We start from the raw sequence: 144,179 nt of genomic DNA, 5'->3' as shown, positions 1-144,179 counted from the left end.
GTATTCGTGTTGAAACCAAGGAAACTAAAAATGCTGAGCTTTGCTTGGATTGTACCCTGACCTTTAAGAACCTTTCTCTCAAGTGAAGGAAGTTCCCTTCACTAAATGAAACAAAGCCTTTCTGTTGAACTTTGCAGCACAGATTAAATTACTATGTAGCATAAACTTTGAATTTTGATCCACTAGAATTCAGTGAGTATAATCATTTCAGTTATGTATGTGGCATGCATGGTACAGATGGTAGAAAAAAAATCAGTTTTGGTACATGGCTGTCTGGTTGTGTCTTTTCCAGAAGAATTTCCCAAGGTTTACATTAAACCCAACATAGGATGGTGATATTCCAGGTCTATTGAGTTGATTCCAAAGAGACTAGTTGTATCTGAAAAATGCTGATAGATATTTAGTGGAAGTTAATTTTTGCAGGTCATTAACATTTCTCAGTACAGGCATTAAAGACTCTCAGGAGCCTTTATGCTTTCTGGAGTGAGGTTTTCTCACCTGGCATATCCAATTATAATGTTTGCAGCAGATCTATTTTTCTTCTTTGCCAGGTGTGTTGGAATTTGACACTGAAATACAACACTACCTCAGCTCTGCGAGTGCAGCATTTTTCCAAATGAAGCAGAGAGTGTTTGAGGACCAGGACATCCCTAGGGATACCAAGGTGCTTGTTTATAAAGCCATTGTCCTCCCAACCCTGCTATACACCTGTTTACAGATATCACGTGCAACTCCTGGAATGATTCCATCAGTGTTGCCTCCTTTTTGGAAGAAGCAAAGACCACCAGCATTGAAGCGATGGTCCTCTGCCATCAACTCCCCTGGACCGGCCACAATGTCCGAATGCCTAATCACCGTCTCCCAAAGCAGTTATTTTACTCCGAATTCAAGAACGGAAAACAGAATGTTGGTGGGCAGGAAAAGAGATTTAAAGATGGGCTCAAAGTGAACCTTAAAAACTCTGGCATAGACACTGAGAAATGGGAAGCCTTGGCCTTTGAGCTCTCCAGCTGGAGATCAGCTGTGACCAGCAGTGCTGTAGAATTTGAAGAGGCACGAATGGAGGGCGAAAGAGAGAAACGTGCCAAGAGTTAGGCATGTTAAGCCAACCCCGACCGGGCCACCTTCCACCTGGAAACCAATGCCCTCACTGCGGGAGAAGATGCAGATCAAGATTAGGGCTCCACAGTCACCTACGTATCCACTGCCAGTACACTGATCTTGGAAGACTATCCTATTCGGACAACAAGGGATTACCTAAGTAAGTTGGAATGTCCTGGATCAGTATAGATTCACCATTTTCAGGTTTTCTATGGGATGTTTGGTAAGTTTAGAACAGTTGGCCTACAGATTTAATAGAATATTTTGCACTCTGGCCTTATGAATCTTTTCTGTACATATGTTGGTTATTTGTTTGAATTCCTCTTTGATGATTCCCTCTCTTTTCCATTTCTTATGCATGTTTCTTTTAAATCTTAGCTCAGTTAAAAGTTCTTTGGACATCCATTCTGGTTGTTTAACACTTCTTCTATTTTTTTCTCCTTGCTAGCACTGATTGTAATTGTGCTTTCAGTATCTCACTTTAGGAAACTCCCATTCATCATTAACTCCTTTCTCTTTTAGTATTCCTGTCCATGGAATCACGCTCAGTATTTCCTTAAATTTCCTGAAGCCGGCTCTCCTAAAGTCTAGAATATGTGTTTGACTTAGTTTCACCCTTCCTTTGTACCACAAACTCTAGGAGCACATGGTCACTTCTTCCTAAGGATCTCACCACTTCCACTCTGTTGACCAGATCCTCAGTGTTGGTTCAGATCAGATCCAGAATAGCTAGTAATTGGTGGAGAAGTAACTACAGAACAAGAAAGACTGTGTTTTGCAAGTATCTTGTTTACTTATTTTATACTCTACTTTTCTCCTGGCATTGGACCCAAAGTAGCTTACAGCCAACATTTAAAAGTACAGTTTAAACATTATCAGTCAAAAGCATTTAAAAAACTTAGTTCAATAAATAATTTTACAAAAAGGACAAAGGTAAACCACTTGAAGAAACCTAGAGTTCTAGAACTCAACAGCAATGACTGTGCTCAACTCATGTATGGATGGTGACCATTCCCCTGAGGTCATGGCCACACACTGACCATTTTGGAACTCAAATTATCCCCCACCCCACTCTCGATGACAGGTGGCCATCTTCTTTTTAAATTCCCCGTCAGGGCACCTTGGGCTTCTGCATCCTTTTATGACATAAATAAATACATAAAACTTTATTTATACCCCACCCCATCTCCGAACAAGGGACTCGGAGCAGCATACCATCATAAAAACACAGTGGATAACATAAAACAAAATAAAACAAAATAAGTAATGTATTAAATTTAAAACAATCACAAAATTAACACAATACAACCAATGCATCACCAGGCTATTATTATATAAAACAATCTGAACGACATTCAGGGTTTGAACCATGGCACTAATAAAGATAAGCCACAAATCTCCCACCAACACTCTTTGATAGTGTGTCAGCTTCCCCTTAGCAATCTGCTCTGTTTGGGAGTTTTTGGATTTCAAAGAAACAGGCGCAGGTGTCCGAGGTACCTTCTGCCAGGTAGCCAGTGGCCCAGCCAACACCTGTCAGGGAGTCTGGTCTCTTGTGGACCATTTGTTCTGTCTCCATGTGTGTGATCAAAGTAAGTAGCCCTACATCATTACTGTGATGAAAGAGAGAGAGCTTTGGAAAGAGTTTAATTTTTTTAAAGAGATGGCTGGAAAAAATAGAGAGTAAGAAAAAGCAAAGAGTCCAGTTTGTGGGTAGAAGTGGTTTCCATCATTCTGTTTCATTACTTGGAATTCCAGTCATCCCTTCACATTTGTGGTTATGACTTTTGTGGATTTGATTATTCATGGATTTGATTTTCTCAGTCCTCCAGTGTGACATCCTCTGGTCATGCTGGAGGACGTATAGATTTCTAGAGAAGCATTCTCTCAGAAATAAAATCAACTTCTTTATTTGCAATTTTTCACTTTGATTGACTCCTATGCCCCTAACCCAAGCAAATGTGGAGGGCTGACTATTTTCCTAAATTTAATAATTTTGGGGGATCATGCTCACATTATTTACCACAATATTCAGGCAATGAAGCTTTCAAATATCTTCTTCTTTCCAACTGTCACAGAACACTGTTCTAGAAATGTTGGGTAGTGATACATTTACTCACCAAGTTATAAGAGTTAGCAAGGACAGAGATGGTGATGGTAAGAAACCTCTGGGAGCTGTAGTCCAAAAAGTATATTTTCCAAAATTGAGACCTTTCAGTTATGACACACTATGGAGTTGAGGTTCTTAGACCTAAGCTATAGTGGCGTGACAGAGAGAACTTCCTCCTCCAAGGAATGCTGAATGTGAGGTAGAACAGTTTCCAATTAGTCAATACTGTATCTTCTGGAATTGCTCTGTAAGGACAAGGAGACCCACAACACATTTCTTCTTCGCTTTAAGTTGATATTGGTCAAGCCAATAGGTTCTTGGCTTTGTTTGCTCTCTCAGTATTATTGTGTCATTCGCTATCACTTTATTTGAAAGATCAGTGGAACATTATGATAGAACCAGATTTTGTATACACATCCAGAACATAATTCTGTTCTCTGTTCAAATACTAGCCTAGCCCTTTTACCTAGTTTTGGAAGGCAAAAGAAAACACATAGAGCAAAACATGATATGATATCTGGTTGTCTTAAAGATGTATTTAAAGGCAGTCTGAGTTATGAATTTTGTTTTATTTAAGTATTTATGCCCTGCTTTTCAAAGGAAAAAATATAGTAGTTATCTTGACCTAAATTGACTCTTTTACCTTACATAGAGGATAAGATTATCCATAGCAACTTATTGTTGTGACTATAAATGATCTCCAGGACCAGAGACAGTGTGCTTCTGAATGCCAGTTGCTAGGAAACACAAGGAAGGAGCCATTGCTTCTCATAGGCAAACAACTAGCCACTATAGAAGCATAATGCTAGACTAAGTAGAGCTATGTTTTCCAACATAATGCCTGGGAGCATTCAGTTGAATCTCTGCCTCTTTCAATATTTGTTGGAATATTGAAAAGATAACTGAGAGGCTTATATCCTGTGAAGCAGGACTGAGATATGGAGGGAGCACATCTGCTCCCTAAGACCTTGGAGGGCTGCTGCTGGGTTTCTCAGATGTTGGGGCCTAGCCTCTTTTCTCCAAGCATCAGGATGAGATGCTCATGGTAAGAACACTGTTTTGAAAGCATTTAAAAAACAAAACAAAACGGTGTGCTTATCACCCTCATCATTGTTGAAGGCTGCTTTAGTGTGTCTGCTGTAGACACACAGTAGTGTTCCCACCAACTTCATGTCCTACTTTGTGTTCTATGTTTTATTGTTTAGACTTGTGTTTCTTATTTAAATTACATATTCTGGGCAACTGTAGTTAGTGCTAACTGTATCATGATTAATGGCATCACTGGACGTTGTTCCTAGGTCTCAGGTTTTGGTCATGGAATCTCTAGGAAATTTTGTTGTATTGTTGAAGGCTTTCATGGCTGGAATCACTGGGTTGCTGTAGATTTTTCAGGCTGTATGGCCATGTTCTAGAAGCATTTTCTCCTGACATTTCACCTGCATCTATGGCAGGCATCCTCAGAGGATGTGAGGTCTGTTGGAAACTAGGAAAATTGGGTTTATATAAACCTGAGACCTAGGAACAATGTCCAGTGATGTCAAAATAAACCCAATTTTCATAGTTTCCAACAGACCTTACAACCTCAGAGGATGCCTGCCATAGATGCAGGTGAAAGATCAGGAGAGAATGCTTCTAGAGCATGGACACACAGCTCGAAAAACTTACAACTATTCAGCAATTTTGTTATTGTCCACACCAATCATAGTGGTATCTATGAGGGAAGACTCCAAGTATCTGGCAGCCATTTTGCATGTCTCCCTACGTTCATTTCAAGTTTTAATTTCACGTTGGGCTTTGTATTATACTGAACTAGGAAAAATATTGAATTGTGGCACTACAGTTCAAGAAGGATATTGACAGGCTGGGATGCATCCAGAGAAGAGCTATTAAAAGTTCTTTGCAGTCAAGCCATACGCGGAATGGCATAAGGAGCTAGGTATATTTATTTTGGCAAAAAGAAGATTAGGAACTTCATCACCCACAGTCTTCTCTCTTGTTTCTCTAGAGACTAGGACACAGAGCAAGGGATTCAGATTATAGGAAAAGAGATTCCATCTAAACATTATATGCTGCCTTGGAGCATGGTTGAGTTTCCCTCTCTGAAGCTTTTTAAACAGAAACTGGATGGCCATCTGCTAGGAGCACTTTGATTGTATGATCCTGCATGGCAAAGATTGGACTAGATGACCCTTGTCAGGATTTTAATTCTGGGGGGGGGGGGGGCTGAGTCTGAGTGAAAAAGGGTCTACCCTAGCAAACCTTTTGTATCGTTACCCCAATACCCCCATGCATATGAGATATATTGAGTATGGTGATCAGATCATGATATGAATAAACATAACAGTTTAAATAATGCATCAGTAAGGCCTTCTCGCGGACCACCATGAGAATTTTGGGGGGCGGGTGGGTGGCTGAAGCCCCTCACCCCCCCCCCCCGGCTACATGCCTGACCCTTGTGGTCTCTTTCAACTCTATGACAGTTTGTTAATGAGGCTTTGATATATAGAGCCTGATTTCTGATTTTAAAGAACATATGAATCTGTTAACACAGTCCAGCATCCAATAACATTTCCACTGATGAATTGTTGTTTCTGGCAGTGAAAAGAGGAAGGGGTGGTGATCTTCCCCATTTCAGTTCTCCATTCATCCCTCAAACAGTTTTAAAATATTCCATACTGGATACCAATGTGATTTTGGATTAAGGCCAACAAAATAAAAAATAGCAAGATTCTCTATTGTGGTGCCTACTCTGTGGAACAATCTCTATACCGTACTAAACTCAGGCCCCATCTACACTGCCATACAAAATCCAAATTATCTAATTTGAACATGATTATATGGCAGTGTAGACTCATATAATCCAGTTCAAAGCAGAACATCTGGATTATTTTCTTTGATAATCTGGATTATATGGCAGTGTAAATCCACCTAAAATGGCCTCCTAATAAGAATGCTTTCCAACACATTCCTGAAAACATGCTTCCCTAGGTATTGCCGGTTATCTCCTGAATATCTGGATGGCTTCTTTTCCATTTATTTTTCTTGTAGTGATTATCAATATTGTATTCCTTTATAATTTCATTTTGTGAAACAGTTTTTTAAATCAATGGATTGCAATCAATAAAATAAAACAATAAAGCTAAAATTCTATCAAAAATTACACAAAGGCATACAATCATAAAAGCAGCAAGATAAAATAGCAAACGTTCAAAAGGACAAAGACAATGGCAAATTCAATTGCACCTAAAACATTGTGCTGAAGCCATTCAATATAAAAACTGACCATTGGTGATATCTCCCTTGAAGACAGAACTATTTGAAGATAAGCAGGTGTACATGTTCAGGATTGTTGTTGTTTATTCGTTCAGTCACTTCTGACTCTTTGTGACCTCATGGACCAGCCCACACCAAAGCTCCCTGTCAGCCGTCGCCACCCCCAGATCCTTCAAGGTCAAGCCAGTCATTTCAAGGTTACCATCCATCCATCTTGCCCTTGGTCGGCTCCTCTTCCTTTTTCCTTCCATTTTCCCCAGCATCATTGTCTTCTCTAAGCTTTCCTGACTTCTCATTATGTGGCCAAAGTACTTCATCTGATCACATTTAGACTTACTGCGACCCTAAACCTCCGCAGGGGTGGAGGACAAATTAAGATGGTCCGCCCTAGGAGACTGATGGATCCGGATGGATTCCTGAGGAATCTTAGGGTTCTTCCTGCCTTGGAGCCTGGCGATTCCATCGACGCCTTGGTAACTCTCTATAACGGGGAGATGGCCAGGGCGTTAGATATGATCGCACCCGAACGCCCCATCTCGTTGCGTCGTGACAGGCCATCCCCTTGGTTCACCGAGGAGCTGGCTGTGATGAAGCATACGAGAAGGGGGCTAGAGCGCAAATGGAGGAAATCTCGAGATGTATCTGATCGAACACGGGCTAGAGCCTCTCTTAAGGCATACTCCGTGGCCATACGGGCGGCCAGGAAGTCATTCACGACCGCTCGTATAGCATCTGCAGCAAATAGATCATCGGAGCTGTTCCGGGTCGTGGGAGAACTCCTCCACCCACCTGCGGTGGAGGAGGTCCCTGACGACCCCGCAGCTCGGTGTCGCGATTTCGCACACTATTTTGCAGATAAAGTCGCCCAGATACGTCTCGAGCTCGACTCCAATTCCATCGCAGTGCCAGGAGAGGTGACGGAGGCACCTGCTTGTCCAATTTTGTGGGATTCTTTTAGGCTTGTTCTTCCTGAAACCGTGGAGGAGATTATTGGGGCTGTGAGAGCGACCACCTCATCTCTGGACCCATGCCCATCTTGGCTCATTAAATCAGCCAGAGGGGGGTTGCTTGACTGGTTTGTACCGATTATCAATGCATCGTTGGAGCAAGGAATTTTTCCATCTAATTTGAAGCAGGCCGTGGTTCGCCCACTTATCAAAAAAGCTTCCCTTGACTCCACGGTGCTGAATAATTACAGGCCGATCTCCAACCTCCCCTTTTTGGGTAAGGTGCTGGAGAGGGTGGTCGCCTCTCAGCTCCAGGGTTTCCTAGACGATACCAACTACCTAGATCAGTCACAGTCTGGTTTCAGGCCTGGTCATGGCACCGAGACAGCCTTGGTCGCCTTGGTGGATGACCTCCGCAGAGAGTTGGACAGGGGGAGTGTGACCCTGCTGGTTCTCTTGGACATCTCAGCGGCTTTCGATACCATCGATCATGGTATCCTTCTGGGTCGTCTCTCCGGGATGGGCCTTGGGGGCACGGTTTTGTCGTGGCTCCAGTCCTTCCTGGAGGGACGAACTCAGATGGTGAAGCTGGGAGACGCCTGCTCGGACCCCTGGCCTTTGACCTGTGGGGTCCCGCAAGGCTCTATTCTGTCTCCCATGCTTTTTAACATCTACATGAAACCGCTGGGAGAGGTCATCCGGAGTTTTGGAGTTGGGTGCCATCTCTACGCGGATGACACACAACTCTACTACTCTTTTCCACCTAATTCCAAGGAGGCTTCTCAGGTGCTAGACGAGTGCCTGGCCGCTGTGTCGATCTGGATGAGGAAGAACAAGCTGAAGATCAATCCCGACAAGACAGAGGTCCTCCTGGTCGATCGTAAACCGGACCGGGGTATAGGGTGGTCACCTGTGTTGGACGGGGTTACACTCCCCCTAAAGCCACAGGTCCGCAGTTTGGGCGTCCTCTTGGATTCTTCGCTTACACTTGAGGCTCAGGTGTCGGCGGTATCCGGGAGGGCCTTTGCGCAACTGAGACTTGCGCGCCAACTGCGACCATACCTCGTGAAGGCTGATCTGGCCGGGGTGGTCCATGCCTTGGTCACCTCTAGAATGGATTACTGCAATGCGCTCTACGTGGGGCTGCCCTTGAAGACGGCTCGGAAACTTCAATTGGTCCAGCGGGCAGCAGCCAGGATGCTAACCGGGGCTCATTATCAAGAGAGGTCTACCCCTCTGTTCAAGGAGCTCCACTGGCTGCCATTTATTTTCCGAGCCCAATTCAAGGTGCAGGTGCTTACCTACAAAGCCCTAAACGGTTTGGGACCACCCTACCTGCGTGACCGCATCACCATCTACGAACCCACACGCTCGCTTCGGTCATCTGGAGAGGCCCTGCTCGTGATCCCACCCACGTCGCAAGCGCGCTTGGTGGGGACACGGGACAGGGCCTTTTCTGTGGCGGCCCCCCGACTTTGGAACGCCCTCCCAAAAGATCTCAGACAGGCCCCTACTCTAGCCGTTTTCAGAAGGAATTTAAAAACTTGGCTGTTCCGTTGTGCCTTCTCAGACTAGGAATCCCCACCCCAAGTCCTAGTAGCACCTTAGCATAACTAATTGTCGCTGCACACTGCACTTTTAATCCCACGTGCCTCCTGCCATTTCAGCACTTTTAACCCTTGTACCCCAGTGCGCCGGCCGAACCAGTTTTAGTAATGTCTTGATGTACTGCTATTGTTGTTATTTTGCTTATTGTTTGATTTGCTTTGTTATTGTGGTGTTATGCTATTTTGTTTATTGCTGATTTGCTTGCTATTGTGATGTTATGCTCTCTATTGTATTGTTGTTTTGAGGCTTCGGCCTGTGTAAGCCGCATCGAGTCCTTCGGGAGATGCTAGCGGGGTACAAATAAAGTTAATAATAATAATAATAATAATAATAATTCATCTTTGCCTCTAATATCCTTCCCTCCAATGAGCAGTCAGGCTTTATTTCCTGAAGTATGGACTGGTTGGATCTTCTCGGGGTCCAAGGCACTCTCAGAATTTTCCTCCAACACCACATTCAAAAGCATTTATCTTCCTTCACTCAGCCTTCCTTATGGTCTAGCTCTCACATCCATAGGTTACTACAGGGAATAGCATGTTCAGGATGTCACTCCATATTTCAAGTATTAATCTCAGTCCAATGTCAGCAAAAGACAAAGTAACTGTGGGACCTTAGCTGCATTTGAAACTGAGAAGAAAATTAAAATAGATATGTGTTTCTAATATAATTTGACAATTCAAGTTCACATATGAGCTCAACCTTAATCCTATTTCAGGAGTTCTAGAACAAATATAAACCTCTTATACATCAACTTACTTGTTTCTCTGATTTCATTCCAGCCCAAACACAAGGCCTCAGGGCAGTCACAAGAGCCTTTATCTTACCTTCACAAAGATAAACCTATGAAGTAAGCTTATGTTTAGTTTTATCTTGGTTCACACATGTTGCCTTTCTTTGAACAAAAGTGTGCATGGGAGTGACTGGGAGTGCCCATGGGCATGGTCAGAGGAAACCCAAGTTTTTTTCTTGATCCTAAATAGATAGAAAGAGGGTGGAAAAGGCAAATATGATGCCTACAATATATTTATTTCTCAACTTTTGAAGAAGGAAAGGTTTGTCATTGGTAACTCCCATAGAGAATTTAACTGTGATGTTGTCTTGAAAGAAACATCTTGATAGATTATAAATGTCAACCTGGATAGCTGGAATACCTAGAGGCAAGAAGAGGGTACATGTGCACATGCTTACCGTATATTCCGGCATATATGACGACTGGGCGTATAAGACGACCCCCAATTTTTCCAGTTAAAATATAGAGTTAAGACGACTCCCATGCATAAGACTACACCCACGTATAAGACGACCCCTGACTTTTGAGAAGATTTTCTTGGGTTAAAAAGTAGTCTTATACACCAGAATATACTGTACTTCGAAAATCTAGCATATGGAATACATGTCCCCTCCAGGATATAGCTTCCATTGTCCTTTACTATTAGTTTTACAAGCCAGGTCTAATTGGAGTTCCTCTAATTGGAGGAGGTGAATTTTCTACCTCTGTTGTCAATATTTCCATGCTAGCTTCATGACAACTGGATGATCCACATACATATGATCATATGTTTGTCTTCTAAGAAGTCAATTTGACTGTGGTCAAGGAGACTTATTCCCAGGTGACAATCTTAGTTGACATGACTGGCCAAGTTAAAATGAAATTTGTAGTTTTTTGGGTTTCTATACTATTAGAGGGAGTGAGGATGAAGAGGAAAGGGGGAAGGTACTTTATTTCATTAAACAATTAACATTTAATTTTACCAAAAGGTGATAAAGGATGATTGCTTTCAGGAATAGGTGGGCAAACTTTACACCAGGAGTAGGCAATATGTAGTCTCCAGACAGGCCCATAGCCAGGATTTCGATCGGGGGGGGGGGGGGGCTGAGTTTGTTTCGGGGGGGGGGGGGGGCTGAGTCTGAGTGAAAGAGGGTCTACCCTAGCAAACCTTTTCTATCGTTATCCCAATACCCACATGCATATGGGATATATTGAGCATGGTGATCAGATCATGATATGAATAAACATAACAGTTTAAATAATGCACCAGTAAGGCCTTTTCGCGAACCACCATGAGAATTTCGGGGGGGGGGGGGTGAAGCCCCTCAAGCTACATGCCTGCCTCCAGATGTTGCTGGGTTACAATTGTACAGCTGCCACAAACACTACACAGTTTGGAAAGCTCTGCACTACACAGTTACATAATTTTAGTTTCACTTTAAGTGCTATAACAGTATTTTATGGAATCCTGGGAGTTTCAGTTTAGGAAAGAGATACTTATTATTCTTACCCTGAGAGCTTTAGTGCATCAGAAACTGCAAAGCCTAGTATTCCATTGGATGGAGCCACAGCAGTTAAATTGGCACCATGGTGCTATAGTAGTGCAGTGTGAATGGGCTCCTGGTTGACCCCTTCACCAAGAAGGTAACTGATCTGGCAGGACATAATGGAGACAATCACCTTCTCTTGTTTACCTCTACTGTCAAACAGTCAAAGGCACTCCTGCAAGGAAAATGGGAAGAATGGCAAGATCCACACCCCTTCTAAGAAAGGGATCCATATCAGCTCTTGTCATGTAATGTAGATAGGTTTCTGACTGAAAGACAAAATGTGAAGTTTATCAATGTTTGGAGTTTGTGCTTTGCCAGCAACAGGACCTACAGAAATGTTTTCTGACAACCCTTATTCAAAGGCAGGAGACTCTCTGGCCACTGCTTCTATTCAGGCTCAAGAATGAAACACTAAATAAGGTCTCAAACGTCAGGAGAGAATACTTCTAGAACATGGTCATACAGCCCAAAAAACCTACAACTCACTGATTCCGACCATGAAAGCTTTTGAAAACACATTAAACACTAAATGATTTTTAAAGCCTGGCCTAGCATAAGGCAGCTTCTTTTAATGCCTGGTTGGTTCTGCTGCTACAGTCTGTTGTTCTGGGGTTTATCTTAGCCAGAAAGTTGCCTGCATGACATGACAAGAGCTGATATGGATCCTTTTCTTGGAAGAGGTGTGGATCTTGCCATTCCTCCTGTTTTTCTTGCATCAACTGTCAGAGTAACACTTTACCTTTGAGCTTTGTGTTCTCACAAGAAAACCTTACTCAACTGTATTCTCTCTTCCAAACAACTGCACACCATTCATTCTGCTATTGTTTTATTAATGCTAATGGCCAGCATTATTGCTGAACATCTTTTAAACTGATTGTTTCTAGCTTGCCTATTAGTTATTGTAGGTGGGTGGGTGTGTACCAAGTTGAAAGACAATTTAAGACACTGTCTTAAAACAAACATGAAATTGTTCTAATTACTTTTGTACTAGTTAAGGACTTTGGTGAGGCCTGAACCTCGAATATTCAGAGCTTCTTACAGGCCATATCACTTTTTCTACTTTAAAGCAGTTATTTTACAAAGTTAAGTAATGGCAGGATGAGTTTTAACTGAGCTTATTAGCAATAATGACTGCATTTAAAGCAAAAGGCTATCTTAACTTCTTCTGTACGACTGCACTAATTATTCTGCAGTCCATTATTCAAGAACAAGAAAATTAATGCAATCCCACAAATTTTAAAATGATGTTTTTATCTATAACCTTAAATGTATATTCTACCTCTCATGTTGTGACTTACCAGTTTGATTACATGATATTTCCTCCAATATATTTATGTGTGTCTGTATTTTCAGTGGAACAAGAGAAATAAAATATTTATAAAAAGATACACTGTGAGCGTTTGTTTAATTTTTAAAAAGCAAATACATCAGTGTAGTTATATGCACCACAAAGTGATGCATATAATTTCCAAGAAACAACATTTTCCATACTATACTATAACATTGTGTGTCCACTTTAACTAACATGGTTGTACCCTATGGAATCCTTGGATTTGCAATTGAAAAAGTGATATATACAGTTCCAAGTTCAATAGCCACCCCGAGTCCTTTTGGGGAAAAGGGGTAGGATATAAATAAAGATTATTATTTATTATTATTTGATACATAACAACATTAGTACACAGCAAACAAGATCACTTTTTGTACACACTTCCCAAGTCTCCAGGACTGTGTGATGTATTGGCAAATTCTGCATGTAAATCCGAATTGGGTGGCCTATAGTAGCTGAAAGATGGTAATTTTGTCAGCGTCAATAGTTTTTAAGTGCAGGCCAAGATCTTTACGCACTGCACCCAGTGTGCCTATCACCACTGGGACCACCTTTACTGGCTTGTGCCAGATTCTTTGCAGTTCTATCTTTGAATCCTCATATTGTGTAAGCTTTTTCCAGTTGCTTCTCATCAATCCTGCTGTCGAAGGATATTATTTATTATTTTTAATAATAATAATAATAATAATAATAACTTATTAAAGCTTTAGTGCCTCTGATCAACTTACAAACTCCAGTATTCCACAATATAAAGCCATGACATTGAAAGTAGAATTATAGTGTAATACTGGTATAGTCTTGAAACAGCCCTTAAAGTGTCCTAAAATTGATTTTATCTTGCACCCCTTATTCTTCACCCCTCCCTCCATTTAGTCACAACTAATCAAAAGGTCTAATAATGAAGACCAAGTAATCACAGTGCTATGTGATGTCATCTGTCTTCCTATTCACTTGTACAAAGTCTAACGGTTCAGTGGCTGATCCTTCTACAGCAGATTTCTGAGCCTGGTCTACCAGTTTATATCTACATTATGGTCAAAAAGCTACTGCACATTCATCTCTGGGCCCTTCCACACAGCCATAAAAACCAGAATATCAAGGCAGAAAATCCACAATATCTGGTTTGAACTGGATTATCTGAGTCCACACTGCCATATTATCCAGTTTAATGTGGATTTTTTTACAGATGTGTGGAAGGGGCCTCTATTTGTTTTCCTGACTGGCGTATCTCTGTTTGTAAAAAGCAGAGATAGATATGGGAACTATTTTTAAAAACAACTCAAAATCCATGTTACTCTAATCACTTGATTAGGCTCACCAAAAGAGTGCAAAGATGTGAAAGCTTTGTGCCCTTTCTGTGTATATTTTGTCAGCAAGACATCTTAATTTTGATGCTCTGAGATAGGAGTCATAACCCCATGTGCCTAGATGCTCTGTAATGGGAATCCCTGAATAGAATCTCGTGGGGCTTGAAAACCTCTCTGCCTGCAGCTTGCAGATTTGTTGTCATGTGTCTTCAAGTCATTTCCAACTTATAGTGACCCTAAGGCAACCCTATCATTGGATTTTCTGGGGCTCAGAGAGTGTGACCCACAGAAGGTCACCCTGTGGGCTCCATGGCCAAGCATGGAAATGAGCCCTGGTCTCCAGAATCATAGTCAAATTTCAAACCACTACACTATACTAGCTCTTGCCTGGTATTATATATCATTGTGAACCAGCTTCCTCCAAAGGATGCTGTTAGAGGTTGTTGTCACAGCAGGAGCCCCAATGAGCACTTGACCAAATGGAGATATTATTCACATTCTATTGATTATTCAGGTCTACACAATACTATTACCAATATATATTTGCATTTATGCGTGTATAAGAGAGAAAGATACATAGAAAGAAAGGTCCTATAGTGCTTTAGCATGCCTAAATGTTGTAGTTCAGCATGACAGTAGCGTTGCTACTACTGGGAGAAGCAGGAAAAGGGCTGCTCAGGTGGAGGAGGAGGAACAGCAGTGAAAACGGATTAGAGACATCTTAATGGCACCAACAGATTCGGAAGATTTTGAGGGTTTCTCTGCTGCTGGAATATGTTACACAAACCCTATACTGAAGACCAATGTACATAGCACAATATATTTGAATCAATGGTCAGTGCACATAGCTGATAACACATTGTGTGACTGCAATATGTAATGTGCCAAGGTACTCCATAGAGATAATATGTATTCACACCCTATTTATTATTTATTTATTTACTGCATTTTTATACCGCCTTTCTCAGCCAAAGGCAACTCATTGGACCAAAGGCCATTGGACAAGCTGACTAAGGCTTCTGGGAGTTGAAGGCCAAAACAGTTGGAGGGTTGCAAGTTGTACAGGCCTGCCTTACTGTGTACTTTTATGTGCTGACATGTGTAACTCTGCATATACTACCGTTAGTTGGATACAACAATAATCCCTTGCTCCCCACCTTAAAACCAAGTCCACTTTGTATCTGTACAGTGAATTATGCTTGCACACAGTACTAACAGCATACCCACCATAAATTGCTGCATATGATTGGAATATGTCTGGAAAGGCAGGATTTGTTGTGGAGGATACAGACTCATGATAAGTTTAAGTGAATCAGCACACTTGCATTTCTCTCTTGAAAAAGCCTCTTTGATCAAATAAATGAGCCAACCAGATATTGGGAAAGCAGCAGGAATAGGACTCCAATTAGTCACCACTAATTACATCCCTAGGCTGTGGCCAGCAATTAATCAGCTGTTGGGTGTGAGCAGTTACACCAAGACAATGAGTTGCACTTTCCCCAGGACATCTTGCATCTGGTATTACTGGCACACTGTAATGAGAAGGAAGCCACTCTGACCAGGTTGATTTACCCTTCACCTACTCTGCTAAAATTGTCTCTCTTTGTCAACTGCTTTAAAGATATCTCCCAATGCAACCAAACTGAGCTTCCTGACCATCCTTTCGTTACCTTGCCTATTGCTTATCCAAGTCATGTCCAAAAATTCCCTCTCATTAGAACCACTCATTAGGAAAAATAGATATTCTGATGAGAAGTAATGAACTCAAGGTGCTCACCTCTGTAAAAATCCCTGCTCTTCAGTGTCCAACAAGCTGCTAGTTTTCACAGTAGGGGTTCTATGCCCTGCTCTTGTGTGTAGAAGTCTGCTGCCTTCTGATTTGCGCTTGATCCTACAACTGCTGCTTTGCTGAAATTTGTTGCTAAACCAGTAGAACTGCTGAAGTCACTATTTTTGAACTACAGAACTTGGGATTTCAACTAGAGAATCCCATCAGTATGCCATAGAATTATTATCTATATATATAAAAATGCTCTGGTCATAATGAGTACCTTAAAAACAAAAGAACCAATGACCGAAATCACACCAAATTTGGCAACAAGGAGTGACCATCACTCAAAAAATTATGATTTTGTCATTTGGGAGTTGTAGTTGATGAGACTTGTAGTTCACCTACAATCAAAGAGTGTTCTGAACTCCATCAACGATGGAATTGAACCAAACTTGGAACACAGAACTCCCATGACCAACAGAAAATATTGGAAGGGTTTGGTGGGCACTGACCTTGAGTATGAGAGTTGTAGTTCACCTACATCCAGAAAGCACTGTGGGCGCAAACAATGATGGATCTGGACCAAACTTGACACAAGGACTCAATACGCCCAAATGTGAACACAGGTGGAGTTTGGGGAAAATAGACCTTGACATTTGGGAGTTGTAGTCACTGGGATTCACAGTTCACCTACAATCAAAGAGCATTCTGAACCCCATGGACAGAATTGGGGCAAACTTCCCACACAGAACCCCCAGGACCAACAGAAAATACTTAAGGTCATCCAATCCAACTCTCTTCACCAGGGCAAGAAAACGTAATCAAAGCCCTCCTGACAAAGAGCCATCCAACCATAGATAGATATATAGATAGATAGAGATAGACAGATAGATAGATAGATAGATATGATTCAGACACAGAGAGATATAGTACCATAGATTTGAAAGGGACCCTTAAAGAGTGACAATGATATGTTGCATGTTCCAGGGTGGGCAAACCAGACACTCTCCACATCAACACTGAGAAAGAAACAGCAAGAAATACTGTTTACCCACAAGCATAAAGAACTTACATATAATAGAAACCAACACTTTCTCATTACTTTATTTTCCAGATCAACAGACTGGGCCACAGCAACACGTGGCAGGGGACAGCTAGTAGAATCATAGAATCATAGAGTTGGAAGAGATCTTGTGGGCTCCTGCTGAGAAGCAGGACAATCGCGTTCAAAGCACCCCCAACAGATGGCCATCCAACCTCTGTTTAAAAACCTCCATAGAAGGAGCCTCCACCACACTTCGGGGAAGAGAGTTCCACTGCCGAACAGCTCTCACAGTTAGGAAGTTCTTCCTAATGTTCAGGTGGAATGTCCTTTCTCCTAAGGTGTGTTTCTAGCTCTAGGAGTGTGTCCCATGGGTGCCTTTTCAGAGAGCTTTTGTCAAGGTTTTCCCCTACCCTTTCTGCTGCTTTCCACTGTCCTCTTCTCCTGTGTACGTGTGTATGTTTATGGAAGAATTAATCCTGCTTGTGAACTCATTTTTTCCTGCATCTCTTAATGTCTTCATGTTTGAGTGCTTAGTTTAACACACACACATTTGTATATATTATTTTAATGCTAAAATCACACACACTAAAAATAACAATAATCGTGAGTATGCAGAAGAGTGAACACAGTACCACAGATGAGTGAGCCAGCAGTGTTGTGCTAATGAAGGGAGGTGTGATATTGAAGGTGTTGAACTTAGTAGGTATCCATTACCAGCTGTTGTGAAATAGCAGATCTGTGTGAAAAATCCTTAGAAAACTCTCAATCGCTCTTCCCACAAGTGAACACATTCTTCCCACTTGAAAACGACTGCATTATACTCCTCTAGTCATTTGTCTTATTAACATATAGATTTTCATTCACAACGATTTCCACAATATCTGCTATTCCTCAATGCAAACTACTGTTTGTGTTTCAGTTCTTGTATGTGCCATATAATTACGGTACCTCTCAGAAAAAAAACCTGAATGAAATATAAGTCTGTGGAAGGTAGTAGATGATGCCACAGTTCTGAGTTTGTATGACATGAGCTGAACTGTTAATAACCAGGTCTCTTGTAACTCTCTCATTCATACGGTTACCCTAAGTTACAGCCAGCTTGATGACACATAACAATGGATTTGCAGCCACAACTGGGCCATCAAGGAAAGCTGCCTTGATGGCAAATAGCAGCAACAAAGCCTTGGGCAGAGAAGCTAGATAAGTGTGGAGACAATTAAAGGAAAGAGCAAGTTCAGAAGCCATAGCTGTAGGGAAGAGACCAGAGATCAGGCAACAAACCCATAGAGTGCTCATCTACTTGTGCAGTAATATTTGCTCTAAGTAATTAGTATCAATTCTATGCTCAGCAATGGAAACTAACTGGGTGACCTTGGGAAAGTCACAACTCTGATCACCAGAAACTTTTGTGATAAGTTTGCTATAGGGTAACCATAAGCCAGAACACAGAAGACACAAAACAAAATAATATTTTTGGATAGATCCCATGTTTGGATATATCTGTTGAAGTGCTTCATGTATATGTTACTAGAGATTTGGGATACAAGGGCCCATGTTAGTTGGTAACCCCCATGTCAGTGGGGCCTGGATTTTAATGTGAATTTTAAGGGAACAACTTATTTATTTATCCAAAGCTAAGCCAAAGTGCTGAATGCCAACCGGAAAATAGGTTCAAGTAATTTAATTTAGTCCTTTAAATTTTGGACTAAAACCCAAAGAGAATTTACCACCCTTTTGACAAGTGAATGCCAAATGTGGTTGTGGGGCCAGAACAACTGATGTAGCCAGGTGGACACTAACTGCCTATTTGCTTCTGGACCCAATTAAAGGTGCTGGAATTGACATATAAAGCCCTAAATGGAGAAGCTATATAACAATAACAGGTGTGACTGCAGTTACTGCAACCAATGGAGAGGAATACTGGGAGTTGCAGTCAAAATATGTTTGAAGGGCTGCATGGGGAGGAGCTAGTCTTGACCAGCCCAGCATCCCTGCCCATTGATTCTGGCCCTTACCAGCTACAATCAGACAAGTAGATACATTGAATGGGCTGAAACAAAGAAAACTATTCTTTTCCAGTCTGCTACAGTTTAGAGATGGATTGCTCTGACATTTACAAAATATTATGTACATCTGTTTCCAGACGATTTAAGGGGAGACAGTAGATGCCAGCTATATCTTAAAGACATCTCCAGTTGCTACAAATGTGTAGAAAGGCAGATAAATCCTAAATGTTTATTCCTACATCCAGTAAGGCTTTTGGAATAAGTCTGAATGTCACAAAGCTTTAAAATGTATTAATTAAATGGTCTCAAATTGATATGACTGTTGGAAGGAAATATAAACCACGAACATTTCTCTTTTTTTCCTTCACTTTTCTATATCTTATTGTTCTCACTCTTTTGTTGTATTCTATATAAAAATTTAATAAAATTCCTTTAAAAAAACAACAACCACGAACATTGAGGAAGAGAGGTCAGTGACAGCTGCATTCAGAATCTGGGTTTATTTCCTGAAAAGGCAAGAAGGCTTCCACCTAAGCACTTGCTTAGGAGAGAGAATGTGAAGAAGCTGCCTTTATCTGCTTACCTAGCAGGAATTCCTTTTGAACTTAGCAGGACTTACTTCTTAGCAAACATGTATAGAAATATCCTTTGTAACTGTGATTGTTCATAGGTTTGCCTGGTTTATTTATATAGGACCCTTCAGCACACTTCATCTACGGAGCCCTACGCTGCCCATCACATGATGCACGCTCACTTCCGGTGGGGCTCCGTAGACGAACTCTGCTGCAAGGATTCTTCAACTCTTCCCCCAGAACACGTGTTCTGTAGGAAGCAATGGGGGGAGCCGTGTGATAACACTTCCCCACTTGTGATAGGGAAGCGTTTCTGCAGGCAAAGCAGGGGATGATGTGACAGGATTGCCCTGCTGTCCCATGAATTTGCCACGGAGGCTGGCGAATCCTCCTGCTGCCCCTCATCAATGTGATGAGATCCATTCATAGAAGATACATATCAGCTTGAGCACTTTGATATCATACTTTTCTGCAATTGTATAATTGTGCACTTATATAATTGTGCTGATTTGACAATTAATGGTCTTGCAATTATATTTCCACGTACCCTTGTAACCCGCTTTCCCATACTTCCACTATTTCATAATTTAATGAAATATAATTATGAAATATAAAATAAAAGGAAAACAGACAGCTTTAGAACAGTGAAAGTCCATGGATACAAGATTCATTTTGGCTGGTTTCCTGGCATAATCAAATGTGCCTGTGATAGTTATTGCCCGCATGGTCATTTGTTAGGAGGCTTCAGAAAATACTGTTCTTAGTAGATTTATAACATTATTATGAACCAGGGTGGACAAGATTGTAACTGTTTTTTTCCTCTGCTGCGGGCTGTTTCACACCATTTGGTTTTCTTCCCCTCCCCACATCCCAATCTTTCTCTTCTGCTTCTGTTAGTGTAACCTTCTGCCATAATTTGCTAATAACCACAGAACAGGGAAGATACATATGTTGCAAGCAACAGAAATGTTTAGAGGAGAACTACTGCTATTTTGCTTCTCCCTTTAGGAACAGAATTGGCCATAGTTCCTTCTTTGGTGTCTTTATTTGTGGCATTCTTCTCAATTATCCCTTTGCTGTGTGTGTGCATGTGAGTGTGTATGAGAATGAGTCCTATAAAATAATTCCAGAGAAACACGAGCACATTTGGACTAAGTGCCAGATTGTTTCCTCCATTTAGCTTGAATGTGGATGGAAAGTTAGTGGGCTATGCATCCAAATTACCTGCATGCACATGCAAAACTGTGGTTTTGAAGGTCACTGGGAGACTACAGAATTATAGCTGTTTGTCACCACTGGATCAATGCTATAGAATTCTGGTATTTGTTTGTAATGCCTTCTCTGTCAGAGAGCCACAAGAAATGTAAAATCCCAGACTTCTAGAAAATTGAGCCTTGGCACTTAAAGTGGTGTTAAACCATTTTAATTCTGCAGTGTGGTTACACCACTGGACACAGCCTTTTGTTCCAGGGCCACTATATAATTACAATTCTGTATCTCTACTTAAACTACAATGGTTTGATCCTGTAGAACCCCTCCATACACTGCCAATCCCAATATGGAATGATGCCATTTAAAGTGGAGTCATAGGGTTATAACCACGTAATGTGAAAGGGTCTTGCGTAACAACTAAGGCCCTTTCTCCACTGCCAAATAAAATCCAGATTAGCTATTTTGAACTGGCAGTGAAGACTTATATAATCCAGTTCAAAAAAGATTATGCGGATTATCTGTTTTGATAACCTGGATTATATGGCAGTGCAGAAGGGGCCTAAGAGAATGCTGTTCTTCCTTTAAGCATGTGACAACTTAAAGGATTCCTTATAGTTATCACATGCAGTTCTGTGTTGGAGATGTTCCAGTGGGTTTCGATAATTTCTGCTGGAACCAATGCTAATTACTGGTTTGACAAATAGAAATTATATGGAATCTACATGATGGTGATTTTGTACAATCCCTATGTAGGAGTGGCTATAAGACATTTTTAAAGAGTGTTATAATTTCAAAGTAAATGCCCACCCCACCCCCTCAAACAAGGTTTATAGCAGGCATGGGCAAACTTTGGTCCTCTGGGTGTTTTGGACCTCAACTTCCACAATTCCTACCAGTTGGTAAGCTGTTAGTAATTTCGGGAGTTGAAGTCCAAAACACCTGGAGGGCCAAAGTTTGCACATACCTGGTGGCCAAAGGCATGAGTATAACTTCCAAGAAGTAAACCACATTGCTTCTTGGTTGTCAAAAGTGTAACAATCCATGACCAGTCAGGCCCCTTCTACACTGCCATATAAAATCCAGATTACTTGGTTTAAACTTGATTATATGGCAGTGTAGACTCATATAATCTAGTTCAAGGCAAATAATGTGGATTATCTGCTTTGATAATCTTGATGAAATAGCAGTGTAGAAGGAGCCTCATTGGGATGGAAGGTTCCAAATTGTCTCAATTGAAGTAGGACTCCAGCAGCCCAAAGGCCACCGAGAATCCAAGGCAGTTTCTGTGGTCCTGCCCTGTCACTTATTCCCCTTTTTGTACCAACAATATTGGAAAGGGGTGAATTGCTCCACCTGGAATCTTCTGGGAGTGGTGATTTACCTGTTAAATGCATTTCAGCCCATCCACCCATCCACAGTGTTTTTACCTTTGATAATACAGGTACCGCTCCATTATCCGAGAGGAGGCCACATGGGAGCTCTCGACAGAGAATAGTCCATTTTATTGGGGGGAGGGAGTTGAAGGAGGTAAACCATTTCCCTTTGTTTTCCTGTTATTCCCCCCACCCATGTTGCCATTGTTGAAACAATCAGCGGGGGAGATAACTAGCAAAAATTGGGAAATGGTTTTCCTCCTTTAACCCCTTCAAAATAAAATGGACTATCTTTCTCTGTCTAGGCCTCCTTTTGGAGTCTGCCTGGATAATAGAACAGTACCACAATCCATTCCACCCCTCCTAATGGAAGTAGACTTCCAGTCTGACCACTTCTTTCCATTGGAGCTTATTCTTGTGCTTCAGGTGGCCACTTTTGGGTTCTGGAAATGTAAATGTGGCTGTTGGATCTTTTGAATTTGTGTAGGTCAGCATGCAGAACTGTAACAGAGATTGATGGTACCTACCCTGTCCCACATTCTATGCCCTGAAAATAGGAAGTTCATTCCTATTTTCAAATCCTGCAGATTTGGTATGAAGATGACTGGTCCTTTACTTAAACTCTATTCTATCTTCCGGGAACACTATTCTACCTTTCTGCCAGTGCTGAAGTCTGAATCCATGAGCAAATGCATTTGAAACATATGCTTCTCACAGAGCCGTGCTGCTGCAAATGTGTATGCAGTACACAAATATTGTACACAAATATTTTATTATAGGTTGAATAATTGTAATTCTCTTTACATGGAATATCCCTTATCCAAAATACTTGGGATCAGAAGTGTTTGGGATTTTGGATTTTTTTTAATTTTGGAATATCTGTATTTGTATCTGTATTTTGTATACACAATGAGACATCTTGTAGATGACACCTAGTCTAAACATAAAATTCATTTATCTTTTATATATATATCATATACACATAGAATAGAAGTCATTCCATAGAATATTTTAATAATTTTGTATGTGAAACAAAGTTTGTGTACATTATAACCATAAAATAAAGGTGTCACTATTTCAGCCTCCCATGTGGCCAGTTTTGGATTTGGTAGTATTTTAGTTTGTTTTGCATTTTGGACAAGAGATGCCTGGCTTGAATTTACATCCTTTGCATTTTCTGGAGAAAATTCCAGAGACAAAGTTGGACTTGGGCAGAAGGTAATACCTTCCCAGAGTCACTTTTTCTGTCCTTGCCAATATACTGCTCTGGAGGACATACAGGCAAGCTATAGAGCAGACATGGTCACATTCAGCCATCCAGTTGTTTTGGTCTTCAACTCCCACAGTTCCTAACAGCCAGTAAGGTAGCTTCTGGGAGTTAAAGTCCAAAACACCTGAAGGGCCAAAATTTGATCCGACCTACTGTAGAACGTCTACAATGACAGATAGGGTTGCTGGATCTTAAAAGTCTGGCTCCAGGTCTTGAGGTCCCTTGTCTTCAGAGAGACAGGGAATGAATCTCAAGATTGGAACACTGACCTCAAAGTTATGTATATATTCACTAGTGTTTGTACCTTCAAGTTGTCTGTTGACTTATGGTGAACCCACTGAATTTCATAGGCTTTTCTTAGGCAAGGGATACTCAAAGGTGGCTAGGTTTTGTGCTTTTTATTTGACCAGCATACTTATGCAACCCTGGTTAATGTATTTTGCTTAACAACCTCACAGGGTCTGCCTAAGTATCAGGTTTTGGATCTGAAATCTCAGGGATTGGGATGATTGTGAAATAAGATGCTGGGCCATCCAGGTAAATCAGGGGCTGTAACTGTCAAGTCAGACTGAATAAGAGTTCCATCACAATAGTCCTGAACTGGCAACCAACCCTACTTTAATAAGTGCTTTACCAATACTCTAATGTATGTTCTAGAGCGAAGGGATTTGTTTGTCACTTTTCATTGCTGGGAGTCAGGTCAGTTCTTACCATGGACTCCAAAATGAAGTATCCAATTCATCAATACATGGAATTTGGTTACAACCCTAAACACACATACCTGGGAATATATTTTGTCAAACACCAAGGGCTTTACATCTGAGGGTAAACATGTTTAAAACCTCACTTTAAGCCACTTTAAGAACAGACAGTCTGCCTTAAATAGATCCAAGCTACCATCTGTCTCCTTTTCTCCTGCTGGTTCTGCTTTTCTCAGTTGAGATAGGAACCTGGCTGCTCTTATACCCCAGAGGTGTTAAGAGACTGGCAACACATTAGTTAATTGCTTTGAAAGACCCTTGTTAGTATTAGGAACTGACACAGAAGCAGTATAACCCTCATTTGCAAATGAATGACCAAGAATCTTTACTACACTTAACATTAAAGCACCCCTGTGCCCATACCAAAAGTAGTATAAACATCCAAAATACCAGCTTGAGTTGAATGTTGCCAGTACAGAGGCTGAAGAATAGGAGATGACAAGAAAATTGATTTTCTATATATTTCGCAAAGTCCTGGTTGTGCGGGGAAGAAACAAAACATTCCCATCCATCTGAAATAAGACTGTAAACCAGAGGGGGGGGGGGGGGAGAGAAAATGCCCGTGTCCAAAGGAGGGCGAAAATGTGCCAGAAAGATGCTCTATACCAGGCTTCCCTCCCTCCTTTCTAAGTGAATCCTTTTCTGCAGAAGGCAAGGTTTTTGTGCTCCAAGGTCACATACAACTACAGGTAGTGACTACTGAGTTGTGTCCAGAACTGGCATCTCTTCATGAAATGCAGCCTTCCCATATTTGTCCATCTTGCACATAAAAGGCAGAATCTGGTTAGTGATGTGTGTATGAATGGCATGTTTGTCTGTCTGTCTGTCTGTCTTGTTTTGGACAGACTCCAAGATGCTGTTCTGCAGCCCTTTGGGCAACATCCAAAAGTCCCTGCTTCTAGCTATCAAGCCTTGCTTACTGCTGTTTACTGATGTGCAGAGGAAAGATTTGGGAGGCAATTCAAACAATATAACTCCAAGGAGAAGTCTGTTCCCATTTCCTTCCCCCTCTGAGCCAAGATGCGCAACTTCATCAACATCTGAATTGCCTTCCTGTTCTCTTTCTTCCCCCAAAATAAGCAACAACAGACACAGTCCCTTTCAGGCTTGAAAACTGTACTTGCAAAGAAGGGCAAATTACTTTCCCAATTGAAAGAGCCTTAAATAGGAAAATCCTTACAAGCAGAGTGGCCACCTAGAAGTCCCTTCCATGTGTTCAGTGTCGTTTCCTCCTGTGTACATATATTGAAGATGGATTACAGGCAGACCGTATTGTTTCTGAAAGAGCTCAACCTCAATAGCTGTCTTAATATATCTTAATAAGTTATTTGATTATTTAGTCCTGAGAAAGTGCAGTTGTATATATGCCCTGATTCCGCCAGATCATTTCAGGAGTGTTCAGCCTCCTTTGTCTAGGGCTAGGCTTAGGAGGGGATCAGGGCCCATTGCTGCCTCTCCATGGGCTTGGCCTCTTATGACAGGCCACTGTCAAGCCTCAGAGGACTTCCTCTGACTTTTGGTGTAAGTGTCACTAACCCAATGCATACTTCCCACTCAAACAACACACAAAAATCCAAATAGTTTAAAAAAAACCAACCAAATGTATAATTCAGCATCCACATATACAATGTCTCATGCAATTTTGTGTGGTTATGCTTCTAGAAAAGAATCCAGCATACAGGTTTATTCTCCTCCTGGAATATATATTTTAGGATATGCCTAAAATAGGTAGTATAGGAAGCAGTAGGTAGTAGAAACCCAAGTATAGTCAAGCATGGCAAGCTCCCACACACAAAAACATGCATTTCTCTCACTTTTCCTCCTCTCCTGCTGCTTGCTCAGGGCTCCACACTGCCTGAATGAGATGCAGGTGGGCAGATAATGCAGCAGTCAGGGGAGAAATTATGCTGCTCCTACCATGGCCCAATGAAGCCTGGAGGCTCCTGCGGCAGTAGGGCAGCAAATCTGCCCTTGGTTTTAGTCCAGATTTTTAAAAGAAACTATTTAAGGTGCTCATTCTGATCCCCCTTCCCCTGCATCCCTAGGGTCAAATTCTTGGATAAGTCAACCAAGTACAGATCCCGCTTTTTCATGATTGGTAGGTGACAGGTGAGTGTACACAACCCAAGGTTCCTAGACTCTCAGAAAGAATGTGCTTGTCAGAACTCGCTCTCTAGAGTTGGATGATTCAGATGGAAACAAGGAGGCAGATTGGTAGGAATTTCCAGTTTCTGGTAGCGATGGTCTCTCTGGATACAAGTGACCAGAGCTTCAGGCTGTAGAGAGAAGCAACTTCTGTTGCTGGAAACCAGCTGGGTGGTGTTGTGCCCTTTGCACCTGGGGAATGTCTTGCCTCTGATATCAAATTCATGATAATAATAATAATAATAATAATAATAATAATAATAATTTTATTTATTTCCTCTTTCTCCTCATGGCTTGAGGATTACAACATTGCTAAAACACATAACCGAAACACATAATCATTTAAAAACACCCCATAGAATACACATATTAATATGAAAACATATTTCCACAAAATACACATTAAAATACACAAAGAAAGATTAGACATAAAGTGGAAGTTTAAATTCATCATTAAAACTGTCTGGGTAGACCTGCCAGAAGAGATAGGTCTTCACTTGTGTCCTAAATTGTGATAGCTGATCTATCTGTCTGAGCTCTACCAGGCAGGTGGTTCCACAGTCATGGGGCAGCAGATGAAAAGGTCCTCTGAGTGATTATTGCCAGTTGGATTCTGGCAGGCTCGAGCAGATGCCTCCCAGTGGACCTCAGTGTTCAGGGCAGATGATACAGGAGAAGGCAAGGTAACCTGGACCCAAATCATGTACGGCTTTAAAACTCAAAACCAACACCTTATGACTTACCCAGAAATTAACTGGCAGCCAGTGGAGTGATTTTGGAATAGGTGTAATATGCTCACTCCTAGATGTTTCTGTAACCAGTCTGGCTGCTGTATATTGAACCAATTGGAGTTTCCAAATTTGGTAAAGTAAAGGTAAAGGTTTTCCCTTGATGTTAAATCTGGTTGTGCCCGACTCTGGGGGGTGGTGCTCATCTCCATTTCTAAGCCAAAGAGCTGGCATTGTCCATAGATGCCTCCAAGATCATGTGAGCAGCATGACTGCATGGAACGCTGTTATCTTCCTGCCAAAATGGTACCTCTTGATCTACTCACATTTGCATGTTTTCAAACTGCTAGGTTGCCTAACAGCGGGAGCTTACCTTGCTTCCTGGCTTTGAAGCACTGACCTTTCAGTCAGCAAGTTCAACAGCTCAGTGGTTTAACCTGCTGCACCACCGTGGGTTCCAATTCTGAACTTGGTACAAAAGTAATAATTAGGATGATGATGATGATGATACATTTTATTTATACCTCGCCACCATCTTCCCGAAGGGACTTGGGGCAGCTCACAGAAGCACTTGGAAGTGCTGCATATAAAACAAACAATACATATGCATATAAACAGCAGCATATATCTAAAAATAACAAACATCTTCTGATACAATTGTAAAATTCCTAAAATGCAGTAGAACCTGTGAATGAAGCTGGCTATCTACAATTAACAAATCAAAGTGCTGGAGTGAAGCAATCACTAAATCCTCAAATCTGACCATAGATTACACAAGGTCAAATAATAATAATTTTTAAAAAACTTTATTTATACCCTGCCACCATCTCCCCAAGGGACTCGGAGCGGCTTACATGAGGCCAAGCCCAACAAAAGCAATAAACAAAAACAATAAATACAATACAATTAATATAAATCACATATAGACAATAACCAAAAAACAGTAACACAAAAAGATTTAAAAACCTATGGCCGGGCCAAATGTAATAGTTTAAAAATTAAAAAATAAACACTGGGCATGAACAAGGTAGGATATAATTGATATAGGGTTTTCAAAGAGAGATGAGGGAATGCAGTCAATCCCAAACCAGTAGTAAAGGCCTGTTTTTATACTAGCCCTCTAGGGAGGGCATTCCAGAGCCAGGGGGCCACCACTGAGAAGGCCCTCTCTTTCATTCCCACCAACAGTGTTTGAGACGGCGGTGCAACCGAGAGAAATGCCTCTCCAGCAGATCTCAAAGCCCACACTGGTTCATAGAAGGAGATGCCATTTCAAAGATAGGCTGGACCTGAAGAGTATGCGTCTTTATAGGTGATAACCTGCACTTTGAATTGGGTCCAGAAACTTATCAGAAGCCAGTGGAGCTGCTTTCATATGGGTGTGGTATGCTTCCTATAGCTAGCCCCAGTTAGTAATCTAGCTCCCGATCTTTTCACCATCTGGAGCTTCCAAGCCATCTTCAAAGGCAGCCCCACATAGAGTGCATTACAGTTGTCCATTCTGGATGTAACCAAGGTGTGGCTTTTCGAGGTATGGTTGCAGCTGAAGCAGCAGTTTTAACTGTGTGAAGGCCCTCCCAGCCACCGGCAACACCTGAGCTTTAAGCCTCAGCAATGAATCCAGGAGAACCCCCAGACTGTGGACCTGTGTTCTCAAGAGGTGTGTAACCCAGTTGAGCACAGGTTGTCATCCTATACCCCAATCTGCCTCATGACAGCAGCTTGTTCACATCAACGGAACTCACCAATTGAAACTGATTTAGTGTAATCCCACTCACAGAGTTGCTGGACACCTTGTTGCTGACCTCTGCTACAATGATATAATCTAAGTCAGCTTTTATGCAAGAGATGTTATCTGCAAAATGGTTGTTAAAAGCATCACAATGAGCTACTGAATGTTCTAACAATGGATTTGGAGGGGAGGATGCCTGGGTTAAGACTCTCACCATTCTGAACAACTGAGCTTGATGTGAATCTGCAGACGCAATGTATGCAGAGAAGAAAGCTTTCTTTGCTGCATGTATTGCCACCCTCTAGGAGCAAAGGTACCCTCTGTATTGTGTCTTGTTGCATAAAAGTCAAATTTTCCGATTTGGCTCTGCATTAAGCAGTACACGTGAGAGTATTCTTACAAATGAAAAAGAAGGAAATGTAAGTTTGTGTTTGCAGCATTAGGATTTCATATCCAGTATTTTGAAAAGTTACATTTGGGATGCTTTGACTACTGTTGTATGGCATGGTCATGCTGTCTGACAGACTTGGGAAGCTGTAGTTCAAAGAGTAACATTTCTAAGCTTGATTATGGGCAGGGGGTAACCGCGCAGAATTCCATCATATACCATCATCTTTAGACTCCTTTCAGACTAGCAACCAGAAGTAATGTGGTATTGCTTCTAATCACTGAGAGGGACTTCAATGAAAACAAGGGTAACTGAGGATGGGGAGACTTTTAAAAAAGCATTTGAGGAATTTTGTTTCGTTTTCATGTAAAAATTATATGAAAAGTACATTGATTTTTTTTAAAAAAATGATGGGTCGGGGGCTTTTGAGATTATGGTCTTTGAGATCTTTGAATAATGTGTATAATAAAGCTACACTAACTACAGGCTGCTATATTGAATTTTCATGTCCACAGCCAGGGTCAAAAACCCACTCTTCAGCCTCTATCCAACCTGGCAAGCCAAACTAACTCTCAGCTTTGTCCCTGGCAGAACATAGATCATATGGAGGCAATAAACACATCATTTAAACCAAAATTATCTAAAGATGGATGCTGCTGTTGGATGAAAGGGGCCACAACGCCAGCCCACTGAAATAAATGGAATTGGCTGAAGTCTAAAATGCCTGGGCAACATATGATAAGGCCGAAATGGGCCTTGAATTGCGTAAGATACAATTTCTTCTTTGGAGCAACACTATTCCATCTGGATGCCATGTGTGATTATGGGTAGGAAGAAAAGAAAACTGGAAAGTTAATAATCATCTCACTATATTTGAGGCCATGATTCTAGGTTATCTTTCAGTAAGTGGAAAAAGTTAACCTATCCCCATAATAGAGTTTGGGCAATTTTGTTTACAGCAGGACTGAAAATCTGAAATATGTGTACTGGCCTCAGGTTACTTCTTACTTTGACCAGGCTGCAAACACACAGGTCATGATCATACAGCTCTTCTGATTTACAACTAGGTAGCTCTGATCTAGACTTACCACCTCATCACACTTACAGTCTGAATCCCCCCCCCCCTCACAATTTTATGGGCAGCTACAATAAATTTATTGGGAGTCACGGCTGCCATCAGACAACTTCCCATCTTCACTCCTGCCCTCCTTCACTTCACAAAACTACAGAGCAATCATGAAATTGAGAAGATCTGTAATCATGGGGCAAAATCATGAATTTACCCAAAATAGCACTAAGGACCTGTTATTTTTTGACTCAAAACAACATGTGATGGAGTCTGTGACAATCTCCGTTTTGTTTTGGAGCTTGCCATGGTGAAAAGGGGTGTTCTGATGGGCGATCCTTAGCTGTCATCCCTCTTTACATAATAACTCATTCCCTTTGCAAATTTCTTTTAAAAATTATTAATGACAGATCTAACGTAACAGAGGCGCTGTAGAACAGAGAACAGGTCGTTTTCCTTTGCAGGTTTGTTCCAATTATAATATTGTACTTTGCAGAGAGCTGTCATCCCTGTTTATAGAAATGCACGATTACTCATACCTATGGAAAGAAGTGGTTTGAAACAGCATCCCTGTCTCAAGAGTCAAATGGGTTTTGATGCAGAACTATTGGATCCCAAGGAAAGCAATGGTTGAAAAGAGCATCCCTGTCTCAAGGGTCCAATGGGTTTAGATGCAGAACAACTGGATTCCATGGAAAGCAATGGTTTAAAACAGCATCCCTGTTTCAAGGGTCCAATGGGATTTGATGCAGAAGTTTTGGATCCCATGGAAAACAATAATTTAAAACAGTATCTCTGTTTCAAGGGTCCAATGGATTTTGATTTTTTTTTCATGTCAGGAATGACTTGAGAAACTGCAAGTCGCTTCTGATGTGAGATAATTGGCCATCTGCAAGGATGTTGTCCAGGGGACGCCTGGATGTTTGATATTTTATTATCCTTGTGGGATGCTTATATCATATCCCCACACGAGGAGCTGGCGCTGGCAGAGGTAGGTCATTCACATTCTTCCTGGATTTGAACTGCTGGCGTATTGGTCAGCAGTCCTGCCGGCACAAGGGTTTAACCCATTGCATCACTGGTGGTTCCTATGGGTTTGATGCAGTACAGTTGAATCCCATGGAAAGCAATAAAACAGCATCCCTGTCTCAAGGATCCAATGAGTTTTGATGCAGAAATATTGCCTCCCATAGAAATGGATTCTGGCATATTTGCAAGAAGAAAAAAAGCTGAGGGCGGAGAGTTATTGCCTATAGGTGATGAAGAAGATAGTGAGCACCTACGGGAAAGCACTAAAAGTCTGATGAGAGTAGAATGAATGAATGAAAAAGAGCGAGGGAGGGCTGAAATATATGATCAGCTCCCGATCTTTCTCCTTATTTAACTTAATGATCCCCCACAATATGGCCGTTTGATAAGGTTGCTCACAAGGAAACATAATCCTTCTCTCTCTGAAGGTTATGATTTTCACCTGGCCCTAGATGATTGTCAACCAATTGTCCTATATTACAAGGGCAGCTCAATAATAGGTTATTGTGACATAATGATCCTGTCCCTTGATATTATTAATGAATCCCTATTATTTGGGATGTTCGCTTGTCTTCAATCAGCCTACCATCACCTGATATAGTTCAGGTGTCTTCATTTCTATTAAGTCCATTAGCCATGACTTTGTGCTGGCTATGTTGGATCAGTCAACACTTTTGTTCTCAGCCTTTAATGCTATCTAGCAGAGGTTTAACTGTGTCAAATGAAAATGAGCACAATTGCCCCAGTATCTAATATTGAAATCAGTATGAGGGCCAAGAAAAATGATAAAAGATAACTTTAAAGTGTGGGAATAAAATCACATTTGTCTAGATCATTTGAAGTCATGTTTAAGGACTGGTTCATAATACCATGGTTAGGTTCAGTGGTGGTATTGTCTCACATAATTGCGTTACTTCAAATTACATGTGCGACCTCATCGGATGGGGCTAAATTCGGTGGCAGTGGCTGTTCCCCTTCCTTTTTGCAATGTAGCCTGCTGGCTCCCATCCCATGATGCACAGCTGCTTCCAGCAGGACTCCATTGTAAAATGGAAGGGGAATCGGCATATGCCACAATGGTGGCAAAATGGGAGGCTTCCTATGTTGCATACAGATCAACGGTGCGAAGCTGGGTAGTGGACACTTCCCCATGGGATGAAGTCAGGGGGAAACTGGGCAATGTGGGGCATGGGGCAATGGGTTCCCCACGCTCCTTGCTGGGCATCGCTGGATTTACCATGATGCATTGCAATTCTGGTAGCAAATGGGATGAGGTCCCTTGAGGGAAATGCTGCAACCCATGTGACAACTTTGCACTTCTTATAGGTGGAGCTACAATAGGCCTTCTTTCTGGGACACAAACTTTTCATATCAATTGGGCAGGGCCCAGAATTCCTGGTCTGAACCAGGCTAAGGATTTCTAATTTGTTTTCCAATCATGGACCTGTCTTTTCTCAGTTTTAAATGACATTTCATTATTTTCTGAATTGGCTGTGGGACACATTGCCAATGAGACAAAGAAATCAGGAGGACAAGAGTCAGGATGCAGTCAGCTGCAGAGATGATACAATCTTCCGTCCTAATGTAGGCGACGGATGTGTTTCCTTTGGTGAGCCTTTTTTATTGCACTCATGGCAAACAACTATTGTTTTGAGGCCTTTGTTCTGGCAGTCATAAACAGAGTGAATAAATTTGCCCGCAGGTACAATAAATACAAGGTACCTGTTGAACTAATATTTGCTGAGTTGCATGGAGCAACTATTCCCACCCCAGCATTTACACTTTCATCCAGTGTATCTTTTGTTTTCCACATATAGCTTCACATTTGACCTACAAAAGCCACATCAGACTCTCCCAGTTCACCTGTCCAAACGTATTCCGGTTCCGGTGATGGCGGTCAGCAGCAAAACGCTGAGCTGCGCCGCTTGAACAACTCAATCAGGAGGAATCCGTACGACCCCCCCCCTTCCTCGACCATCTTAGCGGGGGGAAAGAAGAGACCTGAACCTCAGAGGTCTTGGAAAGGCCCGAGAGCTCTGGGGGAAGCCGAGGAGCCAAAGACAAGCTGGGGACAAGGAACCGGGAAGAAGGAGGAAGACAAGGGAGCGCCGCCATTCCAACACGGCCGGCTCCCCTCCTCCCTTGATAAGATCACAGCCCCCAAAAAACCTCACCGGTGAGTGCTGGAGCTCATTCGGGCTCTGCGGGAGGTCGAGCCGTGGCCCGTGCGGCTGCTGGAGCCGCCTCCGTGGGGACCACCCCGTCGCCATTTGCGGCCCCTTGCTGCTAAGGCAGCTGCCGGAGCCCGGAGTGGAGCGCGGAGCGCGGAGAGGGGAGGCAGAGCGCCAAGGCCGCCCCATCTACGGCCTGGCGAGAGTGTTCCCTCCTGGCAGTCAGGCCACTCACTGAAGCCACCGCCCGTGTAGCCGCTGGAGCCGTCTGGGAGGTGGGGCTGCTGCTTTCGCCACCTCCGGAAATCGCGTGGCCACCATTTGCGGTCTTGCTACGGGGGCAGCTATCGGAGCCCAGAGGGGGTGTGTGGAGAGGAGAGGTAGAGCGCGGAGGCCGCCCCACCTGCGGCCTTGCTGGAGCGCTCCCTCTCAGAAGCCGGACCACCCGCCGGGGGCTGCTGCCTGCGTTGCCGCTGAGGGCCGCCTAGGAGGTGGGCTGCCGCTTCCGCTGCCTCCGCAGGACCGTGCCGCCGCCATTGTGGCCTTGTGTCTGGAACAGCTGCCGAGGCCAAGAGGTGGAACGCGGAGAGGCAGAGCGCTGAGGCCACCTCCATCTACGACCTCATTGGAGCGTTCCCTCTCGGAAGTCAAGTCGCCCGGGGGCCTTTTACCACTCTAATCACCTGAGCCGTCTCTGGACCTCCACAGGGGTCTCAGGACCACCACAGGGGCCGGGCCGGGGGCCACCGCCATCGCTGGGAGCCGTATAGGCCGCACCACCGCCCGGACCATCTGAACGGCCGTCCTACCCTTCCATCTGGACAGAGCGATGAGACTGCGGAGGATCTGATTGACTGACTCCGCGCAGACCCCTGGATAGACATCTTGTGTGGGCCTCCTTGTGTAGACCTCATATTGTGTTGGCTTCTTTTGTGTAGACCTCATATTGTGTTGGCCTTCACTGTGTAGACCTCTGTGCAGACCTTTTGTGTAGACCTTCTGTGTAGACCTCTGTGCGGACCTTTTGTGTAGACCTTTATGCTGGCCTTTTGTATAGACCTTGGTGTAGACCTCTATGCCAGCCCTCTCGGTGTTAGTACAGAGTGTGTAATATTGTAACTGACAAACCGTGCTGTCCCATTGCCGAGTTACCATCTCCGGAAGCCCCCATCCGCTTCATTCCAACCGTCTAGAGACTCCACCTGGGTCATAATAGCATTGAGCTAACTTGCTATCATCTCAGCCCCATAGGAGGGTGATTATATACCATCAGCTTGCACATTCCTGGGCTTATATCGGTTGATTATGTGATATAATTACGAAATATAGCACTTTACGTAAGAGAGCACTTTAAGGCGCCTGCCTTTGCCGCCAACTGCACTAGCACTTTCGCCCCTTTCCTGTCCCTCTGGGCCGCACTTTAGCTACTGTAGCTACCGCCCAATCAATATAGGGCACTCATTGCACTTTAGATCTAGCACTTTACTGGTGCACTTTATGAACTATTCTATTGGTGTGGCCGGAACATCTAACACCGCCTTGTACTGTTGTCATCCATGTGGTCCCCCATCCCCCTTTGTGTACTATCCTTGTTACTATTGTATAGTGTAAGGGACAGGGGAGGAGGTGGGCTGGACCCTGTAAATAAAAATGAGGTGGGGAGGGGGGTAGAGGGGAAGAAAGGAGATTGGCAAGGACCGGAAAATCAAACAACGAACAAAGCAGAAAGCAAGATCTTGTCTTTAGACTGCGGCATGGAGGGGGGGAGGTGTTCCATTAGCCGAGGGGCCCCCATAGAGGTCGTGGTGGGAAGGAGGAGATGCGGGAAAAGGAGACCTCGAATTCGGCCTAATTCGGACCGCTTATCCATATTAACAACTCCCAACCGGTCTCCTAAGGTAAATTGGTGTAACCAGGTGAGCGGGCCCTCTGGTTTGAAGGTGGTGTTGTTGAACGCCAAATCTGTCAACGGAAAAACGACCTGGATCCATGATTTAATCCTGGAGGAGCGGGCAGATCTGGCGTGCATCACGGAGACCTGGCTGGATGAAGCGGGGGGCGTAAACCTCTCCCAGCTTTGTCCTCCAGGTTTCTCCGTGCAACACCAACCAAGAGCCGGAGGACGGGGAGGCGGGGTCGCAGTGGTCTATAGAGATTCCATCCATCTGACCAGGAGCCCCATCCCGCAGACCACAAATTTCGAATGCGTCCACCTGAGGGTGGGTGACCGGGACAGAATAGGGATTCTTGTAGTGTACCGTCCACCTCGCTGCACTACAGTCTCCCTACCTGAGCTAGCGGGGGTGGTCTCGAGCCTGGTGGTGGAGTCCCAACGGCTCCTTGTGCTGGGGGACTTCAACATCCATGCCGAGGCGACCCTCACAGGAGCGGCTCAGGACTTCATGTCTGCCATGGCAACCATGGGGCTGTCCCAACAAATAACTGGCCCCACCCACTGTGCTGGACACACATTGGACTTGGTTTTCTGCCAGGGTTGGGAGCAGGGTGGCGGTGTGGAGGAGTTGTCTATCTCTCCGTTGCCATGGACCGACCACTTCCTGATCAGATTCAGGCTCACTGCGCCCCCTAACCTCCGCAAAGGTGGAGGACCCATTAAGATGGTCTGCCCCAGGAGGCTTATGGATCGGAACGGATTCCTGACGGCTCTTGGGGATTTTCCCGCTACCTCGGTAGGTGACCATGTCGAGGCCTTGGTCGCTCTCTGGAATGGGGAGATGACCAGGGCAATTGACAGGATCGCTCCGGAACGTCCCCTCTCAAGTAACCGAGCTAAACCAGCTCCTTGGTTCACTGAGGAGCTGGCAGCGATGAAGCGAAGGAAGAGGGAACTAGAGAGCGTGTGGCGCTCAGACCCAAGCGAGCCAAATCGAGCACGGTTTGTGTCCTTTCTAAGGGCATATGCCGCGGCAATAAAAGCCGCAAAGAAAACTTTCTTTGCGGCTACTATTGCGTCTGCAAAAAACCGTCCGGCAGAGTTGTTTCGGATTGTCAGAGGTCTTTTAACTCCCTCTATCTCAGGTGGGAGCCCTGACAACTCGGCCACGCGCTGTGAAGCATTTGCTCGGTTCTTTGCAGACAAAGTCGCTTTGATCCGTTCTGGGCTGGACGCCACATTAAATGCAGTCTCTGTGGATGTGACACAAGCACCTGCTTGTCCTATTTTGATGGATTCTTTTCAGTTTGTGAAACCCGAGGATGTGGACAAGATACTTGGAGGAATGAGGCCTACCACGTCCATCCTAGACCCCTGCCCATCCTGGCTTCTGAAAGAGGCCAGAGGGGGATTGGCTGAGTGGGTAACGGTGGTGGTTAATGCCTCCCTTTGGGAAGGCACGATTCCAGCGAGCCTAAAACAGGCTATTATAAAGCCGCTGTTGAAGAAACCATCACTCGACCCCACCAAATTTGACAACTTTCGGCCTGTTTCCAATCTTCCCTTCTTGGGCAAAGTCATGGAAAGCGTGGTGGCCTCACAACTCCAGGTATTCTTGAGAGACACGGATTATCTGGATCCGGCACAGTCTGGCTTCAGACCGGGACATGGTACCGAGACGGTCTTGGTCGCCTTAGTGGATGATCTCCGCCGGGAGCTAGACAGGGGGAGTGTGTCCCTGTTGGTGCTCCTGGACCTCTCAGCGGCCTTCGATACCGTCGACCACGGTATTCTTCTGGGACGCCTTGCAGAGATGGGCCTTGGGGGCACCGCTTTGCGGTGGCTCCAGTCATTTCTGGAGGGTCGTACCCAGAAGGTGTTATTGGGGGACTCCTGTTCAACACCACAGCCTTTGACCTGTGGTGTTCCTCAGGGCTCCACACTGTCCCCCATGCTGTTTAACATCTACATGAAGCCGCTGGGTGAGATCATCCGGAGTTTCGGGGTGCGGTGTCACCTGTACGCAGATGACGTCCAACTCTGTCACTCCTTCCCACCTGTTACTAAGGAGGCTGTCGAAGTCCTGAACCGGTGCCTGGCCGCTGTGACGGTCTGGATGAGGGCGAACAAACTGAAATTAAATCCAGACAAGACAGAGGTACTCCTGGTCAGTCGCCGAACAGGGTATAGGGTTACAGCCTGTGCTGGACGGGGTCGCACTCCCCTTGAAGGCGCAGGTTCGCAGCTTGGGTGTGACCCTGGACTCATCGCTGAGCCTGGATCCCCAGGTTTCAGCGGTGACCAGGGGCGCATTTGCACAGCTTCGGCTCGTGCGCCAGCTGCGCCCGTATCTTGGGAAGTCTGACTTGGCCACGGTGGTACACGCTTTGGTCACATCCCGCCTCGACTACTGCAACGCTCTCTACGTGGGGCTGCCCTTGAAGACGGCCCGGAAGCTCCAGCTAGTCCAGCGCGCGGCAGCCATGTTGTTAACCGGAGCGGGACGCAGGGAGCACACAACGCCCTTGCTGTCCCAGCTCCACTGGCTGCCGATCAGCTACCGGGCCCAATTTAAGGTGCTGGTGTTAACCTACAAAGCCCTAAACGGTTCTGGCCCAAAATACCTTGAATACCGCATCTCGGCCTACGAGCCCACGAGGACCTTGAGATCATCCGGGGAGGCCCTTCTCTCGGTCCCGCCTGCCTCACAGGCACGCCTGGCGGGGACAAGAGAGCGGGCCTTCTCGGTGGTGGCCCCCCGGCTATGGAACTCCCTCCCTGCTGAAATCAGACAGGCGTCTTCCCTCATGGCCTTCCGCAAGGGCCTGAAAACCTGGCTCTTCAAAAAGGCCTTCAACTAAGTGCTATGTTTTTGGAATGACCACCGGAATGGATTATGACTACGAGATTGATTATGACCCCAAACAAGACGAAGCGGATTTTTAGTTTAGTTAGCTGTGTATTAGTAAGATGTGTGTTATGGTCCTCATCTATTGTAAACTGTTGTCTTTATGTTCTATGTTCTGTACACCGCCACGAGTCGCCCTCGGGCTGAGAGTGGCGGTTAACAAGTGCAAAATAATAATAATATTCCCCCCTATGAACCATCAAGATTGTTAAGATCGTCTGGAGGGGCCCTGCTCTCGGTCCCACCAGCCTCACAGTGCGTCTGGTGGGGACGAGGGACAGGGTTTTCTCGATGGTGGAAGAGAGCTCTGGAACTCTCTTCCACTGGAGATCAGAACTGCCCCTTCTATCCTGATGTTTAGGAAACAGGTGAAAACTTGGCTCTGGAAACTGGCATTTGACGAGTGAGTCAATATCCTGCGATATGGATAGATGATGATGAACAATGATTTTATTGTGATGACTGACCATTGTAATTATATGATTGTATTTTGCTATTTTAATGTTTTAGTGTAATATGGAATATGATGTTTTTAATGACTGTTTGTGATATTGTTGTTGGAAACCGGCCTGAGTTCCTCGATGGAGGTGAGAAGGCCAGTATTCAAAATCTCTAAACAAACAAACAAATAAATAAATAATGGTCTGGACAGTCTGTAGAATCAGTGTTCATATCTCATATATCCATAACAGGCCCGTAGTCAGAATTTTGGGGGGAGGAGTAAAAACACAGCAATAAGTCCATAACACAAAATCATTTAAATTCTATGACTCATTCTATATTTTTATATAGACATAATTAAATCAAATTTCTATTTTAATGACAAAGTTTCAAGTCTACCCCCCCTCCATGACTTTTAATTGGTGATTTAGTGGTTAGAAAAGAATACCACAATGCCTGTTGAAAACACTTGAAAACTGTGTCAATACACTTTGACAGAAATCAGGCTTCATCGATAAACTTTGGTGGACACTCAAGAGAACAAGTCCAGTCAGTCTTTCTTGCCCCATTATGTGTCTTATGTATGCTTTCAAACATTTAAGAGTTGAAAATGGACTTTCATTTGTAACTGTTGACATTGGCAATGTTGCAGAAGTCTGAAGAAGCTTCATCACATTTGGAAAGAACTGTCCATCACAGACAAAAATGCTTCCAGTACATTTTATGGCTTTTCTGCAAGTGTAATATTTTTCCATTTTCTATACCACAGGTCAAACTCTTCCATCAGTGTGTCAGTACCTTGAAGGTATTCATTGTTAAGTTCTGTGCTCTTGTTCAAGTTGGATTTGAAATGGCCACAATTAATAGGGAGGAATGCTTGCAGTTCCTGAACTACTTCCCTGTGCCTTGTAAACTTTACTTGAAGCTGACTGCAGAAAAAGTCCAGAAATGGGATGTACACATTTAATCTATAATACTCCATTGGTGTTGGTGAAGTTGCCTGCATGTTACTTTTACAAGTCTGCTTTCAACAGATGTGAGAATCCTAACATCTCCACCCATAGACTCTACCACTGATTTTGCTTGTCAAAGATCTCTTTCATAGATTCTGTCCGCATCTCCATGACTTTTTCTAAGAGACTGTTGACAAGTTGTAGACAGGGGCGGCTCAACCCATTACGCAAAGTAAGCATTCGCAGTATAGTTGATTTTACCCAGGGGCGCTCTTGAGGCGCTCTTGGGGGAAAATAGACCTTGACATATGCGAGTTGTAGTTACTGGGATGTATAGTTCACCTAAAAAGCACTCTGAACTCCACCAATGATGGAATTGAACCAAATATGGCACACAGAACTCCCATGATGAATAGAAAATATATATCAATGATTGGTTGGGGGGGGGGGCAAAATACTGTTTGCTTACCGTTGAAAATTACCTAGGGCCACCTCTGGTTGTAGACTACCTAAAATGTTCAACTGTACTCTTTGTAATGTTTTTCTAAGCTGAAGGGATGATGACAGAAGCTTTCTTAGGATTTATATGGTTACTAGACATTCAGCATTCAGAACAGCTGAAAAAAGCTTGAGAAGAAGTCTCACTGTTGGATAGAGGACTCTCTTTTAGTTCTTAAAGCCAGTTCTTCTCTGCCACAAAAGACAATAATTTCCACAACTGGCAGAAGTTTCTTTCTGTTTTCTTTTGCTTTCCGTATCATAATGATGGGTTACATCAGGACGTTTTCTACTGTGAATTAGCAAGATATTTTCAGCCAGGCACAAGTTGTTCTGATGGTACTCTGTTTTTAGGTGTCCATTGAATACTTCTATTACATTTTTCCATTGCAAAAATGGTTTAGCAACCAATGAATGAAGCTTCTGATGACCACCTTTACCACCAACTTCTCCTCCAAACACCACATAGTACTTACAGAGTGCACCTTGCAGATGAAATGAGTAGGCAAATCAGGGAAATATGCTGAACCATTTGGGTTGAAAACTTAGATGCTTCTTCTTATCCACAGGAAATACATATCCTGGCTATGGAGTCTGTGGATTTTGCACTAATGGAGCTTTCACTTGGTTATCAGAAGCAGTCTTGTTTATATAAAGTCCAAGGTCTAACAATGACACATCTTCTTGCCTTTGCTCCTGTTCCATGGTTTCTTTGGCAGGGCTTGGATTAGATCAGTGGTTTCCAATCTGTTTTTTTTTTTTGACCAGGGACCACTTTGACCAGGCCCACTCTCCAACACTAGTACCAAAAAGGTTATGAATCAGTTTTTGGTCAACTTTAGATTTGGTTTGGTTATTTAGGGGGGCTGATTCAAAAGATTGCATTGGATAGAACACATCAGATCTAGCTTCTGATACAGAACATATGTCATGGTCAGCAACAGGGAGGGAGTGGCAGGCAGCATGAAAAGTGCAGAAATAAAATAAAATAAAATAAAGAGGAGAGAGGCTCGTTGGCCAGATTTTCATCCTTGCGGCTCACTGGTGGTCTGCGGCCCACAGGTTAAGAGCCACTGGATTAGATGAACCAGTGTTAGACACACCAGTTTGCACAGTTTCCTCAGTTTTCACCTGCACTTCAGGTCAAATCCCCCCCCCCCCCCCGCCCCAGCACACCTTAGGTTTTGCCTGCTGGCTGTGGGTAAAGCAACTTGGTTACTTCCAATATGTTGGCTATTACAGCTATTGCAATATCAATTGGCAGAAAGGTATGTAATGATAGTATGAACCAATTATCAAAATTTGGTTGAGATAGTGCTTGCAGTTTTGGAGATACTCTAATCTCTGCTTAGACTTAGCATGGGGATTTGCTAGCCAGTTAAAACTGATGAATAAACCAGGTTTTTTAACCTGAAAAATGTTGCGGATAGTTTGAATCTTACCCCCACTCCTTGGCTACAGGCCTGGTTCCTAATCTTCGGATGACTACTAAGCCAATGACCACCCAGCTTTTATGGTGGACACCTTTTTTATATAATATACTAGCTCCATGTACACAGCAAATTGGTTTACTGACCAGAAGCAAATGTGGTGATGTTGAGTGTCATTGCAAACACACCTTGAACAGAATTCAAGTTACTTCATAAACTAGTGCTTCTTGCCTTGCTGGTTTGTTATTGGCCTGAAAGTGGGATGCCTTGGAAGGAGAGGAAAATTGCCATCAATGGACCCAAATTGACGCTGGGGACAGCAGAAAAATCCTCAATAATTACTCTGTCACTTTGTCTTCAGCATTTGGGAATGGCTGCTATCAGAAATATGTTTGTATGTGTGTCTGATTATTATTTCCTTTGTATCCTTCTGATTGAATGCAAACAAGCCTGCCAGAGTCTAAATAGATAAACAAACATATTTAAATGCACAGAGGTTGATCATTGTCAGAGTGTGGAAAAGCCAGAAACATGTGTGGTGAAGAAGAGAACTTCCTTCCTCCAAACTCTGAAACCTGTTTCATGTGTACTTAAAAAAATCAATCTCTCAGTAACAATTCTGATAGACTCTCCACCGCCAGGGTGGGGCTGCAATGTCCTCAGCTTGTTTCAAGGCCTTCCTCATTGCTTCCTGCGTGGGCGTACTGCGGTTTTTTTGTTCTTGACAGGGAGTGTCATATGATGGGTCAGCAACTTCGGATCTCTCTGTCTGAGTCCCACTTCCTTCCTGAGTTTGATAAACAGTCAAAGGAACTATTTATGTGTAGCTCTGTGTGTGTTTCAGATGTTGGCTGTGGCCTTTCTTGTCTTTCTTTCCCGTCTCTTCCTCCTTCTCTTTCTTTTTCTTCTTGGTGTCTACTGTGTGACATAGACTGAATTGCTACCTCTCTCTCAAGGAGTTACCAGTGTACTGGAAAGGGGTGACCTGCTTTCAGGCAAGAGTCGGTCAAGGTCACACTCCATACTTTTGAGGACTACAACTCTCAGCACTCCTCGCCATTGTTTATCCTGGCTAGGCCAGCTGGAAGCAACAATGCAGCAATATTTTCCCACCACTGCATTCAGCTGTCAGAGTTGTGCATGATACATATGATTCCTCCAAGGGCCCACTCACACAATGCAGTTAAATCAGTGATTCCTAAACTTTGCTTCTTCAAGTATTTTGGACTTTATATCCCAGAATCCTCCACTGCCACAAGTATTTTGAGCACCTAAGTTCCAAACACTGGAAGGCCAAGGTTTGGGAAACACGCTGAGTTAAACCAATGTGTTGGACTATGTAAACTAATTTAATAATCCTTCTCTCTTATAAGGAAACTCCTGGAGCTATAGCTCTAATTTGTTTTTTGTGGTGTGTGTGTGTGTTTGTACACTCGGTGGTTGTGGTGAGGCAACTAGGGATGCCTGAAAAAGAATTTACAATACTGAACTTTATTATACTGCTATGCTTCTTTGGGGGGAAATCATAAGGGTATAAAACTCTGATAGGTTCATACTGAATACACACATACACACATTCTCTTTGTTTGTGTTGCTCTCATTCTTATTATTTGCTGTATTTACAATATTGCTTTCAAGTTTTGACTATGTTTGACTGTCTGGGAAACAGTTGAAATTCATGAATTACTGCAAAGCCATAAAAAACAGTTCCTTTTCTGTTCCCTTATTCTTGGTTGCCGGAATCATTGGTTAACCAGGTTGTGCTGCATTCCAGCCCTATTTACCTGGATCCACTGTTTCCATTTCCACAATCAACAGGCTAAGAATCTGATTGCTTCCCCTCCTGCTTCTTGCTTGCCTTGCTCCATATAACATTGTAAGAAACCACCCCGATCTGTCAGTTTGAGTCCTAAAACTTCCAGGAATAGGATGCTGTTAACCTGACAACCCTATATTTTGGGCTGTAGCTCTACTTTGAACTTACTATGGTAGTAACTATTTGAGATCCTTTGGACTTCAAGACTACTAGTGATGGCATTGGTTGTGGGCTTTGGTTGTGGGCTACCAGAACAGAAAAGCAAAAGAGTAACAGGGTTGGATGAGAAAGTCTGATTGCTTCACACCCCAACACAGGCCCGAAGCCAGGATTTCATTTCGGGGGGGGGGGGGGGGGCTGAATTTTTTTCAGGGGGGTTCAGGGGGGCTGAGTTTCGGGGGGGGGGCTGAGTCTGAGTGAAAGAGGGTCTAGCCTAGCAAACCTTTTGTATCGTAATCCCAATACCACCATGCATATGGGATATATTGGGCATGGTGATCAGATCATGATATGAATGAACATTTCATGATCTGATCACCTTTTCGCGAACCACCATGAGAATTTGGGGGGGGGGGGCTGAAGCCCCTCAAGCCCCCCCCCCCCCGGCTACATGCCTGCCCCAACATCTAACTGTTTACTTGTTCAAAGGAGGTACAGATCTGCCAGCTGGAGATTGAAAATGCTATTTGTGTTTTGCTGGGACAGTTATGCTGCTTCTTTATGTGGAGATGAAAAACTGTAACATCTGTCAGATGATGTGTAATTATAGAATAAGACAGCAAAATCGAAGTTTTTCTTAAACAAAGTAATAATTGAACTAAATCTTTTTTGTGTTCTGGATTTAGCTTGCCTGTTTGACTCTCCTAAATTTGTTGGCTAACTTGGCCATCTCATCTCCACTCCTACCTGAGCAAACTCTTATCTGGACCAATTTTCCAAGCTCATAATTAATCATTTCTTACGGGTGGAAGAGCATGGATCTGGAGTAACTATCCTGACTGCTGTTGTGGCCGTTTTATTTGTGCTCAGTGTACAATGAAGCACATTGGAGAGGGTTATTTTCATTCATTCCAGAAAGCCTCTCTGGGCACACAGAGGATGTGTTGTGTTGAAGTGAAAGGCATCTTTGAAGGAGTGTGTCATCTGCCCCCATTGGCCTTGCTGTAGGACTGGAATCAAAATACCATCTCAGACTTTGCAACACAATTCATCCAAGACACAAGACATCCAAGCTACTTTGGATGTCTCTCCTGGCAATCTCTTCCCCAAAAGAATGTTTCTGCTTTCACAAAGGCAGTGGGTCACCATCTGTCCCTCCCTCTCTCCCTCCTTGATATCCTAGATTAAAAGTTATTTCAGAATGTCTGAAATGATGCCTGTTCTTGCCATGCACTGGCTGTGAAAAAAGCAAGCTATGGCGCTAGATTGGGCTGCAATAGGATTGCCTGCTCAGGACTGTGCCAGGTTCTGAATTTTCTAGACCAAAGCTTGAGATCTAGGAATGGCCTTTGCTGCCGGCATTAAAGAGATTCTGCCCTATTTTAAATCCCATGGCTGCCCCCTGCAGAATTCTGGGATTTATAGTTTAGCGAGACCCAGAATTCTCTGGCTGAGAATGGTAAAGCCCCCTACCTACACTACAAATCTCAGGATTCAACTGGAAGTAGCCACAGAATTTAAAGTGGGATATTGCCTTTTTAACTGGCCATATCATGCAGTTTGAAACTGCATGATATAGTCTTTGTAGACTCATATAATACAGTTTAACTACACAGTCTACATTGACCATATAATGAGTTTTTAGACTGCATTATATGGTAGTGTAGATGGGCTAGTGTAGTGTGATAATCACCTAACAATATTATGCATTAGGTGCAAACCACAGCTGGTTACAGCATGTAATTTAAATATAAACACACTCATATAATATTTGCCCTTTGGATATTAAGACAGAGATCTGAACTAAAGGCATTTTTTGCAGATGAAGGTGAAATGAGGGGATAAGAATAAGCCTACTTGCTTTTAGCCACACGGTGGATAAAGAGCCAAAACCTGGTGCCACAACAGGGAGCAGGGAAAAGGAAGCTAAGTAAATACACAGACCTCCTGGAGATTCTTTGCAAGTTACAACAACAAATTGAATTAACTTTGCATGTTATAACAAGCTTCTGGTCTGCTAGTGTGTTGGATATTTGCACATAGCCCTTTCCACTTTCCCAGAGGTGAGCTCATCAAAATTGGTGAATGTGTACTCTCATCTTCCAATCTGGAGATAACCCATGAAAAACAGAGACCCAGGCCCAGGGATCTGCCAACACAACTGTGCAGCCATATTTGTAATATGGCTATATTTGTAACAACCTAATGACAAGTCTACCATGACACCAGAGAGTCTTGAATATTTGTCATTTCATGAACAATAATGGACAACATTTTTCGAAGAGCCTGGACAGCAGAATCCCAGCACTGTTGTGCAATTCACTAGGTGACCTTGAATCAGGCCTTGTCCGCCAGTCTAAGTTTCCTCAAAGGGATGGTGCGAAGTGAAAAGTAAATAACCCCTATATAAAGCAGGCGAGAAAAGGATAAATTGATAGATTGCACTGGATGCAAATGGTGAGAAGGTAGAGAGTGAAATACATGGCACAGTAAATCTCTTGAGTGTTAATTGCTTCTGGCTGAAGTCCTTTGTAAAATCCAATCAGCCCAAAAACACAGGATGCAAAAAATCATATTTACCAGTACTAAGAGACTTCTTTGGATATAAGATATGGACTGAGAAAGCAGTCCATATCTTAACCAAGTCAGAAGATGTAGGCTAATGAGAGGAAGCTGAATCTTGCTTCTTGGAGTACTAGACCTATACTGAATATAACAATAACTTAAACAGAAGATATTTTAACCTTTTCCCCTAGTCCTTGCAAATAACTCAAACAAAGAAAATGCATTTCTGTTTCCTCATTAATTCCATTTCTTCAGTCTCCCTTATGATTGCAATTTGAGCCAGTTATTCGGGGTGGGAGTCGCAGAAAGGCAGTGTTGACAGAGGTGGCATGAAGAAGCAGTTGTGTGGGTGTGTTACTAGCTCTTCACCAGCTTTTGTAACTGCCCTTGTTTAATGCCCTGTTTGTAGCCATTTATTCCTTTTGTGCAGAAGAGGGCTTTCCTGGTTCATGTCAATGCTGAAGTAGTTTTGTCATGTGGTGACCTATATGACATCAGAGGATATTGTGGTACATTCTTGACTTATATTGTTACATTATTGGCTTATATTGTTAAGACTGTATACTATAGCTACTTTTCTAGATGTAAGCTCCTTTGTACTCCACAGAACTATCCTCTGAGTAGATGTGATTATGTCTGTGCTATAGGTTTGTTAAGAGAGTTGACAGAAAATGAACCTCACATCATATTTTTTTGTTTGGTCTGCTTAATTCCTGTGTGAGCACCACTCAGGCTTAAATGTGAGCATAGCTCATAATGACACAGGTCTGGGATCTCCTCACCTTGGAAAATATTATATATCTGGGAGTACTGCTCAGTATATGCAAAATGTATTGCTTAGCCGTAGCTTTCCTCCAATTCCTCAGAGCCTGTATTGTGTTTTCATTTAACTTTGTGGCTGCAAAACTAACGATGGTGTTCTGCTACCTTAAAGACAAGGGGTGTGAACCTGTTTAGTTCTTCTTTTTTCAAAAATGAATTTCCAGCACATTCAGTTATAGCAGTGGTTCTCAACCTGTCCTCAGATGTTTTGGTCTACAACTCCCAGAAATCTCAGCCAGTTTACCAGCTTAGGATTTCTAGGAGTTGAAAGCCAAAACATCTGGGAACCCACGGGTTGAGAACCACTGAGTTAAAGGAAAATAGCTGGATGCAGTCTTGTTTATCCCACCAGTCTTTTGTTGCCTGTAAATGGCTACATTGGGGACAACTTGGAAATGCCTATGTTGTGCTGCTTGTAAGGTAGACTTGAAGGGATCGGAATTCTAAACTCCACAATGACACAAAAAGGGAACTGTCATGTAAGTGTGGAGTCACCTCTGAGTTATGCCATCACAATTCTGTAATAGGATACCAGGCATCTTTACTTTTCATTGGATAAAAGTCTAGAATTTCAGAGGGAAGGGATCATTAGGCAATAGAATTGTTCAAATATTAACCATAAAGATAATCCTTTGTGTGAAATGGAAAACTTGGTTGTGAATCCCCCTCCAAGGCACAACTTGAATCACATATACTGGAAATAACTAAAAATGTTAAACTGTAGAAAAAGGAACTCCTCCAGAAGAAAAGATGAGTAATAGAGGCACAGTTCTTCACAAAAGCTGCGAAGCCAAAGATTCCAGAGTTCTGAACTGGGATGCTAGTCAGTGGGTTAGCTATGTGTCATACATTGATCCATAAATTCCAGAGGAGGACTCACTTAGAGGAATAATTATCTGTTTAGGAAAAAAAGATCTTTAAATATAGTCGGACATCTATATCCACAAATTCAGAATCCACAGATTCCACCACACAGTTTGAAAATATTCCCACAAACACACACAATCCAAAAAATGCAAATCTTGCTTGCTTCGTTTTGTATAAGGGATGCCATTTGACTAATGGCATGGGACTTGAGCATCCACAGATTTTGGTATCCACAGGAGATCATGGAAGTAAACTTCAGTGGATACCAAGGGCCTACTGTGTACCATGATATCTACCACATTATTTTAAATACCATATAATGAGAAAAAATATTTATTGGTTCACATCAGCAGCATGCCAAAGTTAATGATCTAATCATACTAGAGCATGGATATGTATTAAATCCAGTCTCTGCCTCCTGGAGAATTCTGGGGCTTGTAATTTAGGGAGGAGCCTTTAACTGCTCAGCCAGTGAGGGTCTGGTCCTCACTAAACTACAAACCCCAGAATTCTGCAGGAGACAGAAACTGTATTTAAAGTGTATCCATGTGTGATGAGGCTAAAAATGTCTGTCAGGCACCAAATGTTCAAAAAAAAAATCTAATTATAAGCATGATTATTGCAATATTGTAATAGGTTTTTTATTTTTGCAAAATCTATATAACAATATCACATGCATTTTTGATCAGCATGTTTGTAGGAAGAACATGGGCAACCAAGACATGTGCAGATGGAAAAAGAAGCAATTTAGTCTAGTGCAGCTTTACTCAATTAGGTGCCTTCCAGATCGGTTGGACAATAATTCCCACAATCTCTATTCTCCAAGTGAAAGGCATCAGGTTTAGGAAGCCTAAACCTGATGTGGTCAGAACAGGTGGGAACTGTGCTATGTTGGCAGATCCTGAGTTTGAATTCCTAGCATCCATTAGCATTGGCCCTGAAACCTAGGGCTGCTGGGGGCTGCAGTCCAATAACCTCTGGAGAGCTTCGCGAGCCCCCCTCCCCCAATCCAAGCTCAAAGGTTTACACATAGTTTATAGGAGTCAAATCCTCATTCTTTCACAAATTTAATTTCTCATTGTTTCCCTGATGCAGTGCCACTATGTGAGATTAAAATAACAGGGAGACTTGGAGGTTTGGAGAACCAGACGAAATTTACGAAGGGATTAGAGTAGTAGTTCTGTGTCCCCAACATCTACCTAGTAAAGTTGGGTATTGGCACCAGCCTGTAATGGTAACAATTTCCCTCTTTTTATTGTACACATCTGTGACCTTCTGGACAGCCAATACCCTCAGATGCTATGGAGGCTCCAGTATGTTTATTCTTCTGCCCCAAGGAGAAGTTTTGCCCAAGGAAAACAGATATTTTGTATAAGAAGCAAGCAAATTGCCATGTACAATGTTTTTGTGAGAAGGGGATGATATGAACTTTCTTTGTCTATTCCTTCCCCTCAGGTGTCAACAGATTTCATCCAAGTGGCTCCCAATTACATAAAACACTCACTCTACTCTTGCAAATAATGTTTTCCCATGGCTGTCTATCCCCACTCGTGCTAATACGATGTGAAGTGACAATAGCTGAACAGGTATGGTGGCCATATAATTCCATGATTTATCAGTACCAACATTAAAGTCTGTGTTAATAACTTAGGTGCCAGAACCTACATTTTCACTTGAAACAGCAAACAGTAGTGAGGAGGCTTGGACAATATATCAGTTGAAGCTTAAGATGTCTATTTTCCAACTGCTGGTGACAATTGGCAATGTTTTATCAGATGACATATTTTTCCTTGTTTGCCTTTTGCAGTTCATTGTCTCATTCGATGTGTGTGTGCATGTCTTAGAAAATGTTTCTTAAACAGCACAAGTTAAGCTGAGCACATCTAATAATCCTGAGCAATGCTACTTTTACTACTACCCCCATTAAAAAAAAAGGGGGGGGGGGAGAAAAGGGGGTGAGGGTTGTGAGCTCAGGCAGCCTTAGGCTACAAGCCTGGTCTGGATTTGGTTCCTCAGAGAGATACACAGCATGAACAACTTTGGCTACAAAGCCAGAAAGCATGTTTTTTATTAAGCGCTTCATTGGCCATACGAGACCTGAGGATCTGCTGGCTGCCAGCATCCTCCAGTGGAAACCCCAGGCGGCTTCTTCTGCCTTTCCTCCCAACCCCCTGCATTTCTTTTTCTTCTTCTTTCTTTTACCTTGAATAAATAACTCCAGTCTGAAGGCTTGTGGGGATGCCAGCTGGAACACAGTCAGTTCCTTTTCAACTTGTTAGACACGCAGGACAAGTTTACAGTTTGCTAGTGTGTGATATTTACAGTTCTTCTGAAAGGCAGGCCTGCCTCTGCTCCCCCTTTGGCAGGCGATGACAAAGTCTGGGCTTCAGAGACCCAGATGAAAAGCCACCAGAAAAGGAAGAGCCCTCCTCCTTCCCTCCCTTCCAATGCCCTCTATTAACCAGCAGAGCCATGCCTGCTGCTGTATGGACAGATCAGTGCAGAAGAACACAAGTGAAGATCAGAAAGCCAGCTAGTCCGTTACTAAGGTCTCCTTCTAATTGCACAGTTAGGTAGAGCACTTTTCACTGAAATATTTCTAAGCCTGGAACATGTTTCAAAACAATCTGTAGATGTATAAGGCAGGCCATGAAGCTGTGGCTTCTCCATGACCAAGAAAAGAAAGCAACATCTAGTTTGTTTTCTTTTGTAGGATATCTCATAGAATTAACAGTAAATCTCATGCCTGGTTTCATTTATCAGACATGGCTAAATGAAGCCATGGCTAAATGAAGCCACCCTGGTTTCATTTATCAGACATGGCTAAATGAAGCCACAGAGAGGGTGGTTTCATTCATCACTCACTAGGCATTTTCTAGGTACTCCATTGTGACTCTATGATATTCTTGTGCCAGAAGTCCTTCACTTCAATATGGTTCACTATTATCCATAGTTTCAAATATTTTTAAGAAGTCTGGTAACATATTTACAGATATGAAGGTTTGGGCTGTATTGCCATTCTCTCAGAAGAAAACATGGAGCATATTTTGAAACAGTACTTGCAAGTTTCCTCATTATAGGGTTTTCAAGGTAAAAGCCTTCTGGTTTACCATTGCCGCCTTCTGCACAGCATCAGTTTCTTTAGAATAATAATAATAATAATAATAATAATAATAATAATAATAGCTTTATTTTTATACCCTGCCTTCATCTCCCCTAAGGGACTTGGGGCACCAGAGAGCAATAAGATAGCATCAAAACAAAAAACAAATAAAAACATATCACAACAAAACATAACATCATAAAAACAGTACCCTACAGAACAATTAAACTGCTGAATTCAGAGTTAACTGCAGTGTTATTTCTTAGATATGCTCTGCCAGTGTTACATACATAACACTGGAGGCAACATGGGAAGCTTCCCAGGTTGCCATTGACTTTAATGGGGGGAAGCCACACGCTTCACATGTGCACCATGTTTCCTCCCATGGGACCAATAGCCAGAGGGGCCGGGCAATGTGGGGCGGCAGCTTTCCCACACCCTGTGACAAAGCAAAGTGACGTATGCCTTTTTTGGCAGCCATGTGATGAGGTGGTAAATCTGGCTGCTCAGCAAAAGCCTGTGTGAGATGAAAGACCCTTCTGGCAGCAGCATTACTGTCAACATAAACTCTCACCTTACAGGAGCACACAATCCTACCACTATGGAAAGACAGTGCCAAGGTGGATGAACCTCATCTCATTGGGAGACTTTTGGAAAAGATGGCATTGGCAGTAGGAAAATAAGGAGATAGTACTACAGATGAGTGGATTTAATTAAGGAAGCCATAGCCCTGAGCTTGTAGACGTGGGTAGGGCAGCTGACCAGACCAGAGCTCTTGGAGGTATCTATTCAGAGAAATCAGCTTGTTAGCAAATAAGAACAGCAAAGTCAAAAGTAAGACACATTGGGTTCAATGGGCCTAGGCAATTTCTAGGCAGAAATCTCCTAGTACTAGCTGTGAAAACATATTGTCCACCTGCTACATCTTTCACACTTCCATGAATTCTGAATAGATTTTTAAAAAGCAGGAAAAAGTGAGAAGACATGAGAACCTCAGAAGCAGAAGATGGCACTGCGCAGGCTCTTCTACAGTTCTGTGTTTGTGGTGGGCAACTGCATAACAGAGCTCTCATCTGGAAGCACCTTGATCCCAAGCAAGGGGGCTAGTTCACCTGAACTGAAAGCAAAAGACTTTGTCTGGCTTATCTAACATTCACTGCAGATAACATGGTGATGGCATGGCCCTGATGAAATTGCAACCTTGACATCTAGGGTTGCCAAGTAATTTGCCTATAATTGTAAGCATCCCAAGACAGTGAGAGAATATTCATTCATTCACTTCCTAATATGTGACCCCTGGTGGCTTGTAACATAGATTAAAACAAAATACAGTTTAAAAAAAGGAGAGATCTACATAGTAAAAAAAAAACCAATTAAATAATACAGGGTTAGTCAAAATGCATAGGCCAATAAGCCATTCAAGTATATCCTGCTAAAAGCTTAAAAGCATGTAAAACATAACAGTGAAGATAAAAGGGCAGCTACACTCTCGGAAGACTCCTTCGTGACAAATAGTGAATAGCAAAAAGGCTGTATAATAGAAAAGTCTTTGCCTGATGCAATGAATATTTAGGAGGGGACCAACCTGGCTTTCGATCGGAGGGAGTACTACAACCAAGGAACACCTGCCAAGGAAGTTCTGTCTCTTTCTCACAAACTGAGCTTTTGATAGTGATAGGACCTAGAGAAAGTCTTCCCCGCAGAATCTCAAAAACTATGCAGGCTAATACACAAAGCAGCAATGCCCCCTGAGCTTCTGCCACAACTTCGCCCATTTCTCTCTTCTTCCTGGTGTAAAGCTTAACTAAAACTGGGCTTGCTACAATTAAGTTTGTCACCTCCCTAACACCCAATAGAAGTTCTGTTCTTTTAATAACTGAGCAACAAGTAGACATTCAACAGATCAAATGTATATATCACTGTAATGACTGTCTCTTTTTAATTTGTGCAAGTTATGCAATTGTTAAATAATAATAATAATCATCATCATCAGCAGTAGCAGCACACTGGGTGCAGTGCCTAAAGACCTTGGTCTGCATTTAAAAACAATCAGCGCTGTCAAAATTACCATCTTTCAGCTGCAAAAGGCCACCCTACTTGGATATGCATGCATTATTTGCCAATACATCACACAGTCCTAAACACATGGGAAGTGTCCGACGTGTGATCAAATACAAAAGCCAACACAGTGATCTTGCTTGCTGTGCACAAATATTGTTATGTATATAATAATAATAATAATAATAATAATAATAATAATAATAATAGCAGCAGCAGCAACTTCTCTCCCAGAGGGACTCGGGGCAGCTTACAAAGACAAAAACAAATTTGACAATAAAACAGCAGTAAACAAACAATTAAAAGCAAACCATTAAAATTCACACTAAAGCAGTAATAATTACTGATTATACTGTTATCTGCTGCCCCGGAGACTAGGACACGGAACAATGGCTTCAAACTACAGGAAAGGAGATTCCACCTGAACATTAGAAAGAGCTTCCTAACTATGAGAGCTGTTAGGCAGTGGAACTCTCTGCTCCTTCTTTGGAGGCTTTTAAACAGAGGCTGAATGGCATCTTTCGGGGGTGCTTTGGATGTGATTTTTCTGCTTCTTGGCAGGGGGTTGGGCTGGATGGTCCACAAGGTCTCTTCCAATTCTTTGATTCTATGATAAGTTCAATAAATAAATAGATTGATAAAAGCCACAATCAAAATAAACAATAAAAACATGGCTGTGTGTGCAATGCATTAAGGCAATATGATCTCAGTTAGCCTCATCAGACCCTCTGTTAAGAGAAAAGATGGCAGCCCTAAGACAAGAAAAGTTTAGATTTGTTTGACCTAGCTGCATTGATGTTTGCTTATCATAATTTAGTCCTAAGCCATCTATTTTATTTATTTTATTTTTATATTGTGCAGTGGCCTTGAAGAAGGCTATAGTTTGAAACATGCTGGGCCAAACAAACTCTATTTTGGTGGGAAATGGAAGCTAAATCATCCCACCCCATTAGCCCCTGCTCCCAATCTCATAGCATTCTTTTAAAGAGAAAATAAGTGAGAAAAAACTTGTAGACATGTGAGAGGGGGGGAATGAAAAAAAATGTTGAAGTCTCCTTTAAATACAAAACCTTGCCAATGCCCTATTCTTTCCACGATGAAACTATATCCCTCTATGTGGGAGGGAATGGCACAGGCTAGATTCATAATGTCTTTCTTATGGCGGTCTTAAGCAGAATAACACAGCTGTGGGCCCTTCAGATCCTGGCTGAGGATACGGCATTAAAGCACATTTAGTTTTAAACAGACACGCACACTGAGTTAACAAGAATGATCTAGACAAATCAGAGACGGGATAAATTTAGAACTCCCCAGTCCCATGCGAACAATCACAGTCTTATTGTAACCATAAGGCAGAAATATTTTTCTGTTGCTCTTACTAAACACTCCGAGAGCCTAAGATGGAAAGCCCAAAGCCAAGAAGGGGCCGGGGATTTTACTCGAAAATACCACATGAATCTGCTTTTTGTGCAGACAGTAGCCTTTGGCCAGTAGAGCAAAGGGCCCATCTTGCATACTGAGCTTCTTTGTTTACAGTGCAGCCCTGAACAATTTTATTCCCAATGAGCTCAATGCAACTGAGTAAAGTAAAGTGTGCTTTCACTTCCTGAAACTGGAGCTCTGAATTAGTTGGCACTGTCAGATCATAATACACGGAGCTCTCTTGTGTATTACAACAGGCATTCAGGGGTCCACTGTGGTAGAAATGAGTAGGTGGTTAGGAGATTTCAGTTCATTTATTCCTCCTGTTCTGGATGCAGTGACAGGGGAAATGGGGGGGGGGGGGAGAGATAAGGGCATTGCCCCTACAAACAAGAATTTGGTCCACTCCATGAAATTTTCCATCAGTCCCCAAATTTCTAGCATTGCACATTGCCTTAGATTTCAGTACTACAATTACCCCTGTTGACAAAAATCGGAATAGCAGGAACCCTCCAAAGTATGAGTTCTGTGCTGCAGGATGTAGAACTATATAAGAGGTAAGACGGATGAGTGTCCTGCTGTTCCTTTAACTTGCCATCTCGGACTGTAATGTAGGGATTTAACTGTTAATTTCATTCTCAAAAGAAGTAAGTCTACAAAATTATGCAGTTCTTCAAGAAGATTTGCATGTCACAACTTATTTTGTCCAAAAATTGCATGCAGTATTTTTGTGAAGAAAACACGATTTCTGCTGTTTCCTGAATATAAAATTGCTCTCAACAAAAAACAAAACAACAAAAACCCACGTTGCAAAAATTATTTTCAGTCCAGGATCTTTTCATCAGGGTTTCCCACCAAATGGGTTTTTTCCAACCATTTTTTGAATATTATTTTTATTCCTACTGTAGCAATGAGTTCGGGATTGGGTGGACCTCTAGGCACTGCTGAACTGCAATTCCTGGCAGCCTTAGCCAGCATAGATGATAGTGAGGGATTCTTGGAAATGTAGTTCAACATGTGGTAAGGATCTGATTTTTAGTCTAGCTAGAATAGCTACAGGACTGTTCTTGCTTTGTTGAATGAGAAGTATTCTTAGGTAGAGCTGAGTTCAGGCAGAGCTGGCTGTGTAGCTGGCTTCTTCTTCTTCTCCTGATGATGATGATGTTGTTGTTGATGTCTTGCTTCTACTGTGGATTGAGGTGGAGAACAACAACATATTAAATATAACACTCCAAGGCAAGGGTCCCCAAACTAAGGACCATGGGCCAGATGCGGCCTTCCATGGTCATTTACCCCCCTTCTCTCAACTTTAGTCTTAGGATTAACTTGACTATCTCATCAGCCAATAGTAGGCCCACACCACCCATTAAAATACTGGTAAGGTTGTGTTGGTTAAAATTGTTCTTCATCTTAAGCATTGTATTGTTCTTTCATTTTTTGCATTACAAATGTGCAATGTGCATAAGAATTTGTTCATGTTTTTTTTCAAACTATAGTCCACGTCCTCCAACAGTCTGATGGACAGTGAACTGAACTCTGCTTAAAATATTTGAGGACCCCTGCTCCAAGGAGTTGAAAACATACTGACATGTAATGTATGTAGAGTATTAGTTTTAAAAGACATCTATAATCAAAGTCAAAATATGGTAAATAAGAAGCAGAATTCATTGGTGGAATACACACAAGATAGTATTGTTACTCATATTTGGGGATAGATGGATGGAGAGACCATGCAGCCTTCCAGATGTTGTGGCCCTATAGCTGAAGATCACAGGTTTTGTAGTCCAACATGACCTGGAGGGCAACACATTCCCCTCACCTGTTCTGGGATGTTTCCTTGCCATCTCAGATTCACATAGCCCATCTTGTTCCGTACATGAATGATTCATACACCTTGTCATTATGATGGTGTAACATACCAGAACTGGAACAATAACGAGTTTATGGACCTGAACATTTTAGAGTACTCAAAGTTTTTTTGTCTTTATTACGAACCACTTTATGATATTTCCTTCAGCAATTTAGCAGAACCATGGTTGTTCTGCTTGTTCTGGGTGTTTATTTTTGTTCTATGTGACAGATTGTATTTCTGTAGGCGGAACAGAACAGTAAAGTCAAACCTGTCCTGTTTGGAGCAGTATTTACACAATTGCCACCTCAGTGCAGTTCTTTGAAAGACACAGGAAAGCGTTTGAAAAGAAAACCAACAGCATTGCTAACCCCTGCAGAGACAGGAAATTAATCTTCCTGTTTGTTACCACACAGTTTCCCCCTCTTTCTGAATTAACCCGAACTTCCTGTTGAAAACTAGAAATGGTTCTTCTCAGGAAGTGAAGCAAGGAACTTAGAAGGGAAACATTTCAAGGACTTCTCTCAAGCATTTCCCCTTCCCCTTTGAACTCTGCCTTTATACACTTTCGGAAGAGAACATGAACAGTAACAAATGTATTGGTTGAATGGGCGTTTGTTTGGCTGACATACTGACTCAGTGTAATACAAAATATATATGGACAAGCAGTATACACATGCCCTGTCCACTTGGTATCATTTAACTGGCCAGGGTGATTGTTGCCTAAACAGAGCAAGAACATATGTTCCTCCTAATCTCCCTTGTGATCTATTCAATGCTTAACCTCTAAGGCAAGAAACAATGGAGGGTCTGAATAAAGGACTTGACATTATCATGAAAGGGTTCTTCAGAGTTAACCATTCTTTCCTCATTGTGATTGATACATCTTTGAACTGGGGAGGACTTTCTGGAGAAAGAAATGTGCTTTAGGAAAGGAAATGGGCTATGTAACCTTCCTCTGTTGTCCTGCATCTTCACCTATGAGTGACCTTTTGGTTATGTTTTCCCTATAATGCAGGATTTATCTCAAAAACCAACACCCAATATGCAATATATATAGATCACAAGAAGCACTGGTGATTCTGTACTGGGAACATTTAACAAAATGGATTCATGCTGATTTCACAAAGATACCACAATGACACATTACTTTACAAGAATTTATAGAGATAACAATGTTAAGTCTTTGGCAAAAAAATGAAGCAAACACAAAGAAATCTATGGTATTTTGAACATGTAGCCAGCATGGTGTAGTTGAAAAAAGGCTCTGGGAGTTCAGGGCTCAGCTCTTTCCTTGGCCAACGAAACCCATTGGGTGGCTTTGGGCAAGTCTCAGCCTTAAATGAAGGAAAAAACATATATTGTCAAGTTAAAAACCTCCCCCACAAACATGTAGCAGAGTCACCTTGTAAAAAGTGTTATTTTGTGTACTTCATAGTTCGCTGAGTAAAAGTCTCTTATTTCTGAGTGAAATGGACCAAGTTGTGGAGAACATCCAAAGTGGGAGCTCTTTTAGGATCTTATCCCATTTTTAAAATGTTTATATATTTAGAAAATTAAATTCTATCTACATTCAAAAGGGATCTCTGTTTTATTATACTGCACAGTATAAGAAAAGCAGGAAAATAAAAACATGAAAGGAAGAAAAATCATATTAGTCACAGGTTTCTATAAAAGCTGACCAAATGTCCAATTGCAAATGTTGTTTATATATCATTCTTTGAGATATTAGAAGCTTAGATCTTCTACCCATTGGATCACAGATGGAGAAAAATCTTTTTTGGGAATGAAGTATCAATATGTTGACCATTTCTTAATTTTCAAGGAACAGGTAAATAATTCAAAATAATGTGCACATCCTTGAATAGCAAGGAACTTTCCAAAACCAGGTTTACTCCCGTGGGTACTTCCTTCCCAAATGTAGCTACTATGGGAAAATTCCAAAACAGATGTACTAAAGAAGCATTAGTAGTATCATAGCTTCAACAATCTGCTGATTGAAAAAAACCCTTTCTTAGATAGTTGTTGTGGTGCCCAAGGGCCCTTCCACATAGCCCTACATCCCAGAATATCAAGGCAGAAAATCCCACATTATCTGAGTGTGGACTCAGATAACCCAGTTCAAAGCAGATATTGTGGGATTTTCTGCCTTGATATCCTGGGATATAGGGCTGTGTGGAAGGGCCCCAATATAACCGAAATGGCTATTTCTGCTGTTTAAGAAATAGTCAGTGATATACAGCCATACCGGTAATAGATGTTAAAATTGAATGTCACTGTTTAGTCAGAATTAGTGTGTTTCAGGTGCCACTTATTACTCATAATAGTAATTTGCCTTGGGGTGATGAAGATAGAGTCTGATGGATTTCCATACCAACTGCCTTGCTCCTTTTGGCAAATCCCCGTCTTCTGGAAATGCCTTAAGAAGAGTTCACGGCAGTGAACGAGTTCCCCTTTGACACACTTTAACCACCCATCTGTTTACCCAGCCAGGATAAAGAAGGGGAAAGGGCAGACTGTTTCCATTCCATCAGGAGAAGGTTTAAAACCTGGTGTAAAGGCTTTAAATTGAATCCCATGAGTAACTTTGAAAATGTCTCAAGCTAATTAAATAGATATAAAGGGATTAACAAAGGATTGCAAAGAATGATCCCATAAACATTTGCTAGAACAGTGGAAATGTACTTCCCCACTCTGCTCTATCTTTTATTCTCCACTCCTCGCTGGATTCTGTAGACAAAATGTTTGCTCCAAGTCCGTTAAGGGATAACTAATTTGCATTAAGCAATCTTGACAAGCAAAGGAACTGATAGTTTTCATCTGTATTATGAGAGGCTAAAGAAAGATCTGGTGTTTATTCTGGTTCCATGTGTCCAAAATAGAATAAAGTAATCTAGCAAATACCTACACACTGTGTGCACAGAAAGCAACACCACTGTCATTCTTTATTTACCATGTATAACTACCTTGAGATGGCAGAATATAATTTGATCTTGCTGCATCCATTGTCGTAATCCAAGCCATAGTTCAACCATGTCCACACATACCACCTCATCACATGGAGAGTAGAAAGTGTCTTAGCACACTACCGGGACACTTCCTTCATGGAGCCCATTGGACACCATCAGACAATGGCTGTTTTCAGAGGAATGGTTTCTGGATATTTGCTTTTCCACTGTAACCCAGAAGCAGAGATAAGGTTGATTTCCATACTCTTACAGCCTCATCACACAGGCCACCGGAATTGCCAAGGGTCATGGAGAATCTGCCAAACAGATCAGGGGGGAACCTGTCACACTATGCCCTGCATCACCCAGCTTGCCGGGAAGCTGATCTGTGGGGGCAGGGGGACATCAACCACACAGCTTTGCCCCATTTCTTTCATAGTGGGAGCATACTCTGGCTCAGCTCTAGTTGATCCATGATGCCCTGCCAGAATTTCCTCTGCTTTTTGAGATGGGAGCCGGAGGGCTCTGTAGATCAACTAGGGCTGAACCAACCTATGCTGCCGAAGTAAGCCCCATCTGATGAGGTTGTTAGTGTGTGTGTATGAGAGAGAGAGCTGCCTGTTGACTTTGGGACAGTATGAACTTCATAGGCATGAAATCCTCAGAGATGATTTTGCCAGTTCCTTCCTCTGAAATGTAGACTATAGAGTTTGGTCATGCATCAAAGTGCTAACCAGGGCTGCCTTTGCTTAGCTTCCAAACAATGCAGGATCTGGTATTTAGGTTATAGGTATATGTGTAGGTACATGAAAGTATTCCCGAGGAGCTTTTTGATGCATTCAATGCCTCCCCTTTGTGGTTTCAGAAATTTAATTTTTGAACTACATTTATTGCATCATGTGCCCCTCTCCTTGCACTCCTATCCTATGAACAAGGGTAATGTCCATTTTAAAAACATTATTTAATGCATAATATACTGGTAGATGCTTAAAATACCTTTTTTCCAGGAAGGCAGCCAGTGAATTATTATTAGGCTCCAGAAGACAGGTCTATCATCTGTTCATAATCAGATATCAGGAATCATTGCACAGTATTATGTCTATCAAAAAGTTAATGTAGCGAGCCTTAACATGGATGTTTTAACATTATTATTACCAGTTGAAAGTGGCATTCATTATTGGCCAAAAAAGCATCCGAGTGAACCTGTATAATAGTTCCAATTACTCAGCCCTCATCTAATACCTTTTTATAACAGTTTTGCCACCTAGCATTAGTAGCCATTAATGCAATTTCTCCTCTGTCGATTAATTTTCAGAATCACCTCCCTCCCCTTTTCTGTAATGGCACTTCATCACAATCATGTTTCCCATAAAATAAGACTGCAGACGACACAGAAAGATTTGTGATGATCTAGTAGCCATGGTTAGAAAACCTCTCTCTTCCTTTCTTGTTTCCTCTCAGGTATCAGATAATAATATGCTTGTTTTGGAGCCACTGATGGAAGAATAGTCAACATGCCCTGCTTCCACAATCAAGTGAAAAGGACACTTGCTTGGTTTGCAAGTGTTCAGTGTCACACAGCCTCTTAATGTGGAAACTGGTGATCTATAATAGACTAGCTGGGAGTATTATGAGTAAATAAATACACAGTGCACAAGTGTGGGGGACTTCTGGCTTAAAATCCAGTTACCCAGCTATAGCAATAAGCATGGTCAGTCAATACTTATGTAAGTTACATTGATTTGGTGGGCCCACAACTTCCAACATTTCACTGATGAAAAACTAGCATGAACAATTCCCGTGGCAATATCCCACAGGACCCTGGGATTTGCAGTTTAAGGAGGATACTCAGCTGGAGAGCTCATCTAGTATCGCACCAAACTACAAATCTCAGCATAGCACAAGTTTTTGCCATGGCAGTTAACAGAGAGTATGCCACTATATTTTTGCAGTGTTGAAAGGGCTCCTGTGAAGGGGACAAGGGTTTTACTTTTTTCCTTAGCTTTCCTGCTATGTGTTTTTAAAGCAGAGAAACAAAATATAGAGGAAGCTATGTATATATTTATATGGCAAACTAGCCACCTCATCACATTGAGGTTTCTGATCCAGGCGATAGCGGGGGAATCTGTTGTTCTGTGCTCTGCATTGCCCACATTGCCCCATACCTTATCCCACTGTGGGAAGAGTCTCCACCAGGCTTCCTCTCATTGTTTCCTCCCATAGAGATATCAGATTGGCCACCTCCCTCTTGTCTTTTAGAAGGAAAATTAAGACCTGGTTATGGGACCAAGCATTTGATCAGTGAGCAGCAAGTGGAAGAAGATCACACAACTTATGGCAATGAATTGACCCGGACTGGTTTTTGGATTTTGATTTTAATGGATGTGTCTTAATTAGTTGTTTTAATTGAGAAGGGTGGGGTATAAATATAATAAATAAATAAATAGTCTTCAGGCATGGAGCCCTGATGGAGGTAGATTGACATCATGTGATGGGATCCGGTGGGCTCCGTGCCTAAAGAGAGGCCCAAATATCATAGCACAGGCAATTTTGCCCATCTGATGAAATCCTAAATAAAGCACAGAGAAAAACTTCTAGGGTCGCATCTACATTGCCATATTATGTAGTTTAACTGCATTGAACTACATTATATGAGTCTATGCTGACAACAAAAACAGTTTTAAACTGCATTATATGGCAGTGCAGATGGGTCCTGGGAAAGTTACATTAAAAAGCCAGTTAATTTCCATTACTCATGCCCGCCTTTGAGCAGTTGCCCTTACTGAAATGTAATTGGTTACCTTATTTGTTGCTCTGCTTATTATTTTACTATAACTTTCCATATATGTTTTACAAAGAAAAAACTCAAGATTGATAAACCAAATATTTCAAGTTCGAAAGTGCCTGATAATGCCTCTCAATGTTGTTTGAAATAAATAAATCAGGAAGCACTGTTTTTACAAGAATTAACAAACCCCAGTCATACTGATTACATTACTTTTTACATAAAGTTCCATTCCATCTGTGTTACCTATAAAGTAACTAGTTATAGGTAACTATGTTGCTGTTGATGCCTTATTGAGTCGCCTGATGGCTGAGAAGAGCAGTATACAAGTGAAGTAAATAAATAAATAAATATTTCTAAGACTGGAGTACAAAAGACCAGGTAATGTAAATATACAAGACAAGCTGGAGTTCTCTGTTTATCCTAACATCTGAAGTAACCATTCCCTGCTAAAATATTAAGTTTCAAAGATCAGATTGAAATGATTTACTGAGCCCCATCTACACTGCAAGATAAAATCCAGATTGTCTGCTTTGAACTGGATTATTTGGCAGTGTGGACTCATCTAATCTAGTTCAAAGCAGATAATGTGGATTATCTGCCTTGATATTCTGGATCATATGGCCATGTAGAAGGGGCCTTTGTTTCCAGGCTAAGGAGTGATCTTTCCCTCCCCATACACACAACTCAGCTACATTTGTTTTCCAAGGATTTTAGTGGCTCTGTTTCCCATAAATTGGAAGGTTTTCATACATCTGTCTTTGTTTTCAGCAAGTTTAATTTCTTAGAAAATAATACCAGATTTTAGGACTTTCAATTAATTCAGTAATGACTGTTGTGAGAGAACCATAATTAAAATCATAAGAACTGACTGCCCCCATGTAATGCCGGATGAAGCCATTCTCGATGACATCTGTGTAAATAGCTTTGCTTTGTAAATCATTGCCATACTTTGATAGTCAGAAGATGGTAATTTATAGCCTCCGCATTTTAAATGTTTGTCCTTGTTAAGAGATGTATTTGTATGACATTTTTTTCAAAAGCATTTAGTACTGCAACAAAAATAAGGGAACTTTAATGGGTTTAAAGCTACATCACCATTCCATTTTGTAAGGTTTTGTACATGTGCACCAAAATAAGCAGTAGTTGGTGCCTTCAATGTTACGAGAGATGGTGAATCTGCATTGGAGCTGAAAGGAGCCATCCAAAGCTTACCCCCAAACTGGTTCTGCACTTTAAACAGCTCCTTCAAATGTTCATATTAAAATGAAGAGCAGATTCATGGACATGGGATCTGCCAGCCAACACTGTCAACACTGCTTTGATTTCTCAAGTGAAGAGGTTGTTAGCCCTCTATAATAATGTGACTCCTTTACAGTATCAGATAATCTCTTGAACTGGGATCTCCAGCAGCCAGCCCCCAGAGCCTTTACTGCTGGACCACCTGCACTTTGGATACTAGCCAGACTAAGTTTTGTGTATTGTCGAAGGCTTTCATGGCTGGAATCACTAGGTTCCTGTAGGTTTTTTCGGGCTATAGGGCCATGTAGGGCTATAGAAGCATTTCTCCTGACGTTTCGCCTGCATCTATGGCAAGCATTCTCAGAGGTAGTATGGTCTGTTGGAAATAGGGAAATGGGTTTATATATCTGTGGAATGACTGGGGTGGGGCAAAGAGCTCTCTGCTGAAGCTAGGTGTGAATGTTTCAGCTGACCACCTTCGTTAGCATTTGAAGGCCTGACTGAGCCTGGGAAAATGTTCTGTTGAGAGGTGTTAAAATGTGCCTGGTTGTTTCCTCTCTGCTATTTTGCTGTTGTGATTTTAGAGTTTTTTAATACTGGTAGCCAGATTTTGTTCATTTTCATGGTCTCCTCCTTTCTGTTGAAATTGTCCACATGCTTGTGGATTTCAATGGCTTCTCTGTGTAGTCTGACATGGTGGTTGTTGGAGTGGTCCAGCATTTCTGTGTTCTCAAATAATATGCTGTGTTTTGTGAGTCAAAAGTGTCCTCTACATTGTTGTACTTATCCGGGTGCTAACTGCCACTCCATAGCTCAAAGACCATTGATAGTTTTTACCAACAAATGAAGTTACTCAATCTATGGCTGCTTAGTATTGTAAAAGAATAAATGTTAGGGTCCTTCAGTCCAGACCTTTCTCCTGGGCCCAATAACTGCATTTATCTGAGTTAAATTAGTAATCACCATTTTGAAGCTAGGAAACAAGCCTCTTGCAGGTGGTTTGTTATGATGGAGTGTAATATTTTCTAGTTGTTATTGGTGCTGTTAATTACTGCCAAGTCAATGTTGACATGCAACCTCATCAGATGGGTTGATTTGCCCATCATATGCTGCGTCACCTCCCTTTATGGCACGGAGTCCTTCACATGACATAAATGGAATTCCAGCCGGGCTCCGTGCCGAAAAGAGACATGAAGCAGCAACACAGAAGTCTTCCTGTATTGCCTTTGCTTCAGTGGGAGAAGCCAGATGGTGATGCTTCCCCTCATGGGATGAGGAGGAAGGTAAGGCGGGCAATGTGAGGTGTGGCACAGGAAGGTAAGGCGGGCAATGCAAGGCATGGAACACACGCCCACCAGAAGCCCATGTATTTGCCCCAATGTGATCTGGAATGTGATCTTCCTCTCTACCTGCTGTTATTTCTAGTGAGTTATGTCTTCTCATGATATGGCCAAAACACAACAGCCTCAGAATACAACAAGCTCAGTTTTTTAAATTATTAGTAATCTTGGCTTCTAAGAAGTGTTCAAGCTTGATTTGCTCTAGGACCTATTTATTTGTCTAGTTGTTACCAACCTCTTACTGGTGTCTTAAATTTTACAGTAATTTTGGTCCTGTCTGGATTCAAAATTTTGAGCAGCTAGGAATCCCACTTCTGTTTACTTTATTTCCCCTCCCATTCCCCTTCTATTTTTTCTATGAGCATTTTAGCATATGTCCCAAGGATTTTTGTAAAATCCCAACAGACAGATTACTTCCCCTAGCAAAAACAGCCCAATCTTCCGCTATATAAGGATGGAGAGAGCACAACAGGCATCAAGTTCTGGCTGTGATAGCTGTTTGCAGCCTTACTACCATGGAAACTACCAATGCTCTTGAATAGTTGCAATTTACTCATCACATTTGAAATGAAGCTGAGGTGATGTGAGATTGAGTAACCTGGAAAAATGCCACCCTCTGCCAATTAGGAAAGCTTTCCAAAAGGATTAGTCAAATTCATGGAAGAGAATGTTGCCAATGGTTTGTAATCATGATGGCTGCATATTTGTTGTTGCTATTGCTAATGTTTTGTCACTGGGCACCTTCAAATCATTTACAATTTACAGTGACTCTAAGGCCCCATCTACACTGCCATACAATGTGGTTGGAACTGTATTATAATGGTCAGTGTACGCCAGGCATGAGCAAACTTTGCACCTACAGGTTTTTGGACAAACTACCACAGTTCCTAACAGCCAGGAGGCTGTAGGAATTGTGAGAGTTGAAGTCCAAAACACCTGGAGGGTCAAAGTTTGCCCATGCCTAATTTAGACTGATATAATACAGCTTGAACTGTATTGTATGAATCTACACCATATAATATAATCCAGTTCAGTGCAGTAATCCAGTTCATATAATCCAGTTCAGTGCAGTTAATCTAGATTCTAAAACAAGATTATATGGCAATTATGATGGGGCCTAAGGCACAGGGTTTTCTTAGTAGTTTTTGTTCCGAGAAAAGCTACCATTGCCTTCTTGGTTTCTCTGAGAGAATGTGACTTTGCCATGGACGCCCAGCAGGTTGAATGGATGTTTCAACCTTGGTCTCCCAGAATCTTAGTCCAACATTCAAACCACTACACCAGGGGTCCTCAAACTATGGCCCGGGGGCCAGATACGGCCCTCCAAGTTCATTTACCCGGTCCTCGCTCTGAAATTACTTGAAAGCACACAACAACAACAACCATCCTTTCTCATCAGCCAAAAGCAGGTCCACACTTCCCATTGAAATACTAATAAGTCTGTATTTGTTAAAATTGTTCTTCATTTTAATTATTGTATTGTTTTCATGTGTTTTTTGCATTACAAATAAGATATGTGCAGTGTGCATAGGAATTCATTCATGTTTTTTTTTCCAAATTAGTTTTAAAATCTCTCCATGCTTCTTGGCATCCTTATTGATAATTTTTCTAGGCATAACAATGGATGGATTTATATTGCTCAAGGCATCCAGTTAAATATGGGAAATTTAAGGCTAGAGCATTCACAAAGTTGACTTTCTGGGATGGAAATGGGGAAAGGAGCCATGTGTGGTCCGTGGGATATCATTTTGTTTTCAATGAAGCCCCCTTAATGCTACCAGGTCCCAAACCATTTTTAAAAATCACAAGAGATTTCTTTTAACCAAATATACTAAAATGACTCAAAACTGATTCAAAACATGTTACTTCTAGTCATATTGGACTCACTGGTCCAGCCGCTGGGGCAGGGATACAGGGATGACAAATGCCCCTTGGTCCCATCAAAGTAGCCCAAACCCTTGTCTAGCCTCTGCTTGATAATATACAACAAAGGAGATCCTACTTGTCTGAAGTAACTGGTTTCTTTGTCACATTATTTTTTACCATAAAAATATAATCTGAATGCTATCTCTCACTTTTTAATTATTTGCTTTTTAACAATTTTAAATTTAGACCAAGAACTGTATTTATGACACATGATCTGTTCTTTAGATAGTTTTGTGACCATGCCCTGATTTCCCCTCTCCCCCTCCTCCAATCAATTGACTCAACGTGTTATTTTCTCTCAGTTAACTCACTTCCATCTTTTTCATTCAATCAGATCTGTTCTTTAGATAGTTTTGTAACCATGCCCTGATTTCCCCTCTTCCCCTCCTCCAATCAATTGACTCAACGTGTTATTTTCTTTCAGTTAACTTACTTCCATCTTTTTCATTCAATCATCCAGTGCATCTTAGAAACTGTGGCAGTGCATCTCTGACACAGTATTTCACAGTATTTCTGCTTATAATGCAGCATTAATACATTGTCAAATACCTGTGCTTATAATATCTGTTCTTATAATCTGCAGCATATATAAATATATATGCAGAAATACAATATCATATATGTACATAGTAATTATAACAGTATATAATATAACCCACATGTTCTTCCACAATGAGGACATCGGTTTCCAGGTGGAAGGCAGTTCTGGTCAAGAATAGGGCTCTATAGTCACCCACATATCCACCACCAAGACCCTACCCTTGGAAGGCCATCATACTTGGATGAGAGATTGCCTAAGCAAGTAAGTATATAATATAACATAATACACACACATATATGTACACATGTGTGCACATGTGCATACATGTGTGTGTTTGTGTGTGTGTTTGTGTGTGTGTGTATGAATGATTGGGTTCCACTTTTCAACCATTTCCAATATTTGACTGTGCTCTGGTCCTTAACCCATTGAATAAGTGAGGGATGCCTGTATGTTCATGCCAATCATACATGTAATCTTTCTAGATGCAGAACAGCACTGGTTCTTAATCTGTGCTACCTAGATTGCTTTTAATCTTGGTCTGTCTGTGACTGGTAGTGTCTTGAAGCTCTTCTGACAGAGCAGGGATGGGCAATCTAGACCAGTGGTGAAAGAATTGTCACTCTCCACCTGTATTCAAAATCTCATTTCAAGTTTCAGACCTCTGGCAGAAGTAACTTCTCCTCTCTGTTCTGGCAGCCTAGACTAGAATGAGTAAGAGAAGGGGAGGGAGGTGTCAGAAAGAAAGTAGACAAAAATATTGGCCTCATCCATTTAGTTCTAGCTTCACCCATCACCAACATGGATTACCCTTAAAGTAAAGTGACCCTTAACAGAAAAATAATGCTTCTCATCCCAATTTTCAGTACAACCTTTCATCATTCCAGAATGCTTAAGAGCAGCCGCTAATGATCTACAAAGGCTTCGAGTGTTCAAGGAATTGGCAGAATGAACGACAACAGTGGAGTGAGCCCATGAAGGGGTGGATCTCTGAAGGAATTTTCTCTAACCTCCTACTCCTTCCAGGGATTGTGAATATTTACCCTCTGAATTGTCATGTTTGCAAACCTAATCCCGCCATGTTTGCAAGCTTAAACCCAACAATGGAGGCCTAGGGAACGATCACCCAACACAACACCACATTGTTTCCATAACCAGAAAGTTGTTAACTGTAAGCTTGGGTGATAAAGCTGATGGTGACAATACTTTCAAAGTCTGACCTGTTTGTCAGCAGACAAAGATTAGAAATAAAAGCATAAAAACAATGGACTCTATTTTTAATGCAGCCAACACAAGAGGTGATTTTGCTAAGTAATCCCCAATGACCAACTCAATGAAGAAACTATATGACATTTTTTCTGCAATAGTTCATTTCTGAGCAATATCATAGGCTCTATGACTTACTGCATTTTCCCATGCATATTTTTCCAATTTATTGCACAACGTATTGTTGCACACTGGCTATTGTATCAAGTACTCCCTAAATCTATAAAAGTATGGACATCTTACCACACATTTCTTGTAAATTGTGAGTAAGCTTGAATAAAGATGTGAATTTTGCAACCACCCCGATTTGCAATATCACAAAATGCCAAGATGTGCAATGAGTGGAAGAAGATATCACTGCGAAAAAAACCCACAAATATATTTGTAGTGAATGCTGAAAATGACTTGAAATGGGAGATGCATTTTAACAATCATGAAAACATTTGCTAAAATTGAGCTTTTTATCTTCTAATCTGTTATGTTACATAATAGAGTTTGTTGGGTAAACACCCCCCAATGTGATCCTAATGCAACATTGAAAACAAGATTTTATAACTGACTTTTTAAAAGGCAGACACTATGTATCTCAGTCCTTTCTCCTTCTCGACTATAAATTGGTGAACAAGATATTCCTAATTGCAGTGGAAAGTCTACATCTTTTTTAAAAAAAGCAGAACAGGAAGACTCACCATAGTTATGTGCCAGTTATCTGATTGTTTTAAACTATCCAAATTATAAGTAGTGGCAAAGGCGGCCCTAGGTAATTTTCAACGGTAAGCAAACAGTATTTTGGTGCCCCCCCCCCCCCCAACCAATCACTGATATATATTTTCTGTTCGTCGTGGGAGTTCTGTGTGCCATATTTGGTTCATTTCCATCATTGGTGGAGTTCAGAATGCTCTTTGATTGTAGGTGAACTATACATCCCAGTAACTACAACTCGCATATGTCAAGGTCTGTTTTCCCCCACGAGCGCCTCAAGAGCGCCCCTGGGCAAAATCAACTATACTGCAAATGCTTACTTTGAATAATGGGTTGAGCCGCCCCTGAGTAGTGGTGTATTGATCACAAAATAGAAATAAATTACCCCCAAATATTTTTTTCATTGAATTACATTTTAACTAACTGTTCTGCTAAAAATAATACAGCTCAAAATAGCTTATTTATATCATTAAAAACAAACAATAAAATAATGCATATTATTACAGTTATTGATAACAAATAAACAGATGTAAAGGTCAACTTGAGTTGATGTGTCACTGTCTTCATACCATTCCTATTGGCAACAAAAGGCGAAACCGGTCATATCTCTAAGGAGAGAGTACATTCCATACTCTGGGAGCAAGTCAAAAGAATGTGTACTCTTCCATGCCCTTCAAGTGCTCCTCCAGAGACCACAGCATTGTCAAGAGGGCCTCTTTGTGGGAGATTACAGAGTTTGCGTATACAATCAATGAAGAAATAGCCCTTGATTTTGATGTTTCTTTAAGTGGGTAAACAAACTGAACCCTGCCATCTTGAAATCGCTCCTGTGGAAAAAAATGAATTTATTCTTGGTCCTGCCCCAGCATATGCCTTTGAACCCTAGGGTTCAATTCCCTGCTCAGCCATGGAAACCTTTGTGATGTTGGGCAAGTCATACACTCTCAGTTCCAGAAAACCCCATGATAGTGTCACCTTAAGGTTGCCATACGTCACAGAACAACAATGTCTGTTTCCAAATAAGGATCAGAATGGCTCTCCCACCTCTGAGTAACACATAACTATCCAAACAGAGAAGACAGGAAAGCTTGGAGAAGATAATGATGCTGGGGGAAATGGAAGAAAAAAGGAAGAGGGGCCGACCAAGGGCAAGATGGATGGATGGAATCCTTGAAGTGACTGGCTTTCTCTTGAAGGAGCTGGGGGTGGCTACAGCTGACAGGGAGCTCTGGCATGGGCTGGTCCAGGAGGTCACGAAGAATTGGAAGCGACTGAATGAATAAACAACAAAATCCAAACAGAGAGGAAACAATGACCAAAACTGTTGCTCCCATTGAGAACAGACCCACTGACTATGTGAAACTTGCACTAATATTGATTTACCAAATCCCCAGTGATTCAATAGGTCTTCTTTATTTGGGACTGGATTTAAGGCAGTGTTATTTCAACCCAAATGTAAATGCTGCTGTTTTTTTCTTCTTCAATGGACTATTGTCTCCCAAGTTCATTTTTGATCTAAGCACAAAGTAAATCACAGGAAACTATTCCAATCTAATTCATTTGCTCATGCCAAACTACTTACACAAATAATTTTTATAATGTTCCTGACCAGCAGCAATCTCCACTCATAATTTTTTATCCATTCATTAATAAGGATTGTAAAAACCCAGAACTGTCAGGATCTTTCCTTACATAACACTGTTTGGTCTTAGGTGTGGATGCTCTCACAGTTGTGTCATTTGTCTCCAACTCCCATGGATTTTCCAAATCTGGCTTCTGATGCTGCAATGTGGAAGAACATGACCCAACAGGATGCTGTAGCTGTTGTCTCAACACTTATTCTTTGCTACATCAAGTGTGGAGGAAGAAGCTGTTGCAGCAACACCCGTCTAATAGCTTCCATTCTAGTTGCTTGAGCAACACTGATGAAGAAAGTCTGTGCCAAGGAAGCAACCTAGTAAAATAAGCGCTCTATTAATGAGGCCGTTTCCTAGGGAAAGATGCAAAGAGTGTAAGTGTGTGAAGAGGAGAGTTCTCATAATCTGCTGTACTTGGATTTGGTGACAGAAGACATTGCAATTCTAAATCTCAAGTAAAAACGCAACGTTTGCAAAATAATATATTCTGGCAAGCCCGGCCTCTTCAGATAAATTAATAGAATGTGGATATGTGTGGTTCTAACATATAAACCAGAATTGCATTTTGATGTGAATTCACGAGCAGTGTAGCACCTGAATGTACACACAGAGTTTACCAGTTCATACATAATACTCCTAAAATGTATATAATAAGTTAATGTATGTATACAAAAATGTATGTTAAAGGAAAATTATAACAAAACAACATTATATTAGTAAAAATTACTTGCAAAAATGTGAATGCAATACCACCCTATACACACAGGACCAGTACTCATTGTTTCACCTACCCATCTCGCAAAATACATCCTCTCTAGGGATTTTCTAGGTCACCCAGGAGATTCTATGGCATACCTTTGCCAGAAGTTACTATATGGTCATGTTGGAGGACCCATTAAGAGGATACCTCTCTAGGAATTTTTCTAGGTCATCCAGGATTATTCTATTATAACATCTGATGGAAGTCATTCATTTCAGTAAGGCTTGCTGTTATCCACAGTTGTCTGTTGTTATGCTAAGTTCAGAAACATATCCCCATGGATACAGAGGTTGTACTGTATTTGGAAAAGTACAGATACCTATCAAGAAAATAAGGGAAAACATGCATGAATCATGTAGCTGCCTAAAGCAGAAAACAAAACAATGGGAAAACTGGACACAATATCAGTTTTCCCCTCCTCCTTCTTGTTTGCCATCAAGAAGAAGGAGAAGGAGAAGAAGGAGGAGAAGGAGGAGAAGGAGGAGAAGGAGAAGGAGAAGGAGAAGGAGAAGGAGAAGGAGAAGGAGAAGGAGAAGGAGAAGGAGAAATTGGGTTGTTGTGAGTTTTCCAGACTATATGGCCATGTTCCAGAAGCATTCTCTTCTGACGTTTCACCACATCCTCAGAGGTTGTGAAGTTGGTTGGAATCTAGGCAAATGGGGTTTATATATCTGTGGAATGTCCAGGATGGGAGAAAAACATTTGCCTGTTTGATGCAAGTGTGAATGTTGCAGTTGGCCACCTTGATTAGCATTGAATGGCCTTGCAGCTTCAAAACCTGGCTGCTTCCTGCCTGGCAGACTCCTTTGTTTAGAGGTCTTAGTTGGCCCTGATTGATTCTTGTCTGGAATTCCCATTTTTGAGTGTTGCTCTTTATTTAGTGTCCTGATTTTAGAGTTTTTTAATACTGGTAGCCATATTTTGTTCATTTTCATGGTTTCCTCCTTTCTGTTGAAATTGTCCACATGCTTGTGGATTTCAATGGCTTTGCTGTGTAGTCTGACATGGTGGTTGTGAGAGTGGTCCAGCTAACTCACCAGTTCTTCAAGGACTGATAGTCTTGTCTTCTCTTGTGCAAGGAAGGATATTCTATTTCACCTACTGGAGGAAACACTTTGGGGTTCCCACCCATCAGATGCCCATGTCACACTATGACATGGCCTGTACATGCAATTAGCAAAGACAACCTTTTCTTGGACTTTATTTTTATTATTTTTTCACAATCAATTAAAAATAAAAAAACCCAACAAATATAAACTGTAAGACAAGAATCCCATAACAACTCATCCCACTGCATAATTTTTCCTATGCTTACCAACACAGACTGAGAACAAACCTGTATTACCCCCTTTAAAAAAAATAAAACAAAATAAAACAGTGAAATAATAAAAATACAAACAAAAAAGACATTAAAAACACACCTGCCTTTCCCCTCCTCAAGCAAAAGCAACTATCAAATAAATAGATATACTTCTTGTTCTGCTTAGTTGCATTTCAGTGTCTTATAAATATAAACAAATGTACTATATTTACAATTAATATATAACCACGAGTAATATTCATATTAACAGTTTATCCATTTTGACTAGAATTTCAATTGTTACAATTTTTGTAAATTCATCTCTAGCTTATTACCTTAATATTTCCCCAAATGTCATCCCCTTAAAATTAAAACATCCATCTTATAATGTCTCCCATCTTTTCCTTTTATTCTAGATTAATTTTATTTTAGGCCACATTTTTAATATACTGTAATATCTTGTTATATTTCACCCTTCATTTTGAATGTTACAACTGCCCACAAACGATATTAACACAAGCAGTTTAACATTTGTCTAAAGTTCAATTATTGTAATTTCTTTGCTGTTCTTACTTATTCAACAACATTGTGTTTTCCACTTCATTCTCACTGTTCTTATGTCATCATCCCCTTCCATAAAAGAGGTCATTATTATAATTAATCCATACAGAGTTCTCCATTCATTTATCTTGGTCCAGTCTGAATGCTTTCCTTATAATTGAAGCCATCCTTAAAATAACAATATATCTATTTAATTTTAACATGCTTTTTAAATTGAATTGGAGACACAGAAGTCCATTCCGAGGTTGTTCCTCTTATGCTGCCTTTGTATTTCTCTTTTAACAAAACTTGAAAACTTGAGAATCTTTCCCCCCATTATATTGTATAGGATTATTTTTCCCTCTTGTTCTGAGCTGCTGAACTGGCTGACTGAAAGGTCGGTGTTTCGATTCTGGGGAACGGGGTGAGCTTCCACTGTTAGCCCCAGCTTCTGCCAACCTAGCAGTTCAAAAACATGCAAATGTGAGTAGATCAATAGGTACTGCTCTGGCAGGAAGGTAACGGCACTCCATGCAGTCATGCTGGCCACATTACTTAGGAGGTGTCTATGGACAATGCTGGCTCTTCGGCATAGAAATGGAGATGAGCACCACCCCCCAGAGTTGGACACCAGTAGATTTAATTTCAAGGGAAAACCTTTACCTTTTCCTTTACTGATTCTGATCCCCCCCTCTCTTCTCTGTCCTGCTTAGTTAACTGAGTGAAAAATACTTTTGTGCTTTGAATTCATCTTGCAGTAATTGATATAAGATGAGGACAAAATGGAAGCGGTGGAGAGAGGAACCGGGACATTTTAAAAGCACATAAAAGTGGGAAAACAAAGAGTTAATAGGACTATCCCTGCTAAACTGGAAGAATATGCAGATATGATCTAGTGACCCCAGAGTGCCTTGAGGCTGCCTGCACATCAGCTTTTAGTTTCTTTCTTTTGTGGAAGTCCCTTAATTATACTGCCATCTCTTAGAGTGCTCAAGAGAGGCCTTTGACATACAAGGAGGCAATGACTGAATGGGTGCAATAACTGTTCAATGAACAACGTCTTGTTGCTGTACACGTGCTCTTTCCCATGCCTTTCCCACTAATCATTGCTTAGGGGTTTACAGCCTTTATTGCTTCAGCCTCCCAGCAAGTCAGTTGTTTCCCAGGAGGAGCAGAGGCTAAGAGATAGTGATTTGCCCAAGGCCACCCAGTGCATCCGTGGGAGACTTAGTATATAATAGAGGTCCATAGCCATTCTTGTGTCGATTCTCACAATTTCTTTTCAAGCATCTCATGTGGCAAACCACAAAGTGTGTGTGTGATGTAAGTGTGTGTTTGAAACAGACACATTTAAAAAGCATTTAGTGTTAGCAGTGGCAGAATTTTCCCACAAGACTACTTCTATGAAAAATTAGACCCAGAAACATTCTGGTGTTTGGAATAATAATAATAATAATAATAATAATCTCCTTGGAATAATAATATATAACAATACAGTTGAATATTCCTTACCTGAAATGCCTTAAACCAGAAATGCTTTGGATTTTGGATTTCTATTTAGATTTTGGAATATCTGTATTTGCATATACAGTATGTACACAATTAGATATTTTGAAAACAGAATATTCTTTTATGCTTCACGTATACAGTAAAGTCTTGCTTATCCACTGTTGCTCATCCAACATTCTGTATTATCCAACGCAGTCTGCCTCCCGCTCAGATTCACAGCTGTTTCACTACATTGTGATGTTTTGGTGCTAAATTTGTAAATATAGTAATTACTACATAACATTACCAGGCATTGAACTACCTTTTCTGTCAGTTTGTTATAAAACATGATGTTTTGGTGCTTAATTTGTAAAATCATAATGTAATTTGATGTTCAATGGGCTTTTCCTTAATTCCTCTTTATTATTCAACAATTTCGCATATCCAACATTCTGCCGACCCATTTATGTTGGATAAAAAAGACTCTACTGTACCTTTTATATGGAAGTCATTTTCTACATTAAAAAACAATTTTGCGTATGAAACAAAGTCTGTGTACATTGAACCAGCAGAAAAAAAGGAGCTACTGTTTCAGCCACTTATTTGGAGAGTTTGGATTTTGAAGTGTTTTGGATTTTGGAGTTCTTGATAAGGGGTGCTCAATCAGTAACATAAACATTTTCTTCGTTTAAAAAGATGCATTGGATCAGACTACAACTATCTAATCCAATATCTTCTTTCCCACTGTGGCCACAAAGGCAAAGTCTCCTCTCACTGTAGTCCCTCGACATCATACTCCACACCACTAGACTATCAATTGTACTGCTGATTCACAGGGATACACAAATGCAGGCACATCCATATTCACAAACCCAGCTTCATTTCATTCCATTTATGAAGTTTGTTTCCATGTTTTAAAAACACTGATGTTCCTGGGGGCATGCGCTTTCTGGGGTGGGTGCCCAGGCGTTCTCCATCCCTCACCCAAAGCCCTCCCCCTCCCTCAAAGCCCCCAGACTCCTTAGAAAAGTAATGAAAACTTACCCAGCCTCCATTCCAGACTCAGCCAGCTCTCATAGAAATGGCGCATAGAAATGACACGCCAGTAGAGCAGAGGGGGGAGAGATTTTCCTACCTCCTCCTCCGCCGCTGTCCTGGCGCATCATGTCTACGCGAAGGGAAAGCTGACTGAAGCCTGTAATGGAGGCCGGGGGGTCTGGGGGCTTTGGAGGAGGGTGTGGGTATTCCCACAGTTTACCAGGCTTATTTAGCCCAGTAAACTGTGGGAATGGTAGTCCAGAGACCAGAAATAGTGGGTTAGCATTAGCAGTAAAAAAACACTCCATAGAAATAGGTAAATCCAAGTAGGTAGAAAGATAAGCAGGGACAAATAATCCAGGAAATAAGTCCATCAGAGTTCATGAAAAACTAACACAGGTACTTCCAAGGTAAAACTCCAAACTTGAACCATGAAATCAAACAAGGCATAACTTGAATCTACCCAAGGCAAGGCTACAAGGTTCAGGACAAATGTCTGGATTTAATTCCAAAGATGCTTCGTCTGGCTACAGATTCTGTACTTGGCAATTTTATCCCCTAATCTACTCTAGATCCCACGCCACCAGAAAAGGATTTCTTTTAATCCTTGACTCTGTTATCAGTTTCTCTCTCAGTCTGGCAGAACGCCTGAGAGATTGGTGTGTTGGTCTGTTCTGTCTGGCTCATTATTTTCTGCAGCTGGGCCAAGTGCCGAGCTTTTCTCAGGCTCAAAGTCCTGAGAATTCTCTGGTAACAATTCAGGCCTTTTTCCAGAGACCATGAAGTCACAGGTCCACAGCTTGGGTGTCCTCCTAGACTCATCGCTAACGCTTGAAGCTCAGGCATTGGCGGTAGCTGGGAGTGTCTTCGCACAATTAAGACTCATGCACCAGCTACGACCATACCTTGTGAAGTCGGATCTGGCCAGGGTGGTCCATGCCTTAGTCACCTCCAGATTGGATTTCTGTAATGCACTCTACATGGGGCTGCCCTTGAAGATGGCTCGGAAATTTCAATTGGTCCAATGGGCAGCAGCCAGGTTACTAACTGGGGTGACTTACAGGGAGAGGTCAACCCCCCTGTTTAAGGAGCTCCATTGGCTGCCATTCATTTTCCCATCTCAATTCAAGGTGCAGGTTTTTACCTACAAAGCCCTGAATGGTTTGGGACCCGCCTACCTGCATGACCGCATTTCTGTATATGAACCCACCGATCTCTTCGATCATCTGGAGAGGCCCTGCTCTCGCTCCCACCTCCTTCGCAGGTGCAATTGGTGGGGATGAGGGAGAGGGCCTTCTCTATGGTGCCCCCCCCCCCAACTCTGGAACTCACTCCCTAAGGACATCAGACAAGCCTCCACATTGGTAGTCTTTAGGAGGAGCCTGAAAATGTGGCCGTTCCAGTGTGCCTTCCCTAAATAAAGGAAACAATTCCCTGCAAATATCCCGAGAAGCACTTTAATTACCCATTGGGTTGTTCTTTACATTTCGTTTAAAACCCTCCTACTAGATACACCCTCTGTTCATGTCCAGCATTTATTTTAAAGTTTTAACTATTACATCTGGCCTGGCCTTAAGTTTTTAAATCCTTTTGTGTTACTGTCTATGTGCAAGTTATATTAATTGTATTGTTTATTTTGCTTATTCCCTGTTGTTTTTATTGATGTGTTGTTGTTGGGCTTGGCCTCATGTAAGCCGCTCCAAGTCCCTTGGGGAGATGGTGGCGGGGTATAAATAAAGTATTATTATTATTATTATTATTATTATTATTATTATTACCATACATAACATCATCGCCAAACTCTTCAGGAACATTCTCATCAGCAAAGACACCTTGAACAGGAATCCCATTGTCATTCTCTGCATCTCTGCACCCTCATCATTAAAAAGAGCATTGTCATTCCCAATATCCAGAGTACCCTGATCATTAGACACAATTATAGGCTGAACATCTTGATCATTAGACACAATCACAGGCTGAACTCCAACACAAGGGTACAAATATGTGAAATTTTGGGGAAGGGTTCCAAAGTTATGGGGGTCTTACTGTATCTATTTCAGGCTGCTAAATATGTACCTGGAGTTCTTTGCCGAGTCACCATTATCTGCCTGGCTCTTCTGAGTCTTGACATAGCTCCTTGGGTGGCTCAGGCACACCCCTCATTGGAGGCAACTGCATTCACATACTCCAAGAGAGAGGAGAGATATGCAATTGTTTGTAAAGTGATGAGGACACTCCATCTGAAAATATTGCACAACCAGCTGAAACTGATTATTTTCAAGACTGGAGTGGCAGGAAGCAAGTTTTAAAATGCATATCAGGCCTATTGGTTTTGAAATGTGGAAGTCTACGATTAGATATCTCATCTTCCCAAAATTGTGTAACTAAAGCAGACATGTGCTTCAGCAGGATGTATCTTTGCTGATGTGAATTAATATATGTATGAAAGAGATAGACAGGGTGTTTCTTCAAAGTTCCATTTCCACCAGAACATAATATATGATTATTTTAAAAATAGTTCAGTATAACAGTAAAGTTTATGTCTACACTTCTTTATGTAGATGTTTAGTGTGGAACTGCCATGACATACACACACATTGTATGATAGTGATGGCATGGTGGATTAGCTGGACGGGAGACACCAAAGGTGAGCATTGCTCCCAAACAAGAGTTCTCCCCTGCTCCATTACATTTTCCTTCAGTTCTCACATTTCTAATGTTGCAGTAACTTAAAGTTTTACATGTACTAAGAAATACAATTAAGGCATCCAAAGGAAAGGAGCAGGTGATGTGATCAAGGGAAGCTGAACACAGCAAACTTAAGAGTTCAAAATACATCTAACGATGCAGGGTTTGAAAGTGTTAATGCTTAATTTAAAGTTAAAATGCATCACATCACTTAAACAGCTCTAATTTTTTAAAAGAGAAAAATGGTTCTCATGTGAATTGGATCTTCCCAGCCACAGCAGTATTGTTGCATCTTCTGGTTCTGAGAAAACCGAGATCAATATTCTGAAAATGTGAATCACCCCATGAGCCAAAATATTGAAAGGCACAAGAGTCCACCTGATCTAGAAAGTCAAGCAGAGTCGGCTCTGATTTGTATTTGGACAGGAGACTGACAATGTATACAATGTACTATAGGCTATATTTCAGAGAGAGGAAATGGTAAAATCAACTCTGAAGACTCATTGCCTAAGAAAACCATATGAAATTCTTGGGATTACCATAAGGAGAATAACCAAAATGGTGAAAGGTATAAAACCATGCCCCATTAAGAGTAGCTTAGGAAGTTGGAATGAGAAGACAATATCAAGAGGAGACATGTTTAAATATTTGACAGGACATCATATTGAAGATGGAGCCAGCTTGCTTTCTACTGTATCAAAGACTAGGTGCTCATCTACACATACAACTAAATCTGACACTGCTCTGCAGTAGCAATGCTCTCTACTGGCTCTGACAGTTACTGCCTGTCTTATAGTGGTGGAAGGGCTGAGTTCAGACCGTCCAATGTGGCCAAAGCCGGTTTCACCTCACTTAATTCTCAATAGCAGCCTCCTGTCATTGCTGCTGGATCACTGTGGAGCTTCAGAGAGCTCTTGACAATTGGTATGTGTCTTTACTGATAACAGCAAAGGTGCCAGGAAAAGGAGGTGGGATTGCATCCTTTTCCTGGTCAGCAGAGGAACCAGCAATGGCCAGGAGCTCCCTAGAGTTTTTTGGCTGTCTGCCACGGCAACTTACCTGATCATCTGGCCCATGTGGACAGCAGAGCAATTCTGATTAGAGTCAGTCCAGCTTTCCATGCTAACCCCAGTGCATCCCCCAACTTCTCATAATGTGGGGTAAAATCTGGTTAACCTGTTTTATCCCATGTTACAGACTGGTAGTCCCTGGAAATCATCTGAGTGTCCAGAAGTGATTTCTGGCTTACTCAGGGTTTGGGGTTGGCATAGACAAACCTTAGGACATAAAACAATGTATTCAAACAAGAAAGGAGACTCCACTTAAACATTAGGAAATAGCTCCTGATGACAAGATCTATTCATCAGTGGAATATGTTTTCTGTGTTAGAACTTCTTCTTACAAGGTTTTTAAACAGAGGCCAAATACCTTTCTGTTGGGAGTGCTTTGATTCCTGCATGGCAAGAGGTTGGATTAGATGACCCTTGTGGTATCTTCAAACTCTGTATCCAGAATTCTTCATAGGGAGACAAATGCTTTCAATGGCACATTGCTACATCATACTAGCTATGTCTCCTGCTGTTACTTCCCGAACCCATGTTTTAAGCAATGCATCCCTTTTCGGGTGGTAATTTCCATGTTGCTGTATTGCAGAGCTATTTCTACATTATTATCAACAGAAGTTCTTTGAAATGGCAGATTGCAGAAGACTAGTCTATGTTGGCCTGTTGCAAGCAAGAACAAAACTGCACGTTGTGATACCTTGAACACTAATAAACATATGCTTTTGTGGGCCAGAACACCTTATAATCACAAGTGCTTGTAAACAATCTTCATCTAGATGTTTGATTATGACCTTTCTACAGGAGAACAGTTCTGATGAGGGCACACTTAGCTAAGGAATGCTCTCTTTTGAAGAGATCACGGGAAATAAACAATAGAAGAAGGCTGGAGATTAGAACTATGCAACCTCTTGGTCTGTAGATCGTATCCAAACTCTCTAAATTAAACCCTAGGGCACTCCCCCTGAAATGAGGCCAGTGCTGTTGGAGAAGAAAAGAATCCTCCTGAGGCTGAAAACGTACCCCAAAGCAATGGAGTAGGTGAACACAATGCAAAGGAAATTAGGTATGTGTAGCTCTCACTGAAATCAATATCACTTAGTATTCTACCACTCAAATGGAGCAAGGACAGATGAAATGTGATCTTAACTTTACCATTTATTTGACTATTTCTCTTAATATTCTCATTGTCAGTGGATTTCAGTGTTGCTGGTGTGTTTCCAAAGCAACATGCTACTGTTAATGTGGCCTAGTTTGGATAGCCAGTATTTCTACTCCTGGATCAGTACAGAATGTACCAATTTCTCAGAGTTTGGAAACTGGATTTAGCCAGAAATCCACTTACAATTTTGTTTTTATAATGAAAGCATGGAGGTTGGGTGGTTGGGAGAGTCAACAATCGGTTCTTCTCAATGAGACCCCCCCCCCCCCAAAATCAGATAAAATGTCTTGGGGCTTAGGTGGGACATGATAGAAATATGTGAAATTGTGGACAGTATGGAGAAGATGGACTGACACTGGTTTTTCTTCCAGTCTCTCACTAGGATAACTCAAGATGATCCAATGAAGAGTTTGGAGATTTGGGACAAACAGGAAGTGCTTCTTCACTCTTCACATTGTTAAACTATGGAGTTTATTTTTCCAAGATGGCAACCAAGCCAGATGGTTTTCAAAGTGAAGTAGTTACTAATCTTGATGTGTCTGTACTACTTCTTAGGATCAGAAGCATTTTGCTTCAAAACTCAAGGGTGGCAGGATACAGCGGCCCACATAACTTGCTTGTAAACATCTCAGACGTTTCTTATTGGTTACTAGGGCTGTGCAATTGATGAAAAAAATATTTCAAGACTAATTAAAAATTAGGGTGTGCTCAATTTTGTTTCTAAAGTGTTGTTAGTGAAAATGTCATTACTATAATGAGAATAATGAAATTTCATTAATTTTTCGTTATAGTAATTGTGCAAGTGGGGAAACTTCAGGAGCTCCTTGCTCCTTCATTTTCACAGCTATTGGGATGAAAATTGCTACAGTGGTAGAAGACATTTATTACTATTAGCCTATCAAATTTCAGAATGTTTCACTTATTCACTAATTTTTTGTGAATTTTCAAAAATTTTATACACAACATTTTTGAAAAAAAAACTACAAGAGCAATCTCCTTGAATTTTCTATACAATGACACAAGATAACAGAGGATTATTCCCCCACCCCCAACTTTCAGAAATATTCTACTGATTTTAGGGATTTTTTAAAAAGTTTTGACAAAAAAATGTAAAGCCACAACAGCTACCTCATTGAATGTCTCTCATATTAACTTCCATTTAGGGATTTCCTCCCAGCCCAGCACAGAGATTTATTTACTAGAAGTATCAGTCAGTCCTCCTCTTTGCAGATTCAACAATTTATTGGATTTCTGGCTGGCTGGCTGGCTGCTGCTATGGAAGAATAAATCTCTTCCCTATCCTAATTGGGGCTTTATGATGCTGAGCAGAATTCTGGGAAATGTAGTTTAGGGCAGGACCTTTTGAATTCTCTGGCATAGGGTTCATCACCTTCTCAAATGATATGTCCCAGAATTCTGTGCTTTCTCGTTCTCTTTCCTAGCAAACTCTGCTTTTTCCCTGCTGCTTCCCTCTGCTAATGGTGAGAGGCCATTAATTTAAAGAGGAATGGCAGCCTTTTTGGCTTTGCTTTGCTTTCTTGTGATAAAAATGAAACTGACTTTGGGAGGCTTTCAAAATTTACAAAATTCAAATGAAAAAGTATTGGACAAGTTTTGATTTTTACATTTTTGGTGTGGGCTATACCCAGGCATTGGATATCACATTGTAAGTACAAATTTAATGAATTTGATACAATTCATGATGCCTAATGAAAAAAATGCACATCCCTATTGGCTACAGAGGCCTGTTTTATTGATTTATTTATATTTATATTTATATGCTCCTTTCCCCGCATATGGGAGCCCACTCACTGCTTCTCAGGTTCTTAAGTGAATTAATCACTCTGGAGGAGATTAACAAACTGGTGCTCATTATATATATTGATTTGCACTCATTTTATACTTCCATTTTATCACTTCTGCAGAGGGTCAAATGTGGTATTTGGATTCTCACAAATTTGTAGAATGGTCCCAGTAGCAGGATCCCATGGTGTATTTTTGGCCAGATTGTCTTTAGCACATTGATTTTGGCCTCCTTGGCAGATCTGGAGAAACAAGAAGGGAGTAATATAATACACAGGAGGAGGGCCAAAGAAGAGGAAGGCAAGCCAAGAACAAGTGAACAGCCTGAATGAAAGGCAGCCGTTTCAACCCAAGGAGCTTGCTTTAGGTGAAATTGTTTTCTTGAGTCTTATCAGTCTAGTTTCAAATATCCAGGCAGTCAAACAGGTTCTCTGTTACAAGAGGTTTTGAAAGATGAGGTAACTATTTCAATATGGCACTTTATAAACCCTAAGATGGGGAGGGAGGCCAACACATGGAAAGAGAAAGAAATGAACCAAGGGTTTGCAGCTTTGAGTTTATTTCCTTTAACATGGAATTACTTTTCCATATCACCATTCCCCAGTTAAAGGCGGCTGATTTGCAGTCACACACTCAAATAACCTTTAATGGATATTCCACCGAAAGCTAAACAAAAAGCCAAAAAAGAATTCATTGGTATTTAAATGTAATTCACATTTCCCATTGCTTAGGATCAAACATGTGGTTTTTTTTTATTCTTTAGGCAATGGTAGCAAACAAGTGGTTATATTTGTTTGAAAACAGGAAGGTGGCAACTCTGCCTCCATGAATTCACACACATGCCAAGTTTCCTACAGGACAAAAGAGGCTGTTAATTCAAATTAGGTAATTTTTCATGCCAAACTGATACAATCCCCCCAAATTACTATAATCTTGCAAATATCAGTGTCCAGAATTTAGAGAGGTTACTTTTTAGCCATTGGAGAATTCTAGGAGTTGTAGCTCACATAAGCAACAGTTCCATATTGTACAAAGCTTCAGGAGCCAAAAACAAAACATCAAACCTCTCCACAAAACAAATATTATCCTTAAACCATTAATTTATTTTTGCCTCAACTCTGATCCAAATTAACACTGCAATCCAGTGTAGGTTTACTAAACGATACTAATTTTATGTGATACTAGCTCCTCTTTGCATAGTAAATCAGTCTGAGCAGGATTGAATACAAGGTGATTCACATCTAGGTATGGGGCCAGTGAGCCTGGACATTTTGGTCATCAAGGTGAAATACAGAATGACTCATTTGCACAGAGAAATCTAATGAAGTGGTTGTTGCATCTAGCTTCAGCTTGTTGATGGGTAGCACCTTCTACCACACCCAGGGCACAGGAACAAATACTTTATTTACTCAGATGCAGTGTGCACCTTTTTTTGGCTAAATTGCTTAGTCAAAAGGGAGATGCGCATTACATTTGATGGCACATTACAATTGCGTACCTAAACCTTGCCTATGCCCCTCCCTCAGGCTGAGACTAGCCTGATGGAGCTATAGCTTCCCAACCGGATGTATACAGGCTCTGAATGAGGCCAGTTGGGAAGCTATGCCCCTTCACCAAGCCAGCCCTAGCATGGGGGGGGGGGGGTCACTTCCCTTCCAACCCCAGGTTTTCTCTTCCCAGCTGTGAGAAGGAGAAAGCCCCCCTCCCTTCTTAGCCATCTTCCCCCTTGTCTCTCACAAGCTGAGAAGCAAAAGAAAAGCAACAGCCCCCTCCTCTATGCTGAGTCTGCAAGTGGAATGGCATCACTTCTGCTTGCACCCAGCTGGGAAATCCTTTTATTCTTTGTGCACTGCAAAATTGATGGCCTACTACATTCAAGTAAATATGGTATCATCTTACCTTGAAGATCTTGCTGTCACTTACTCATCATTTACCTTTTGTCTGCTCATCACACATTGAAAGCAGCAACTATAGAGGTGCAAAATTTCAAAGCCATGGGAAGAAATAAAATTGATTGAGGTGGGGATTGGAAAAAATGCAACATTATCTTTTTCCTCATTATAGCTTAAAAGATTTATTTTTTTTTACTTTGGGAAGATAATAGTAATTATACATAACTAAGCATACCTCAGTTAACAACACTTCTGACAAAGAAGGTCCTTGTATTGTCGAAGGCTTTCATGGCCGGAATCCATGGGTTGTTGTAGGTTTTTCCGGGCTATATGGCCATTTTCTGGAGGCAATTTTTCTCCTGACGTTTCGCCTGCATCTATGGCAAGCATCCTCAGAGGTAATGAGGTCTGTTGGGACTAGGAAAAATGGGTTTATATATCTGTGGAATGACCCAGGTGCTGCCAAGCCATTGTATGCAAATCAAGGTGATCAGCTGAAACATTCACAGCTAGCCCCAGCAAACAAAAGTCCTTTGTCTCACCCTGGTCATTCCACAGATATATAAACCCATTTTTCCTAGTCCCAACAGACCTCATTACCTCTGAGGATGCTTGCCATAGATGCAGGCGAAAGGAGAAAAATTGCCTCCAGAACATGGCCATATAGCCCAGAAAAACCTACAACAACCCAAAGAAGGTCCTTTTCACAAAGTCTTCTTATGGTCAACCATCTTGTTCAGCTATATGCATTTTTCTAGGATTAGCATTAGGAGGATGGTGACAGAGTGCTAAAGAAACACAGCTTTTCAGTGTCAATTTACAGCAAAGTATCTTCAGAGAACAAGGTAATCAAACTTCAGCTGGAAATCAGTGGGAGCCTGCTTTAATTGATCCTACTGTAGCCATGTGTGCCTGCCTACAACAGGCAAGGTAAGCAGCAGCTGCCTTCAGAATCCCTGAATGAATCCATTGATAAAGAAAGCGCAGAGAGAGAAAGCAGGAAAACAGCTACCCTCAATATGTTTTTGAAAACATCAGTCGATAGGTTTGACCACTAAAAATATAAATAACTAGCTGTCCCCTGCCACGCATTGCTGTGGCCCAGTCTGTTGACCTGGAAAATAAAATAATGAGAAAGTGTTGGTTTCTAATATATGTAATTTCTTTCTGCTTGTGAGTAAATGGTATTTCCTGCTGTTTCCTTGTCAGTGTTGATGTGGAGAGTGTCTGGTTTGCCTACTCTGGAACAGGCAAGATATAACTGTCCTTCTTCAGGGGTCTCTTTCAAATCTATAATACTATCTCTCTCTCTGTGTAAATCATATCTATTTATATCTATGGCTGGATGGCTCTTTGTCAGGAGGGCTTTGATTATGTTTTCTTGCCCTGGTGAAGGGAGTTGGATTGGATGGCCTTAAGTATTTTCTGTTAGTTATGGGCGTCTGTGTGGGAAGTTTGCCCCCTATTCTGTCATTCATGGGGTTCAGAATGCTCCTTGATTGTAGGTGAACTGTGAATCCCAGTGACTACAACTCCCAAATGGCAAGGGCTATTTTCCCCCAACTCCATCTGCATTCATATTTGAGCGCTTGTGCCAAGTTTAGTCCAGATCCATCATTGTTTGAGTCCACAGTGCTCTCTGGATGTAGGTGAACTACAACTCCCAAACTCAAGGTCAATGCCCACCAAACCCTTCCAGTATTTTCTGTTGGTCAAGGGAGTTCTGTGTGCCAAGTTTGGTTCAATTCCATTGTTGATTGAGTACAGAATGCTCCTTGATTGTAGGTGAACTATAAATCCCAGCAACTACAACTCCCAAATGACAAAATCATAATTTTTTGAGTGATGGTCACTCCTTGTGTAGTGAGACGTTTTGTTGCCAAATTTGGTGTGATTTCGTCCATTGGTTCTTTTGTTTTTAAGGTACTCATTATGCACAGAGCATTTTTATATATTAGATATATCTTCATATAAGGGCTCCTGAGGCTCTTCATCACAGATTTGCTATACAGGAGCCTTTACTTCCCATCCCGCCTTCTTGCTTCCTTTTACGTCAATCAGTAGCTGCCGCGTGGCACTATGGGACGCGAGTCCTTTTCCTCCTCGATGTTCTGTATCACTAATGGAGAATAGGTGGGAAAGAAACTACAAGGACCGGCAGGCACCGTGCCAAGATGGCGGCCTGCAACGCCCTTCGGGATGTGTAGTCCTGGGCGCTGCTGAGTTGGAGAAGAAGGGCCTCTTTTTCGCCAAGATGGCGGCTCCGCCTTCTAAAGGCCCAGGGACCGGGAAGGGGCCTGGGAGCGGCTCCTCCGGATGCAGCACATAAAGGAGGTCGGAGGCATCGCCCGCTTCCGGGAGCACGGGGGGCTGGCGCCGATGCTGAGGGTCCTGGCCGGCGCCCCCAGGCCCCGCCTCACCCTCGACCTGGCCCTCAGCATCCTGGGCAACTGCTGCACCGAAGGCGAGAGCCGGGCCTGCGTGCGCCAGCTGGGAGACATCCCGCCCCTCGGTGAGAGAGGAGAGAGGCAGGCAGGCCGCGCTGCTCAAGGCTGCATTGAGGCCTAGTCTGGAAGACCTGAGGAGGAAGGGTGGGGGAATCCACGCTCAGGCCCCTAGAGCAGGCCTGGGCAAACTTGGGCCTCCAGGTGTTTAGGACTTCAACTCCCACAATTCCTAACATATTAGGAACGCGTGTGTGTGTGTGCCGCGCCGGGGGGGGGGGGGTGAGGGGGCACGCGCGTGTGTGTGTGCTGCGCTGGAGGGGGTGTGTGAGGGGCCATGTGTGTGCACGCGCCGGGGAGTTTGCGCCAGTGCGCATGCTCAGTTGTTTTGCCGTTTTTTGTGGTTGTTGTGTGGTTTTGATTTCTGAGTGGATTAGTTTGTACCTAGTGCGTTGTCCTTGGGGCATGGCAATTTTGGTAGAGTTTTGTGGAGGGGTTTTAGAGTTTTGCTTCCCCGTTGGACGCCAGTAGGAAATTTATAGATATAGATAAAGAAAGTGGAGATTGGTGAAGGAAAAGAAAATCATCACTTTCCAAAATGGAATCTTTTTGCTGTGTTGGTAAGCTCAAACTGTGGCCCCTTTTACATTGCAACGGAACATCCAGATTATCTGATTTGAAATGGATTATATGGCAGTGTAGACTCATAAAATCGAGTTCAAAGCAGATAATATGGATTATCTACTTTGATAATCTGGTGTATATGGCAGTGTAGAAGGGGGTATTTCTGAATGCCCAGTTTTAAGTTTGGTTCACCAACCTGATTTTGGACAAAACATTTATTTTTCCTTTCCTTTTCCCATTTTGATCTGCTCTTGGTACGAGGCTGTATGGAAATGGGAAGAAAGTTCTCTCCCTAAGAGCCTTTCAGCAGTGATTGATTGTCCTAAGTAAGTGAGATTTACTTGGACTCCTGCTGTTTACTATTTGGAGAAGAACCAATCTCATGCAAGGGTTACCTGTATAGGAACTCTACTCCTCGGTATACAATTACTTTGGCCAAAAAGACTGAAACTTGTATGACTATACTTTTTTTAAAAAGGCAATCATTTTGCCAGATATTATACAAAACCTATTTTGTACATTCTAATGCACACATAAAAAGAGACCAAGGTTGCCAATTCAAGATCCTACTGCTGCTTTCAATAATACTGAATAACTTGAAAAATAGTAAAGCATAGCAATGTTTGGGGGGAGGGTAGTTAAAGGAGGGGAGTACAATTTCAGATTCAAGGCTTGACTGATTGTATAGCAGGGCAGAGGAAAGTGTGACCAAAAGGTTGTATGCATCAGCACGTCCTAGGTTTTTTCTGGGAAAAATTGTTCCTCCACATCACCATATAGATATCTACAACTACAAGCCTTGCTGTATTTATTTGTAATCCTACTATAAGTAGATCATCTTCTGGACTCAGGAACTGGGATGTAACAGGAGAAAACACCCAAAATCATGCAGAATAGGAGCTATCAAATTTGCCCTGGGTAAATCACTTTAATTCCTATGGGCTGTCTGCTACCAAGCATTGACATTTCTCTCCCAAAATCCTGCTTTATGAGCTTGGCATGGTAATTCTTTATAGTCAGGTTTCCCTCCAAGTGGGCTCTGGTGTAAGATCAACTGCTTGAGTCTCATGCAGAGTTGCTGGATGAGAGGACAAAGTCAGGTTTCCCCTCAAGTGGAGTTTGGTATAAGATCAGCTGTTTGGGTCTCATGTAGAGTTGCTGGATTGGAGGCGAAAGTCAGGTTTCTCCTCAAGTGAGGTCTGGTGTAAGCATAGCTGCTTGGGTCTAGAGTAGTGGGCTCCAAAGGGAAAGTCATAAGGTTTTTTCTTTTTAAAATGGAGTTGGCCAGAACTATGCTGGCTCCTGGGATAAATCTGAAAACTGATAATTTCGGTAAAACTGGTAAGAAAAGACAACGTGGGAAGAGGAATGAGAATCAGAAGCACTTTTGGCAGTGAGGATCTTGTAAAACTACAACTTCCATGATTCCCTAGCATTGTACCATGGCAGCCTTGGCTCAATTAGATGGGGTCCGGAGATATGTAGTTTAATGAGTCACTGGCACTCTTTGGCAGTGAAGACTACAGATCTTGTAAAACTACAACTTCCATGATTCCCTAGCATTGTACCATGGCAGTTAAAGTAGTGTTCAATCGAATTAATTTTACAGTGTAGATGCAACCTTAGTTTGCAGTAGCAAAATAATCTGAAGATGAATAAAGGAGTGGCCGGAGAAGGAACGGGAAACTGGGACATTTTAAAACCATCTGAACAAGTGGAATGCCAGGGGATTGAATGGAACTGTCCCTGCCAAACAAGACAATTGAGGAGTGTGAAAACCTAGGAATTATAATGTATTGTTAAAGGCTTTCATGGCCAGAATCACTGGGTTGTTGTGAGTTTTCCCGGCTGTATGGCCATGTTCCAGAAGCATTATCCCCTGTTTCGCCTGCATCTATGGCAGGCATACTGAGAGGTTTCATATAGAAATTATATCTTATGATATCTTATCTGGGGTGGGGAGACAGGAAGACTGTGGTGGTTACAATAGCTAGTTCCTGATATTGTCATTAACCATGAATACTTTAGGCCAGTGGTTCTCAACCTGTGGGTCCCCAGATGTTTTGGCCTTCAACTTCTGGAAATCCTAACAGCTGGTAAACTGGCTAGGATTTCTGGGAGTTGTAGGCCTAAACACCAGTTGAGAACCAGTGCCTAAGGATCAACCACAGTTGCACTGTACATGTGAGTGTCTTCACAATATACATCTCTTTGAGCATGCCTATTTTTTTTCTAAAATACTGATACCATTAACACACATATATTTCTGAAAATCTCAACAATGTTCGTCTCAAACTAGTGTATTTGAGAATAATGACAATCTTTTTTCCTTACATATACTGTATTGTGCATACTCTTCCACAGTATTGTGTACTACCACTGTAATGGAAATGTACTCCTTCAAGGTGTGAACTGATTGTAACGTGATGCTCTGGTCTACTGCAGAAGAGAGGTGGGAGATGTCTCTGTCACTGGGTCAAGCCTAAACACTTCAGTAGCATCCATCTTTGTTTTGAAACTGACATGTAGTGGTGGGTAAACACTTTAAACTTGCATCTGTAGCAGTGTAGTGATGGAGAAGAAAATTAAAATCTGGTTCACATGACGAAGGACTACAGTTTGAGATGGTCATTCCCTAGATTTTTAGGAATTAATTGTATCAATGTTGTAGAAAATGTTGTCTGCCATTAGGCGCATCAGATAAATGTATTTTGTGGTCCAGGAGTGAAGCTCCACAAAAATATGACACTGGTTTGCATTCACAGCCTCCTTTTCTGCACCAATCTCTTCCCTGTTTTCTCTCCCCCGCATACACATACCCACCCCCCTCCACAAAGTTCTGTGATGCTGTACATACACTGTCTACATTTGTAGAGTCAAAAGTCTGCGTTTTTGCAAGGATTACAGTATGCTTTTGCTGGCAATGTTCTTTGCTAGGGGAACTGGGGAGGAGGTGACATCAATTTAACCTTTCTTCTGAACTAGAAGAACAAGCCAAGGCAATACAAGTGGGACCTTTGCAAGGAAAGCTTGTGCAGCTGTGGAGCAAGACCCTTTTCTGGCCCCATGGTATGAGAATCCTGCTATTTTGCCTGCAAGGAAAAAGCAATAGGCCAAGAATAGGAAGGCATACAGGAGGTCCTAGTCTTTGCTAAGGACATATAGGGAGGGGAGTGGCTTTATGGCACAAAGCCACCTTTTCATGGCTATCATGCTATGATAGATAGCAGATATATATCAGGAAAAGGCACCTTTGATATCACACCTCTCATCATTTATGCAATTGCACCAATCCAAAAATCAGTGATCCTGTAATCATACTTTCACGTGCCCTTGTAACCCACTTTCTTGCACTTCTGTTGCACCACAACACTTTTTTTTTTAGCAAATTGCAGTTTCAACAATAAATAACAAAAAGATCAAATATTATCATAATAATTTAAATAAATTAAAACATACAGCTCAAGGATAGCAAGGAGGGGGAAAATGATCACTTTACTTCTGGCAGGGGCAGTATAATGGAATGGATCCATGTTACAAGGTAAGTGAAAGGAACATTGCAGGATTCTGAGCAATTGATGGGGTTTTCCCTTCAATAGCAGGAGATGGGCTAGTCACGTGCAGAAGGCAAAGGGGCAACATATGTGCACAGCAGGCATGTAGCGGGGGGGGGGGGGCTTCAGCCCCCTCTCCCCAAAATTCTCATGGTCATCCGCGAGAAGCCCTTACTTGTACATTATTTAAACTGTTATGTTTATTCATATCATGATCTGATCACCATGCTCAATATATCCCATATGTATGGGGGTATTGAGGTAACGATACAAAAGGTTTGCTAGGGTAGACCCTCTTTCACTCAGACTCACCCGCCCCCCGCCCCCGAATCAAACTCAGCTCCCCCCGAAACAAAATCCTGGCTACGGGCCTGGTGCACAGTGTCATGTTCTAGTTTGATAGCCCTATGTGATAAAATCCAGAGAGAGAGAGAGGATGAATGGGTGAGAGAGATTGCAAACAGAACTTTAACAAATTAGCAAAACGTGTTGTCTTTTGCTTTGTTCAGTTATTAAGAGAATTAAGAGAATGAGTGACAGAGATTACAAACAGAACTTAAATTAATTAGCAAAACGTTTTGTCTCCTGCCTACTTTGGTTACTAAAAATTGAGCTGCATTCAAGGTGGCAGTTTCCTACACTCTATTGCCAATGTTCTTAAGAAGGATGATAGTGTTATGTATTATCCTCTAAGCTAAGATCATGAGTTGTTGAGTCAGTGGATGCAGACATTTCCCCTCTCATCCAAAGTGCTTGAAAGAGATGACACCATGATTTCCAGCAAATCAGATAGTTCACAGAGGCAGCGGAGTCTAAAGTTAAAATGTCTAGCCACAGGTTGTTTATGCTTCCTAATCAGGAGCGCAGTTTTGTAATTCCTGAAGCATGCACAACGATCTCTGATTGTTTTCCAAACTCACTGAGGATGGCATTCTGTACATTCAACCATGTGAGATTGCAAGACCGTTGAATGATGTTTATAATATTAGGTATATGTGGAGAATATATATACAATTCATGGTGCTTGCTTGTAGTTCTTCTGTCTTCACCACCCCTTGAGAGCATAGTTATCAAGCATTGGCTGGGCTTCATTAATTTTTACTCAATATCACTCCGAAGGTTCTGGTAGTATACAGTGCCCAGTGTATACTACATTCCACCATAACTGCGATGGCAACATCCAATGTAATTCTGGAGTTTCCAGTGTGGGGAGGAGCATGCAGAGTTCTTAAGCCTCCCCATAATACAATCCCTAGAATTCAATAGCACATATAAGTAAGTAGAATAATAATGCTATAACTGTGGAAGAGAGGAGGGGAGAGGAGAGGGGGTCCAGTTTTGGGCACCACAATTTAAGTAGGAGATTTACAAGCTGGAATATGTCCAGAGAAAGGTGACCAAAATGGTAAAAGTCTTAGAAATCAAACTCTATAAGGATTGACTTAGGAAGCAGGGTAGGTTTAGCTTGGAGAAGAGAAGGATGAGAGTGTGCATGATAATTGTGTGTCAGTATTTAAAAGCATGTCATATTGTCATCCTTTTAAATTTTGTGCTGTCTTTGCATTTAATTTCATAAAGTCAGACACAGTATTGTTAGCCTCCTAATGTATCAGATCTAATAATCTATAAGCTTTGAATTCTGCTTGTTGGGTGCCTAAAAACTTTCCTGTGTGGTTCAGCACAATGGTCCATCTAGCTCAGTATTGCCCACTCTTGCTTTTGGGCAGAAGGCTTTCCTATTCTTTCCTGGAGACAGGGCTCTGGTGGTTCCTCATACAATTACTAACAAGGTCCAAACCTGCTTAGCTTCCAAAATTAGATGGGATCAGGTGTATTTGGTACAGTATGGCATATTTAATCAAGACATTGTTGGTTGGTGGACTCATTTCTGCTTGGATGGTCATATGTGGTATAAATGTAGACATTGTAGATGCATTCCACCTCAACAATATTCTTTCTGCACACCATGTGCCCATTACAGTACTGTGAACTGCCCTGAGTCCCCTTTGGGGTTGAGAAGGGTGGTATACAAATACCACAAATAAATAAATAAATAAATAAATAAATAAATGCCAAAGTTCAATTTTCCTTGTTTTGATTTGTTTCAGAGTTCCTCTAAGACATTTTGCTGCCTGAGACAAAGCAATAATTAACATTCTTTACCCAATGAAGGCCTGGTGCACTCCACTGAAAGCCAGCATACCTATTTTGATGCAGAAATAACATTCTACAATCACTTTCCTTCATCCTGGTCAGTGAAATATTAAAATAATCAACATGCCTTTTCATAACACCCAAGATTTCCCAGTTGAGGCAGCAATCCTATTACAAGGGAAATCTTAAAATGTGTTAGTTTCTGGTGAAGGGAGCAAATCACGCGAGTCTCCTAAGTCTTCAGTGGTACTTAGGTCCACTTTCACCCAGAAAGGCTTTCAAGAGCTGTTATCATGCCAAGGCTTCCTATATCTGAATGACTCTGCCTCAAGCAAAGGTCAAATAGCCAGCACCTCCACTAATACAATAATGAACTTACAGATTGCTGATAGGTATGCTTGATGTGTGTAAGGAACCCTAGGGGGGGGGGGGGGGGGCTACTAGCTTTCTTTTCAGATAATACCAACATCTCACAGAGGGCGTGGAAGTTAATTGATATCCCCAGGTAAGTTAATGGCATTGTTAATTCATCACTGTATACTCTGTGGGTTTACAATACCCAGGGATGGAAGATGAAACCTTCTCAAGCTGGAAGAGATACGTGTGTTTGATGTTTAATTGGCCAAGCAAGTTACTGAAGATGGGAATACATATCAAAAGTTTTCATGACTGTTTAGAAAAGAGGCCCTGTAGACTAATTTACACAGCCAATCTAGCCACTAGAAGCCATTTCACACTATGCCAGTTGGTCAGGTGCAGCTTGGGATTTCATGGTATCCATGACAAACATGGGCCTATCCCTATTGGTTTCTGGACCAATGCATTCAGCAGATTATATCCTTGATGCCATTTTCAACTTGGAAAATACAGATCTGTGGGTGGAAGTGATCAATACCTCCAATTTGTCATGGACAGATCACTTTATGATCACAGCTACAACCTGCCTCTGCAGGACCTATTAAAATGGTCCTGTTGGAGGACCTATTAAAAATGGGTCCTATTAAAATGGTCTACCCTTGAAAGCGAATGGAACCTCTTTCAGGAGGCCTTAGAGGGTTCTGTGGCTGGCATCACTGACAATCCTGTTGAATCCCTGGTCAATAAATGGATTTAGAATCTAACCAGGACTAATGACATGTTCGTTCCCAAACATCTTCTCCGACCCATCACAAATCAGGCACACTGGTATTCAGAGACCCTCAGGGAAATGAAATGGAAAGGAGGATGACTAGAATGAAGATGGTAGAAAACTTTACTGTTATGTGACAAGAAACAGTATAGAGTGCACCTCTGCACCTATAAGGTAGCAATTCATGCAGTGAAGATAGCTTTCTTCTCTGCAGTCATTATGTCTGCAGATTCACGTCCAGGTGAGCTGTTCAGAGTGGTGAGAGGCTTAACTCGGGTACCCTACCTTCCAAACCTATTATTAGAACCTTCCATGACTGAGCAGCCCTTTTTAGGATCCACTCTACTCAGGGGCTTGAAAAGGTGCCCTAAACATAGTCTACCTCTCTTATCTGCCTTTATATCTTTATATTGAATTTATATATTTCTACAAAACAAAGTTATAATTAACACAGAAATAGGTCAGTTAAAAGCCAACAGGCAAAATACAATTCAAAGCTCAATAAATGTAGAGTTGAGAATGGCTCCCAGAAAAGAACCATTTCACATATTAACTCCTCATCAGTGGTTCAAATTAAGATTACAATTGTCAGACTTTGAAGAAGCTTGAAGACACCTTACTGCATTCTTTTTATTTCTTTCTTATCTGCAGTGATACAGCTTGGCAAAGATACTCTTATGGACTATAACCCCCAGTATCTTCCATGCACAGTTGCTGTTGTTCTGGCCCAAAATGTAACTTTTTCAAGGACTGGGTTGAAGGTAGATATTTCACCAAACCCTATTTAAAGGTGAAGGAGACTAAAACAAGTATTAAAATAGATTCTTGAGTATCTAAAAATTCTAAAATTATTTCTCTCCTTTGGGTGTCTTTTTGTTTTGTTTTAAATTTCTCCTTCTTGGTAATTCCTTTTGCCAAGTTAGGAACACACCTTAAAAGATGTACTGCAATCATGAGTCAGAGGTGATTCTTCATCTGATTTTTTTTAAAATGCATGGATGTGCTTGGCAAGTCAGCACTAATGAAAACATTTGCATGATGAAAACTTGAGGTGGCTTGCCCGGAGATGTTTCCATAGGAAGTGCCAGGTGTTGGAGTTGTTCTTCCACCACACAAGTGCTGCGGCTGAATGAAAAGTGGAGGGAGACAATTCTTTTATTTATATGCTTACTGGGATCTGAACCTTCACATAATCATATTTTCCTCCTTTTGACCTCCTGTCATAGAATATTTCAGTATCACTATCCTCATGGGAAATCTTGTGGGCATGGACAAATACTGCAGTGATGTGGGAGTGAGATTCAAATAATACATCTAAGTGCTCCCTCATAACATAAAAAATGGAAGGTCATAGAATGATAGCTTCATTCATTAAGTCCAAGCAGTTCTTATATTTACAGGCAGCCTTCCACATTCACTAGGCTTAGGGGCACAGGATGACCATGGAAGTGAAAAGTTGTAATTTTTTTTAAAAAAATGATATTGGTACTCAATTTGAGAGGATACCTCTTTAAGAATCTCTATGTACCCATCTATAGTGACTGTAGATGAGGATCAGCCCAATGGTGGCTGATTAGCGGTAATGTGGGATAAGGCCACCTTAACATGGCCTTGACCCACATTACCCAATCAGGGGAAAGTCCAAAGTTGGGCTTTTCTCCAACTATGGGCCTGTTGGAACAGTTGAGCTCTTTCCCAAATGGAATTGGCTACAACTGTCCCTGCTGCCACCTTGTGTTCCTCGGGCTCATGTAGGCTGGGGATATGGAATGGCAGTCCCCTTCGCCCACCCACCACTCATTGAATCACAGTGGCAAGCACCAGAGAACAGGTAAGAGCCATGTCATAGCTAGAGGCCACCACAGGGGACAAAGGGGATCATGGGGGGGGGGGGGAGCACCCCTGCAGTGGCTAGAGCAGTTTCTGTGAGGACAAAGTTTGAGATGCTCCATTCCCAAGAGCACCAGATTGACTCCAGGTTTGGGGTCACTGTAGATTTGTTCTTGGTCCACCAGCATGATTTTATGGTTCATTTCCATGCTGCAGAACCTGCAGATACTCTCAGGTAAAAACGGAACTAGCTTTAATATATTGCTTATCCATGTACTGTTATCAGTGATAATAGCAGTATTTTTAAAGATGATCGAAGTCTCTTAGCAGACATGATAAAATTTGTGTGTGTACAAACCAAGTGTTCTTACTTTTTCCTCTGCTTCTCCTCCTCTCTGATAGCATCGCTTTGTGCTCCCATTAGAATGTCTTTTGTAGCAGGGGTTTGCCCTTACAAGGAGTGATGTCAGTAAAGTTATGTGCAGAAATTCCCCACAAGGTGTATTGGATCCCAGCCTAAACTAAAAGAGGCCAGTCTGGGGTCATATCCAAGAACAACAGAAAACAACACTGCAGAGTGTAATAGCACCAGTTTTCACAACATTATAAGCCTGGTGTTAATTTATGCAACAGCTACTCAATATGTATCCTACCCCCCACAAAAGATTAAACATATACACGACCAAACCAAAGATGTACACGATGTTTAAAAATTTTCATTGTAAGTTTCCCAAAAAGTATTAAATGACAAAAATTATTTATCGAGTCAACACATCTATGCAGGTCACTTTTTTCAGAAAATACACCTAGTGCAACTATTTCCTGAAAGATAGTTCTGAATTATTTGCTTCCATTCTGAAAAGCATAAGTGAAAAAATGTTTTTTTTAAAAGACTTACCCTTGCAACAACAATTATTTATTATAATCAATAAGCCCAACAAGTTCAAATTAAAAATATGGAAGATAAATTAAAAAACAAGGTATAATTGGGTCAAATCAGACAGGCAGGATTTATTTCATATGTTGTCATCTAATACGAAAATTAACTGTTATCTAATTCTGATCATCTCAGAGAAAAACTTGGCAATGACCGAGAATAGACTTGAACCATGACTACAGTAGAAATTCCTTTGAAAGGTATCCTCTCTTGGGGCTCATCTACAGCTGTTTTGCAGCCAAACTACGCGTGGAGTTGATCTGAGATAACAAAGGGCAAAACCATCTTAACACAGCCTTGATCCATGTTAACTAAAGTCATAGGTTCCTCTAAATTCTGCCCTAGAATTTGGAGCATTTCATGGCTTTGGTCCCATGTGAACAGTTAGGTCAGTTCCAAGATGTAACTATTTGCATAACCATCCATGTTTCCTGAGCTCAGGATGATACTTACGACCTCATTATATGAGGAAATTTCAGAAACCTAGGATGCTTCTGCTCAAGTTAAGCCAAGGAGCCCTTCACAGCCTACCCCCACACTTGTGGTGGGGCTCTGTGATTCAACTCGGGTGGCAGCAGGGGCGGCTCAAGGCAGTACTCACATTACACTTTTGCGTAGAGCGCGCATCTCGGGGGAGCGGTGTGCATCCCTCTCCCGGCGTTAGGAAGTGTGCAGGGAAGGAGGGGCGATGCAGGGTGCGCACTTCCTAACGCCGGGAGAGGGACACGCACCAGCATTGCCGGGCGCTCGGGAAAAGAGGCCTCAAGCAGGGAGCATGCCTTCCTCGCCAGGCTGGGCTCCCAAGCCTGGCACCCAGCTTGGCGAGGAAGGCACACAGAGCAGCGGAGGGCCGAGGGGGAAGCTGCCGAAGCCTTCTTCAGCAGCTCCCACCTCCTTGCCTCTCCATTGCTCTATGCCTCAAAGTTTCCCTTCCTCGCCAAGCTGGGCTCCCAAGCCTGGTGCCCAGCCTGGCGAGGAAGGAGCGCGGAGCAGCAGAGGGGGAAGCTGCCACCGCTGAGGCCCTCTTCATGCCTCAAAGGAGTGTGTGTGTGTGTGTATATATATATATATATAATTTTTCAATGATTGGTTGGGGGGGGGGCGCCAAAATTCTGTTTGCTTACCCCTGAAAATTAACTGGGGCCGTCCCTGCATGGCAGCATCCTACAACCCTGTGCTGTCAACATGGAAACAACGGGGTTACCATAGGGGGAAGTTGCACAGTGGCATTCCCCATGTGTGATGGAGAATTGTCAGCTACTGATGAGACGGGACACCGGGATTGCTGTGCTGCCCCCTGATTCACCATGGAGGCTGGTGAATCCATGTGGAAAACCTCATCAATAGGATGAGGTCCATACTATACCCCCCCTTCCCAAATTATCCTTGACATGCCAGTCTCTGGTTGCTGCATGCCTGCAGTGATATTGCACAGGGACACAGGTGATCGGGATCAAGAGGGGGGAGAGGAGGCAAGCAGTTCTTCTCCTCCCTTCCCTCTTTGATCTAGTGTCCCAATCAACATCACCCCAGGCAACAAAGATAATGGGAGGGGGAGCAGCAGCATTGTAAACCATACTGGGGCCAATTTGGCATGCACCATGCTGAATGTGCCCTGGGTTAACAGATCAGTATAAATCTGCCCTAAGAATTTGTTAGGTCTTCCAACATAACACCATGATAACTTCCAGAGGAAGCATATCATAGAATTGCCTTAAACCAATTTTCCCTGGGCATAGGTAAGTGAAATTGTGGGTATAGGTTTCATGGTTAGAATTAAATAATACAAGTGGAGTATAAGATGCAATCAGCTGGAATATGTACCAACAGCAGGCTGGTGTGTTTGTTTTGATTTAATCATTTTGTACATTGGGGTGTTGGCTTCTAGTTGTTGATAAGCCTGAGTAAGATTAGCATTTTACATGTTTCGCGAACCTAAGTCGTCTTCATTACTCATCCTTCATATGACGCAGGCTGGCTAATGACTTGGAGAAATTGCTAAGCAATTTATTAAAATATCTGTCAGCTAATTATCTTCATAAAATGTCCCAGACTGTGTGTCTGTTGAGGGAACCTTTAATTAATTGCAACCTATTGAAGCCAGCAATGAGTATTCTCCGCATGCTTGATACCCACCTATCCTTTCAAAGATGCCTGTTCTCTGTTGCTTGACACAACACTTGGTGCCTCATTAGCCCCCTGGTTTCCTCCTGAGAAAAAGCCAAACAGGAACCTCAATAAATTAACTTGGTGATATCACTTCATTAAATTTCCCTTCTGCACCAAGAAAATCTGTGGCAGCCGCATCTGAGGGGGACAACTTAGAAGCCTGTGGTGGAATTGCTCCCTGGCACCGTCTGGTTCTTGATGAAAACCAGCTGTTTTATTGCAAAGCAGAGAAAAGCATTTAAGCAAACAAAGCATCTTGGAGATTGACGGGACAGATAGGAAGGAGTCTTTTGTGATCAGATAATAATTGGCTGAATACATCAGGTGTCATCTGTAGTGAGAAAGGGAGATAAAGGGTTTCTTTTCCTCTGTCAGGTAGAAGATTGGGATCTGAGGCAATGCTTGTAGAAAGAAATGAAGCATTAATGGAGATGCCACAAGCTCTTCTTGGAAACAGCTCAAGCCTGAGATTTCAGCAGAGAGTCTAATTTCCACAAGCACAATTTCTCCCAGCTGAGCTCTTCATGTGACAAAGTAACTAACTGCAAAGAAAGGATTTGTTCCGGTTAGATTTTTTGTATTGGAAGCAACAGTCATATTCTTCATACAAGCCATAAAGGCTGTTCTCTCAAAATGTTTTTCTGCTGTTGTCATTCTACTGATTTTCAGTTCCACTGGAGAAAAGAGTAGACTCAGATTGGCCATATGATACAATTCCATGATTAGCTGTTGGGCAATTGCCTAATTGATTAAGGCTCTGGACTTAATTGGAGCAAGGTCTGCTTATCTGCTTGCTGCACCAGAATTTAGGAATAACTAGCTACAAATGGTTGTAATTATTTGCAATTAGCTCCTATTAGTGTTTAGTTACTTTTATCGTTCTGATGCTGGGACTTCACTAAATGGTGAAGGAGAAATATACAGTTTAAAAGTTAGCTCCACCTCTTACTATTTTGTGAGTGTTGAAGTGCTGATGATGTGGATGGTAGGAAATTGTGGTTTAGTATCCCTTATCCAAAATATTTATGACCATAAGTGTTTATTATTTTTGGTTTGTGTGTATGTATGTGTATGTTTTGGAATACTGCGTAGACATAATAAGACATCTTAGAGACGGGATCCAAATCTGAACTTGAAAATCTGTATGTTTCATATACACCTTATAAACATAGCTGTCATTTCGGAAGCAGGTTAAAGCCTTCCTTTGGAAGCAGACCTACCTTGTAGAAGATTAGTAGACATGCAGCTATAGTGGTGTGCAATACTTGAGCTATATATAGCGGACCTGTTTTAAATTTTGTAATTTGTCAATTGTTACATGGGGATTTATGTTGTATTTTTGGCTGTAACTGTCTGATTTTATAGGTTGTAAGCCGCTCTGAGTCCCCTTGCAGGGAGAAAAGCAGGATATAAATAAATGAATAAATAACCTGAAGGTAATTTTACTCAATAATTTTGTGCTTGAAACAAGGTTTCTGTACATTGAACTATCAGAAACCAAAGGTGTTGCTATCACAGCCACAGTTTTGTATTTCAGAACAAGGGATATCCAATCTGTAGTTTTCTGATGTTTTTTTTTTTCTGATGTGTTTTTTTAATTATGGAAAATACGATGAGATCCTGTAGTTGGAAAACATAGCTTCAGAGACATAGTTATAATGTCTCCTGACATTACTCTTCAAAAGCCTAGTTTATGTGTGTGCACGCATACACATACATAAACATACCCCAAAACAGCCATTTCTGAGTTGCTGGAGAGCAGAGCAGTCAGTAATGAAATATCTGGCCCTCTCTCAGGCATAGGGTGCACTGAGACTTTGAAAATTGTTGCATGGTTCTGTTTGGATCCTGCTACAGCTGTATATCTCATTGTGCCCTATGACCTTGGAGTTCAATAGATATTACTCAAGTTCCATGGTAACTGTTTAGGCAATTACCTCCATTTGGAGGCATCTTGGAACAATTACTGTAGCAAACTAGTTCTTAAAATGGGCATACAGAAGTCTGCCTTGGGCCCTCATATGTCCTTCTCCATGTTGATATTGACGATGGGACTGTGTTATAGCTTTTCTGATAGCTTTCCCTTTGGAGTCTTGGTTAAAAGTATTCTGGAGATGTTTGGAACTGGCACTCAGGTTTGACTGAGACAGATGAGACCTGACTAACCCATGGAAAATTACTCCAGAAAGGATGGCTGTTATTACAATGAGTTTTGAAATTCCTTTGACTTGAGTGATTAAGGTGAGGAATGACAGTGGCTAAGGGGTAGGGATGGAATAGGGGAGGATACATATCACCCGATTTTGAATATATCTACTTATTTCTCTCTTCTAGTCTGCATACTACATATCTGAAATATTTCATCACTTGGCTATCTTTCACTGGTGAGCATGCTTCAGTCCAAATGCATGACACATTGGCTTATGTATTATTAAATGAATACCAATAATAATGTATTACTTAAGATGGAGAAATGGCAATTTCTATACTATGCACCTTGGCCAAAAGACCTAGGAGCCATCAGAATATGAGCAGTCAAACTGGTCTCATTTGACAGAAGCACACACGATTTGGCTTCTCCGTACCTGACTAAATAATATGCATGCGCACATCCACTCCCACACCTTGTGCTTGAAGTGATGTCTGGAGACATGGAGATTCTTCTGTCAATGGTTTTTTGTGCTGGCAACCCACTCAAAGAAAGTGCCTCCACCAAATTTTCAGGGACCCTCCTTTTTCTCCTCTAAATGATAGGTCACTCCATTTCAGCAGAGTCTCCAATCCTCTTTCTGGTGTTTTGAGGAGGATGCTGCCTAACTCTGGATGCATGCCATAGTAACTTGGCCCTAAGATTGCATTTAGGGCAGGAAAAATTGAGCCATTGCCATAAAACTACCCAGATAGCAAACACATAGCATAGCTTACTTTTTGTGATTCCATTCTTCCCAGTTTCTCCAAAAATGTAAAGGAACTGGCAAAAATCCAAAACAGATTGCACAACCCAGTGATGTGGCAGGCACCAGCCTCCACTGGAAGATAGAAGGTGCATTCCAGGCTGCTTTAAAAACCTGGCCTTAACAATGCAATTTTGGGCTTGTCTGCTCTGAAACAGAAGTAATGGATGTTAAGTTTAATATTTATAGGAAGTTGCATGAATAAAAACAATGCCATGTTTTAAGAAAATCACAAACTCCTGCAAGATGGCAAATACAAAGAGAGGGAGGACGAAGACAAGGCAAGAAGGCAGCAGAACATTTAATGTTCACAACACATTTGCTAAAAAGCTGTGGATAACTAACTGCAATATATGCAAATAAGCACATGATAGATCTGGAGACTACAGCTGTTTTTCCATCTTTGCAAGTTTAATTTCTGTAGACTTATTATTTGCAAATTTGATTAATCTGCCCCTTCTAGGAATCCTTAGGTCCTCCAGGGTGATTCTATAGTTACCTTCTGCCAGAAGCTGATCATAGAATTGGGCAGGAAGAGCTAAAGACTCCTAGAAAGGGCTTTTGCTTCAAACCACAAAGAGAGGTAGGTCACAAATAAATAATTATTATTTTTATCATCATCATCATATTAAAATAACAGCAATTTATTTTTTTATGGTTTTTCCACTTTTATAGTGTCCTGTACCCCTAAGTCCCGTGAAAATGGAGGGCCTTCTGTTCTGAAGTTATTTGATATCTGTTTCTGACAAACCAATGGAGATGTCAAATCATACAGGTGAACAATAAGAAGAGATTCTTAGCAGCACTATAGAAAAAGATTGTGATGACACCATTGAAAGTATAACTGTGAACAGCAGAACTTGGAGTACTAAGAAAAATTACTAAGGTGAAAGTTACAACAAACGCATGATTCATTTGTCACATATGCAGCATTTATGTTTTCAGGCTATAGGCAAAACAAGGTAGCTTTTAATTTTAGTTCTTTGCCTCTGTTTGAGTCTGTTAGAGGTGGGCGAGGGAGCAATAAATAACTTGGAGCAATAAATAACTTCAGTTTTTGACAATCTCTAAAAATAACTGAACTGAGAGATTCATAGCAGATCAGCATTCAGACAAGGACCTGGAAGATTTGCAGATCTTCCATGTTCTCCAGCTTGTATTTTCATTCTTTTTCTTGAGAATATGACTGCTATCAATGTTCTTTTAGCATTCCATCATACAAAACACACATATTCCACGTTTCAATTCTTACCCCCAACAGGAAGTCTGAAAGTGATAATAGAATATCCAAAAGTTCAAGATGTACTCTATATCAGGGTAGGTAAGCTACAGCCTTCGAGAGGCTCTTGTACACCAAGTGTCATAATCCCTCACCACTGACTGTGCTGACTAGGATTGATGGAACATGCAGGGCAAAACATCTACTGGACTATATTGCTCTTGCTTCCCCATCATTGACATTGATCGCTAACACTCATTTTTTGAACTAAAATGACATCTGTAATTGGTTAAGCGAATGACCCAGAGGGTGCTCACCAATGCTTCCTCTTCATCCTGGAAAGAAGTGACAAGTGGAGTGCCAGAAACAGGCTTCCGTCCTGGGCTCGGTCCTGTTCAACATTTTATTAATGACTTAGACGAAGGTTTAGAAGGCATGATCATCAAGTTTGCAGACAACACCAAATTGGGAGGGATAGCAAATACTCCAGAAAACAGGAGCAGAATTCAAAACAATCTGAACAGATTAGAGAGTTGGGCAAAAACTAACAAAATGAAGTTCAAGAGGGACAAATGCAAGATACTCCACTTAGGCAGAAAAAATGAAATGCAAAGATACAGAATGGGGGACACATGGCTCGAGAGCAGTACGTGAGAATAAGATCTTGAAGTCCTCGTGGACAACAAGTTAAACATGAGCCAACAATGTCATGCGGCGGCAAAAAAGGCCAATGGGATTTTGGCCTGCATCAATAGGAGTCTAGATCCAGGGAAGTCATGCTAGCCCTCTATTCTGCCTTGGTCAGACCACATCTGGAATACTGTGTCCAACTCTGGGCATTGCAATTGAAAGAAGATGTTAACAAGCTGGAATGAGTCCAGAGGAGGGTGACCAAAATGATCAAGGGTCTGGAGAGGGTCAGTATTGTTGCCTTTATTTAGATCCCATCCTTCCACAAAAGCTGGGATTCAAGGCAGCTTACAAATTTAAACAATTGCAGCACAGTAGAAACACACAAGAGAGCAACATTAAAATAGAAGTGGGGGCGGCATGGTGCAATGGTTTGAGTATCGGAATATGGCCCCATCTACAGTGACCATTTAGGTTGGGCCTGAGTTTGGATCACCTCATGGTCGACAACAAAGTGCATACAGGGAGAGCCTCTTAATGCAGCTGCACCCTGGGTTTAAATAACTCTGGGAAAAGCCCGCATCCTACAGCAAGATTCAGACTTTCACCTGAGTTTTGGTAGTGCAGAGATACATGGGCAGCCCCCAAAAGCCATCCTGCATTCCCTGGGCTCAAGCAGCCAAAGATCGTGGAATGACTGACTCCTCCGACCCAGTCCCCACATGTTGTTGCTCGCAACAGTGGTGACAAGGTAACCTATTTGATGCCATGCCGTTTGACTCGCAACAACACCTGGAAGAAGGGAGAGGAGAACTCCTTTATAGCTGGCAGTGATAGGGAGTGAGAGAAAGTGACGTTTGGGCCCCTGTCCAGTGGGGTCAAATGGGCTTAGTCACAGCTGGGCAATAGGGACTCCCTCCTGCCACCAAGGCTGCTCAGGGTGTGCCTACAGGGTCACATTATGTGGCTCTGTAGAACTGACCTATGTCTGTGGAAGGTCAGGGTTCAAAGCTCTACTCAGCCATTAAAGCCTTGGGCAAGTCGCTGAAGGCATATTGCTAAGAAAACCTTGTAATAGGGCCCACCTTAGGGTCTCCATAGGTCAGAAACTATTTACAGGCACACAACAACTAAATAGGATTAAATTATTCACAATATTAAAGCAATATAAAACAGATGATTTATTATATTCATTGTGTCAGAACCGAGGGTACAGTTGAAATGTATTTTGAAGCACAAAGTTTTAAAACTTGGCATTATACTAAATGTCCTTTGACCAGTAGCTGGCCTTTGGAGTGCCTCTGGTGTTGCTATAAGAAAGTTCCTCTATTGTGCATGTGGCAGGGTTCAGTCTGCATAGTAATAGGTGGTCTATGGTTTGCTCTTCTCCACACTCATATGTCATGGCCCCATTTGTCAAGATTTGCTCTGCATCTCATGGTGCCAGAGCGCAGTCTGTTCAGCGCCTTCCAAGTCACCCAGTCTTCTGTGTGCACAGGGAGGACATCCCTCATTTGGTATCAGCCATGGCTTTAGCCTGCCACTTTTGGATTCTTGCTTACTGAGGTGTTCCTGCGAGTATCTCTCTAGATCATAGGAAATTGTTTCTTGATTTAAGACATTGGCATGCTGGCTGGTATCGGAACAGGGAATGGGCCAGAGATGTCATTGAAAACATATAATTGAAAATAACGATAACAACCCACTAAAGCAGTATATTAAAATATCCAGTACCCTCTTAAAAGCAATTTCTTTAAAGAGCTTTGAGTTCAGCAAGCATGGGAGAATTTTTAAAAAAGTCAATGCCTGCTGAGTAATAAAAGTGTTCCAAATCTTAAGGGCAGCTACTAAGAAGGTCCTATCTCATGTCCCCACCAACTGTGCATGTAAAGGTGGTGGGATTCAGAGAATTAACCCACCTCAGGGCCTAGATAGGTTCACATGGAGACACTGAGTGATTTCAGCTACTGCTAAGGTCTGTGAGCCAAGAGTGTTATGCAGCCAGAAGGTCGAATGAGACACTGATGGGTGTGAAGGCAAGATTAGAACTCTTTTAATCTCAATGGCCAAAGAGGATATCAGCAGAGCTAATGCTCAAAGCACTGACATAAAACATTGGGAAATACAGAGCATATTTATTTACTTCGACAGCTATTCAGAGTACCCATAACAGTCTCTGATTTTGAAAACCAGCCTGGCTAGAATAATAATAATAAATAATAAAGCTTTATTTATATCCTGCCCTCTCTCCCCAAAGGGACTCGAGATGGCTTACATCACAAGAAAACAATATACATGATCTCAATTAACTGCTGAGCTGCTGAACTTGCTGACCAAAAGGTCAGTGGTTCAAATCCGGGGAGTGGGGTGAGCTCCCGTTGTTAGGCCCAGCTTCTGCAAACCTAGCAATTCGAAAACATGCAAATGTGAGTAGATCAACAGGTATCACTTCAGCGAGAAAGTAACAGCGCTCCATGCAGTCATTGTGGCCACATGACATTGGAGGCATCTACAGACAACACCAGCTTTTTGTCTTATAAATGGAGATGTGCACCACCGCACAGAGTCAAACAAGACTTAATGTCAGGGGAAACCTTTACCTTTACTATTTAGGGGGTCCATTTTCTCAATAACAGGGACATATGGTCCGTCAGATGTCCTGGACTTAAGACATTTAGGATTTTGAGATCTTTGGTTTCTGCTTGAAATCTGGTAGCAAAATAGAGTTCTTTTCAGCTCCAGCCAAATCTACTCCTGGGATCAAAAAAAGACACTGGCATCTTCATTTCCAGATAAATGGCTTAAAATAAATGTTTTCTGTTTTGCCAAACTTGTTTTTAAATTAAGTTGGCAGGCTAACAAGCTTTATGATGTAGATGCGAAAAGGCTATGTGTAATTACTTTTTTATGATATTCAAACAAAGAATGAGGGGCTTGTTTCATGCCCTCCTACTATGAAGGGAGTCTAATCCCTTCCGTTTGGTACATGCCTTGTTGCTTAATTAACACACAATGTTCCCCAATTAAGAGGAGTACATTTTAATGCATTCCCAGAATAACAAGGGGCATGCAGGATGTTACAACCTTTGTGGGATTAATACAGCTCTCACATCCATTCTTCTCTAAGCACTATTCATTGAACGTGATGTGGTTTATTCACTCTTAGCACCATCAAGGAAGTTATTCAGGATGTAAATGGCTAGTTTTCAGTTTTACTAAGAATTTACCCAGTGCATAGCTCCAACGCCTTTTACTCTGGGGCAAAAACTTTGCAAGTGTCAGCTAAGGGTGCATCTGCACTGTAACCTGATACTTTAACTGCAATGGCTCAATGTTATGAAATTCTGGGAGCTGTAATTTGTCGAGGTACCAGCACCTTTTGGCAGAGAAGGCTAAAGACCATGTCCCAGGATTCCATAGCACTGAGCTAAGGGAGTTAAAGTGCTGTCAAGCTGGATTTATTCAATGTCTTACCACCTCATCATATGGACAAAATTGCCTGTCCTATGCTGCTTTTGCCCCTCTTCAGCATCAGGAGTCCATGTGAGGGGCCTTCTACACAGGGCAAGTGGGTTAAAATAACCTGCTTCCTTTCAGGTTTCTGTTCGCACACCCTCCCACAAGCTTGGGGTTTCCCTTGGGGGGTGGCCAGCCATCCCCCAGTCCTCCATTTTCACCCTCCCCAAGTTTACCTGTAGGGTCTGCCAACAGTGCAGGCCCCCCATAGTATACTCATGATGCTTGAAAATGACGCATCAGGAGGTGGGAGGGGGAGGAGGGAAATCTCTTAGCTTAAGCTCCGGATCTTTCCAGGTGCTTAATTAATGTGGACTTGACTGGAAAAACCCAGGTTTCTCTGCATTAATTCACAGTTACCTATTTGGATGCCTGAGGTAAAAGCGAGACATGTTCCCCATTTTGAGCCTGCCTGGAAGGGCCCTGTGTGATTCAGCTTACAAGTGCCTCATATTCCCAAAGGTGTTGGAGGAAAGTACAGAAAATGGCATGTAGTTAGCAGCCCGGGTTTGTAAACTGTGTTTTTGTTTTGTAACAACTTCGCATGTAAACTGTGAATAATTGCCCCCCATGAGACCTCAACTACATTAATTGCTTTTGTTCTAATTTCCTTTCCCATCCTTTCAGGACACTCTGGTGCCAACCAGCCCTTTCATCTTTGGCTGCTGCCTGCCATGATTACTATTATCTGGAGTTGTATAACCAATGAATGAGAATCCACATGAGTCTTCTCGCATATTGGCTCCTTGCTCATGTTCTGAATTATCTGATTGGCTCTTCCAAAGACCTCTTGGAGTCTGTGTTAAGTGGTGCCACACCTGTACTCCAGGTGAACGCACCATGCCGGGAGCACCAGAACCACCCTTTTGGCTTGACGTTTGTCTCTGGGGCAGGGGCGGTGGGGAGGAAAGAGTCCTTTCACAAGTCAAAACAAGTGATGGAATGAAACACAAAGCTACAACGGCAATGATATCACTATGCTTCACCTTTTATGGTCTCCCTCATGGCTGACTGAATGCAGGAAGAAGGTGTGCCCAAGTCTTTAAAAACACTGCAATAAAGCTTCAGATGGAAACTGAGCAATGAAGATTGGTTAACATGTCATTTAATTTGTTATACTCCACCTCAAGCCATCAAGAGAGGGGGTGAATTATTATTATTATTATTATTATTATTATTATTATTATTAGCACAATACTCCTGACCTCACGGTTATATTAAAAAACAACATATGGATTTTGGATGTTGCAATCCTTTGTGACAGCAGGATTGAAGAGAAACAACTGGAAAAGTTGACATGATACGAGGATTTAAAGATCGAACTGCAAAGACTCTGGCACAAACCAGTAAAGGTGGTCCTAGTGGTGATCTGCACACTGGGTGCAGTGCCTAAAGAACTTGGCCTGCACTTAAACACAATCCACACTGACCAAATTACCATCTGTCAGCTGGAAAAGGCCATCCTACTCCAGTCTGCACGCATTATTCACCAATACATTACTCAGTCCTAGACACTTGAAGTGTCCGACGTGTGATCCAACACAACAGCCAGCATAGTGGTCTTGTTTGCTGTGTACTAATCTTGTGTTTCTATTATTATTATTATTATTATTATTATTATTATTATTATTGCTCTTAGACTTTCTCATTCATTTTGAAAATGACATGATGGGAAATAACAACACTGTCATATTCCTATTAATATGGTGATCTCATTTTTCCAAATGTTAGTTATTCAAATGTTAGGTTCACTTGTCATTTACCTATTCTAAACATTGCTATTCTCTCCTTCTGCCTCAAATTCCGAACCCTCAGTATGTAATGCATTTAAAATGACATGAATGATACCTTATGGGTCTGAATTAAAAATTTAAAACCTGAATGCCTCTTAGTGTTCAAAATAACTCTGTACTGTTCCATTATCTGAGTGGAGGCCACAAGGGGGTGCTAGACAGAGAAAGAGAGTCTATTTTATGGGAGGGGGGGGGGTGAAGGAGTAAAACAATTTCCCCATTTCGCTGTTGTTCCTCCCACCTTTGCCACCATTGTTGAAACAACCACAGTTTATGACATGGTAAGTGGGGAGGAGGAATAACCAGAAAACGGGGGAAATTGTTTACCTCCTTCAACTCCGCCGCCCTGTAAAATGGATTATCCTTCTCTGTCTAGTACCCACCTTTGGCCTCCACCCAGATAATGGAACAGTACTACAAACTCCAATGGAGAGATGGATCTGGAAAAGCCCTGTTTGTGTGTGAGTAATCCTCATTTTCCTGACCATCCCCATGGAAACAAATTGAAGTTCCCCAATGAACAATTGCTTAGTAAAGGCATCACATGCTACATTTCCCCTCTTGTTTTGTACTCCTTCCTATGGTTTTTGGTACTTTATTGCTGGTAGAATTCAGGTTAGCTTCAAAAAGTGCATCTGCTGTACCATAGGAGTAAAGCAATGAGAAACCATGATAGACCCATCCACACTGCCATATAATGCAGATTCAGAATGTATTGTTTAAATGCATTGAACTGCATTATACAGCAGTACAAACTCATATAATCCAGTTCAGTGATGTTCAGCTGCATTCTGAAACTGCATTATATGGCAGTGTAGATGGGGCGCCAAGTACCCACCCACAAGTATAGGCTTGTGTCTAAAACAGGATTTTTATATTACATTACATAATGCTTCCCATGTCCATGCAGTAATTAATCCACTCCAGTCTTTAATCTGGTTTTTTTTTAATGATTCAGAGTGGTATAACTATTTTTAAGTGTTTAGACTGAAACTAAAATCAGAGTAAGCAATAGTCACTGTTATTATTATCAGTTTTCTCAAACTTTTTTTTTAAAAAAAAACCCTGAATGTGTTCCCATTATATATATAAAGTGTGTGGACTTTGTGAAGTGCTTCAATTACAAATGCAAGGAATCCCTTCCATTTTAATATTGGTCACATCCATGAAGTGGAGCTGTTCTCAGAATGGAAAGGACCACTACAAACACATGAACTTCATTGGGTCACAATGCAATAAGCAACCCCCTGCCCTCCTGCTAGCATACAGCCTGGGCAGTCTAAGGGCTCTTCCCCACAGCTCTATATCCCAGAGTATCAAGGCAGAAAATCTCACAATATCTGCTTTGAATGGGGTTATCTGAGTCCCCACTCAGATAATGTGGGATTTTCTGCCTTGAGATTCTGTGATATAGGGCTGTGTGGAAGGGCCCTATGAAAGAAGGCAATCTCAGGTCCCTTCTACAGTACCATATGAAATCCAGATTATCTGCTCTGAACTGGATTATATGGCAGAGTAGAGTCAAATAATCCAGTTCAAAGCATATAATGTGGATTATCTTCTTAGATAATCTGGATTATATGGCAGTGTAGATGGGGACATAGTTAATATGGTCCTGACTTATTTAGAGCCTTATAAATCAAGAATTAGACCTGGTTCAGGAGCTAATTGGTAACCGCATCTCTCATTTCCATTTTAACAGGTTTTCTGTAGAAAGAAAGACATAAGAAGTGGATAAACATGGAAGACGAGTGGAAAGTGACATTTGGATTCATTATAAATTATGCGAATGAATAAAGCTTTGCTTTAAAGAACTGTGAGAGTCAAACTGATTTACTCCCAAACTGATTTAAATATATTCCTTGTTAGTGTACCAGATTAATAAATTTAAAATGCTATTCTGCCAGAGACTGGACATCTCAGATTGTTTAGGTAGCACAATGATATTATTTCAAGTTTATTTTCCAAACACACGAGAAGCTGAAATTTTACAGCAAAAAGGAAAAATTCAGAGGAAATTAATTCAAAGGCTATTGGAGGAGGTGGGATTCTTAAGGAAATTACTGGAAACTAGCAGCATATCTACACTGAGTACTTGAGTCAGTTTCACCAGCACTGAAGAAAGTGGTTTCTCTGTGCAGATAATTATTACATAGGAAATCCTGGAACCAGTTTGAGGTCTGGATGGTAATTACACAAATCATAGAGCATTGATACGCATTAAGGCCTTTCTTTTGCGGGCGTTCATGAAGCTGGTTTTGAATTGCATTAAATGGTCAATGTGGTTGCGGCCAAAGAGATGTCAAGCTTTGGAAATTTGTGGCCATACACCATTTCACATCACTAAGCACTGTTATGATGGAGGTTCGGTTTAATGAATTTGTTTGTGTATGTTTTCGACTACTGTCAAGAACTGTGAAAAGATTGACAGTTTAACTTAAACTCTCAAAAGGGATCATCCTGGAATGATTCCACTCCTATTTTCCACTGTACCATGCACATTCAGTTAATATAAATTACCAAATTTTTGTGCTTTTCTTTTTAGGCAAATTCCAACACAAACTAGAACAGGGAATGAGGGGTGCTGTTGTCAAATTATTTCATACTGTGGTTACCCAGTGCCCAGAATAGACTTGCTTCTGAACACATCTATTAACATTGAAATGTGAATTCCCAGCAATGATGCAGGTTTCCAGGTGACTTTGGCTTGTGATACTCCTCACACACTGTCCGCTTTATTAGTCTTTGTGTGGTTTTAGAAAGCTTGGAATTTACTTTGGCTTCCAGGCTCAAACAACTCTATTAACCCAAATCAAAGTTCTCTTCAAACCACCAGTTTGGGCTTGGTTTCACTCTAGACCACATGTTATTATTTACATTAAATCACTAACCTGTCATGCCAGGCTATGGTTGTTCACCATTTCTTAGAAAAACATAACTAAAGCCATTTTTGGGGACTGACCATGCATGACTTGATTTAAGGTGAATCTTGATAAAACTGAAATAATGATGACTGGTGGAGCTTGTGACTTATTTGGTGATAAAGTAGGTATGTGAAAGTGTTTCTATCTGAAACAAACATGAAAACATAAGTAGCAAGTCTTCTTGCTAGCTGTAAAAGAATGGAAATGTGTTGTCAAATAGAGGTATCCACTTAGACCATAGGGCAAAATGGTGCTTAGATTGGTAAGTCTACCAAATATAATAGGGGAATGAGAGAAGTAGAGTGGTAGGGCAGTGGCAGCTGTTGCTTTACTTCAGTAGACGGAGCTAAAGAATATGTAAGGAATGTTTTGGATAGGCTATGGAGAAATACAGTTGGCCCTTGGTATCTGTTGAGGTTTGGGTCCAACTCTCCCCCCTTTCGTGGATTCCAAAATCTGTGGGTGCTCAAGTCCCATTATATACAATGACATAGTAAAATGGTGTATTTTATATCAAATGGCAAAATCAAAGTTTGCTTTTTTCAATTGTGTGTGTTTGAGTGGGGGGGGGGGGGAGTTCAAGTCATAGATGATTGAATTCCTTCCAAATAATAGTACATAGTCAATATTGACAGAAGCCCTCTATGTTTATATCACCACTAGATTGATACTTGTATTAGGAATTTGTCACACCAGCCTGCTTTTCTCATTGCAATCATGCTACGTAAGCAAATGGAAACATACACTTATTGGAACAATCTCTTGCACACTTCAGCACAACTGCATGATGCTGGTATTTTGTTGATATAGATTCCTGTAATCAGTCTTCCACACAGTCCCATCTCCTATTTTTGTCTGTCCTATCTAGAGCAAGCACGTTTTGTTTCCCCTTTATTTTTCTTTATTTTCTTGACATTTCTCCTCCCCCAATAGACCCTCCACGGCTTCACAATCCTGGAACTGCAGTGGAAGGAAATTATCATACAAGAAAGAGTGGTAGAACAACAGCGATTCATGGATGTGTTTTCCCCGTCATTGAGATCAGGCAATTCAATTATTATTCAAGTGCAATGAGATTCTAGGACAACCATGATGCTGTGTGGTAAGCCCTATCAACAGAAGCTTGCATCCTGCCACAATTTCACCTTAGCAACTTCGTGTGATAACATCTTAAGCAAACTAAACAGAGAAGGGGAGGAGGGATCTAGCAGCACATTTGAAATGACACGTCTTTTCATATTGCATAATTATAGCACACTCATTCTACTTCAGCTCCCATGGCTCCATCCTGTGAAATCCTTGAGTTTATTGTTTGGCAAGACAGTTATTGTGCTTTGGCTGAGTATTATAATAATAATACTAACTTCATTTTTGTATCCCGCCACCATCTCCCCAAAGGGACTTGTGGCGGCTTCCATGGGGATCAAGCCCCGTCAGACAGAGTTAAAATATAACACAATAAAAATACATATACAAAACATAATAGAAACATCAACCATCAAGCAACAACCAGTATTTTAAGTAAACCTCCCTAAAGCGGACATTCCAGGATTCCACAGAATATGGCCATGGCAGATAAAGTGGGATCATAGTACTACAACTGTGTGAAAGGTATATTTCAGCCTATACTTTAATGGACTTGTCTACTTCATTAGGTTCAGAAAGCTTATTCCAAAATATACTAGTCTCTAAGTTGATGCTAGCTAGAGCCCCTCCCCCACCCTGCCCCCAAATTCATTTTTCTTTTACACTGGTCCAGTACTGAATTAATTGAAAATCTGATAATACAGGCAAGGCAATATTTTCCATTTAGTGAGTTTCTTCAGATGTCCAGTTCCTGAAAGTCATCTTTCTTTCTTTCTTTCTTTCTTTCTTTCTTTCTTTCTGTTTTGTTAACCACAACAGATATTGGACCAATGAAAAATAATGCCACAGAGGCTTATTTTAGATATCATTCCTAGGATGAATGTGGTGAGAGAGAATATGTAGGGAATTTTAAAATGGTGTCAAAATGAACCCAGTCTTTACTAAGAAACAAGTCTTTAGATTCTGCTCAGAAATGAGTAAATAATCTCTACTGTTTGCTAAAGTTTAATGCAATCCCCTCTGTAAGATCACAGGGAAACCTTGGGCTCTCTCCATCTAACATAACTCTCAGCCATGGAAGCCAATGTTTTACTGTCACCCTGTGCTCTTCTATACACAGCCTGAATGATCAAAGCCTCAGTCTTGCACAGGGTTACAATTACAAGCCATTAGAAAGAGGCTTCCCATACATGAAGACAAGGAAACTCACAACAGTAGAAATGAGTGGAAATGCTCTGCCTGAGGCTAAAATGGCTTGAAGATTGCTGTCAAAACAGTGCCATGCTCTGATGTTCCCAATTAGGTTGTATCCAAGTTTGGCTGCTCAGTGTAACTTGACTGGGCAGAAATGAACTTCCCTGTTCTTTCCATGCAGCAAAGTATCTGGGCCCAAGAACGTGATTAAAAAAAGACCACAAAATGTTTACTTTACATATTGGAAACTGCCCTGAGTCCCTTCGGGGAGATAGGGCGGTATACAAATAAAGTTTTATTATTTATTATTATTATTTTCTCCAAAGAAGTGAGCTCTTATGTCCTTGAGTAGAGTCCTTCTGACCATGGAAGACAGGTCCTGGATCCAACTCCCTATGTTTTTACTGCATTGTAAAAATCTTTTCAAATTCAAGTGTGATTTTTTTTTGTCTTTGTGTTAAAAATAAAGAAAAACATTAAAATACAACTCCAATAAAATGTCTAGGTTGTCCTTGCATTAAAAAAAATCTGTAAGTATAAACTACTAGAAGACCTATGCAGAAATGGTTTGAGGTTTTTTTTTACAAAAAACCTTAATCCTATAGCATGGACCTGATGAAAATTGAAAATAGCAATTTGCTTACATGCCTAGATGCCTCACAGTGCATATGGCTTAGGACTGGAGTGGGCAACTGTATGGAGGCGAGAGGACACTTTCTACACCCAAATCCCCTGTGGACTGCACATCTTCAAATAAAAAGCAAGCTTAGATATCCCTGGTTTTCTCAGCAGCCCTTCTCAAAATGGTTCCATTGTGTCACTTCCTGTCACAATTTTAAGAAACGCCCTAGAAGAAAGCATTTATTAGGAGGTGTTAAGTGACTGATTACTTTTTTATGCTGATAAAAATGGCATATCACCTATCTTGCCCTCTTCATATAATTGTGATCTGCCAACTGATGAGAATGGGCCACTATTGGCTACTTATCCCTCCCTGACATGCACATGAGCTGGCCTAAATAGTCAAAGGTACCAGATCACATTTGATCTTGGAATTTAAACAGTATCTGCTCTAATTAGTACTTGTATGGGGGACTGCTCATGAATGCTGTAGGCTATATTTCAGAAGAAAGAATTGACAAAACTACATCTGAGTATTCATTTCCTAAGAAAATCCTATGTAACACTTTGGGTCACCATAAATCAACATATACATACAACATACAATGAGAACAGAAAAACCAGATGTTAGCCACAATTATGCCTTATAGTGGAAAGGTTGCACTAAAAACCTTTGGGTCAACATTGATAGCTTTGGACTAGATTTTCAATTCACTATTTAAGAAAGGAACTGGTATAGCAGAAGGCTATAGCATGTAGTTGGAATAAATGTACCCTAGGAAACACTGCCCCCTGCCCTCATCAAAACACGTTGTACACATACCTCTGGCAATTCTTGACTTCTTGGTTTCATATTTCTTAGCTCCTATGGGTAATCAGTCTTTGTCTGTAGTCAAATACACATTTACATAGCAGACAAGTCCCAGGAAATGTAAAGGGATTGGCTTGTGAGAAAAGAGTGCTAGGATTGCTCTATTGTGTAGACCAAATAACTGGAACTTAAATATATTGCAAGAACTGGGCTTCTGCATGAAGGTCCTACTAGAGAGGGTTTTTTTTTTTTTGCATCATCCTTTCTCTCCTTTCTTTTGAGACATTTGGTATTTACTGGGGAGGGGGATATTATGACTATAGCTGTCATGCTCTAGCCCTAAGCATCCTACTTTTTTAAGGTTTTGGAAGAAGGATAAGTAGAGGAAGAGTAGAACAGATATTGACAATTTGCTTGGCACTTCATTTATTTAATTACACATTTCCAATCCTATTCTGGCTTTCCTTAAACACATCCCAGGCAGTATACATGCTGTTGCATCTGTACTGTTTCATCCTATTTTATTCTGTGAAGTAACCCAAACTGAGTGACTGTCACTTATCAAGTTTCATGGCTCTGTGACACTTAAGTCAGCATCTTCCAGTTCCAAGCTAACACTCCGAGAACTACACCACACTAGGTACCTTGTCACACAGCCTGCCTGGGCTGTTCCATCTCTCTGTCTTTCACCGGCAAAAAGGAAGGTGTATGGGGCAACACATGATGCCCCGCATGCCCTCCCTCCTCTCCTCGTCACACATGGAGGTTCCCACCCCTCATCACAAGGCAGAAAGCATGGCAACGCGTGGCTACATACATGCTTTCTGGCATCAAATGGGCTTTTGGGGCCAAAAGTTATGGTAGATCAGTTGGAGCTACCCTCACAATGCTTTCTTCCTTGTAGTGGAGGACAAAGCGCCTTTCGTGTCATGGCACATGGGAGACCCTATCAAAGCCTCACACGAAGGCAGCAAACGGCATTTTTTTGTCTTGTGTGAAGAGTTCATAATTCTATAGCACACCTGAAATGGTCTTTTGAGCAATATTTGCTCAAAAAAATCATCAAGTAGGGTGTGATACTGTAATGCTTTGTCAAGTGGGGCAAACATACTTTTCCTCCTTCACCTCCCCAAGCCCCAACCTTCACTTAGAGCCATCCCCTTCAAGCATGGCTATTGCTTCACTAGAGGAGAACAAAGATTATAATAGCAACAGAAATAGACCTGTTCTTCACTGCTCTCCACAGGTGAACAATAATTGTAATGAAAGAGTATAGCTGTGACTAAAAGTTGGGGGTTGGAAGACAATGGGGGATAGGTACCTAATATCTTCCATCAGTCCCAGTTTAGTGACAGCAGTCTGAATTAACCCTCCATCATCTCACTTTTATTTCCCCCATTACTTCATTTGTGGCAAACTGAGTTCAGAATGCAGTGGTGATGAAAAGTGGAGTAGTTTTGCCTTTCCCCAAAACCTCAGTTAAAAGAAAACTGTTGAGTCTTGTCCCAACTTGCATTTTCTTTCTCATTAACATACTCTGATGTTTCTCTTGACCATACTCTGATGTTGCTTGGTCACATGTGTACTGGTTTTCATCTCTGAAACATTTGACTATATGGGTACTTTTGTTCTGATTAATGGACCTTATCCTGCTCAAAGATCTCTTAAACTTACAGTAGCTGTAACCTGGATCCAATCTGGCAACACATTTATTAAGACACTAGCAATGGCCATTCTTTATTAAGGACTGAATCATAAATTGTTATCACTGGATGATATGCTTCTAAAACAGGACAAGATAAAGTATTGTCCGAGAACAGCAAGTGGTCCCCTAAGACTTTTTTTTGGGGGGGGGGGGGTGACAAAAGAAGCATCCCAAACTATTTCACTTTTAAAATATTTAGGTGGGGTGAATTTAGTGAGACTATTTTTGCTATGAGATGCTGATGGCTAGATTAACCAGGGTGAAGACTGGAAAGAGCTGAGTACTGAGAATTACATTAGATATGGCTGGTCATGCTGTGCTGAAATTTTGTCTTTTACTCAACCATGAAAGATACGGCAGCTGATAACTTTATGGGAAGCATTTAGGCCCCCAAAAACTATACAAACAGAAAATGTGGACAGAGGATCAACAGTATATAGTTTGGATGTGGTCCTCAAGGTTCCCATACAGTCTTCCACAACTTATTTGCTGTCCATCCCTGCTCTAGAAACTTTGCAGTGCATCAGGAAAACTGTGCTTATATCATTCTAAGATGCGACAGTATCTAAAACAATATCTAAAGCAGTATCCAAAGCTTAAGGGCAGCAGTCTCAAGTTGTTTTTTCCAATAATGATACTGCATTATCACTGGATGATGTGCTTACTGTGAGACTCCAGGGCAGGGGTCCACAAACTTTTTAAACCGAGGGCCAGGTCACAGTCCCTCAAACCATTGGAGGGCCAGATTATAATTTGAAAAAAAAACATGAATGAATTCCTATGCACACTGCACATATCATATCTTGTAGTGCAATAAACACTTAAATGCAATACAATAATTAAAATGAAGAACAATTTTAACAAATATAAACTTTTTAGTATTTCAATGGGAAGTGTGGACTTGCTTTTGGCTGATGAGATAGGATTGTTGTTGTTGTTGTGTGCTTTCAAGTCATTTCAGACTTAGGTTGACCCTTAGCGAGAGCTGGGTAAATGACCTTGGAGGGCCGTATCCGGCCCTCAGGCCTTAGTTTGAGGACCCCTGCTTCAGGGTGTACAAGCTGCATCAGAAGACTCAATCATCGGTTTTTCAAAATCTGCAATGCATATTTGCTCAGAGAGAAATCTCACTGTGTTCAGTGACTCTTATTTCTAGATAAAGCACACATAATTAAAACTCCACTCTTAATTATTTTTTTTAAAGAAAGCAGTATGTAGGCTTTCTTATAAGCTATATAACTTATTTCCAAAGCAGCAGTGCTTCCCTGTTAATTGGAAAATGTCAGATATCAACAGGTTTTGAGAACTAATTGGTTATTTTTCCAAATTAAGATTATAAGTATAGATGATTAGCTAGATAGATACTGGACTGACAGGTGGGATGCAATTTTTTGTATTACTGTAATGTCAAGCATAAGAACATTGGAAATAAAAATCCATGTTGGTATTTAATGTTAATATGTGTGTGCTGAGTACCATAGTTACTGAATTTTTCACAAGATATATGCTCATGATTACACTATGTAAAATTTTACAAAATTTCTTTTCTTGGTTTGAAAGTATTATTTCCTGTTTAATAGTGTGGTACTTACTTTAAAATAGTTGTCTTACTTTAAAATAGTTGTTTTACTCCAGAAACTTTATTTTTGTGGCTGCCACAAACTATGTTGAATTGATTGAGACTCTATGAGATATTCCGTGAAAAACAATAACAAAATGTGTCCCACAAAAACAAACTTTTTACAGTTTAACAAACTTTTTCATGTTTTTATGATAGAACTCATTAGGAAATGACATTTATAATCCAGGAACAAAAATCATGTTACATAGTGTTATCTAATACATCAAGAAAACATTAAAAAAAAACAACTTAATGTGAACTACTGACAGATTTTGCATTCTGTTTTCCTTCTATCCATCTTATATTTTAGGAGTATACATTATCAGTCTTCCTTCTAAATATTTCAGATAGGTACAAATCAAAAGCTTTTATAATGCTCAGCATGTTTACAGTACAAACTCAAAATGGGATTTTAGAACTAATTTGGTACTAGTTTCAACTCCATCTTCAAATGCATTAGAATGATACTCAAATAAAGGATATCACAAGAGGAAATGAATCCTAATATATTAGTCAGAGGGAGATGCTGTGCAACTGAACTTCTTACTATCTGATGTGGAGGACTGGCAGTTATTTCCTGATAAGGTAGGAGAGATCAGCACCATATTTGTACCCATTGGTTACAATTATTTCTCCAGAGTACTTATCCCGGACCAGCAGCCAATGGCTTAGGAAACTAGTGTCAATCGATGGATGAATATTTTAACTAGTACTGTGCCCTGTATAATAAAAACCAGAGGTTTGTGGATTTTTTTTGTTTATTTGGGGAGAAGGGGTTGGGGTTGGACAATAATTCCCAGAATCCTCTAGCCAGCATGGTCACTTGGAGCTGTGATTCCCAAGCTCGGGTTAGAACATGTCCAGACAATCCATGCATGCTTCATTTTCATTTAGAGGTACTGTCTGAAATGCTTGCTTCAATTAGCACCAGTGATTCTGCTGCATAGGAGCTTACCATTTCTGAACACCTGGCTCTATCTTGCATAGGTAGGATCTAGAGAGAAATTCTTAGTCTGTTACTTATTGCAGCTCAATGAAGGAGAAATGGGTTTTACAGCTGGATGGCAAGAAGAAGGCTTGTGGTGTGACCCAAGAGCACATTCTTTCATCTTGGGGGGAATAGATGTTGCTTAAAAAACTAAGACAGTCTTTTCCAGGACCTAATCACATTGATGAGCCCCAGTGTTGCGACTTGCCAGACTCTGTGGGAAATCAGCAGAGCAACAGTGCAATCCCAATGCCCTTCACCCCGCCTTGGCCACAGTGATGCTTCCTCATCACAAAGTCATCCAGTGTGTTCAGTGTTCAAACCACTATACATGCTAGCTTTCATGTATGTGTATATGTATATGTATATGTGTGTGTGTGTGTGTGTGTGTGTGAGTGTGTGAAGACAAGGCCCTCCCCTTTTAAGGTACTAGAGTTGAACAACCAAATTGGTCCTTTAGAGCCATGAAGTTGCAGAATCTTTTATTCTGATTTTGTTGTTTCTCCTTATATCAATGGAATATACAGGCATGATAAGGATGAAAACATTGCTACCTAGAGAATTAATGCTAGTTGGTATGACCATCTGATCAGCATTGCATTCAAACATCATGGACGAGCAAAAGCCACAGAAGAACAAGGGCAGGAAAATGAATCAAACCAAAATATTCTGGGAGCAAGGCATGGGCAATGTGGGCTTGGCACAGAGGTTGTTTATTCCTAGAAGTCATTATCTGCTTACAAGAGGTGTTGGAGCTCAGATATGACTCAGAGCAGCTCTGGACTGTGAAGAGAGGGCCAAGGTCTGGAATGCACTGGGGCCTCCACTGGTTCTTGGCATTCCAACCCATCATCGAACACCTTTGCCCATAGAGAAAATCAGCATTCCATGGGAAGTGTATGCACCCCTTTAACAGGTGTCAGATAAGGGCTTTTGACATTTTCAGTCCAGTGTACTTGGTGCTACATGACTGCAAGCTTCAAAGGCTTTGCTAAAAATGTAAATACCTTGTATGACCCACACTCATAAAAAGCAGACTGGGATATAGTATGGGTCCTTGGTCAACACATCTAATTGGAGTAGTTCATAATTTCCCCATTGAATCTGGTACACTGTGGACTCCTCCCAGACAGGAGACAAGCTGTTTTGGGAGAACGGTGAGTTGTAAATCCAAGAAAATGAAATGTTTTGGGAGGTTGCAGTATTTTATAGCTATAGATCTTGGTTTTGTTTTTAATAACCACATGATGTTTCCATTGTTCCAGATAATTTGCTAGCAATGCCTGCCACCAAAAGCCACATATGGGGATTTTTTGAAAAAATATTTTTGGGATGCATCATGGTTCCTGGTGGGATTCTTGGCCACCCTTCCTTATTGAAAGTAGGAGACTTTGATTGGCAACAGGGACATTCTCCTGCTGTTAACAAATAGATGCCATGGTTCCTCTGTCCTTGCAAACAACAAGGGGAATGGGATTGAATACTCCCTGTCACCATCCATGTTTCCTAGCTGGAGCATCCACTCTACATAACTTGCTGGATTACTTTGACTAGGGTGGACGTGGAGGCATCATCTGTTCTTGAAAGCTGACAATAAGCAAGGAGCTCTCTTGTGAGAGGTCTTGCATCTTAATACCAGTCTGGTTCTGCATCCACGGATTCAACCAACCACAGTTTGAAAATATTCAGGGGGAAAAGAATTAAAACACACCTTGATTCTGCTGTGCATCAAGCATAACATATATGTGTAGGTACCTTGCTATATCCTCTTACCATTTCACAGATCCCCTGGTTCTCTCCAGCACTCATTTGAACTTTTCATCATAGTATGTAATGGAACTTGAGCATACACAGATTTTAGTATCCACAAGGGCCAAGAGCCAACTGTATTATGATTTTCTTTAGTGTCCCAAGTATTACTGCTATTTCAAGACCCTACCCTGCCTCATTTTATGTGTTATATTGTTCTACCTGCCTTGCCTCCAAAGGGGCATAATTACATAAAGAAAAGAGATGTGGTAATGATAGAATGTCAAACTGAGATCCTTTGGGTCTTGTTAACTTGGAAACAGTAAATGTTACAAATGTATTTGTCATTTAATTAACATAAGCAAGGCTGGCATTCTGTTCAATAATGATATGTACATCGTCTGGACTCTCTGGAGAGTCCACTTTACTTGGGCCTTGTAGAAATCCATTGTAGCTATGTGTCCAGTGCAGGATCTCAGCTGGATTTTGTTTAAAGCAGTTAAAGTAAACCAAAATGACAACATATCAGATTAAGAGGTGTCCATTATAAAACACACTTCTCTGAATACAGTATTAAGGAGGACTCAAGAAACAGCAATAAAAAGCACTATTAGAAAACAAAGGTATGGAAATGTTGAAATAAAATGGGTAAATCGTCGCTAAGCAAAGACAAGATTCTTTCCATCACTATTTTCTAAAGAGGCTGGAAAACTACCCTCTCCTCATGTAGACATTTGTTTCCTTGGCCACTGTTGGAGACAAGAATTGACCAGATGAGTCTGGTCCTTATGATCTAATTTTTATTCTCATGATCAAATTTTCTTAAACTATGTCAAGTCCAATCATTTTGATTTTATTATGATTTACATCCGACTTTATCAACAATTTAACCTGAGGTTCCTCTCAGACAGAGATCTCCTAACAATGACTTACTATTGCTAGTCCTGAGCAGAGTAGAACCATTGGATTAACTGATGTACTGATGTACTACATCTCTGTTCAGCAACTCAGTCAATGGATCTACCATTATTTTTCTATTAAGTTATTTATTTGATTTATATCATGCCTTTCTCCTGGAATGGGAATTAAGTAAACTCAAAACAAATCAAAACAAAGTACAACTAAAACATATTCTATGCAGAGGTTATTTTTTTTAAAAAAAATCTAAAAATAAAGAGTTCTGTCAATTAAAACAGTTTAAAAAAACAAATTATAAAATATAGTATATAAAGGCATATTACAGCCATTAAAAGACATTTCTACCGTCTCTCTCTCTCTAAGGAGGTCAGGATGGCCACATCTTTGCTTGATTTCCATCAGTGAGTCAAAACATTCTTTTGCCGTCTGGCTTTAGGAAACGGACTAGAATGCACTTTTAATGGTGTACTGTTCTGTTTTATTGTTTTATTGTATTTAACATCATAAATTGCCTAATAATCTTTTTGAAATCTTTTCTAATTATACTTTTATTAAGGTTTTTGTATGTATACTTTCAAATCTTTATTGCAATCTTCCTTGAATCTCATTGTTGGGAGAAAAGTAGGATATAAATGGATAAAGTCGTCGTCATCATCATCATCATCATCATCATCATCATCATCTGGGGCTTTGGTTCATAACTAGTCCAAAAGTGCTGCAATTGAATTTCTTCCATGCTACAGGATGCTGAAATAGCATTATTAGCAATACTAAGTTTTTGTTAATGAAATTAACACAATACACTCAGACTTCAGTCACAAGCCTAACAACAGATGCAAAATGAGATTCCAACCCAGATTCCAACAGGCAAATGTGCTTAGGATGGGGGCCACAGGCCCAATGGGATATGACTCAGGTTGAATAAGGCATAGTAACCAAACAAAGCAAAGATGATTAATAATGCTAAGAGTTATGTGGAATATTGGAAGAAAAAAAGCACATGCTTCCTGGAAATGCTTGGAACAATCATACCCTGTTTGGGGGTCCAGTCACCCAGAAGGCTGGAAGGCACTTCCTTATCCCGTTGCATAATGCACAAGACCTGTGAGAACATGGAGCTTATGTAGGATGACAGCTGAGCATCTGATAAATTGCAAAATGCGAATCCAGATAGCAAGACAGGGCTGGCAGGAATAAGTCAAACTGAAGATATATATCAAGTCTGAGATGCCAATAACTTTTCTAAAAATATGTATAATGCAAAAATGACTGGAATCCTGTCGGGCAAATGCACTACACTGAGCAATTATGAGTGTGTAACCTAGAGTTACACACCCAAGGCTGTTTCATATCCTTGATCTGTACATAGCCCTTAGTTTACATTGTGGGACTATGGAGGTCCCACAATCAGTACCTATTGAACAGCAACTGGTACAGTCAACAGAAATCTGTTTCCTTGTCAGTTAAGAATAAGATGCTCAGTGTTGTGTCCTCCCCAATCTCCAGCAAGAATGGGAATTGTAGCAGGGCATGTAATTCTGCTCATGAAAGGGGTTGGAAATATCAATGGATTCCTATGGGAGAAAAGACCCCAAGTGATAACAGCTGGTTTTGTCTTGTAAATGGAATAGAATAGCTCATCCCTTGTGGCTTCTTCACAAGCAATTCTGGAACTATAAAAATAAGGAGTTGGAGATGGTTTCAGTTTGAGCAACCACGCAATGCACTCATACATTTACAAACCACACACAGAGCCAGTTATGTTGGCAAGGGACCCTAGTCCAAAAAAGTAACTTTCAGAGCTCTGAGAAGAAGTCCTAGCATAGCCATCCCCACACTACTTCTTGATGTGTTGAATTTGGCAGCCTTAACTTTAGTTCCTTAAACTATTGCATTTATCTTTCTTAAAGGAGAAAATACATTTAAAAATTGGGTACAAATCCTGGAGTTAAATACTACTTGAAAGCTGTCTGCCTGTCTGCCTGCCTGCCTGGCCTTTCTGCCTTCTTCCCTTCCTCCCTTCCTCCCTCCCTTCTGACATCCCCATTGCCTTGACACTATAAGAAGGTTTTGCAAAACCAGTCGCTCTCATTACTGCATCTGATAAATTGCAAAATGCGAATCCAGATAGCAAGACAGGGCTGGCAGGAATAAGTCAAACTGAAGATAGGCACCAGTGTAGTAATGATGAGGCCACAGATCATATTTTTGTTCTTGGGGACCTCTGGTGGTCCACGGACCACAGGTTGGGAACCACTGCTCTATAGGCTCACTGCTTTGAGGAAAGGGAAGGGAGGCAACTGGGCAGCATGGATAGTCTTTTATGTCCCTTGCCATTTGCAAAAGAGAGAAGCAGAGGAACAACAACATTGATATTACTCCACCCGCATTGCCCCACCGTCCCCTGCAACTTCCAGTGATGGGAGGGAGTGATAGCTGTCCAGGGGCTTGCTTCTCAACTCACAAATGACCCCACAGGACATGGCTGCTAGCTGGGTTGAGACAGACAACCAAGAAAAGAACTATAGGTGTGATCTGTGCAGTTTGCTTTTGTAATATGTTTTATTCAAAATGTTTTTCTATGTAGATTCACTTTCAATATGACCATGCATGGCACAGGAAATCAAAGCTGCCAAAAATCTATCAATGATCTACCAAAGAATATCTTATCTGCTTTGGGCAAAACATATTGGAAAGCTTAACATGCTGTGAATCATAGGTAGGGCTGACAAACATGCCCTCCATAAATCTGTCTCAACTATTTCCACACAGGATTTATAGTGGTGTGATGTAATCAACCTGTTTTCAGGAAGTTGAATGCAGTAACAAACATCACAGTCCAAAGATTCGGGTCTAAAGGAGATCAACTATACAAATAGCCATTTGTATTGTACTAGGGAGTCTGAGGATAAGAGGATGGTAGTCCAACATATCTACAGGATGCATAGCTGGAGTCACTGACCTAGAAAGAGAGGATGAAGGAAATCACAACACAGTTTATATTTTAGGTGCAAAACCTCTTTTTTCTTCTCATGACTGGGCCACTTGTCACAATCATCAAGAAATTAGGCCCAAAACTACATATCTTGGAGCTAGTTGTCAAGACCCAGAAGCCTCAGTAAAGCCAAACACAGGATGCAAGGTCCAAACACAGTTTTATTGTTCACAAAAGAGTCTTTGAAACACTTACTTCAGTGCCTCAAGTTCAACCAAAAAGTTGGTATCAAAAGCAAGGTGAAATAAGCAACTAAAATATAACCCGGATTATCCTGGCGTATAATCCGGTATAACTGAAATATGAAGCAATCCGCTTAAAACTCAAAGTATAAAGAATGTTCAAAAGCACGTTCAGTAAAGGCAAAAACAGAGTCCAAAAACGGTCCGAAGTCGAAGCACGATGCAAGCAAGATGAATTAGTCCAAGAGGCAAAAAAGCGTTGTCCAAAACGGTCTGGAGTCAAAAGTGGTAGAGTAGAAGTCGTCATTCACGGAATCACAAGAGGAAAACACAGGAACACAGGAATCTGTAGTCCAAGGACCCAAGCTCGAGAATTGTGGCAGGAACAAAGATTCACACCCCAAAAGAGACACTTTGCCTTCTGCAAAGACCCATTGAAACAAACCCCACTTATATCTTAAAGTTCCTCCTCAGAAGATGAACTGCACCCCACCCTTTCATCATCACTCTCAGCTGCCCCATTCCCTGCAGCTGAACCCAAACCACCATCCATCCACCTTTGCCAGCGTCTGTCAAGACTTAGATCTTGCCAAGTGCTCCCCGATTGCCACTCTTCTGTAAACCCCTCAAAGTTATCACTGGAGGTAGGCTGGGTACAGATATCCCTAATCTCCTGTGCATGGGTCCAGTCAAGATCTTCCTCCTCCCCCATGTCACTCTCAGTCCCATCACTCCCTTCAAAGCCCATAAAGACTTCATCCTCCGTAGGAGCGCTAAGTATATCACGGATACGCTTCCTTTGAATCTCCTCATCAGATTCTTGTTTGCGAGTAGCCCACTTCACTCCCCTGCTTTCCTCCCCATCCCCTGTTTCACAGTCAGAGAAACCCTCGAAGGTTTCGGAATCAGATGGGGCCATGATTATCTCTCTAATCCACTTTCGTTGCTGCTCCTCCTCCAACACCTGCGCAGCCCTCTTCTCCCTTCTACCACTAGTAGCAACGCTACTATCACGCTGAACTACAACACTAGTGGTCTTAGTAAATTATAAGCTATACATGAGTCCACTGTGTAATGTGTCATTCAAAAAGGCAACATCATTCTGGGCTACATCAAAAACAATATAGTGTCCAGATTAAGGGATGTCACCACTCTATTCTGTTTTGATCAGACTTCCCCTGCAACACGTGTTCAGTTCTAAGTGCCACAGTTCAAAAAGGACAAAGTAGATCATATCCATAGAAAGTCATCAAGATGATCAGAAGTCTGGAATCCAAACTATATGAAGAACAGCTTAGGGAACTGAATACGTTTCACTTGCAGAAGAAAAGACAGAGAGGTTACATTATTTCTTGTGTGCCTCCAACACAGCCATTTTTAAATATCTGATGTGATGCCATGTAGAAGTTGAAACAAATACATTTTCTGATTTTCTAGAACTGATAGATTCAAAGAACAATAAATGATATTCTGCTTAACATGGAGAAGAACTTCTTTACTGTAAAAATGACAATGGATTAAACTGATTCAGGGCTGTGGGGCTTTCTGCCTCTGAAAAATATTTTAACAAGAGGTGGATGGGCTTCATCTATTGCCTTAGTAGCTACTACAAGGCAAAAGCCAGAGAGCCTTTAAACCAAAACACCAAATAAAAACAAATTCTGGAGCACTTGAGAATGACTGTTGAACAGGACAGTGGGCAAAGCAAATTAATACCTTTCCATTGTAAAAAAAAACAAAAAAACAAAAGCTTGTAACATCTTCAAGGCTGGCTCCTTCACTGTAGCAGAAACACAGATAAAACAAGTGTCTAACTGATGAATCTATATTGGCACATACAAGGAGAAAAAACACTCAAATGACTAAAAAGAAAAAAAAGTAGGCAAAGATTGGGGCCAAGAAGCTGAGAAATGTAAGAAGGAGAACACAATCCAAAACACCAATGACGTATTGTATTGTTGCCCATGAGAACTGTGACAGTGCTATAGGTTTTTGTTTCTGCTTGGATTAGAAATGGCTAAAGATTTAATAGTACCTTCTGTAATACTTTGTGAAGTGGCTAAAAAGGAGGAACTGACAGACACACAGTGGGGCAACTTTAGTTAGAAATGAGGCCTCCCTAAAATAAGAGTTATGCTTTGGGCTCCCCACCCCAGCTGGGGGAAAAAAACAATTAGTGTCTCCTGTGATAGAGAGTGTCCAACTGCATATTGGTCCTCCACCTACATGTTGGCAGAAGGTTAAGTTTAGACTCCACCCTGTTCATGGTCTACTTGTTCAGGGAACATTCCTACCAAAGATGAGCGAAAACAGATTATCACCTCCAGAACAAGTCTTCACTTGATATCCCTCAACAGTATTCTTAGTACAATATGCACACTTGGTCAAAGGTTGCAGATTTCCATTTACCAAGTAGGATGTTGCCACAGTAAGCACATATCTGCTTGGGTCCATCCATAAATAACAGTATGTTTTATGTAGAATGGGAAGGGTCCTCTTACCTCCATCCTTGGATACCTTTTGGGGGGATCTTAATTCCTTTTGAGAAAACTACTTCAGGTGTGAAATAATGTGGGATGGAGGAGCAGCCACAGAAATTAGATTTGGGCTCATTCTTCTGGCCACAACCTCAATGCCCACATTTTCAACTTGGGTGAATGTACAACCGTTTGTGTGCAAAGGGTCTGCACATCACCACCAGAGTATGAAGAGAGATATAGAGACGAACGTGTCATTTGACTGCCAGGAAACTTAACAGGAATAGAGTTTATTTCTTAGTAACTCAAGGGCCATTTTGTGGCCTTTCCCTTTTCACATGGCAGCATTCTTCCTGTGATGTGTTCTGTGATTGATCTATGATGGTGTAGTTAGCTATGGGATGGGGACAAAATGAAGGTGTTGTCCTTTCAAATGAAAACTCTGCCCCTCCAAATTGCATTTGTCTTCAGTTTCCATATTTGTAGCTTTACTCATTACTTCTTGCTTTACTGTTGAATATTCATCCCTTTGAGCAGAGGAGGATCCAGTAAGCGTAAGAAATTGGTACAATGTGGAATAATCCTCTCAGAATATCTGACCAGATATCAGACAGGGGGAAATGAAGACATTGTTTTCCAAATAAGAATTCCCTGCAATGGAATTTTCCTTCAGTCCCCACATTTCTAGCATTGCAAATCATTCACATTGTTGTGTCCTCAATCTCTTGGCATGTCTGGCTACCTCATTGCGGATTGGAGGAAAATTTCATTGTGTGAGCTGAATTCTTATTGGTGGGGGGGGGGGCATGTTTATTTTTATGATTGGGTGGCATGACTTTGCCTATTCCAGGTCACAGGCCTCCTGGACAATGACCTCGGCTCATTTTGTTTTTGTCTTCACTCTACTTCTGACACTGAGCTTATCTTTATTGTTACCAAATAATAAACTGAAACGATCAAGCTTTTTCATTAGGTACCTCACCCTTAAAACAAACAGCCCTGTTTACAATATTTTATTTGAATGAATGACTTGGTTGTTTCAATCTTACAGCAGTAAAAAAGCAATATAATAAGTGATAAGTCATTTTTCCAGTCATAATTTAACAATAAGAGTCAAGTTAAAAACAGAATACAGAGTCACTGTCCACCACATGCAAGAACAAACATGGTGAAAAACCTGACACGCTTACTCAAATATATCAAGCCATATTATTAACAGATTTGGCAGTTATGAAGCAATAGTTAGGGATGTGGAATTGTGGTAATTGTTCCAACACTATGTAAGGAACTGCACTCTATTCCTACTAGAGATAAATGTATGGCTACTTTGAAAAATTCTTCTTTTCCCTATGAAGTTGGCAGTTATTATAGATTATCCACACTGTAGAATTAATTCAGCTGGACACCATTTTAGCTGCTATGGCTCAATACTGTAGGATCTTGGGAGGTATTTTACAAGGCTTTTAGCCTCCCCTGGCAAAAAATACTGGTGCCTTGCCAAACTACAAATCCCACAGTCTCATAGCATTGAGCCATGGAAATCAAAATGGTCACCAACTACATTCATTCTACAGTGTAGAGTCAGCTTAGCTATATAAAGGCACACCCTTTGTCATGACATATAGAATCCATGTTGCAATTACCACCCGCTATAGCAGTGATTCTCAACCTATGGGTCCCCAGATGTTTTGGCCTTCAACTCCCAGAAATCCTGGCTGGGATTTCTGGGAGTTGTAGGCCAAAACACCTGGGGACCCACAGGTTGAGAACCACTGTGCTATGGCTTTATTCTATAAATAAAGAGGCTGTTATATGTATATATTTGGTTCATTTTCTAAAAGAATATAACATTAAAAATGCAGCAACCTCCCATAGCTGCTCCTTAACCTCAGCAAAATCCACTTGCTTTATACCCCTAGGTGCAAGCTTACTTTGCAGGAGCAGGCAGCAAATTCAGTTTCAGGTTCACCTTGATGGAAACATCAAGGTGAACCTATCACAGTGTTTCTGAGGATAAGCATGCTACTGAGCTATGAGTCCTCACTAACAAGAGTTGTATAATATACTATGAGTCACACTGAACCTAAAACAGCAAGTTAAATGCCAACCAGCATAGCTGTCTCCTTTCATTCTTGTTTTTGGTCACCTGTATGTCATTGCCCCGTTCACTTCTCTATTGCTTCCTTTTCTGGACACCTCTCTATCATTCCTCTCTGTGGCTACCTCTCTATCATTCCCTTCCCTGACCAATTCTCTACCATTCTATTGCTCATGTCTCTACCTTTCCTTCCCTATCTACTTCTCTATTATCCCATTGCCTGTATTCTTCTCCTCCCTGGCCAACTCTCTATCATTACTTTGCCAATCCCTTTATTATTCCTTTCTTGGCCAACTCTATCATTCCCTCTCTGTCATTTCTTTGGAAACATTTTGACAGTGACTCCCAGAATTCCACAGTTAACATTGCCACTGGTGGTGCTGACCAAATATTCTGGGAGCTGTGGTCCAAATAAGTAAGCTTTTCAAGCCAAGCCCTGGACATGCTTTATTTGCTGTTGAGTCTGGCTTTTCCCAATGTAGCTGGCCTATGTTTCAGCAGGACCTGGCTGGCATGAATGCACTCTGGATCTTGCATAGTTGTCTGGAGAACAAAACAGCGACTGATTGTGTCGAGCCAGCACACAGAGACGTGTGTGCCCCCTTCCTGCTCCAACCACACTGAGCAGAAGATAGCCTCAAGCTGTTAATCTCACTTTGCTTTTCCTCCTTCATATTAACTGCATTACAGATTCCCAATTATTACTTTTCCTGGCAGACCCTTTGCCTCCCACTGCCAAGCACAGCAGCTTTGTGTGATTTCTTTCTGCCTTTTGCATTGCACTGACCTTTATCATCTTGGTATGAATGTTGAGAAAGTGACTTGAACAAACAGTGCATGAAGGGAAAGAGGCAAAGTGCGAGGGAAGATTGCCAACTGCGCCATGCCACCGAGGCCCTCCTGATAAGAGAGGACATAATCCAGGCATAAAGTTGCCACCTGTCCTGTTTCAAATGGGCACACTCATTTTTAATTTCCTTTCTTTCTTTTCTTCCTTTATTAAAAAAAATATTCCATTTGGCTGTACTGTTTCCATTTAGCCTTCTTGTTGGCGTGTGTAAAAATAGGCATCTATTTCAATGAATTGATATATGTAAATGAATAACAGTCTGTGTCTGAAGATGGAAAGACTGGCAACCTCATCCATTCCTTTCTGAGAAGTAGAGAGAATGTTAAATTTTAAGAATTTTAATAAGGAGCCAAAATACTGACCATTTTTAAAGTAAGGGAGAGAAGAGATGGGCTTGCGGGAAGGGGGAAGCAATGCCACATTGAAATCTCCCAACTAATATACAGTTTGGGCTTCTTGCTCCATTCAACACTGGGTTTCTAAGTGGCAAGTCTTACTCATGGTGACAACCCAGTGATGAAACTCTTCTTGTGCTCCTGCTGCTACCACAATTTTGCTTTTCAGATGAAAAGGTAATTTTTCTTGTTGTTTTGTGTCTTCAAGTCATTTTTTTTTTACTTATGATGAACCTATCATGAGGAGTTTTACCTCTTCTGAATACCTATTTTTGGCCACGTCCATAGTTTTTGTTTGCATTCATAGCGTTTTGACAACCTTTGTAGCTTCCAGAGAATGACAGTGCAGGGAACTGGGCATAGTTGCCCACCCCGCCACAGAGCCAAGAGCTCATCCTTCTGTGCAGCAGGATGAGAGAGGACTGAGTTTACCCATGAGCAATTAAAAGCTCAAATCCTTAGATGTGTATTCAGAAGCATGATTATTGTGTAAGCATCACAGCCTAAGCATTCCACCAATCGGAAAAAGTGTATGTAGAGAGGAAGAACTTTAAGTGAGTAATTCAGTCATTTCAGAGAGTCCCATAGTGTTTCACCACCCCATATGTTCAGTAACAAGGTGTTTGTACTTTAAGGCATGAAGTGATATTTGGATCATGGCTTCTTAGATGTGGGCTTAAAACAAAAGGCATTTTTAATGAAGGGAGATAAAATTCTTCCTGATCCTTAGTTATCTTATTCAGGCCACTGCCTTTATGAAGTGTGATGTGGATTACTTTGTTGTAGTGAGATTTGATTTGATTTTGCCTAAAGTGTACCTCTCTTATGGAGCCCCTGATGGCGCAATGAGTTAAACCCTTGTGCCGACAGGACTGCTGACTGACAGGTCAGTGGTTTGAATCCAGGGAGCTCCTCTGTCAGCTCCAGCTCCCCATGTGAGGACATGAGAGAAGCCTCCCACAAGGATGGTAAAACATCAAAACATCCGGCTGTCCTCTGGGCAATACCTTTGCAGATGGCCAATTCTCTCACACCAGAAGCAACTTGTAGTTTCTCAAGTCACTCCTGACATGAAAAAAAACCTCTCTTATGAATAAAAACTTCAGAGAGCCCAGGCTGTCATCAGTGAAAACATTTGCTCAAGAAATTGTAATTTTGCAGCTGCAACAACTTCAAATTCCACAGGGCACTGATATCCAGTTTTCTATCCCATCCTTCTGTGATTTCTCAGAGTATATGAACCAGTGAGCTTTTCCAAAAACCAGTGGGTCAAGACTTTATCATTTGTGCTGAAAAAAGATACATTCTGAACCACATACATCAAAAGTGCTAGGTGTTTTCTTCCATTCTTGAACAAGTTCATAACCTAAAGTTACAGATCTACAACTGCTCTGGATTCAGCGAGACCAGCCTTGGATTCCACTTTGAGAGGATGATGGGATATAAATTCAATAAATAAATTTAAAAAATACTCATGATGGCATTTTTGGCATGATCATAAATAATCCCCTCCAAGCCAGAATCCAAGATATCTGTTCAGCTGCCAACTGGAGTTCTAGGAGGATGCCGTTTTCAGCCTATTCCTACCAGTGAAAAAGAATGCAATAAGGGATCCTACGTCTGATTACAGAAACTTGCTTGCTGGTGAGAAGATGCTAAAAATGTCATCCTCTTTGAATTCCAGTTCACAGCTGTATTGGATCTGGTTAAGGTAGGTTTGTGGGTTTGAGACTGGAGACATTACTTTGGCCCCTTCTACACTGCCATATACAATCCAGATTATCGGCTTTGAACTGGATTATCTGGCAGTGTAGACTCATATAATCCAGCTCATAGCACATAATGTGGATTATCTGCTTTGATAATCTGGATTATACGGCAGTGTAGAAGGAGCCTTAGTGATTCACTTGTAACTGTGAAGCCAATATAGAATATTAGCAGTTGTTGTTCTGCCTTTCCCCCAAAACCAGGACTCTGGTCTGTTTACAAAAATTAAAACAGATACCACTAAAAGTATGGTTTACACAAAAGTGAAAATGATTTCTAAGCCATGCTTCAGAATTCAGTGTTCCCTACGTTCCAAGACAAAAACTTTGCAAACAAGTATGAAAAAGTCCCTCCATCTGTTAAAAGCATACATTTTAGTCTGATTTTACGTTATGTAATGGAAAAGACCAGTTCTGAAAGGACCTTGTAATCCTAGACTTTGTAACCATGCTCACTGAGTGGCAGTCAAGCAGATAACCTTATCCTCTTATCACACTGGAAATTAGTTTCTTCCTTGCTTGTTCTGGCAGGCAACAACATTGATCGTTTATATGTGTGATGCACGTGTGGATTGGCACAAACAGGGCAATTTTGGAGGGTGGGAGGAGAGGAAGGAGGAGAGCAAACTTTAAATTAATATCCAGCATTGTAAGAGAACCCAGCATGTCCCGTGTTAACATTGCTATTGGCTCAGAGCCTAATCATTGTCAGAGAAGGTGGTAGGATTCTTCTGGTGCAAAATCCACTGAAAAGGTCTCTCTCTCTCTTTTCCACCCTATGTAGACAAAACAGAATCTGGACATGTTGTTTTAGGGGTTTTTTTCCCCACGACTTTCAGATTCTGTCAGTCAGACTTGACAATAGCCATGTTGGCTGGAGGATTCTGGCTGTTGTGAACCAAAAAAGTTAAAATTCCAAGCTCTGCAACAAATGAATAAGGCCCAACAGCAAAATGTTGCCACATGGAATGCCCCTTTTCAGTTGTTCCAGTCAGCCAGACACACCTCCCTTGAGAATATACCTTTCCATTTCCCTTCCCACCTCATATTCATTTTATTTCTCTCCAAACTGTCAGCCAGCATTCATTCTCAACCATCTCTGGGCAATGTTAGGTGGCTCACTCTAAAGAAAATGGGGGTACTTCTGCAAATTCCCCCAAGACTCCAGACACTATCCTATTATGGGTAGACTTTGCCATATATAAAGACCCCACTTAGAGAGTGACTTCATTATAAAAGAAGTTTAACAGATTCATTTCTCAGGAATGGTTTCAAAATGGTGGAGTGATAGTCTTCACTACCAGAGAGCTGATGCCTCACCAAACTATAACTCCCATGTTTCCATAGCATTGAATAATGGTAGTTAAAGTGGGGTCAAACTGCATAAATTCTTCAGTGTAGATGGACCTTCAGTCTACTACTTAGTCCAGCACCCTACAAATATTGATACCTAAAGCAAAGAAACCTGCCTTCTTATGATTAAATGGTGTCACCTTATGATATTTCAAATTATTTTTTCCAGTTGCAGATTCAAGGATTTTCCATTTTTCAAGAATAGGAGAAGTTCGAACTTACACATCTGACTCACAAAGAACGTAGGATCCTTGCCCTGTCTGCCAACTGTTTTTTCCACTTATGAGCAAGGACTGAATCCTTTGGAATCGGAGACTGAGTCACCCTCTTGCTGCGTCTCTTGTGCATCTCACGTTGATGTGTACAATATTTCCATTTTTTCTTTGTGGTTCTCTATTTTGTGAAAGGGCCTGAAACACTCAAATGAATGGCATCTGACAATATTTTATTTAAACCAAGCTTGTTGCTGTTTAAAGAATAACCCATTTATTATGACATAGACATTCATGAACCAGCATCCACTTCATTGGATGCATGAAACTATTATCTTGAGTTATGCAGCTGCTCTTATAGTAGACATCCTCAAACAGACCAACTTCAAGAAGTAACAGCAATGCGAAACTTTTGAATTAAAATTCATACAGCTTTTCATTTCTATCATATGTGATTTGAATAATGATAAAAAGCTTTATATCAAAGACAGAAGAAGCAAATATTGTCAGATGCCATTTATTGGGACACACCCAATAAAATCCTTAGAAGAAACTACAAATACATATAAAGAGGGAAATCTGTATGTTGTTTTCTTCTTCTTTTTGCTCAGTAAATAGTATGAGACTGGCCAGTGATTCCAGCCATGAAAGTCTTCAACAACACAATGGTATGAGAGTTTGGGCTTCAGAAATTTCTGAAGTTAAATTTCAAATAACCTCTGAAGAAAGCCTTTGAGAGCATATACCAGCTGAAACCTATTGGGGTTTTTTTTATCAAGAAATCATTTACCAATTGAGCATCTTGAGGCATTTCTTCAGTGTCCTCTGTGTATATAAACATACAGGCATGGGTTGGAATGTTGTTGATGACATTGTGCGTGTTTATGTGTGTGCCTTCAAGTTTCCTGTTGACTTATGACATTCCTATGAGTGTCATAAGGTTTTTTTTTTAAGTCAAAATTTTGCCACTTCCTTCCTACAGTACCTGGTATTCCCCGGTGGTCTTCTTTCCAATTACTAAACAGTCCTGACTTTGCTTAGCTTACAGGGTCAGACAGGATTTGGTATCTTCAGGCTACTTAGGTCTCTTGTTGGTGACATTGTTGTGTGGCTTAAGGTAATTTCCAACTTATGGCAGCCCTAAGATAAATGTACCATGTTTTTCTAAGGCTGAGAGAGTATGACTTGCGCAAGGTCATTCAAACCCAAGCCTCCAGAGCCATAGTTTTATGCTCAAAACACTGCTGGCTCTTGTTGATGATATTATTATTTATTTATTTATTACTTGCATTTATTGACCGCCCCTCTCAGCCCGGAGGCGACTCAGGGCGGTGAACAACAACAACAAGAAAACAATATACAGTAAATAAAGACGATACAAACCAGACGGATACCACATAACATACACTTATACTAAAAATCCGCTTCGTCAAGTCCTGGGGTCATAGCCGAAATTCGTAGTCCTAGTTCATTCCATTGTCAATTTAACTACCCTCAATTGAAGGCCTGTTCAAAGAGCCATGTTTTTAGGCTCCTGCGAAAGGCCATCAAGGAGGGCGCCTGTCTAACTTCAGCAGGGAGAGTGTTCCACAGCCGGGGGGCCACCACCGAGAAGGCCCGCTCCCTCGTCCCCGCCAAACGTGCCTGTGAGGCAGGCGGGACCGAGAGAAGGGCCTCCCCGGATGATCTCAAGGCCCTCGTGGGCTCGTAGGCCGAGATGCGGTCTGCAAGGTATTTTGGGCCGGAACCGTTTAGGGCTTTGTAGGATAACACCAGCACCTTAAATTGGGCCCGGTAGCAAATCGGCAGCCAGTGGAGCTGGGACAGCAGAGGCGTTGTATGCTCTCTGCGTCCAGCCCCCGTTAACAACATGGCTGCCGCGCGCTGAACTAGCTGAAGCTTCCGGGCCGTCTTCAAGGGCAGCCCCACGTAGAGAGCGTTGCAGTAGTCGAGGCGGGATGTGACCAAAGCGTGTACCACCGTGGCCAAGTCAGACTTCCCAAGATACGGGCGCAGCTGGCGCACGAGCCGAAGCTGTGCAAATGCTCCCCTGGTCACCGCTGAAACCTGGGGCTCCAGGCTCAGCGATGAGTCCAGGGTCACACCCAAGCTGCGAACCTGTGCCTTCAAGGGGAGTGCGACCCCGTCCAGCACAGGCTGTAACCCTATACCCTGTTCGGCCTTGCGACTGACCAGGAGTACCTCTGTCTTGTCTGGATTTAATTTCAGTTTGTTCGCCCTCATCCAGACCATTACAGCGGCCAGGCACCGGTTCAGGACTTCGACGGCCTCCTTAGTAGCAGGTGGGAAGGAGTGACAGAGTTGGACATCATCTGCGTACAGGTGACACCGCACCCCGAAACTCCGGATGATCTCACCCAGCGGCTTCATGTAGATGTTAAACAGCAAGGGGGACAAGATGGAACCCTGAGGAACGCCACAGATCAACGGCTGTGGCGCTGAACAGGAGTCCCCCAGCAACACCTTCTGAGTACGACCCTCCAGAAATGACCGGAGCCACTGCAAAGCAGTGCCCCCAAGTCCCATCTCTGCAAGGCGCCCCAGAAGAATACCGTGGTCGACGGTATCGAAGGCCGCTGAGAGGTCCAGGAGCACCAACAGGGACACACTCCCCCTGTCTAGCTCCCGGCGCAGATCATCCACTAAGGCGACCAAGACCGTCTCGGTACCATGTCCCGGTCTGAAACCAGACTGTGCCGGATCCAGAATATCCGTGTCTCTCAAGAATACCTGGAGTTGTGAGGCCACCACGCTTTCCATGACTTTGCCCAAGAAGGGAAGATTGGAAACAGGCCGAAAGTTGTCCAATTTAGTGGGGTCGAGTGATGGTTTCTTCAACAGCGGCTTTACAACAGCCTGTTTTAGGCTCGCTGGAATCTTGCCTTCCCGAAGGGAGGCATTAACCACCACCGTTACCCACTCGGCCAATCCCCCTCTGGCCTCTTTCAGAAGCCAGGATGGGCAGGGGTCTAGGATGGACGTGGTGGGTCTCATTCCTCCAAGTATCTTGTCCACATCCTCGGGTTTCACAAACTGAAAAGAATCCAATAAAATCGGACAAGCAGGTGCTTGTGTCACATCCACGGAGACTGCATCTAATGCGGCGTCCAGCCCAGAGCGGATCAAAGCGACTTTGTCTGCAAAGAACCGAGCAAATGCTTCACAGCGTGCTGCCGAGTTGTCAGTGCTCCCACCTGAGGTTGGGGGAGTTAAAAGACCTCTGACAACCCGAAACAACTCCGCCGGACGGTTTTTTGCAGACGCAATAGTGGCCGCAAAGAAAGATTTCTTTGCGGCTTTTATTGCCGCGGCATATGCCCTTAAAAAGGACACAAACCGTGTTCGATTTGACTCGCTTGGGTCTGAGCGCCACACGCTCTCTAGAACCCTCTTCTTTCGCTTCATCGCTGCCAGCTCCTCAGTAAACCAAGGGGCTGGTTTAGCTCGGTTACTCGAGAGGGGACGTTCCGGAGCGATCTTGTCAATAGCCCTGGTCATCTCCCCATTCCAGAGAGCGACCAAGGCCTCGACATGATCACCTACCGCGGCGGCGGGAAACTCCCCAAGAGCCGTCAGGAATCCACTCGGATCCATTAGCCTCCTGGGGCGGACCATCCTAATAGGTCCTCCACCCTTGCGGAGGTTAGGGGGCGCAGTGAGTCTAAATCTAATCAGGAAGTGGTCGGACCATGGCAACGGAGAGCTAGACAACTCCTCCACACCGCCACCCTGCTCCCATCCCTGACAGAAAACCAAGTCCAATGTGTGTCCAGCACAGTGGGTGGGGCCAGTTATTCGTTGGGACAGCCCCATGGTTGCCATGGCGGACATGAAGTCCTGAGCCGCACCTGTGAGGGTTGCCTCGGCGTGGATGTTGAAGTCCCCCAGCACAAGGAGCCGTTGGGACTCCACCGCCAGGCTCGAGACCACCCCCGCTAGCTCAGGTAGGGAGACTGTAGTGCAGCGAGGTGGACGGTACACTAGCAGAATCCCTATTCTGTCCCGGTCACCCACCCTCAGGTGGACGCATTCGAAATTTGTGGTCTGCGGGATGGGGCTCCTGGTTAGATGGATGGAATCTCTATAGACCACTGCGACCCCGCCTCCCCGTCCTCCGGCTCTAGGTTGGTGTTGCACGGAGAAGCCTGGAGGACAAAGCTGGGAGAGATTTACGCCCCCCGCTTCATCCAGCCAGGTCTCCGTGATGCACGCCAGGTCTGCCCGCTCCTCCAGGATTAAGTCCTGGATCCAAGATGTTTTTCCGTTGACCGACCTGGCGTTCAACAACACCACCTTCAAGCCAGAGGGCCCGCTCACCTGGTTACACCAAATTACCTTAGGAGACCTGTTGGGAATAGTTAATTTAGGAAAGCGGTCCGAATTAAGCCGAATTCGTGGTCTCCTTCTCCCGCATCTCCTCCTTCCCACCACGACCTCTATGGGGGCCCCTCGGCTAGTGGAACACCTCCCTCCCTCCATGCCGCAGTTGTGAGCCATAAGGGTATTTCCTCCTATACTTGTTGTCAAACTTATTAGTTCTTGCCAGCATCTCCCCTCCCCCTCCTCCCCCCTTCCCACCACACTCTCAATTCCAGATTCCGGGCCACCTCCTCCTCCGCCCCCTCCGCCACAGCAGAGTAACGTAAACAGTATCCAGAGGGGGGCAGGGAACCACATGGGTGGCGACGATTCGGATGGTGGTATCGATATAGCCAGTTCTTAAAGTGCAAAATATCGTTAGGTCTTAAGGTGCCAGTTCTTAAAGTTCTTAAAGTGCAACAATTTCTGGAACAGTCCGTCAATGATCGAGGATGATCGTCAATGATCACTCAGCAGCAACACACATTCAAAGCACATTAATAAATGCTAGATCTAAAGTGCTCTACTTAACGGTATAAAGTGCGGCACGGAGGAACAGGGAAGGGGTGAAAGTGCTAATGCAGTCTAGCAGCAGTTGGAAGACGCTTGAGTGTTCCAAATCGTTCTTATAACAATGATAATAATAACAACCAGGACTACCGGGAAGTGCTAGTTGCTAATTATACAACTACCCGTGTACGATGGTTAACTAATATTGCTATGACCCCCAATCGGGCTTGGACGGTTGGTAAACCGGCGGATAGGCTTCCGGAGTTGGTACCTCGGGGGTGGAGCAGCACAGATGGTTAGTCACACTTTGCTCAGAGGATCACAGAGGGGAAACCAGCTTAAAGATTTACACACAAAAAGAGAACCCGAATGCCGGCCAAAGGTCCGCACAGCTGTCTACACAAGAGTAGCAATCAATAAAAGTGGACTCGCCCAAAGGTGGAATAGCACGAGGTCCTCTGTACCGGCGGGCGAAGATGAGGGGCGAGATGGGTTCAGCCGACAAGGGGAGCTCGGTGTAGAGCTGTAAAGCTCGTCTAAGTTGAAGGGTGAAGACGAACTCGCCTGATGGCTAAAAAACGGGCCCAGCAACTCAGCCGTGGCCCAGTGGCCCAGCAGCCCGGCAAAAGCCGCGGTGACACTCCACCGGCCGCGGTTGCGGGGGCTAGGGAGCGCCCAACCCCCCACCCGGCGGCCGGCGGCGGCGGCGCTGGTCCGGCAGCGGCTGCTCAGCGGCTCGGCGGCTCGGCTGCTCGCGGCGGCGGCGGCGGCGGCTCGTCCCCTGGCTTCAGGCTTCCTCGCTCCCCACTTCTCCTCTCCAATCTCCTCCGGGTGGCGACGGCAGCGGCCCTGCGGTGGTGCCGGCCGCGGCCGATCGTAATGGCGGCCGCGGCAGCCGCGACGGCGGCGTCGGCCCAGTGGAGATGGTCCGGCCTGGTGGTGGTCCAGCCGCTGTGGCAGCGGCAGTTCGGCGGCCCCTCCGGGTGGCAGCCCAGCGAAGATGGCGGCCGCAGCTTAGCAGCTTAGCAGGCGCGGAGGCCAGGCAGCGCGGAGGCGCGGAGGCCAGGCAGCGCGGAGGCGCGGAGGCCAGGCAGCGCGGAGGCGCGGGGCCTTAGCAGACGCGGAGGCCAGGCAGCGCCCGGGAGAGTGGTGGCCCGGTGGAGGTAAGGAGCCGATGGAGGCCTGATGGCAACGGCTGCAGCGGTGGTCTAGCCAGCTGATAGCCCCCAACAAGCTCGCCAAGGCCGCGGAGGCTGCAGGTAGGTCGATCGGCCGCGATGTAATGGCGGCCGCTTCTCCTTCTTCCCTGCTTCAGCCTTTCCTCCGCCTTTCCTCCGCCCTCCTAGTTCTTCCTCTGGCTCTGCGAACCTCTACGGAGAGCCAAATGCTCGGGGTCTCTCCTCCCTCACTTGTGGATGGATTGGTGAGGGGATGGCGTACGATTCCTTTAGATTTCAGTAGCAAAGGTAGAGCAGCTCAGCGTTTTCCAGCTGCTTGCCACCATGCCGGAACCGGAAGTCTGCTGTGTAAATTTGCAGTTATGTCTGTTGGTGACATATGCAGACTTAATTACAAATTTACACAGCTGATGGAGACATCAGCAGTGCACTTCCATCCACAACAACCTGCTGCCTTTACTACTTTGGCAGCATCTGACCATGTGTTTCCATTCAGACTCATGAAGAGCTTGGCATATTTCTGAACCTTAGAAAATCCCTGGGACTTCCAAGAGGATGCTGTCATCATACATATGGGTATAGGAACACAGCTGGATGATGTCTGTTGCTCACCTTCCTGCAGTCTCTACAGGGCCATGGGAGAGAGTGCCCAGATGGTGAAAAGGAGGTGGCATGCTAGGAAAGAAGGGGAAAGCGAGAATATCTGGACCAAGGAAAATGGAATGCTCCGTCATGTCCATCCATACAGGATCTTGTCCAAGACATTCCTTAGCTAACCAATTACAGACAATGCAGTTGCTGTTGCCCGTTTTTGGTCTAAAATTATTTCGCTGCTTGGGCTTTTTCTATTTTATCACTTTTATGCTTATTTATGCAATGCTTTTGACACAAAATAAATAAATAAATAAATAAATAAATAAATAAATAAATAAAGCTAACCAATACCAGGACATCTGAGTGATGATTACAAGAACTGTTTTATGAATGGCCACTGTGAATAATAATTATAATTCACAAGTAATCCTTATCACAGACTGTACTTTGCATTTCCTTTACCTCTGACCCCACTGTTTACAATTCTTCTATGTGCAAGTATCCAGATTGTTCTATCTCTATTAAGATAGCATTTGATTAGGAGCTCTTTCGTGTACAGTGGAAATATTGTTTCAACAGTTTTATCTGAAAAGAGTACTGTATCCTTCTCAGGCCATCTGTCTCATATTTCTTTCCCTTTTTTCTATCATCTGTTTTTGGTTCCTCAGATGCACACTTTTAACATCTTCTCCACCATCAGTTTGAAAAAGACAATTCAGAAGTGATTGTAATGCTGAGATCCTTTGTAAATTCAGATTTTGGAAATTAGAAAAAAATTGATCAGGGTTAAATATGCCTGTCTTTTTTCACCACCATTTAAAAACATTTCTCCTTTTCAAGCTCATTTTGGCTGTATGATTCTGGTACTTGCCGCCCACAAAACCAACTTTCTCAAATGTAACAGAGCTTGGAAAAATTACTTTTTGGATTACAACACTCACCATTTCCTTGCCAACTTGAATATGAGCAAGCTGCCAGAGGGGTTTCAGGATCTATAGTCCAAAAGTCACATTTCCATGTTCAGGCATAACAGGATGCTAGCCATGTTGACTGGAGGATTCTGGGGGGTTGCAGTCCAAAATAAATAACCTCCCTAAGTTCTCTCACTACATGGACCATATTTCTGTTTTGTTTAACAGATGACCCAGAGAATCTTTGTTATTTTTTTAAGCTTATAGGTATCTTTAATATTCCCTTCCTTTCAGAGTTATTCTGCCCTCACTTCTAGAACTTCTGATTCCTCCTGCCTGCCTTTTACCTCAGATCTGCCCTGGATATTGAGCTGATCAGGCAAAGGTCTTTTGGCTGTGCATGGAAGTCAGGAATCCAAGAAAGGATTCTCCTTCTTCCCTGATTTTCTTCAGCCTGGAAAGACCTGGAGGACTCCCTGGTGTACAAAGTGTCAAGGAGAGTGGGTGGGGCGGATCGGGGGCAACAAGGTAACTTGGTTCTGTGTGTGGGGGTTGGGTGTCTGGCATCTGAAAGGTGTGTCTGGCACCTGGAGCAGCCAGGAGCATGGCTAAGTTGGAGGTGAGGAGAAGAACTTCCTCAGCTTTTATCAACCCTGATTGATTCAGGACTACTCTTTCTTATAGTCTTACATCAAATGATTTGTTTTGTAGAAAAACATGGGTACATGACCCTTTCTGGATTTGATGTCCCCCTTTCTAGATTTGATGGACCTAAAGAACGTAGTGCACTTGCTGGCAACCTCTGCACCAAGTTCGAAAACTCCAGTGGGTTCAAAATAGGACAGCCAGATTGGTTACAGGAACATCCAGGAATGAACATTTTACACCTCTCCTATCGTTACTCCACTGACTGCCAATTAGTTTCTGGGCAAAGTATAAGGTGTTGGTTTTGACCTTGAAATTCTTACATGGTTTGGGTCCAGGCTACCTACAGAATCGCCTTCTCTCATACAATCTGCCTCACACACTGAGGTCCTCTGCGGGGCGGCTCCTCCAACCTGTCAGAACCTGACTGGCTACCATCACCCAGCGGACCTTTTCATTGACCACCCCAAGACTGTGGAATGACCTGCCAGAAGAGGTCCAACAGGTACATCAGCTGTCAGAATTGTATTGTCAAAGGCTTTCATGGCTGGAATCACTGGGTTGTTGTAGGGTTTTTTGAGCCATATGGCCATATTCTAGAAGCATTCAATCCTGATGTTTCACCTGCATTTATAGCAGGAATCCTCAGAGGTTGTGAACATGGCCATATAAGCTGAAAAACCTACAACAACCCAGCTATTGGAATTATTAAACCATCTAAAGACCTGTCACATCCAGCAGACCTACCTTGCCAGTTTTAAGCATGAATTTTAAACTCACGTCTTGTATTTAATCTCTGTTCTGTATGTTTTAATATGTATTTCTACATCTTTTATAGAAATACATATTAATATGTATATAGAATTTTTGCAATGTTTATGTGTTTTAATTATGCCAT

This window comes from Anolis sagrei, chromosome 2, assembly GCF_037176765.1.
Source record: "Anolis sagrei isolate rAnoSag1 chromosome 2, rAnoSag1.mat, whole genome shotgun sequence".
Lineage (NCBI taxonomy): Eukaryota > Metazoa > Chordata > Lepidosauria > Squamata > Dactyloidae > Anolis > Anolis sagrei.
This window is presented reverse-complemented; position numbering follows the sequence as displayed.